The sequence below is a fragment of the Amphiura filiformis genome, unplaced genomic scaffold (assembly GCF_039555335.1).
Source record: "Amphiura filiformis unplaced genomic scaffold, Afil_fr2py scaffold_147, whole genome shotgun sequence".
In the NCBI taxonomy this organism is placed as follows: domain Eukaryota; kingdom Metazoa; phylum Echinodermata; class Ophiuroidea; order Amphilepidida; family Amphiuridae; genus Amphiura; species Amphiura filiformis.
In genome coordinates, this window is record NW_027305611.1 from 17,779 (window position 1) to 161,957 (window position 144,179).

The 144,179-nt window shown below is 38.3% G+C and overlaps 2 protein-coding genes across 2 annotated transcripts; both read left to right on the plus strand.

Moving 5' to 3' along the window:
* Nucleotides 1-44,314: 44,314 nt before the first annotated feature.
* On the plus strand, nucleotides 44,315-106,472 carry LOC140145137 (uncharacterized). The gene is made up of 11 exons (XM_072166918.1): nucleotides 44,315-44,684; nucleotides 66,203-66,298; nucleotides 75,289-75,642; nucleotides 95,288-95,557; nucleotides 100,208-100,327; nucleotides 101,292-101,324; nucleotides 103,203-103,289; nucleotides 103,744-103,835; nucleotides 104,114-104,306; nucleotides 104,753-104,875; nucleotides 106,381-106,472. Exons 2-11 carry the CDS (start codon nucleotides 66,256-66,258, stop codon nucleotides 106,470-106,472), a joined length of 1,407 nt encoding a protein of 468 aa, XP_072023019.1. The 5' UTR covers nucleotides 44,315-44,684; nucleotides 66,203-66,255.
* An 11,397-nt stretch (nucleotides 106,473-117,869) lies between these two features.
* LOC140145138 (uncharacterized) lies at nucleotides 117,870-127,905 on the plus strand. Its single transcript, XM_072166919.1, has 5 exons — nucleotides 117,870-118,014; nucleotides 122,496-122,570; nucleotides 125,689-125,790; nucleotides 126,754-127,077; nucleotides 127,640-127,905. Exons 1-5 carry the CDS (start codon nucleotides 117,870-117,872, stop codon nucleotides 127,903-127,905), a joined length of 912 nt encoding a protein of 303 aa, XP_072023020.1.
* The last annotated feature ends 16,274 nt before the right edge of the window (nucleotides 127,906-144,179 follow it).

Here is a 144,179-nt window from a genome sequence, read left to right on the forward strand (position 1 = left end):
ATAAAAGGAGCAAGACCAGATATCAACGTTAAATCACGGTAAGCCTAAAATCGCATCGAAAACGCCAAAATGCAGTCACAAAATTTATAATATTACTAAATCACCAAAACGAATTGTAACGTAGGTATGCAGAAAAGAGTTGTATTAGCAATAACAAAGTATGTGCAAAAAGATTTGTCTTTGGCATGTCGCTTTTTTTAAATATCACCAAAAATATCAAATTTTTGGAAAACGCCCCAAAATTCAAAACAAACACGAACCTTCCAAAATAAATATATATAGCACTCGGCGGCCCAGTCACTACCTGCCGCTGTGATTTGGGGTAACTCGTTGCTTCCCTTCTCCAGATACCTGTACTTCAAGTTCGCTCATATACCCCATGCCTTAACAACCAAAAATCACATTTTCATCAAATACGGTATTTTGTTATGAAGCCGAGATTTAAGAGTAGGCCTATAGGCCTAATCATGAGTAATTTCAACAACCCAAAAGTTTGATGGTGAGCCCTATAAACGAAAGTCCTTTCGTTAGAAGGCTAACCTTCTCCCCCCTTCCCTCCAACGTAAGTGTCAAATATCGAAAATTCCAATCCGTGTTCATGGGAACAAGGCCGTTGCTATGGTCGATGGGGTTGTGGAGGGGTGCGACATTGCTAGGATATTGATCACGTTTAAGAAACAATAATTCTATTTTATTTTGAAATATTTTTCTTCATAAAAATTAGGACTTGCTGGATTTTCAAATAAAAAAGAATCAAAGTGCGGTACAACTGCTTTAAAAAAATTAACTTACAAGTTGCAGGTTGCGAGTAGGCCTACTGCACTGCACTCTATATTTATTAGAAATTATTTTGAAGCAACCACTGTAAAATGTCAATATCGTACCGTACTTCAGAAAATACTAAAATTGTACAATATAGGCCTATACTAAATCCTTTAAAAAAATCAACTTGATCGATGTTTTAACTATTTCCTTACAAACGTAATCGGACTTTTTGACCCCTCCCTCCCTAACGAAAGGACTTTAAATTTCGTTATAGGGCTTCATCGAACTTTTGGGTTGTTCCCTACGGCCTAACCCCGGGGCCTAACAGAGATGTGATGATGGAGGTAGCCTACTTTTTGAATGACCCTCGTACTATTCCAAAAGACAACTTAAAACTTACTTTTTTCATATACATGACTCCTTTGAAGCCTCAAAGAAGAAAGTGATGACACCAGTTTCACTATAGGTTTAGCGAGTCATTGAAAGCATACTAGTAGTAAGTAAATCTTTCCATGGATGTCACATACAAGTAAATCGTTCCATGTCATATTTTGCGTATTTGTACAGTAAATGAATTATCTTCACATCGTGCACATGAACTTCAGCAGAATTCCAAATAAATAAATGGGTGGCGCTATATCTCCTCCAAATGTGGTCAGGCCCTGGATCAGGAGGCATAAGTCATTCCACCATTCCTTTCTTTGTTCAATGTGGCAACAGCCAAAACATCAAGGGATCGGATCGGAGAGCCACGTTTGCACAGTACCGGTATTTTTTGTGGCTAAACATTGTTATCCGGGGGGGGGGGGGCACTCCAACTTTGGAGGTGATGCGTATGTAGAGCTGTTAATACCCTCTTTTTCAGCATCGCTGTCACCCAAAGACCCCATATTTTTTTACGAACACATGCTCTGTCACCCGAAGACCCCCTATTTTTCCCCGGGGGGGGTCACTCCCATTGTGGCCTGTACACCATCCGCGATAATGAAAACGCGTAAAAGGTTAGTTTTTCGTGGGTAAGCACGATACGCGCGTAACGCGTTTAGGGTGTCAAAAACATGAAATATTGGAAAAAAAGGGTAGCAAAATTGCAATTGCTAATGAAATTTAGGGTATGAAATTTGATGCAAGGAATAAAATCCCTTTTTAGGGTATTGTTTTAGCCAAGGGTTAAATCCTTGTTTAGGGTGCTTTTCAAAAGTTGATTATCGCGGATGGTGTACAGGCCACAATGGGAGTGCGCCCCCCACCGGGATTTTTCCATTTGATCTGTCACCCAAAGACCCTTACAAGTTCAATTTGAACAGCAACTTTCATTTATCACTGATTTTGTTACTTATTTTGTAAAAACAATGAAATTTGAAGCCATTTAGAACTAGAAATTCGATTTTCGAGGTTTTCGCGTCGCTGTTTCGGCTCACCCAAAGATACCAATTTAAAAAAATCTCACACCGAATGCCAAAAATCATGCTCTCACCCAATGACCCCATGTTTTTTACATTTTGCTCTCACCGAATGGCCCTTAGTGCGAAAGTGCCAGCCCTACACCTATATCCATTTCATATTGAAGTGCCCCCCCCGGGACGCGTAATTTCTTTCTGCAACCATAATGGGCCGCAATATATCACTAACCGCATAGTCCGAGGCAAGGTTCATTATTGTCAGGGTTAGGGTCTTAGGGTTAGGGTCTTATGGTTAGGGTTAGGGGTTAGGGTTAGGGTTAGGGGTTAGGGTTAGGGTTAGGGTTAGGGTTAGGGTTAGGGTTAGGGTTAGGATTATATTCGTATTTATTATACTAGTAATAGTATATTGTGTGTATGCAGTTTATTCCGTAATCAATAAGTATCATAAACAAACATCTTTCTGGCACAACGAATCATAGCACAGTCGTGTAGGCATTAGACTATGGATACAAAGGTTGTGGGTTCGAACCCCAGGTAAACCGTTATAGAATTTTAATTATATCGATTTCTTTTTATTTTATTAAGTAAGAGGAAATAATAATGGTAATAAACTCGTGTTATATCTAGCCTCATAGGCCTATTAATTACATGTATGTACTATGTGTTATCGCATTGCGGCCCATTATGGTTGCAGAAAGAAATAACGCCCCCGGGACTAATCTATTTTTAAAGAAATGTTACAATATGGCTTTAAGGGATGAGGTATAAACGTTCGAACAGTATTTTTATGGGACATGAGAGCACATCTGCCCACATCAGACATACCCCGGTATCGATTTGCATTCTGAATACGAAGAAAGTCCTTCTGATATCAAATAATTTTGATTTTATATAATACACATTTTATTGCAAATAATTATTAAAGATTGATATTTTTGATATCATACTCGAAGTACACTTTATAAATCTAGTGATTATGTACTTAAAGGAGTATTTCGTGATTCTAGCATCCTCTTTTTATGACATTTTTCAGTAGATATCCACGAAAAAACCTATTCCCAAAATTTCAGTTAATTCCGATTTTGCGTTCGCGAGTTATGTATGAATAGGCCCTATGTGTATTACACTGCTCCATAGACAATGCGTTGTAATTTCGTTCTGGTATAGGCCTACCAGAACGAAATTCAAATTTCACGCGCGATATCTTTGCAAAACGAATTAATCTGCAAGAAACATATCTTACATAAACATTATGTAGCCAGAGGTTTCCAGTGATATAAAAATCTCAACTTTTTGGAGAAAAGTGGCGGGATGAGGCTGTGGATCACGAAATGCCCTTTTAAAGTGTATGTAGCTGGGATGAAAAGCCGACGATCAATTAGACTATGCCATAGTCGAATTTTGAGAAATTTAGAAATAGGCCTATGTTATTAATCTCTTTGGGTGACAGATCAAATGGAAAAATAAGGTCTTCGGGTGACAGAGCATGTGTTCGTAAAAATAATATGGGGTCTTTGGGTGACAGCGATGCTGAAAAGGGGGTCTTAACAGCTGCCCTACATACGCGTCACCTCCAAAGTTTTCAATAAAATGTTAGCATTACTGTCAGATATGTCCCCTTTTAATTTTGAGCCGAACAAGTGAGGTAAAGCAAAGAAAATTGGAATTACTACTAGCGCCAATGCATGTTACTCCGGCGGTTGTTGTGGTACGATCCTCTGGCATGTGTGTGTGTGTCCCGCGGTGTGTTCCGCACGCTTAATTTCTTTCTGAAACCATAATGGGCCGCAATATATCACTAACCGCATAGTCCGAGGCAATTGTCAGGGTTAGGGGTTAGGGTTAGGGTCTTATGGTTAGGGTTAGGGTTAGGGTTAGGGGTTAGGGTTAGGGTTAGGGGTTATAGGGTTAGGGGTTAGGGCTAGAGTTAGGGTTAGGGTTTAGGGTTTAGGGTTAGGGTTATGGTTTAGGGTTGCTTTGGAGAAACTAGGGCTGCTTTGGAGAAACTAGGTTTGGTTTCCTTATGTGAGAGGAGAGATCAGCTGTTGGTGCGATTTGGCCAAGGTTTGCAAGCGTCTGCTAAACATTCTCAAATGCTGCCTAAATCCAAAGGTGATCGGCACGGTAGGAATCTTAGGTATGCCCAGCAGATTGATCCTCCTCGCTGTAAGCGAACCAGGTACATGCAATCTACCATTCCTCAAGTTGTTCAGCGTCTTAATAATCTGTGATTTTTGCCTTTGAATGTCATGCTATTGTATGCATTTTGTTGTTGCTTTGTATGTTGTTTTTATACATGTTTTTAATTGTTACCCAGGCGTATCAGGTCTGTGACCTGCTTTCTGGTTTGTTTTATACCTTAATAAATAAATAAATAAATAAATAAATAAATAAATAGTGTTAGGGTAAGGGTTAGGGTTAGGAATAGGGTTAGGGTTAGGGTTCGGGTTAGGGATTAGGGTTAGGGTTAGGGTTATGATTATATTCGTATTTATTAGTACTAATATACTATACTGCGCCAATAAGGTATCCTTACACTTGGAAAAATAATCACAATTTCAAAACTGAACAATATTGGGGTAAATTTGTTTTTTAATAGATGCACTATCTAATCCTGCACATTATGACACCACGTTGAATCCAATGTGACCTCGAGAAGTAAAGTTATAAGCGATTGAATAGACGAAGGTACAGTTTTAAAAATGACAAACTGGCCTATACAAGGCGCAAAAAGAATCCAACAAACGCAACAAAGAGAAAACACAGTTTCTTTGAAGCGTTACATATACAGCAGTTTTTATTTCAGTTTTTACTTCTCTTATACTTTTCATAACTTTCATTTGAATTGTCAGTTCTTTTGTTTCAGTATTCTTTTGTTCCTTTTGTTTTAAATTAAAGCCAAACGCATATAAATTATCCATTCACCACTCTCAAACCAGATGTCTAGTCTGTGGAGTTTTGAATAGGCCAGTTTGTCACTTTTAAAACTGGACCTTCGTCTAATCAGATGCTTGTAACTTTGCTTCTTGAAGTCACATTGGATTCAATGGGGTGTCATAATATGCCGGATTAGATAGTGCATTTATTTAAAAAACTAATTTACCCCAATATTGTTCAGTTTGGAAATTGTGATTATTTTTCCAAGTGTAAGGATACTTTATTGGCGCAGTATAGTAATAGTATATTGTGTGTAGGCCTATGCACTTTATTCCGTAATCAATAAGTATCATAAACAAACAACTTTCTGGCACAACGTGTAGGCATTAGGCTATGGATAGGCCCTACATAGGTTGTGGGTTCGAACCCCAGGTAAACCTTTGTAGAATTTTAATTCTATCGATTTCTTTTTATTTTATTAAGTAAGAGGAAATAATACTAGAAACCACAGTTGTGTTTGACCAAACACGAATATCTATGCCCGTGATGACCACACCTAACCCCCTTCCCTTATTCACAAACGAAAACTTGAAGGGCACCATGTGAAACCCCTTGTTTTAAACTTTCATTTGATGTAATGCTCATAACACTAGACTGCCCCACACTCTCTCTAATACCCTACCAAGCCTTCACTCTCATTTATACCCCACCTGACCCTCACACACTCTATAACACCACCAGACTGGACCACACTCTCTCTGATACCCCACCAAACCCTCACTCTCTCTTATACTCCACCAGAAACTCACTCGCTCTAAAACACCACCAGGCTGACCCATACTCTCTCTAATACCCCACCAAGCCTTAACTCTCTTATACTCCACTATACACGCACTCTCTCTCTAAAACACCACCAGACTGTCCCACACTCTCTCTTATACCCTACCAAGCCTTCACTCTCTCTTATACCCCATTAGACCATCAATCTCTCTAAAACACCACCAGCCTGGACCACACTCTCTCTAATACTCCACCAGACACTCACGCTCTAAAACACCACCAGACTGGCCCACACTCTCTCTAATACACTACTAAGCCTTCACTCTCTCTTATACCCCATCAGACCCTCACTCTCTCTTAAACACCACCAGACTTGACCACACTCTCTCTTATACCCCACCCCTTAACCAACCACACTCCTTGTCCCATCATGACAACCTATTGAGGTGGTCCAAGGAACCCAAATCAAAATGCCTACACATTCCCTTTTAAGGGAGTTTTTGTCAAGTGATCAGTTTCCTTGACGTACGATTCAGGCCGTTATCATTGCAAATACAGGTAGCTAACAAAATACGGCCTATTGCGCTACACTGTGTTAATAGTTCGTACCTAATTTGCAGTTTAAAACCTTTGAACTTTGACCTCTGGGGTTGCGGCTACCACAGAATACATCTAGGGTTATGGGCCATCATTGTACCAAGTATGAACCCTGAGGGCGCTGTAGTTCTTGAGCTGGAGATGTTTGAAATTTTACACATATTGCTCCCTGTAGCCCATGACCTTTGACCTCTGGGGTCGATGTTACTGCAGAAAATATCTAAGGGTCATGGGTCATCATTGTACTAATTATGAACGCTGAGGGCGCTATAGTTCTTGAGCTAAAGCGGTTTAAAAAATTTACACATATTGCCCCCTGTAGCCTGTGACCTTTGACCCCTGGGGTCGAGGCTACCATAAGTTACTTCTAGGGATCATGGGCCATCATTATACTAAGTATGAACCCTGAGGGCGCTATAGTTCTTGAGCTAGAGCTGTTTGAAATTTTACACATATTGCCCACTGTAGCCCATGACCTTTGACCTCTGGGGTCGGGACCTAGGATGTTTCTAGGGGTCATGGGCCATCATTGTACCAAGTATGGGCCCCGAGGCTACTTTAGTTCTTGAGCTAGAGGAGGGCAAAGGACTGATCTTGAGAAGGAGAAGAAGAACTAGAAACCACAGTTGTGTTTGACCAAACACGAATATCGATGCCCGTGACCCCACCCCTTATCCAAGCACCCCCTTGTCCCATCATGAAAACCTTTTGAAGTGGTCCAAGGAACCAAAATCAAAATGCCTACGCATTCCCTTTTAAGGGAGTTTTTGTCAAGTGATCAGTTTTCTTGACGTACGATTCAGACCGTTATCATTGCAAACACTGGTAGCTAACAAAATACTACCTATGACGATACACTGTGTTAATAGGTCGTACCAATTTTGCTTTTTAAAGTCTTTAGACTTTGACTTCTGGGGGATGCGGCTAATATAGAATACATCAAGGGTCATGGGTCATCATTGTACCAAATATGAACCCTGAGGGCGCTGTAGTTCTTGAGCTACAGCTGTTTGAAATTTTACACATATTGCTCACTGTAGCCCATGACCTTTGACCTCTGGGGTCGATGTTACTGCAGGAAATATCTAAGGGTCATGGGTCATCATTGTACCAAGCATGAACCCTGAGGGCGCTATAGTTCTTGAGCTAAAGCAGTTTTAAAAATTTACACATATTGCCCCCTGTAGCCTGTGACCTTTGACTTCTGGGGTCGAGGCTACATTATGTTACATCTAGGGGTCATGGGCCATCATTATACTAAGTATGAACCCTGAGGGCGCTATAGTTCTTGAGCTAGAGCTGTTTGAAATTTTACACATATTGCCTCCTGTAGCCCATGACCTTTGACCTCTGGGGTCGGGTGTACCCTAGGATGATGCTAGGGGTCACGGGCCATCACTATACTAAGTTTGGGCCCCGAGGCTACTTTGGTTCTTGAGCTAGAGGAGTGCAAAAAGTGATCTTGAGAAGAAGAAGAACTAGAAACCACAGTTGTGTTTGACCAAACACGAATATCTATGCCCGTGACCCCACCCCTTAACCAAGCACCCCCTTGTCCCATCATGAAAACCTTTTGAAGTGGTTCAAGGAACCAAAATCAAAATGCCTACACATTCCCTTTTAAGGGAGTTTTTGTCAAGTGATCAGTTTTCTTGACGCACGATTCAGACCGTTATCATTGCAAACACAGGTAGCTAACAAACTAGAAACCACAGTTGTGTTTGACCAAACACGAATATCTATGCCCGTGACCACACCCAACGCCCCCTTCCCCTATTCACAAAACGAAAACTTATACCCCTTGGTATAAGCTTTAAATGATATAAGTATCATTATCATAGCACCTAAAATAAAAAAAACGCCCAATTGGGCGCCAAATGCAAAAATTAGTGACCATCATGTGAAAGCCCTTGTTATAAACTTTATTTGATATAAGTATCATCCTCATAGCACCTAAATAAAAAAGCGCCCAATTGGGCGCCAAATCCAAAAGTTGGTGACCATTATGTGGAAGCCCTTTTATAAGCTTTAATTGATATAAGTATCATCCTCATAGCACTTAAAAAAAAAAGCGCCCAATTGGGCGCCAAATCTAAAAAACTGGTGACCACCCCTTGGTCACCCCCTTACAAACCGTGACAACCCTTAACCCTCCTAACACCCATTAACCAACCATACGCCATGTCCCACAATGACAGCCTTTTGAGGTGGTCCAAGGCACCAATATCAAAATGCTTACACATTCCCTTTTAAGGGAATTTTTGTCAAGTGATCAATTTCCATGACGTACGATTCGGGCCGTTACCATTGCAAACACATGTAGCTAACAAAACGCTACCTATTGCGCTACACTGTGTTAATAGGTTGTACCTAGTTTGCTTTTAAAGCCTTTGAACTTTGAAATCTGGGGTTGCGGCTACCACAGAATACATCTGGGGTCATGGGCCATCATTGTACCAAGTATGAACCCTGAGGGCGCTGTAGTTCTTGAACTAGAGCTATTTGAAATTTTACACATATTGCTCCCTGTAGCCCATGACCTTTGACCTCTGGGGTCGATGTTAATTCAGGAAATATCTAAGGGTCATGGGCCATCATTGTACCAAGCATGAAACCTGAGGGCGCTATAGTTCTTTAGCTAAAGCGGTTTTAAAAATTTACATATATTGCCCCCTGTAGCCTGTGACCTTTGACCTCTGGGGTCGAGGCTACCATAAGTTACTTCTAGGATCATGGGCCATCATTAAACTAAGTATGAACCCTGAGGGCGCTATAATTCTTGAGCTAGAGCTGTTTGAAATTTTACACATATTGCCCCCTGTAGCCCACGACCTTTGACCTCTGGGGTTGGGAGTACCCTAGGATGATGCTAGGGGTCATGGGCCATCACTATACCAAGTTTGGGCCCCGAGGCTATTGTGGTCCTTGAGCTAGAGGAGTGCAAAAAGTGGTCTTAAGAAGAAGAAGGAGAAGGAGGAGGACTAGAAACCACAGTTGTGTTTGACCAAACACGAATATCTATGCCCGTGGCCCACACTCTCTCTAACACCCCACCAGACCATCACTCTCTTATACTCCACCAGACACTCACTCGCTCTAAGACACCACCAGACTGGACCACACTCTCTCTAATACCCCACCAGACCCTCACTCTCTCTTATACTCCACCAGACACTCACTCGCTCTAAAACACCATCAGGCTGACCATACTCTCTCTAATGCCCCACCAGACCCCCACTCTCTCTAATACTCCACCAGACACTCACACGCTCTAAAACACCAACAGGCTGACCCATACTCTCTCTAATACCCCACTAAGCCTTCACTCTCTCTTATACTCCACTATACACTCACTCTCTCTAAAACACCACCAGGCTGACCCATACTCTCTCTAATACCCTACCAAGCCTTCACTCTCTCTTATACCTCATCAGACCATCAATCTCTCTAAAACACCACCAGACTGGACACCATTCTCTCTAATACCCCACCAGACCCTCTCTCTTATACTCCACCAGACACTCACTCGCTCTAAAACACCACCAGGCTGACCCAAACTCTCTCTAATAGCCCACCAAGCCATCACTCTCTCTTATACTCCACCAGACACTCACTAGCTCTAAAACACCACCAGACTGGCACACACTCTTTCTAATACCCCACCAGACCCTCACTCTCTCTTATACGCCACCAGACACTCACTCGCTCTAAAACACCACCAGGCTGACCCAAATTCTCTCTAATACCCCACCCAGCCATCACTCTCTCTTATACTCCACCAGACACTCACTCGCTCTAAAACACCAACAGGCTGACCCATACTCTCTCTAATACCCCACCAAGCCTACACTCTCTTATACTCCACCAGACACTCACTCGCTCTAAAACACCAACAGGTTAACCCATACTCTCTCTAATTCCCACCAAGCCTTCACTCTCTCTTATACTCCACCAGACACTCACTCGCTCTAAAACACCACCAGGCTGACCCAAACTCTCTCTAATACCCCACCCAGCCATCACTCTCTCTTATACTCCACCAGACACTCACTATCTCTAAAACACCCCCAGATTGGCGCACACTCTCTCTAATACCTCACCAGACCCTGCACTCTCTCTTATAATCCACCAGACACTCACTCGCTCTAAAACACCACCAGGCTGGCCCAAACTCTCTCTAATACCCCACCAAGCCATCACTCTCTCTTATACTCCATCAGACCCTCACTCTCTCTGAAACACCACCAGACTGGAGAATACCCCTTTAATCCCAAAACATTGTGTCCCTTTAAGCGGTTAACCTCTTAACCCCATTGTACGTCTTGACGTATATTTGAAGCCTTCATCATTGCAAATACAGGTAGCTACCAAAATGCTACCTATTGCGATACACTGTGTTAACCGGTCGTACCTATTTTGCTTTTTAAAGCATATGAACTTTGACCTCTGGGGTTGCGGCTAGCATAGCATACTTCTAGGGTCATAGGCCATCATTGTTCCAAGTATGAACCCTGAGGGCGCTATAGTAGTTGAGCTAGAGCTGTTTGAAATTTTACACATATTGCCCCCTGTAGCCCATGACCTTTGACCTTTGGGGTCGGGGGTACCCTAGGATGTATCTAGGGGTCATGGGCCATCATTGTACTAAGTATGGGCCCAGGGGCTACTTTAGTTCCTGAGCTAGAGGGGTGCAAAGGACTGATCTTGAGAAGGAGGAGAAGAAGGCGAAGGAGAAGGAGAAGTCGAAGACTAAACACAACAAATACAATATCTATGCCCGTTACACGGGCATAGATAAAAAGGAGAAGACTAAACAGAACAAATACAATATCTATGCCACCGTTCCACGGGCATAGATAAATACTACCTATTGCGCTACACTGTGTTAATATGTCGTACCAATTTTGCTTTTTAAAGTCTTTAGACTTTGACCTCTGGGGGATGCGGCTAATATAGAATACATCAAGGGTCATGGGTCATCATTGTACCAAATGTGAACCCTGAGGGCGCTGTAGTTCTTGAGCTACAGCTGTTTGAAATTTTACACATATTGCTCACTGTAGCCCATGACCTTTGACCTCTGGGGTCGATGTTACCGCAGGAAATATCTAAGGGTCATGGGTCATCATTGTACCAAGCATGAACCCTGAGGGCGCTATAGTTCTTGAGCTAGAGCAGTTTAAAAAAATACACATATTGCCCCCTGTAGCCTGTGACCTTTGACCTCTGGGGTCGAGGCTACATTGTTACATCTAGGGGTCATGGGCCATCATTATACTAAGTATGAACCCTGAGGGCGCTATAGTTCTTGAGCTAGAGCCGTTTGAAATTTTACACATATTGCTCCCTGTAGCCCACGACCTTTGACCTCTGGGGTCGGGGTACCCTAGGATGATGCTAGGGGTCACGGGCCATCAGTATACCAAGTTTGGGCCCCGAGGTTACTTTGGTTCTTGAGCTAGAGGGGTGCAAAAAGTGATCTTGAGAAGAAGAAGAAGGAGGAGGAGAAGACTAAACACAACAAATACAATATCTATGCCACCGTTCCACGGGCATAGATAAGAAGGAGAAGGAGAAGACTAAACTAGAAACCACAGTTGTGTTTGACCAAACACGAATATCTATGCCCGTGACCACACCCAACGCCCCCTTCCCCTATTCACAAAACGAAAACTTATACCCCTTGGTATAAGCTTTAAATGATATAAGTATCATTATCATAGCACCTAAAATAAAAAAAACGCCCAATTGGGCGCCAAATGCAAAAGTTAGTGACCATCATGTGAAAGCCCATGTTATAAACTTTATTTGATATAAGTATCATCCTCATAGCACCTAAAATAAAAAAGCGCCCAATTGGGCGCCAAATCCAAAAGTTGGTGACCATTATGTGGAAGCCCTTTTTATAAGCTTTAATTGATATAAGTATCATCCTCATAGCAGCGCCCAATTGGGCGCCAAATCTAAAAAACTGGTGACCACCCCTTGGTCACCCCCTTACAAACCGTGACAACCCTTAACCCTCCTAACACCCATTAACCAACCATACGCCATGTCCCACAATGACAGCCTTTTGAGGTGGTCCAAGGCACCAATATCAAAATGCTTACACATTCCCTTTAAGGGAATTTTTGTCAAGTGATCAATTTCCATGACGTACGATTCGGGCCGTTATCATTGCAAACACATGTAGCTAACAAAACGCTACCTATTGCGCTACACTGTGTTAATAGGTTGTACCTAGTTTGCTTTTAAAGCCTTTGAACTTTGACCTCTGGGGTTGCGGCTACCACAGAATACATCTGGGGTCATGGGCCATCATTGTACCAAGTATGAAACCCTGAGGGCGCTGTAGTTCTTGAACTAGAGCTATTTGAAATTTTACACATATTGCTCCCTGTAGCCCATGACCTTTGACCTCTGGGGTCGATGTTAATTCAGGAAATATCTAAGGGTCATGGGCCATCATTGTACCAAGCATGAAACCTGAGGGCGCTATAGTTCTTTAGCTAAAGCGGTTTTAAAAATTTACATATATTGCCCCCTGTAGCCTGTGACCTTTGACCTCTGGGGTCGAGGCTACCATAAGTTACTTCTAGGATCATGGGCCATCATTAGACTAAGTATGAACCCTGAGGGCGCTATAATTCTTGAGCTAGAGCTGTTTGAAATTTTACACATATTGCCCCCTGTAGCCCATGACCTTTGACATCTGGGGTCGGGAGTACCCTAGGATGATGCTAGGGGTCATGGGCCATCACTATACCAAGTTTGGGCCCCGAGGCTACTGTGGTTCTTGAGCTAGAGGAGTGCAAAAAGTGGTCTTAAGAAGAAGAAGGAGAAGGAGGAGAAGGAAAAGGAGAAGACTAAACAGAACAAATACAATATCTATGCCACCGTTCCACGGGCATAGATAACAGAACAAATACAATATCTATGCCACCGTTCCACGGGCATAGATAAGGAGAATCCGAAGACTAAACAGAACAAATACAATATCTATGCCCCGTTGCACGGGCATAAATAACTAGAAACCACAGTTGTGTTTGACCAAACACAAATATCTATGCCCGTGATGACCACACCTAACCCCCTTCCCCTATTCACAAACGAAAACTTGGTGAGCACCATGTGAAACCCCTTGTTTTAAACTTTCATTTGATATACATGTAATGCTCATAACACTAGACTGGCTCACACTCTCTCTAATACCCTACCAAGCCTTCACTCTCATTTATACCCCACCAGACCCTCACTCTCTCTAAAACACCACCAGACTGGACCACACTCTCTCTGATACCCCACCAGACCCTCACACTCACTCACTCACTCTCTCTAAAACACCACCAGACTGGCCCACACTCTCTCTTATACCCTATCAAGCCTTCACTCTCTCTTATATCCCATCAGACCATCAATCTCTCTAAAACACCACCAGACTGGACCACACTCTCTCTAATACCCCACCAGACCTCACTCTCTCTTATACTCCACCAGACACTCACGCGCTCTAAAACACCACCAGGCTGACCCATACTCTCTCTAATACCCCACCAAGCCTTAACTCTCTTATACTCCACTATACACGCACTCTCTCTAAAACACCACCAGACTGGACCACTCTCTCTAATACCCCACCAGACCCTCACTCTCTCTCTTATACTCCACCAGACACTCACTCGCTCTAAAACACCAAAAGACTGGCCCACACACTCTCTAATACCCCACCAGACCCTCACTCTCTCTAAAACACCACCAGACTGGACCACACTCTCTCTAATACCCCACCAGACCCTCACTCTCTCTTATACTCTGGAAAATTAAATTGGAAAATAAATCTTGTATTTTGTTTGTAAAATAAATTACACGTCCGGCTTTCGGCTTTAAAACCACTAACAAAATCTGAATCTTGATTTTAATTATCATCCGGATGAGAAAATTACTGAGTATGCCTATTTATTATTTTGTATGGTAATTTGAAGCTCAAATTCATGGCCCTATAATAGTTATGCTGGCCGGGCATGCTGGTTGTTCTTTCCCATGTTCCTCACAATATAAACAATGAATTTCTTCAGGTATTTATTCACAATCATTTTGTAAATGGTAGGCCTAAAGTCTTATTCAGATTTCATTTGACAGCTTAACCATCGCGGACGCGCGCGACGTCAAGCGTGTGCATTGGACCTTGTGCAAATAATACGCGCTGGATGGCTAGCAGTACGCTTAATTTGTAAAAGGGAATCTGACTAAGACTTTAACAAATATCATGTAGCCGAAACATCATGGCACAGGGGGCCTAGCATGCTAGCTAAGCCTAGCATTTGTTGTTCCTCACCATAGGAAATCAGTCATCGTAGTGACGGAGGTGTGACGATGTGAGTAGGCTACCTCGGGTTAGGTAATTTAAACCTGGAACTGTTTTTTAAATTCATTTTTAGAGCATCGTTCCATTCTATTCTCGGATCATTCTGCAAGTTTGTTTAAACGGTCCTCGGTAAACGGCCGGCCCGGTTAAAACGGTCGCGCCGTGCAGAGACACTTGCATGCTCGCGCTCATGATGCATGATGCTTGGTTGGGTCCTGATATTGACCAGCAATGCCCGGCTTAAACAAAATGCTCAAGCCAGGCTAAAAAACGTAGTAAAGAGTAATCATGATGATATAGCATGCTAGCCAATATGGAAAAATAGGGCCTACAGATTTGAAGATACAGTGCAAGGAAAATTAGAGCTCTATTTTTACTGTCAGCCACCGGTACGGTATTGTCAGCCTTTGGTGGGTCAAGAGAAAATTCTGATTTTAAGGCAATAAAATTGTAATCACATTTATAAAACCTATAAAACCTACTTACCGGGTGTAAACCCTAATGGTAGAACTATATTCATCCACATAAATCCAAGTATTACAATTATATTATCCAGGTCCACTTGTAAACATGAGAATTTAAACCGGCGTGCAATAATCATGATAATCATGATTGATAATGCAACTCATTCACGCATTCAGACTGCTGCCCTCATACACATTGAACATTTCGTTGATCATGGGCTGCTGAGTGGATGGGAGACCACTGCTGCCCTCATACACATTGAACATTTCGTCGGTCATGGCCTCCGAGTGGATGGGAGACCAATTACACATATTGCCCCCTGTAGCCCATGACCTTTGACCTCTGGGGTCGGGGGTACCCTAGGATGTTGCTAGGGGTCATGGGCCATCAGTATACCAAATATGGGCCCCGAGGCTACTTTGGTTCTTGAGCTAGAGGAGTGCAAAGAAGTGGTCTTGAGGAGGAGGAGGAGGAAAAGGAGAAGACTAAACACAACAAATACAATATCTATGCCCCGTTGCACGGGCATAGATAAGAAGAAGGAGAAGGAGAAGACTAAACAGAACAAATACAATATCTATGCCACCGTTCCACGGGCATAGATAAATACTATCTATTGCGCTACACTGTGTTAATATGTCGTACCAATTTTGCTTTTTAAAGTTTTTAGACTTTGACCTCTGGGGGATGCGGCTAATATAGGATACATCAAGGGTCATGGGTCATCATTGTACCAAATATGAACCCTGAGGGCGCTGTAGTTCTTGAGCTACAGCTGTTTGAAATTTTACACATATTGCTCACTGTAGCCCATGACCTTTGACCTCTGGGGTCGATGTTACCTCAGGAAATATCTAAGGGTCATGGGTCATCATTATACCAAGCATGAACCCTGAGGGCGCTATAGTGCTTGAGCTAGAGCAGTTTTAAAAAATTATACATATTGCCCCCTGTAGCCTGTGACCTTTGACCTCTGGGGTCGAGGCTACATTAAGTTACATCTAGAGGTCATGGACCATCATTATACTAAGTATGAACCCTGAGGGCGCTATAGTTCTTGAGCTAGAGCCGTTTGAAATTTTACACATATTGCCCCCTGCAGCCCACGACCTTTGACCTCTGGGGTCGGGGTATCCTAGGATGATGCTAGGGGTCACGGGCCATCACTATACCAAGTTTGGGCCCCGAGGCTACTTTGGTTCTTGAGCTAGAGGGGTGCAAAAAGTGATCTTGAGAAGAAGAAGAAGGAGGAGGAGAAGACTAAACACAACAAATACAATATCTATGCCACCGTTCCACGGGCATAGATAACTAGAAACCACAGTTGTGTTTGACCAAACACGAATATCTATGCCCGTGGCCCACACTCTCTCTAACACCCCACCAGACCATCACTCTCTTATACTCCACGAGACACTCACTCGCTTTAAAACACCACCAGACTGGACCACACTCTCTCTAATACCCCACCAGACCCTCACTCTCTCTTATACTCCACCAGACACTCACTCGCTCTAAAACACCCTCAGGCTGACCCATACTCTCTCTAATGCCCCACCAGACCCCCACTCTCTCTTATACTCCACCAGACACTCACACGCTCTAAAACACTAACAGGCTGACCCATACTCTCTCTAATACCCCACTAAGCCTTCACTCTCTCTTATACTCCACTATACACTCACTCTCTCTAAAACACCACCAGGCTGACCCATACTCTCTCTAATACCCTACCAAGCCTTCACTCTCTCTTATACCTCATCAGACCATCAATATCTCTAAAACACCACCAGACTGGACCACATTCTCTCTAATACCCCACCAGACCCTCTCTCTTATACTCCACCAGACACTCACTCGCTCTAAAACACCACCAGGCTGACCCAAACTCTCTTTAATACCCCACCAAGCCATCACTCTCTCTTATACTCCACCAGACACTCACTAGCTCTAAAACACCACCAGACTGGCACACACTCTTTCTAATACCCCACCAGACCCTCACTCTCTCTTATACGCCACCAGACACTCACTCGCTCTAAAACACCACCAGGCTGACCCAAACTCTCTCTAATACCCCACCCAGCCATCACTCTCTCTTATACTCCACCAGACACTCACTCGCTTTAAAACACCAACAGACTGACCCATACTCTCTCTAATACCCCACCAAGCCTTCACTCTCTCTTATACTCCACCAGACACTCACTCGCTCTAAAACACCAACAGGCTGACCCATACTCTCTCTAATACCCCACCAAGCCTTCACTCTCTCTTATACTCCACCAGACACTCACTCGCTCTAAAACACCAACAGGCTGACCCATACTCTCTCTAATACCCCACCAAGCCTTCACTCTCTCTTATACTCCACCAGACACTCACTCCCTCTAAAACACCACCAGGATGACCCCAACTCTCTCTAATACCCCACCCAGCCATCACTCTCTCTTATACTCCACCAGACACTCACTAGCTCTAAAGCACCCCCAGATTGGCGCACACTCTCTCTAATACCTCACCAGACCCTCACTCTCTCTTATAATCCACCAGACACTCACTCGCTCTAAAACACCACCAGGCTTGCCCAAACTCTCTCTAATACCCCACCAAGCCATCACTCTCTCTTATACTCCGTCAGACCCTCACTCTCTCTGAAACACCATCAGACTGGAGAATGCCCATTTAATCCCAAAACATTGTGTCCCTTTAAGCGGTTAACCTCTTAACCCCATTGTACGTCTTGACGTATATTTGAAGCCTTCATCATTGCAAATACAGGTAGCTACCAAAATGCTACCTATTGCGATACACTGTGTTAACCGGTCGTACCTCTTTTGCTTCTTAAAGCATATGAACTTTGACCTCTGGGGTTGCGGCTAGCATATCATACTTCTAGGGTCATAGGCCATCATTGTACCAAGTATGAACCCTGAGGGCGCTATAGTAGTTGAGCTAGAGCTGTTTGAAATTTTACACATATTGGCCCCTGTAGCCCATGACCTTTGACCTTTGGGGTCGGGGGTACCCTAGGATGTGTCTAGGGGTCATGGGCCATCATTGTACCAAGTATGGGCCCAGGGGCTACTTTAGTTCCTGAGCTAGAGGGGTGCAAAGGGCTGATCTTGAGAAGGAGAAGGAGAAGGAGGAGAAGGAGAAGCCGAAGACTAAACACAACAAATACAATATCTATGCCCCGTTACACGGGCATAGATAAGGAGGAGGAGGAGAAGGAGAAGACTAAACAGAACAAATACAATATCTATGCCACCGTTCCACGGGCATAGATAAGGAGGAGAAGGAGAAGTCGAAGACTAAACACAACAAATACAATATCTATGCCCCGTTGCACGGGCATAGATAACACGGGCATAGATAACTAGAAACCACGGTTGTGTTTGACCAAACACGAATATCTATGCCCGTGACCACACCTAATAATCCCCTTCCCCTATTCACAAACGAAAACTTGGTGAGCACCATTTGAAACCCCTTGTTTTAAACTTTCATTTGATATGTACATGTAATGCTGATAACACTAGACTGGCCCACACTCTCTCTAATACCCTACCAAGCCTTCACTCTCATTTATACCCCACCAGACCATCACTCTCTCTAAAACACCACACGACTGGACCACACTCTCTCTGATACCCCACCAGACCCTCACTCTCTCTTATACTCCACCAGAAACTCACTCGCTCTAAAACACCACCAGGCTGACCCATACTCTCTCTAATACCCCACCAAGCCTTCACTCTCTCTTATACTCCACTATACACTCACTCTCTCTAAAACACCACCAGACTGGCCCACACTCTCTCTCTTATACCCTACCAAGCCTTCACTCTCTCTTATACCCCATCAGACCATCAATCTCTCTAAAACACCACCAGACTGGACCACACTCTCTCTAATACCCCACCAGACCCTGACGCTATCTTATACTCCACCAGACACTCACTCGCTCTAAAACACCACCAGACTGGCTCACACTCTCTCCAATACCCCACCAGACCCTCACTCTCTCTTATACTCCACCAGACCATCACTCTCTATAAAACGCCACCAGACTGGACCTCACTCTCTCTAATACCCCTCCAGACCCTCACTCTCTCTTATACTCCACCAGACACTCACTCACTCTAAAACACCACCAGACTGGCCCACACTCTCTCTAATACCCCACCAGACCCTCACACTCTCTTATACTACACCAGACACTCACTCGCTCTAAAACACCAACAGGCTGACCCATACTCTCTCTAATACCCCACCAAGCCTTCACTCTCTCTTATACTCCACCAGACACTCACTCGCTCTAAAACACCAACAGGCTGACCCATACTCTCTCTAATACCCCACCAAGCCTTCACTCTCTCTTATACTCCACCAGACACTCACTCGCTCTAAAACACCAACAGGCTGACCCATACTCTCTCTAATACCCCACCAAGCCTTCACTCTCTCTTATACTCCACCAGACACTCACTCGCTCTAAAACACCACCAGGCTGACCCAAACTCTCTCTAATACCCCACCCAGCCATCACTCTCTCTTATACTCCACCAGACACTCACTAGCTCTAAAACACCACCAGACTGGACCACACTCTCTCTAATACCCCACCAGACCCTCACTCTCTCTTATACTCCACCAGACACGCACTAGCTCTAAAACACCACCAGACTGGCGCACACTCTCTCTAATACCTCACCAGAACCTCACTCTCTCTTATAATCCACCAGACACTCACTCGCTCTAAAACACCCCCAGGCTGGCCCAAACTCTCTCTAATACCCCACCAAGCCATCACTCTCTCTTATACTCCATCAGACCCTCACTCTCTGAAACACCACCAGACTGGAGAATACCCCTTTAATCCCAAAACATTGTTGTCCCTTTAAGCGGTTAACCTCTTAACCCCATTGTACGTCTTGACGTATATTTGAAACCTTCATCATTATCTATGCCCGTGGAACGGTGGCATAGATATTGTATTTGTTGTGTTTAGTCTTCGGCTTCTCCTCCTTCTCCTTATCTATGCCCGTGGAACGGTGGCATAGATATTGTATTTGTTGTGTTTAGTCTTCGACTTCTTCTCCTCCTCCTTCTCCTTCTCAAGACCAGTTCTTTGCACTCCTCTAGCTCAAGAACTAAAGTAGCCTTGGGGCCCATACTTGGTACAATGATGGCCCATGACCCCTAGAAACATCCTAGGGTACCTCCGACCCCAGAGGTCAAAGGTCATGGGCTACAGGGGGCAATATGTGTAATTGGTCTCCCATCCACTCAGGAGGCCATGACCGACGAAATGTTCAATGTGTATGAGGGCAGCAGTGGTCTCCCATCCACTCAGGAGGCCATGACCAACGAAATGTGTAATGTGTATGAGGGCAACAGTGGTCTCCCATCCACTCAGGAGGCCACGACCAACGAATTGGGGTATTAGAGAGAATTTGGGTCAGCCTGGTGGTGTTTTAGAGCGAGTGAGTGTCTGGTGGAGTATAAGAGAGAGTGAGGGTCTGGTGGGGTATTAGAGAGAGTGTGGGCCAGTCTGGTGGTGTTTTAGAGCGAGTGAGTGTCTGGTGGAGTATAAGAGAGTGATGGCTGGGTGGGGTATTAAAGAGAGTTTGGGTCAGCCTGGTGGTGTTTTTTTGAGCGTATGTAAGAGAGAGTGAGGGTCTGGTGGGATATTAGAGAGAGTGATGGTCTGGTGGAGTATAAGAGAGAGGAGGGTCTGGTGGGGTATTGAGAGAGTGTGAGCCAGTCTGGTGGTGTTTTAGAGCGAGTGAGTGTCTGGTGGAGTATAAGATAGCGTCAGGGTCTGGTGGGTATTAGAGAGAGTGTGGTCCAGTCTGGTGGTGTTTTAGAGAGATTGATGGTCTGATGGGGTATAAGAGAGAGTGAAGGCTTGGTAGGGTATAAGAGAGAGTGTGGGCCAGTCTGGTGGTGTTTTAGAGAGAGTGAGTGTATAGTGGAGTATAAGAGAGAGTGAAGGCTTGGTGGGGTATTAGAGAGAGTATGGGTCAGCCTGGTGGTGTTTTAGAGCGAGTGAGTTTCTGGTGGAGAATAAGAGAGAGTGAGGGTCTGGTGGGGTATCAGAGAGAGTGTGGTCCAGTCGTGTGGTGTTTTAGAGAGAGTGATGGTCTGGTGGGGTATAAATGAGAGTGAAGGCTTGGTAGGGTATTAGAGAGAGTGTGGGCCAGTCTAGTGTTATGAGCATTACATGTACATATCAAATGAAAGTTTAAAACAAGGGGTTTCACATGGTGCTCACCAAGTTTTCGTTTGTGAATAGGGGAAGGGGGTTAGGTGTGGTCACGGGCATAGATATTCGTGTTTGGTCAAACACAACTGTGGTTTCTAGTTCTCCTCCTCCTTCTCAAGACCAGTCCTTTGCACTCCTCTAGCTCAAGAACTAAAGTAGCCGCGGGGCCCATACTTGGTATAATGATGGCCCATGACCCCTAGAAACATCCTAAGGTACCCTCGACCCCAGAGGTCAAAGGTCATGGGCTACAGGGGCAATATGTATAAAAATTGAAGCACCTCTAGCTCAAGAACTATAGCGCCCTCAGGGTTCATACTTAGTATAATGATGGCCCATGACCCCTAAAAGTAACTTATGGTAGCCGCGACCCCAGAGGTCAAAGGTCACATGCTACAGGTGGCAATATGTGTTAATTTTTAAAACCGCTTTAGCTCAAGAACTATAGCGCCCTCAGGGTTCATGCTTGGTACAATGATAGCCCATGACCCTTAGATATTTCCTGCATTAACATCGACCCCAGAGGTCAAAGGTCATGGGCTACAGGGAGCAATATGTGTAAAATTTCAAACAGCTCTAGCTCAAGAACTACATCGCCCTCTGGGTTCATACTTGGTACAATGATGGCCCATGACCCTAGATGTATTCTGTGGTAGCCGCAACCCCAGAGGTCAAAGTTCAAAGGCTTTAAAAAGCAAACTAGGTACAACCTATTAACACAGTGTAGCGCAATAGGTAGCGTTTTGTTTTGGAGGGTTAAGGGTTGTCACGGTTTGTAAGGGGGTGACCAAGGGGGTGGTCACCAGTTTTTTAGATTTGGCGCCCAATTGGGCGCTTTTTTATTTAAAGTGCTATGAGGATGATACTTATATCAATTAAAGCTTATAAAAAGGGCTTCCACATAATGGTCACCAACTTTTGGATTTGGCGCCCAATTGGGCGCTTTTTTGTTTAAGGTGCTATGAGGATAATACTTATATCAATTAAAGTTTATAACAAGGGCTTCCACATGGTGGTCACCAACTTTTGGATTTGGCGCCCAATTGGGCGCTTTTTTTTATATTTTAGGTGCTATGAGGATGATACTTATATCAATTAAAGTTTATAACAAGGGCTTTCACATGATGGTCACTAACTTTTGCATTTGGCGCCCAATTGGGCGTTTTTTATTTTAGGTGCTATGATAATGATACTTATATCATTTAAAGCTTATACCAAGGGGTATAAGTTTTCGTTTTGTGAATAGGGGAGGGGGGTTGGGTGTGGTCACGGGCATAGATATTCGTGTTTGGTCAAACACAACTGTGGTTTCTAGTTGCAAATACAGGTAGCTACCAAAATGCTACCTATTGCGTTACACTGTGTTAACCGGTCGTACCTATTTTGCTTTTTAAAGCATATGAACTTTGACCTCTGGGGTTGTGGCTAGCATAGCATACTTCAAGGGTCATAGGCCATCATTGTACCAAGTATGAACCCTGAGGGTGCTATAGTTTTTGAGCTAGAGCTGTTTGAAATTTTACACATATTGCCCCCTGTAGCCCATGACCTTTGACCTTTGGGGGCGGGGGTACCCTAGGATGTATCTAGGGGTCATGGGCCATCATTGTACCAAGTATGGGCCCCAAGGCTACTTTAGTTCTTGAGCTAGAGGAGTGCAAAGAACTGGTCTTGAGAAGAAGGAGAACTAGAAACCACAGTTGTGTTTGACCAAACACGAATATCTATGCCCGTGATGACCACACCTAACCCCCTTCCCCTATTCACAAACAAAAACTTGGTGAGCACCATGTGAAACCCCTTGTTTTAAACTTTCATTTTGATATACATGTAATGCTCATAACACTAGACTGGCCCATACTCTCTCTAATACCCTACCAAGCCTTCACTCTCATTTATACCCCACCAGACCCTCACTCTCTCTAAAACACCACCAGACTGGACCACATTCTCTCTGATACCCCACCAGACCCTCACTCTCTCTTATACTCCACCAGAAACTCACTCGCTCTAAAACACCACCAGGCTGACCCATACTCTCTCTAATACCCCACCAAGCCTTCACTCTCTTTATCCTCCACTATACACTCACTCTCTCTAAAACACCACCAGACTGGCACATACTCTCTCTTATACCCTACCAAGCCTTCACTCTCTCTTATATCCCATCAGACCATCAATCTCTCTAAAACACCACCAGACTGGACCACACTCTCTCTAATACCCCACCAGACCCTCACGCTCTCTTATACTCCACCAGACACTCACTCGCTCTAAAACACCACCAGACTGGCCCACACTCTCTCTAATACCCCATCAGACCCTTACTCTCTCTTAAACTCCACCAGACCATCACTCTCTCTAAAACGCCACCAGACTGGACCTCACTCTCTCTAATACCCCACCAGACCCTCACTCTCTCTTATACTCCACCAGACACTCACTCGCTCTAAAACACCACCAGGCTGATCCAAACTCTCTCTAATACCCCACCAGACCCTCACTCTCTCTTATACTCCACCAGACACTCACTCGCTCTAAAACACCAACAGGCTGACCCATACTCTCTCTAATACCCCACCAAGCCTTCACTCTCTCTTATACTCCACCAGACACTCACTCGCTCTAAAACACCAACAGGCTGACCCATACTCTCTCTAATACTCCACCAAGCCTTCACTCTCTCTTATACTCCACCAGACACTCACTCGCTCTAAAACACCAACAGGCTGACCCATACTCTCTCTAATACCCCACCAAGCCTTCACTCTCTTTATACTCCACCAGACACTCACTCGCTCTAAAACACCAACAGGCTGACCCATACTCTCTCTAATACCCCACCCAGCCATCACTCTCTTATACTCCACCAGACACTCACTAGCTCTAAAACACCACCAGACTGGACCACACTCTCTCTAATACCCCACCAGACCCTCACTCTCTCTTATACTCCACCAGACACTCACTAGCTCTAAAACACCACCAGAGTGGCGCACACTCTCTCTAATACCTCACCAGAACCTCACTCTCTCTTATAATCCACCAGACACTCACTCGCTCTAAAACACCCCCAGGCTGGCCCAAACTCTCTCTAATACCCCACCAAGCCACCACTCTCTCTTATACTCCATCAGACCCTCACTCTCTCTGAAACACCACCAGACTGGAGAATACCCCTTTAATCCCAAAACATTGTGTCCCTTTAAGTGGTTAACCTCTTAACCCCATTGTACGTCTTGACGTATATTTGAAGCCTTCATCATTGCAAATACAGGTAGCTACCAAAATGCTACCTATTGCGATACACTGTGTTAACCGGTCGTACCTATTTTGCTTTTTAAAGCATATGAACTTTGACCTCTGGGGTTGCGGCTAGCATAGCATACTTCTAGGGTCATAGGCCATCATTGTACCAAGTATGAACCCTGAGGGCGCTATAGTAGTTGAGCTAGAGCTGTTTGAAATTTTACACATATTGCCCCCTGTAGCCCATGACCTTTGACCTTTGGGGTCGGGTGTACCCTAGGATGTATCTAGGGGTCATGGGCCATCATTGTACCAAGTATGGGCCCAGGGGCTACTTTAGTTCCTGAGCTAGAGGGGTGCAAAGGACTGATCTTGAGAAGAAGGAGAAGGAGAACTAGAAACCAAAGTTGTGTTTGACCAAACACGAATATCTATGCCCGTGACCCCACCCCTTAACCAAGCACCCCCCTTGTCCCATCATGAAAACCTTTTGAAGTGGTCCAAATGAATCAAAATCAAAATGCCTACACATTCCCTTTTAAGGGAGTTTTTGTCAAGTGATCAGTTTTCTTGACGTACAATTCAGACCGTTATCATTGCAAACACAGGTAGCTAACAAAATACTACCTATTGCGCTACACTGTGTTAATTATGTCGTACCAATTTTGCTTTTTAAAATCTTTAGACTTTGGCCTCTGGGGGATGCGGCTAATATAGAATACATCAACGGTCATGGGTCATCATTGTACGTAATATGAACCCTGAGGGCGCTGTAGTTCTTGAGCTACAATGGTTTGAAATTTTACACATATTGCTCACTGTAGCCCATGACCTTTGACCTCTGGGGTCGATGTTACCGCAGGAAATATCTAAGGGTCATGGGCCATCATTGTACCAAGTATGAACCCTGAGGGCGCTATAGTTCTTGAGCTAGAGCAGTTTTAAAAATTTACACATATTGCCCCCTGTAGCCTGTGACCTTTGATTTCTGGGGTCGAGGGTACATTAAGTTACATCTAGGGGTCATGGGCCATCATTATACTAAGTATGAACCCTGAGGGCGCTATAGTTCTTGAGCTAGAGCCGTTTGAAATTTTACACATATTGCCCCCTGTAGCCCACGACCTTTGACCTCTGGGGTCGGGGGTACCCTAGGATGATGCTAGGGGTCACGGGCCATCACTATACCAAGTTTGGGCCCCGAGGCTACTTTGGTTCTTGAGCTAGAGGAGTGCAAAAAGTGATCTTGAGAAGAAGAAGAAGAAGAAGAAGGAGAAGGAGAAGACTAAACAGAACAAATACATATCTATGCCACCGTTCCACGGGCATAGATAAGGAGAAGGAGAAGCCGAAGACTAAACACAACAAATACAATATCTATGCCCGTTACACGGGCATAGATAACTAGAAACCACAGTTGTGTTTGACCAAACACGAATATCTATGCCCGTGACCCCACCCCTTAACCAAGCACCCCCCTTGTCCCATCATGAAAACCTTTTGAAGTGGTCCAAGGAACCAAAATCAAAATGCCTACGCATTCCCTTTGAAGGGAATTTTTTGTCAAGTGATCAATTTGTTTGACGTACGATTCGGGCCGTTATTATTGCAAACACAGGTTGCTAACAAAATGCTACCTATTGGGCTACACTGTGTTAATAGCTTGTACCTAGTTTGCTTTTTAAAGCCTTTGAACTTTGACCTCTGGGGTTGCGGCTACCACAGAATACATCTAGGGTCATGGGCCATCATTGTACCAAGTATGAACCCTGAGGGCGCTGTAGTTCTTAAGCTAGAGCTGTTTGAAATTTTACACATATTGCTCCCTGTAGCCCATGACCTTTGACCTCTAGGGTCGATGTTAATGCAGGAAATATCTAAGGGTCATGGGCCATCATTGTACCAAGCATGAACCCTGAGGGCGCTATAGTTCTTGAGCTAAAGCAGTTTTAAAAAATTTACACATATTGCCCTCTGTAGCCTGTGACCTTTGACCTCTGGGGTCGAGGCTACAATAAGTTACTTCTAATGGTCATGGGCCATCATTATACCAAGTATGAACCCTGAGGGCGCTATAGTTCTAGAGCTAGAGCTGTTTGGAATTTTACACATATTACCCCCTGTATCCCATGACCTTTGACCTCTGGGGTCGAGGGTACCCTAGGATGTTTCTAGGGGTCATGGGCCATCATTGTACCAAGTATGGGCTCCAAGACTACTTTAGTTCTTGAGCTAGAGTAGTGCAAAGAACTGGTCTTGAGAAGGAGAAGGAGGAGGAGAAGAACTAGAAACCACAGTTGTGTTTGACCAAACACGAATATCTATGCCCGTGGCCCACACTCTCTCTAACACCCCACCAGACCATCACTCTCTTATACTCCACCAGACACTCACTCGCTCTAAAACACCACCAGACTGGACCACACTCTCTCTAATACCCCACCAGACCCTCACTCTCTCTTATACTCCACCAGACACTCACACGCTCTAAAACACCAACAGGCTGACCCATACTCTCTCTAATACCCCACTAAGCCTTCACTCTCTCTTATACTCCACTATACACTCACTCTCTCTAAAACACCACCAAGCTGACCCATACTCTCTCTAATACCCTACCAAGCCTTCACTCTCTCTTATACCTCATCAGACCATCAATCTCTCTGAAACACCACCAGACTGGACCACATTCTCTCTAATACCCCACCAGACCCTCTCTCTTATACGCCACCAGACACTCACTCGCTCTAAAACACCACCAGGCTGACCCAAACTCTCTCTAATACCCCACTAAGCCATCACTCTCTCTTATACTCCACCAGACACTCACTAGCTCTAAAACACCACCAGACTGGCACACACTCTTTCTAATACCCCACCAGACCCTCACTCTCTCTTATACCCCACCAGACACTCACTCGCTCTTAGTCACCACCAGGCTGACCCAAATTCTCTCTAATACCCCACCCAGCCATCACTCTCTCTTATACTCCACCAGACACACACTCGCTCTAAAACACCAACAGGCTGACCCATACTCTCTCTAATACCCCACCAAGCCTTCACTCTCTCTTATACTCCACCAGACACTCACTCGCTCTAAAACACCAACAGGCTGACCCATACTCTCTCTAATACCCCACCAAGCCTTCACTCTCTCTTATACTCCACCAGACACTCGCTCTAAAACACCACCAGGCTGACCCCAACTCTCTCTAATACCCCACCCAGCCATCACTCGCTCTTATACTCCACCAGACACTCACTAGCTCTAAAACACCCCCAGATTGGCGCACATCTCTCTAATACCTCACCAGACCCTCTCTCTCTTATAATCCACCAGACACTCACTCGCTCTAAAACACCACCAGGCTGGCCCAAACTCTCTCTAATACCCCACCAAGCCATCACTCTCTCTTATACTCCATCAGACCCTCACTCTCTCTGAAACACCACCAGACTGGAGAATACCCCTTTAATCCCAAAACATTGTGTCCCTTTAAGCGGTTAACCACTTAACCCCATTGTACGTCTTGACGTATATTTGAAGCCTTCATCATTGCAAATACAGGTAGCTACCAAAATGCTACCTATTGCGATACACTGTGTTAACCGGTCGTACCTATTTTGCTTTTTAAAGCATATGAACTTTGACCTCTGGGGTTGCGGCTAGCATAGCATACTTCTAGGGTCATAGGCCATCATTGTTCCAAGTATGAACCCTGAGGGCGCTATAGTAGTTGAGCTAGAGCTGTTTGAAATTTTACACATATTGCCCCCTGTAGCCCATGACCTTTGACCTTTGGGGTCGGGGGTACCCTAGGATGTATCTAGGGGTCATGGGCCATCATTGTACCAAGTATGGGCCCAGGGGCTACTTTAGTTCCTGAGCTAGAGGGGTGCAAAGGACTGATCTTGAGAAGGAGGAGAAGAAGGCGAAGGAGAAGGAGAAGCCGAAGACTAAACACAACAAATACAATATCTATGCCCCGTTACACGGGCATAGATAAGAAGAAGTCGAAGACTAAACACAACAAATACAATATCTATGCCACCGTTCCACGGGCATAGATAAGGAGGAGGAGAAGAAGTCGAAGACTAAACACAACAAATACAATATCTATGCCACCGTTCCACGGGCATAGATAAATGGCAATAAACTCGTGTTATAATAATAATAATAATAATAATATTTATTTCAATTGCCATAAATTACAAACATGACAAAAACAAACATTAAAAGCAATTTAAATGACAATCCAGGAAAGAAGAAGTAGACTAAACAGTCCAAGCACAATGTGTTCTTCTTTCCTGATTAATATGTTAAAGTACATAAAATAACAATAATAATATAAATACAAGATACACATTAATTAAAGCAAAAACATTTGAATGAAAAAAAAAATATATATATATATAAATGAGTGACTCACTCTATTACATAACTTTTGCACACAGGATGCATCACAGTGCACAAGATAGGCAGGCAGCAACAAAATTTAAAATACATGTGAACAAAGTTATTGCCTTAGAGTGGGCCTATGAATATGAAAAACATAATTTACATCATCAAATGTTCTTTACACCTGGCCTTAAACAAGGTAAGGGAGGGCGCAGAGCGGACATCATTGGGATGTTCATTCCACAAACGTGGAAAGGAAACAAAAACAGAGTTGAAAAAGGCATTGGTATGAGAACTACAGTGGAGATACCTAAACTCCTTAACCTTAGAAGGTTTAAAAAATTGGCAAAAAGAAGAAGAAGGACCAATTCCATTAGCCAATTTAAAGCAGAAGATCAACCTCAACAAATCAAATAAGTCACATGTTTTAAGTAATCCAAATTCATCTAATCTGGACTCGTATGAAAGATCAGAAGGACACCTCTTTCTATACATGAAAACTTTAGAAATCTTTCTCTGACTCTTATCTAACCTATCAAGCAGGCCAGTCTGACAAGGATTCCAAATAACAGCACAGTATGTAAGATGAGGGAGTATCAATGCTTTAAATAGATGCAGAAGAGCACTGAAGTGCATATGGCGAGAAATTCTTATGACAAAACCAGTTAGGCGAGAAACCTTTTTACAGATTTTATCAACATGTGAAGAGAACGATAGGGAAGAATTGAAAACAACACCAAGCAGTTTATATTCATCAACAACCTTAATTGGAATACCACCTAACTTGTATGTAAAAAGACTGCAAGCCCTAGACCTCGAAAAATGAACAACAGCACACTTAGAAGCATTCAGGGGGAGTTTGTTCTCAATGGCCCACCTGTGAATTGTGTCAAGATCTTTCTGCAGTGCAACTTGATCCTCAAAAGTTCTAATAGAGCGTACAAGTGTATGGTCATCAGCAAATTGAAATAAGGGAGAGGACAGGTTGTCATTAATGTCATTTACAAATAACAGAAACAAGATGGGCCCCAAAACAGAACCTTGAGGAACACCCTATGTGACTGAAGCCCAATCAGATTTAGCTCCACCAAAGATAACTCTCTGTTTTCTACCAGAAAGAAAACTTTGAATCCAGTTGAGCACATTATTCCTGATACCGTAGTAATGAAGCTTTTGCAACAAAATTGTATGATCTACTCTATCAAAAGCTGCACTAAAGTCAAGAAAAATCCCATCGACCAAATTACAATATTTGCTGTTATCAAGGTTACCACCGAGAAAATGATAAAATTTAGCCAACATCTGCTCACAATTCCTACCATGTCGAAAACCAAATTGATTATCCGAAAGAATGTCATGCTCATCAAGATAACCAAGGAGACGTTTGCAAACCAATCTTTCCATGACCTTACAGAGGATTGCTGTTAAGGAAACTGGCCTGTAACTCGAAATAGCATTCTTAGGCTTACCAGCGCCTTTGTAAATAGGCACAACATTTGCACACTTCCAGCCTCATAGGCCCGGCTCATAGGCCTATAATTACACGTATCATGTAGGCCTACTACTATACGTGTTATCGCATTGCGGCCCATTATAGCTCATTATGGTTGCAGAAATACTTTTGCAGAAATAACGCGTCCCGCACGCCATCGTACATTGACTGTGTTGACATATCGAATACGCGTTCGACTATTAAATCATATTTAGTCATGAAAATAATGAATGAACCCCTAAATTATTTCGGAGTATACCTTTAGAATACCCTACCACATCGACGGCGCCGCGAAGCTGCACCTTTTTTTGTAAAACTACACCGACGTCGGCGCGAATTACTTATTAATGGGATAGATTTAAATTAAGTTAGAGGTATTATATGAGCCAGGTTTTTAATAAAGTATGTCGGCGTTTGACTAAATGAAGTTTGCATTCATCAAGGTAATAAGTGATAGTACGATTAAATTACTGTGGTTACTTCTAGATAATAGTAATGTCATTTGAATTTAATTTAAGCATAATGAAATAACTATATTGGATTATATAATGGCTTAGAAGTATTAATTATGCGTAATAGGTTTTAATGTACTCAAGTAAAAATGATGACCGCATCAAAAGATGATGTTAATAAGCATGATATAATTATAATTAGTGTGACGTATAAGAGGCCGATTGTAATTGGTTATGAATGATTATATAATTATAATTATTATGATGGATTAGAGGGCGATGGTAGTTAATTAATAATTATGACATAATAATAATGAGTGTGAGGGATAAGAGGGTTGTTGTAAGTAATTAACAATGATTGTTAATAGTGATTAAAGTTATATTGATAAGAGGAATGTTAATTGTTAATGAGTGGTTTGATTAAGAATGAGTAGCATTTATTTCATTTCATTTTTTTTCATTTCATATTTATTGAAAATAACATCGTGGCAAATAGCCAAATTGCGTCACTTTTTACAATATATTAAAACATCAAAAAATTATTTACTATTATTATACATAAAAGTTATTAAAATACATATTACAAGAAATAAACATAAGAAAAACATATAATATTCAGAATTATATTGCACATAATTATAAAAGCTTATCTCCACACTCACCACATCACACCACACTCACACACACCCACCCCTAAGCACACCTCTTACTCCCAGACACAGTGACCACAAATAATACTCGCCACACACCAAATCAAATAAGCATAAAAAAAGCATAAAAGAAACACAAAAATTATATTGCACATAATTATGAAAGCAAACCCCTTAACTAATCTTATATCCACACTTATCCTCACAAACACACCCCACTCACTCTTGAGCGCACCTCTTACATGAACTTCCAAACACAGTCACCCTAAATAATTATGCATACACACCAAGTCACTCAATACACTCATATTCACTGTCATACCCATACCATAAAAATTGTCACATCAAAATAATTAAATTAAATTGCTTCAAATTGTTAAACTGCATCAATGGGTGAAACAAAACATCAATTTTAAGCATTAAGTAAGTTGATGAAGTGTGGAATTGGACTCTTTCTGAACCGCTCAGTTCTACAAGGTAAACGAGTGATGGAATTTGAATTGCGCAATTCTCTGCCTTGTAGGGGGAATGAGATTGGTCGTACGATCACATTTTGGCAGAGACTGAGCAAATTTAACACTGTGATTTTTCCTACGGTCAGAAAGAGTCTGAATTCCACATTCTTCAATTGCATCAGTATATGAGTTGTATTTCTTGCCAAGTATTATTTTGCAAGCCCTTTTTTGCACTCTTTCAAGAGAATTAACCTGTTCACATGTCAACGACGAATCCCATACAACATCACCATATTCTAACAATGGCCGTACATTTCATGGAGTAAATACGTTAAGTATCATATATTGAATAATGATGTGATGGTGAATGAAGGTATCGTTGTTGCTGTGCTACAGCGACGCCGCAAAGGTATCGCTGTTGCCGTGCTACAGCGACGGCGCGAAGCTAGACCTTTATGAGGGGCCTACACCGACGGCGGTAAGGTAGACCTATTTCCGTAAGGCTACACCGACGGTGCAAAGGTGCCTTATGTAGGCCTAATTGTTAAAGTTGTCATATTAGCAAATGAGTGTGGTGGAGGAAGGTATCGTTGTTGCCGTGCTACAGCGACGGCGCAAAGCTAGACCTTTTACAGGACTACACCGACGGCGCGAAGGTATCGCTGTTGCCGTGCTACAGCGACGGCGCGAAGCTATACCTTTTCAATGGGCTACACCGACGGCGCGAAGGTGTCGTTGTTGCTGTGCTACAGCGACGGCGCAAAGCTAGACTTCTCGAGGGGATAAATCGAGGACGCGAAGGTATACCTATTTTCGTATGCTAACACCGGTGGCACTGAGGTGTACCTTATTTGGTCATGTCACCAAATGAATGTAGGGGAGGTATGTATCGCTGTTGCCGTGCTACAGCGACGGCGCGAAGCTATACCTTTTTACTGGGCTACACCCATAGACATACCACCTAGACCTGTAACTGCCCATCCCTAACCATGGCAGTAGGTGAAGCCACGTATCCAAGGTGATTTTGGTCGGGTGGTCGGACGCGGAGAAATAAGCGTTCATGTCTAGAACGAAAAACGCGATCGTTTGCGTGATTGCTGCGCCGTTATCGCCCGCGTGAAATGCAACATGTTCTGTAGACGCGAACATGTCTGCTTGTTTGCGTCAGGGTTGCGTCCACCGTCCTTGTCAAAATCGTTGCTAAGCAGTGTCTGGGGCACAGAGGAGTAAGATAAGACAGAGCGCGTACCACCAGTCAAAGTCTCCGCCTCATCCGATAATGAGGGCCGATTGTTCTATGAAATGCGACAGGCGAGACTTTTGTTATTGGTCGTTCTGTTTTAGCCTGATCGATTTTTGGCAAGGGAAGATGTAAAAATCGTTCGAGTCCATTTTTTGAATTTTTCCAACGGTAAAACTTCTGATTTCCGATTTTCTACTGGATTTAACTTACAACTTAACATAACTATGGGCTGCGAAGACAGAAATAGACCGGGAGCCGAGAAATGTAAGGGTTTAAAACCCAGAACTGTCAAGAACAGACAAGGAGACATGATGCTCTGTGATGATTGCAACGAGAGACGGTTTGGTACTGGTAGACCTAAACCTACTGTAACCAATGCCAGGTTTGATCAAGGGATGATAGAAACACCTAAACGCCCAGATCAGCAGCAACAAGGAAGGACCGCACCCGCGACCAAACGAAATCCATCAGCAAAAAGTATGTCTGTACAAGAAGCGGCAAACGCTGTAGAAGTTACACATTTGGTCTAAAGGAAAAGATCGCCATATCGACAGTATGACACTCTCACAACTCAAGGCTTTCGATATGGAAGCAAACAGGATCCTTGTACAGGGCACTGTAGCCTCACTAGTTTCCATGGACACAGACCCGACTACCATTGCAAATGAAAGCATCGCGGTTTCTAACAAACTTAAGACACACATACCCCTGCATACAGTTTCGTACGGACAATCTGAGTCTCCAAGGTTCTGCGTTTTCACCTTCAGCTATAGCGGGAAGAATACTTACTCCATTACGGAACTCTACTACTTACGTGACACAACCAAAGGTAGCTTGCCTAGACACTTGCAATATCACCCAAGCAAGAGGTAAGACAGTGGCATGCAGTCTTTGCATGGATGAATTTCACTCTGCATGTGTAGGCGTAAGTGCACGGAAAGCGGTATGGTTCTGCAACAACTGTAGGAACATTTCGCGGTCCGTCAAAGACATGAGACATTCACTGGCAACATGCCAACAGCGTCAAACAGAAATGTACACAGAAAATGAAACGTTGAAACAAAAGGTAACTGAGCAAGAGTCTACCATCAGGAATCTACAAGAAAGGATAGACGCACAAGCTGTGACGTCCAGCACAAATTCCAATCAAGTAGGCCTACTGCTAGATCTACAAACCCGGCTACAAACCCACCCAAAGACCCCATTGAAGACCAAAAAACAACGCTCCTCATCGGGGACTCCATCATCAAAGATATAAACGAGAAGGGCCTACATGACACAAAAGTAGAGTGTAGACGTGGAAATAATACCAGTGACATCAAAGCCTTCATGACGCAGTTCCCATTTGAGGACTACAAAACTGTCATCTTTCATGTGGGGACAAATGATTGTACTAAAGATACTGATGTTGAAGCGGCTGAGCAGAACTATGAAGATATGCTGAACAGTATAACTCAAAGAAACCCAGAATGCACAAAGATAGTGTCTTCAATTCTTCCTCGTACTGATGGAAATCAGGAAAGAGTTGACAAGCTGAACCAGAAGGTAAGACGTGTTGTGAATGGACAAACAAACTGCATGTTGGTGGACAATGACGCGACCTTTAAACCTAATGATGAGGTAGATATGAACAACCTGAACGGAAGCAGGCTGCATCTTACCCCCAAAGGCACAAAAACTCTTATCACAAACTTGAACAAGGTCCACACAATTGTAAAGCCTCGCAAATCGGGAAAGTCTAATCCCAATCCCCGTCCACAGCCTCGACGATCATTCGCACACCCCCCTCAAGACCAACTAGAGGATGCTACTTCTGTGGTGAGGAAAACCACCAGAAAGATAACTGTAGATTTCAACAACCAATACAATGCTATTCCTGTGGTCAATATGGCCATAAACAAGGTATGAATCTTTGTCATTAGGTCGTCGGCAAAGAAGACAAAGCCGCATCTGGCAATGCCAGAGTTACTGACAAAATGAGCGGCAGTGTTGGTGAAGATTATGACTATGTTTATTATTGCAATGTTTCAAATAATTATAATGTTCTAAATGATCAGTGTAGTAATAATAATAGTGCTATTACTAGTGTTTTTAATGTTCATGATGCTTATGAAAAACGTAATGGTATTCTTAATGATCATATTTGTTCTCCAAAATCCAACCGTAAACACTCACGTAAGCATAAAAATGTTAGACGTGGTAACCGTAAAAATAGGTCATGTAAAAAGGGTAACAACAAGGGTACACCTATTATGGTCAATATTGCGTTTAACAATGTAAATCGTGTGAAGCCAAAGTTGTATGATATTAGAAAGTTGATTGTAGAACAAAACATAGATATGTTTGGTATAGACGAAACTTTTCTTGAGAATGATGAATGTATCAATGTAAATGGCTATAAATGGTGCGGTAAGGGGGTAAGAATAGAAGTGGCAAAGGAGGTGGAGGGATAGGTATGTTAGTGTCAGAGAAGATGGTTGTTATTGATGACAATATTTGTAATTCAACATCTGACAATTATGAAAGACTTTGGATACGTGTCAAAATTTCAGGTATTTTAATTAATATTTGTGTTACATACTTTCCTGTTGAAGAAACTGATCCAGATCTAACAAATGATCTTTATAATCAATTACTTTCAGAGGTCATTCAATTGGAGAATGAATGTAACAATGAAAACCCACATATACTCATCATGTGTGATTTTAATGGAAGAATAGGTGATAAGATATATGGCGGTGATCCAGTTCTGAATTCCAACGGTAAACGTCTTCTTAATTTTTGCAATGATGCTTCTTTGGATATAGTTAATTGTTCTCGAAAGTGTCACGGGAAAATAACTTGGTTTCGACACACCTATTCGAGTTGCATTGATTACTTTCTGTGTTCAAATGTTTTGAACGATTACATTGAAAAAATGACTGTGGATGAAGAAAGAAACTCTCACTTGGGTAGCGATCATAACGTCTTGTTTTTGCACCTAAAATTGAATTCTTGCGATAGATCGAATCCGGAGTAGGCCTGGGCTGTAAAACGTGGGATATTTCTCACGATCAAGACTGGTCAGCCTATCAAAAATCAATTTCCAATAATTTTGATCAATGGGACGCTGCCAATTTCAATGACGCTAATACTCTTTGGAATTCATGGAAAGAAACACTTATCTCAATTGCACTTGATACTATTGGTTGTAAACAAGGAAACAAGACGGGTAAACAATGGTGGGACAAATCAATTGATATGGCAATTCAAGAAAGGAAAAGGGCTTGTAAAGAACACCGTAAGTGGTGTAAGGATGAACGGCAAGACAAAGAAAGAGGAGACGCCCTTTGGGAAGATTATAAACTTAAGAAGACTCATGCAAAAAATCTGATTCAGCAAAAAATTACTGAAATGAGATTTGACAGGAGTGTTAAAATCGCTCAGGCAGGGGGTCCCTCTTGTAGAGATTTCTGGAAGGAATTAAGGGTAAAAAGAAGAGGGATGAATTTAATTCTTTAAAAATACCTAATTCCAACGAAATTACAACGGACAAAAAGGTGATAAAAAGTTCTGTTATGAATTATTGGAACACTCTTGGAAAAATGAATAGAGAATTGAATGATAACGACATATCAATAAAGACACATGTCAGTAACGTAAGAAAGGAATTTAACAATGATTGTAATATTGATTCACCAAATGTTTTGAATAATATGCACTTTACTTTTAAAGAAGTTAAAGATAGCATTTGTAGAGCTAAGAACAATAAGGCTCCTGGTATAGATTGTATAACAAACGAATTACTGAAAAATGGTGGTGATTACCTTATTTACAGTTTGACTGATATGTTCAATAGATTTCTCTTCCTTGAAAATTCTCCAGTTGACTGGAATCAAGGTATTATTGTTCCAATTTTTAAGAAAGGTAACAAAAATGATTTGAACAATAGAGGCATTACCTTAACGTCATGCGTATCAAAAATTTTCAACCGTTTGGTGTGTGACAGAATCTCAGTTTTTATTGAAAACAATGACATCCTTACGGAAGTTCAGGGAGGTTTTAGGAAAGACCACAGATGCGATGATCATATTTTCTCACTTAAGAGCATTATTGCCACACGTTCGGCGGAGAAGAAATCAACATATCTAGGCTTCCTGGACTTTCGTAAGGCATTTGACACTGTTTGGAGAGAAGGACTTCTCTCAATCGCTTGGAATATTGCTATAAGGGGCAAAGTCTGGAATGTTCTGGATAACCTGTATAAAAATGTTCAGTGTAATGTAAAGCTTGGTGATATCGAAACTGATTTATTTGATATTGAAGAAGGCCTGAAACAAGGCTGTGTTTTGTCCCCTGTTTTATTTTGTATTTACATTAATGAGTTGACAAAAATGTTTCATCACGATGAAAATGTTGGTATAAGTATTTTTAATGTCAAAATAAATTGTCTTTTCTGGGCTGATGATGTAGTTGCAGATAATGAAACAGATCTTCAGAAAATGCTTAATATTGCGAGTAATTTTTCGGAACGTTGGAAACTTGATTTCAATCACTCCAAATCTAATGTTGTTATTGTTGGTAAACGTAAGGATGAAAACAAAATTTGGAACCTGGGTAATAGTCGTATTCAAGAGGTCGACCACTATAAGTACCTTGGGTTTTATACATTTCAAGAAATCTTTCAGACCATATTCATGCAAGTGAAATGATCAAGAAAGGGAACAGGTTAATTGGCTACATCAAATCAATTATCAATAGCCAAGATAACTTCAACAGAGTGTACTATGGTAATATTTTATGGAAAACCCTAGCTCTACCTGCCATCAATTACGCATGCTCAGTGTCCTCTTACAGTACGAGCGATTACAAGAGACTTGAAAATCTTCAGCTTCAAATGGCTAGGTCAATTCTTAGGGCCCCACGAAATACGCCCTCAGTAACACTATTAGGAGACTTAGGCTGGGATACGATTGAAAATTCACATAAGGGGGCACACCACTAAATCAATGCGCCATTTGTGTAACCCTAATGAGTTCCGGTAAAATACAGAAACTTTTTGAGGTATTTTGGGCTGGTCTTTAGACTTATTAATCAGAAAGAGTGGCGAATTATAGCTTAAATAAAAGTGTAAAGCCTATACATAAATTTGAGTCGCCAAAAAGTCGCTTTTGTATAATTATTGAGAAAATAGGTCCGCGAATTAAAAAAATGGCAGAATCGGGTTTGCAGTCTTGAGAGCATGTCAAAAACAGTGAGGGCGCTGTTCGCGGCCTCGTAGCGGGAAAACGAGGTGGAAGGACCCCCATACATTGAAACATATGTTAAACTTGCATCGATTTGCAATCGACTGGTCATCATAAAATTTTTATAACGAGCCCAAAAGGCCTCAAAATGAGCAAAGAAAACCGGTGTTTTTACACGTGTTTCAATGGGAAGATTATTTAGTGGTGTGCGCCCTTCGAAGGGCCTAGGTGTAAAATCGTGCTCCTGAGAGATTTAGCCCAAAATTGAAGTTGGCTTTCGATTAAATTGCGGTTTTTTGATTTAAATAGATAGTTTTTATGTTAGTGAATATATTTAATGCGTTTTAAATGCAAGTCGCGCTAAGGTTATTCTCTCAGAGACCTTCAAAGTTAAAGAAACTGTCAAAAATTGTGAGAAAACTAAGATTTCTCAGATTTGAAGCCAAATTGTCTTAAGGTGACAAATCGGCACACGTCTTTAAACCTCTCAAATGTTAATTATTTTATAAGGGGGGGGGGGGTGATTGTTGCAAAATCATTAATATATAGACCTTTGCCATTAAGAAACCTAATTTCTTTTCATTTTAAAGCGGTTTTTAGCAGATAAACGGTCAAAAACTATATGTTGAGATTTGGTATTTAATGCAAATCTAGGGAAATAAGCACAAATGGTCAAAATGTTGAAAATGTGCACATTTTTGGAATGCAACATGTATCTTTGATAGGACATTTCTCTTGATGTGGATGTCACAGAGCACTCAAACCTTGAGTGTTTTACTCAAAACATTTTATATTTCAAGAAAAATACAACAAAATTCGATTTTATGAACATCATAATTTCTTGGGGGCACACCACTAAATCAATGCGCCATTTGTGTAACCCTAATGAGTTCCGGTAAAATACAGAAACTTTTTGAGGTATTTTGGGCTGGTCTTTAGACTTATTAATCAGAAAGAGTGGCGAATTATAGCTTAAATAAAAGTGTAAAGCCTATACATAAATTTGAGTCGCCAAAAAAGTCGCTTTTGTATAATTATTGAGAAAATAGGTCCGCGAATTAAAAAAATGGCAGAATCGGGTTTGCAGTCTTGAGAGCATGTCAAAAACAGTGAGGGCGCTGTTCGCGGCCTCGTAGCGGGAAAACGAGGTGGAAGGACCCCCATACATTGAAACATATGTTAAACTTGCATCGATTTGCAATCGACTGGTCATCATAAAATTTTTTATAACGAGCCCAAAAGGCCTCAAAATGAGCAAAGAAAACCGGTGTTTTTACACGTGTTTCAATGGGAAGATTATTTAGTGGTGTGCGCCCATAAGATCAGTAAAGTTAAGTACTTTGATCGTCTTATTAATATGGACTCTCATAGATGGCCTAAACTTCTTTTCAATGCAATTTTTACAATTCACAATTCTAACAAGCACTTAAGATGGAATTGGATCGGTTGCATTGAAGAGACTTTAAATGACAGTGGTTTTGACCAAATCTTTCGGTCTGTGTATATTCATCAACCATCGTGGATTAGATTGTTTCAAGATGCAAATCAAGATCATTATAATAGAAGTTGGTACAATACAGCTTGTAATAAATCCTCATTGTGTGATTACATACGTTTTAAGAATAAGCCCAACCTGGAAAATTATCTTCAAGATAAATTGGATTTTTATGGTGCCAGCTTAAAGTTTAAGGCAAGATCAAATACACTGCCTCTAAACGGTTGCCTCTTGGCATAATAGTAAAACTTCTGGTTTATGTGATTTGTGTCATAGTAATATAGAAGATATTAGGCATTTTATATTTTCTTGCCGAGTGTACAATGATATTCGTTCTAATGAGTTCAAAAGATTGAAGGAAAGTTTAGAAAGGAATGGTCTATTATATGTATGGGAATTATTTATTACAAGCAACATTGATGAGAAATTATTTATCTTGCTTGGGGGTGACTGCATCCAATTTATACCAACTTTTCCTAGTGACTTAGTTCACACTGCTAATGTTTGTTTTGATGTCACATGTAAATCTTTACTGAAAAGAACATGGAAGGCACGTAATGATTTCCTTAAGTAATTAATTCTTCACCACACTGACTACAATCTTGTCTATTGTATAATGTATATATCCAGTTGATGTAGTTTTAAGTGGCTGGCACTCAGCTTCCACCCAGGGGCCAATTGGCTTTTGATACTTACTTTACTTACTTACTTTTGTCCTCCGCTTATTCCTCTCAGAGTCGCGGGGAAATGATGGGACGTCTGTCTTGGGCTGCATGGGTAGCATCTGTCAGGTTGGTATTGTGCCTTGTCAGGATTTTCTTGCCCCCCTCAATCCATCTTCTTCTTGGCCTTCCGACAGGTTTGGTACCGGACAGTTTGCTGTTGTAGGACCGTAGGGCTGGTTGATTTGTGGGCATGCGCATAAGATGACCAAACCATTTGATGCGATGGCTTTCAATCTGGTCTAGCATAGGCTTGGTGCCAACCATGTCTCTGATGACTTCATTCCTAATTTTGTCCCGTCGTGTCTTGTTTACAGCTTTTCGTAGGCATTTCATTTCACAGGTGGTGATCTTCTGTTCAGTCTTTTTGTTCATAGCCCATGTTTGTGCCTGGTAGCAGAGAGTCGGGGTATAGATTGCGTTGATGATTGTTCTTTTTGCATCCATTGGCACAGCTGGGTGGGAAAGTATAGGCCCAAGCATGAAGGTGATGTTGTTTGCTTTCTGGCATCTGGTTTCAATTTCTCGGTCTATCTTCCCGTCTTCAGTAAAGATGCTGCCCAGATACTTAAACTCCTTTGATTGCTGGAGGGTTGTGTTGTCAATCTTGATGTCCAAGGTCTTTTGGGATCGGCTGATCAGCATGGTTTCTGTCTTTGGGATGCTTATGCTCATGCCATACTTTTGGCAGGTTGCGTGCAGTCTGTTGGTGTGGTTTTGTAAGCTAAGGCTGTCTTGGTGGATGAGACATTGATCATCTGCAAACAGTAGTTCATTGAGAGCTTCTTCATCTAGATTTGCTTCTTGGGTGATCCTGTCCATAAAAAATGAGGAACAGGAGAGGCGAGAGGACACATCCTTGTCGGACACCTGACTTCACAGGAAACCACTTTTGATGCTGGCTTTATTTGCTTCATTTCTTTTTTCCCCACTTCATTTGACCCACGGGCGGACGATGAATGCAAGCCAACTTAGTATTCTTTTTAGTATTTTAACTTTAGTATTTTAAGTATTCTTTTTTAGTATTTCTGTTTGTATTGTTAACTTTTGTAAATACTTTCAGTATCATCTTTTAATTCTTGTTAACTTTTGTTTATATGGATGCACCACCAAGACGGTGGGTGCCGCTGTTATAAAAGCGTTTTCCAAATAAATAAATAAATAAATAAATAAATTGCCGCGTATTTTCATGGTCTATCGCGTAATCGCGAAAGCACGCAACGCTCTATCGCGTATACGCGAAGGCACGCAGCGCTGGCGTGATTGTTTGACACGATACGATCGAACAATCGGCCCTCATGCGAGAACTGGTAGCATACAATACACGGGGACTTTGACTGGTGGTACGCGCTCTGTCTTATCTTACTCCTCTGTGGTCTGGGGCTACACCGACGGCGGGAAGGTATCGCTGTTGCCGTGCTACAGCGACGGCGCAAAGCTATACCTTTTTACTGGGCTACACCGACGGCAGGAAGGTATCGCTGTTGCCATGCTACAGCGACGGCGCAAAGCTATACCTTTTTACTGGGCTACACCGACGGCGCGAAGCTATATCGTTGTTGCTGTGCTACAGCGACGGCGCAAAGCTAGACTTTTTGCGTATTTTGTAATGACTTGATCAACTAAATGTAATGAAGAGGAGGAAGGTATCGCTGTTGCTGTGCTACAGCGACGCCGCGAATGATATGATGCACATGTGAAATGGGGAGTTGCTTGTTTGTTGACAAGAGGAAATATTAAGTTAAGTTGTCATTGGTAAGCGCATAATGCACATAACTTAGTTTGTACCTGGTTGTCACTGGTTGGGGCATTTTATGAACGACGTAACACTGGTTTATGCGATTTCATAATTTCCAGATATTATAAATAAAAACAGGACCGTGACCACTGAAAAGTTAATTAAGAAGAAACAGAGCTTTTGCACCTGGTTATCACTGGTTGGGGCCTTTTATGAACGACGTATACTGGTTTATGTGATTTCATACTTTGCAGTTGTTATAAATAAAAACAGGACCGTGACCACTGAAAAGTTAATTAAGAAGAAAATGGTCATACAGTCCCGACTAATTAGGTGAAAAAATAAGCATCATAAGACATTTCTTTTACAAGTTCAACAAAACATTGTGAATGAAACAGAACTGTTATCGTCCATCTTTATTCAGATTTGTATTGAACGTAAGAATGTGGTCAATGTAACGTAAAGCTTGTGAGTGGTAGGGGCGCTTTATGAACAACGTGAAATCATGATAATATTTATCATTTAGGCCTATACTTAGCAAGGTCTTTTAAAAAGAAATTTGGTAAAAAAATCATGGAAATCGGTAGTAGGGTTGTTGAGAAATTGTCGTTCAAAGTTCACACGGCGATGTCGCTGTAGCCCTGCAACAACGATAACCTTCCTCATAGGCATCGCATTAATGGGTGAATATGTATAAAGTTTGTTTGTTTGTTTGTTTGTTTGTTAATTAATTCATTAATTATCAAACGGCGATGTCGCTGTAGCCCTGCAACAACGATAACCTTCCTCATGGGCATAACCATGATAACATTAATGACTGAATATTAATAAAAGTTGATTGTTTAAGAACGTTAATTAATTGATTAATTATCAAACGGCGAAGTCGCTGTAGCCCTGCAACAACGGTAACCTTCCTCGTGTGCATCATAATTTACATATTATACGGTAATTAATGACAGAGTATTGTTTAAAGTTAATGTTTTTATTTAATGTTTTGTTAATTAATAATTATTTATCTCTTCTTTAAATAAGATAATTAATGAATGGAAACCGATCATTATGCAGATTTATGATTCCTGGCTGATTATGGGAAGCAAAGCAATTAATTAAATTTAAAATTTACTAATGTTCCTCTTCTTCACTGTATAGTGGCATTATTAATTAAATTACTATAATGTTGTTTTGAATCTCTCTCGTTCGTTTATTTAATTTGCTGAATTAAGTGATTTATTTATTGCACTGAGTTAATCCATACATCATTCAATGTAGCCTAATCATATCATTGAGTTTCGCGCCGTCGGTGTAGCAGGGCTATACTAGGGTAGCTTCGGCGACGGCCAAATGTGGTAGGGTATAGTAAAGTTTAGCCATTATTTCCATCGTAATAATAAAACGCCGGTTCCGGTGGTTTATACAAAATCTCGGATTTTGACAAAACTACATTTTTGAGAGAATCTTTGTTTACTATTACAATCGTGCAAAAATCTGATTAAAAATTTTTTTTTTTGAGGGCGTTCTCCTCTACTCAGCAAAAATCAGGCAAAATGGTTATTTCATAGCGCGTAATTCAGGGTTTGATCGTGGTTTGATTGATAACGAGCCGGCAACACGCAGCCTGACTGGATGCTGGAGCATGCTGGAGCTGAATGACAGTTAACAGCTTCGCACTGACAATGCTCACAGTGGACAAGGACTGAGCCAATGTTTTTCATAGTTTTGGTTTTATGATACAGCCGAGGTACACACGAGCTATGGGATATATAATACATGGACATCATATGGACCAATATTGATCTTATTCTTGTATTTTATGAATCGAAGCACACTGACTGAAGGACGTTACTTTGTTTTAAAATAATAGTATTAAGTACCGGGTAGACTCCACTGAAAACATAACAACTAGTGCAGGTACTATAGTGCGACATCAGTCCGGGCTGGATGCGATATGCGCACGTCGTCGATGTCAAGAAAAAAGTGATCGAAAGGACATCCATGCATTTACATGTATTTTCAAGAATAACCGTGCTCAATCTTCACGGTAAGAACCCACGAGAACCTACATAGGGTATATTGCTGATCCATTAATTATCCTTTTCTGGTGCATTGTGGGATAGAAAAGGGAGCAAATTAGCGACCGATTTGCCCCTTTCAATCCCACAATGCACCAGAAAAGGATAACTAATGGATCAGCAATATACCCTACTGTATGACATGCAGTGTTGCGAAAACTTTTCAGTGGCAACATTTAGTCCGAGCAGGGATATGACCCCTGGACTGGTCCGCCAGTGGTCCGAGGTTGCTTTCGGGGAGGGCAGCCCCTCCCGGAAAGACCCCCTTTTGTATTTTGCAGCTCCGAAAGACCCCCCAATTTTTGAGTCTTGAGTTTGGTACTGTCCAACACTCCAGAATGGAGACAAACGGCCAGGATGTGTGATCTGCGCTGTGCTTTTTGAAATTCTTGCTTAGTCTTGGTTGCTTAGATACTTTGTTACTGCTGTTTTGAAGGTTTCCGGTTTTGTGATGCTGATTAGGTGAGGTGGAAGAGAGTTCCAATCATGTATTGTCTTTGGTATAAATGAGTTTTTGTAACAGTCTTTGTTGGCTGATATGGTTGAATAGGATTCTGGATGATGATGCCGCGACTGGCGCTGGACGGGCTGTAGAAGGTTTCCGATGGGCAGGGACAGGTCGCCTACTTGCTTGCTGGAATACGCAGAGTCTTCTAGCCTTCCTCCTGGTGCTGAGTGGTTCTAGTTCCAGATCTTTGACCATCTGGGTCGCACAACCGGTAGATTTAGATTTATAATCATTGAGGATGAATCGTGCCGCTCTTTTCTGCACTCTCTCCAGCTGGTCTATGTTCTTTTTTGTGTGCGGATCCCAGACGGATGAGGAATATTCAACTTGCGGCCGGACTAGTGATCTGTATGCTGTAAGTTTGGTGGATTGGTTACATGAATAAAGATTACGTTTTTATGAAGCCTAATGAGCGGTTTGCTTTTGCACAGATATTTTGAATATATCTGTTCCAGTTTAGTTTGTTGGATATGGATAGGCCTACACCAAGATATGTATGATTACTAACAACAGACAATGTGACACCGCTGAGTGTGTAAGAAAACTGCTTAGGAGCTAAAGTTAAAGTCATAACAAAACATTTTTGGCAATTGAATTTCATTTCCCACTTTTTCCCCCATTCCCCAAGTGTATGCAAATCTTCCTGAAGAGTGCGAGCGTCAAACTCATTTGCTATTTCACGGTAGATGATGCAGTCGTCTGCAAAGAGACGGACGGATGAATGGATGTTGTCGGGAAGGTCATTGATGTAGACCAGGAACAGTAGCGGCCCCAGCACCGTACCCTGAGGGACGCCAGAAAGAACGTTAGACCAGGCCGATTTCTCGCCGCTGACAACAACTCTCTGAGTACGGTGCTTGAGGAAGCTACTGATCCAGGTCAGTGTGGTGTTTTGTATGCCGTATAGATCTGTGTAATTTAGTGATGAGTTTGTTGTGGGGGACTACGTCAAAAGCTTTGGAGAAATCCATAATGATCATGTCTACCTGGGACTTATTGTCGAGAGAACAATAAGAATTTTACCCACTCCAAAGCCAGGCCAGGCTCATAATTATTGCACAGGCCACAGCCCCTAAAGGGGTCTTTCGGATCTGCGAACAAGTAAGAATGGGACTTTTGGAGCTACGAACAGTCAAAATCATCAAGGGTCTTTCTTGTAAATGTAATGGCTTTCTGTTTGAAAATTGCCTGATAGTACATGGTGTTACGTAACCCAGTGCAAAATTTGCTACATTAGTGGAACCAATGTTTTTTAGCTTCTAAATACCCCTACGAACAAAACCTGAGTTGGTTCCATTTTTTTTTTGTGTCATGGCCATTTTGAAATTCAAAATGGCCACTATATTTTAGCCTTTTTTAAGCCATATTTGTCCCGAAAGTGCACAAAGTCATATTTTTCTTACTGGTTATTTATACTTTTGATTGTCAAATCCACTAAGAACATAATTAGGATCATTTTCTAGAATCCAAGATGGCTGCCAAATCCAAAATGGCAGCCAATTTGTCTAAAATGGTCTGCCAGCTATAAGGACATTGATTTCTTTCCTTTTTTGCTGATTTATTCACTGCTTATGTTTCTGAAAATCCACTGAGAAATAAAAACTTAATTTGGTCCATTTTCTCCAATCCAAGATGGCCTCTAAATCCAAAATGGCCGCCTTTTATTAAAATATGGCATATACCGCTTTAGGCAATTACTATCATTTAGAGTAAAATGTATCTCATTTCTGTCAGATATGGATAAGAAAATGAATTTAAACATCTTAAATAGTGCAACAACATTGTTTAAGGAGAATATAGGTGTATTTCACCTTTCAAAATGGCCACCAAAGTATCTTGAAATTGGCTAAGAATTTCAGCTAATTTGTCAGCATTTATGCAATGAAATGCAGAAAATCTCGTTTTAAAAAGTTGAAATTTCAATATTGTAATTCAACTTTATATGTTTATGATAGAGCTGACCTTGAGGCATTTTAATGCCTAGTTGTCATCATCTATATGTTATCAGTATTTTCAAGTTCCTCAGCATAGTTGTATTGGTACACTCTTCATCTGCTCCACAAGCACATGCTTCTGTACAAGTCAGATTGTGTCGTCTGCAGGAACATCTTCTGGAGCATTTGCTTATTCCACATCCGCACCTAACAAGCTCGACAACAGACTCGGGAGCTATTGCAATGTCTGACAGGATAGGTACTGGAATGTTATCTGCATCACTCGACCATCCTAGCTTGAACGGGTCTGTAATATTTGGATTTACCACAAGGTCTTGACAACAAATATATGCTGCGCCCGCAGAATGTGTTGATGCCACGCACCAGAAGTTGGAGGGATTTTATCAATCCCCTCTGGTTGGCGCTTGAAGTGTTTCCATCTCATTTTTTGTGCCCATGAGCCTGCACAAAAACCTCTCACAGCCTGAACAACACTTTGAGATGGCATTTCTGCATCACCAAGTTGACTCAGTGCTGTGAGTTCTTCAGGTGTTGCTTCAGCAGTGGACTTCGGGTATATATATAAATGCGCATATATAAATGCGCACGTGACATCTACAAGTCGCCATACCGTGTTCAACGATGTAAGGTACACGGATGTGCACAAATTCCACACGCAAAAGTATAGGCGAAAATGACAGGTTACAAGGAAAATTGGCTTTGCAAAATAGTGGCATTGATTGCAAAGGGCAAAATAATTTGACCCGAAACATAAACTCTTTATTTGGATTTTCCATTACGGAAAAAAAAAAAAAATTATGACGGAAAAGCTAGATATAGCTGATTTAAAAGTTATATTTCATTATTTCCGTGCTAAATGGGCGTGGCAATTGGCCATATTGATGACGAAATGTGATTCTTACTGGCATTAAGGTCAGAACTGGGTACCTGCCGATGATGTTATTTGATAATGTTTGCACGTAGGGAACTTAGGGGCTGTCATTTTCGTCGGAAGGAAGGGGTTATGGATTTATTTATTTGGGAGTCAAGATAAGTATCCCCCCCCCGTAGTGCCGCCAATGAACATAACTCTGACCCTAATTTTAACTCTAATTATAACGTAAATTGAGGAAACTATAACTTTAGCCCTTTTCGGTATAATGACCCGCTCAAACTAATAGGCTAGATGTCCCCCCGACCTCCTCGATTCTAACTTACTCATTCGCTCGCAAATTGACAAAAAAACAAATTCAAAATGTGTTTTTAAGCACCTTTTTGTATCCCCCATGCTAAATCGGTAATCTGTACGCCCTTTGTCACCCTTTGACGTACAATTTAGAGTATAAACACGTAGATGACTACAGTACATGATCTAATCATCCCGGCTGGAAGACTCGTATACTATACATCACGCTCATACGTTATATGACAATATGACGTACAATCACGTATGTGATGCATGGTTGGAGATTTATTCAGCTAGTAAGTTAGATCTAGATCATACACATTATTGTCATGGTATATTGTAATTGTATACGTCAATTTTGTTCAGTTTGATTCAACCGCTTATAAAGTTTTACTTTACACGGAAGGGAAAGGTAGCAAAAAACAATTAATTTATGCGTGTAAAAAGGGGGGAGGGTAGGTTTTGGGGGAAAGGGGGGGGGGGGAAAAAAAATATTAATAAAATTATAAGTAAGGCGAGAAAGAGAGAAACCCTGTTCTACGGGAGAACAGACATTTTAAAAGTAGGCTCGTTCGGTCGGTTGGTATTTAAAAAAAAAATTTTAAATAACCCAAAAAATCACAAAAATCTGTAAATAAATTTCAATTTGAGAAAATACAAAAAAAAAATTGTCCTGAAATTTCCGAAATTTGGGGTCGGCATTCATTTGTACAGGAAAAATTTGTTTCCCAAAATAGAACAGGGTTTTCGTTTTTTGTTAAATAAATAAATAAATAAATAAATAAATAAATAAATAAATAAATAAATAAATAAATAAATAAATAAATAAATAAATAAATAAATAAAAATAAATAAACATTAGTTATGTTTGTACATGGGGTGCTGTGCAATAATCATGATCCTTTGATATCCATGATTTATCCTTGCAAATTTATAGCATCGAACCTCCAGCCAATGTTCCTTGCCAGTGCTAGCCACGAAACAAGGTCACAACTGTAGCCACTCCTTCAATGATCGCCATTTCAGTGATTGACAGTTATGTAATGCAAATATGGCGCTAGCCATCTGGTCACGTGCGCATTTGGTCATTTTCACGGTAAAGGGTGTAACTTTTGATTTTAGGGTCAAAATTTCAAACCACTTAAATATGTTTCTGTTTACTGAAATCATGCATAGAAGCAACTTAAATTCAAGTAAAATAATGTTTCAAGGCTTAAACCTTTTGATTTCTAATAAAAAAATTAACATTTGCATAACATTTTGGTTAAAATCTAAGAAAAAATGTTTTTTACATAACCTCAGAAAATTTTGACATGAAAGCTGGAATACATGTGAAATTCCATTCCAAAGTAAGTCAACAGATATAAGTTAAATTTTATACCATGTTTTGCTATGTTTGTAATTGCAGTTTTGAAAATTTTTAACATCAAGTGTCATTTACAATGGAAATTTCCAAACCTTAAACATATTTTTTAAGTTTTAATTGGGTTCCTAAAATAATTTGAATGTCTAACTTCATGTACAAATACTACTTGATGAAAGGAACCTCCCAGCCAAGTTTCACAGAAATTGGAGTTATTTTTTAGAATTGGCAATTCAAGCGATTTGTGTTTCGGAGGCTTCAGTTAACAACACAGGTGATCATAAAAGTAAAATATTTAGCTAACTACTACAAGTTGACATAAAAAATAGGTAAAAAATATCACAATTACCAATTTTCATGCTTTGCTTCTAAGTATTGAATTTCAGTTGTGACAAAAATTAAATTATCACAGCAAGTCATTTTTTTTTGTTTCGGAGGCTTCATGTTAACAATTGTTAAACATTGCAGAAGTAGTTTTTGAAAACAACAGTGTTGGGATCATCTAAGCTGTTATTTTCTTGTGTGTATTGAATCAATGATTCTATCGGCAGATATTGTAGATTTATCACACATTAATTTTTTCACCCATTTGTTAAGTATGGTGTTTTTTGCATGTGAAGCCTCCGAAACAGGCTTTTTAAGGTATCAGTATATTTTTCAAACATTAACCATAATGTCAATTTTTTTTAAATTTATGACATTCTGCACATATCAAGTAATAATTACAATGCAGATATCAGTATGAAACACACCAATTTAGATATGCATAGATGATAATTAAGTTTACTGTTGTTTCGGAGGCTTCATTTGTTTCGGAGGCTTCAATTGTTAACGGAAAGTTTGTATTGGGTCCCATTTTCAAACGGTGATATATATTTCCACGATTTAAAAACATGTGACTTGAGGATCTACTTTGCTACATTTTGATAAATAGATTGGATGAGCTCTTTTATTTATATTTGCACAAGCTTGCTGAACAGTTTGTTTCGGAGGCTTCAAAAAGTTAACGGAAAAACGGCTATTTGAAGTCAAGATTTTATAAAAATTTTAAAAGCTTGCAAATCGGCTAATTTTTGTTACCCATTTCAAGTTAAGATAACAACTGTTATAAATCAAGAAGAAGTGAAGAAATAACCAAGAATTATGAACCAAAGCTACACCCACAAAGTTTGTTAACAATTGTTAACGGAAAATGAAGCCTCGAAACGACAAATATCAAGTCCGGTTCTCAAAAATACAGGGCCGTTCACAATTAAATCTAATGTGGCAGTGTTTACTGAACATATGACTGTACTTTCAGGATAAGAAAAATTATCCATGAACTAACTGAAGAAAACACAGGGTTTTACAAAAATGTTACTGTTTTTTATAGTTTTTCAAAATGGCAATATTAAGTACATTTAAGCCTGCTAAAACTGAACGCAGTAACTCCCAAAACTGATTATGCTACCCAAGGTAGCTGCTAACTAGATGACTTATGTGGCCAAAAATTATGGAATTCTGTGGCTTTATTAGAACACTACGGATTAAAATGTTAAAAATCCAAAGTTACACCCTTTACCGTGAAAATGACCATTTATATATGCGCATTATATATACAACCGAAGTCTACTGTTCAGTGAAGGCATTGAAGGCAGTCTTCTTGCCTATACCTCTGATATGTCCACATGTGTCGCATCCTGCTTTTGATGTCCTAAGACGGATATGTATTGGTTTCAGCAAGATTTTCCTTCTGTTGTCACCTGTTCCCATAAGCATGATTGTCTGAAGACCAAGAACCGTTAGTCTTCGAAGAGCAAGGACCATAACAACTGTATCTTGGGTCATGATATGGACATTCTGTCCAATTTCAGAGATCTCTGCTGCATGTAGCATGATTAGAGTGTCTGCTTCCTCTTGTGTACTAAAACCTGTCGATGGCTGAACATGATTCATGTTGCTTCTCACATGCAGACGTGTTACAGTGACTACTGGAACTAAACTTTGTTTGCCAGGTAGATTGCGAGGGTGTCATAGTTTCATTGTTAGCCAAAAATAGCTTTGAGTCATGGATGGGGGATGTGTCAGCAACAATGTAGGCTCTTGCTGATGATTGGACTCCTTGCAACGTCTGATTAAATATCTTTGATTGAGTTTTCTCTTCCATAATTATCAAAGATGACACGGCAACCTTCATAGTCACTGTAACACATCTGCATGTGAAAAGCAACATGAATGATGTTATAGACATCGACAGGTATTAGTACACAAAAGTAAAGCAGACACTCTAATCATGTTATATGCAGAAGATATCTCTGAAGCTGGAAAGAATGTCCATATCATGACCCAAGATACATACATACATACAACGGCTTTTTTTTATAGGGCAATATTATTTCAAAGAAATGATCATTGCACTTTACAAAAAAACTTACGCTACTACTAAAGACTGCAAGAAAACAAAAAACATGCAAAAGAAACAACATCAGCAATGGTTAAAAAGATGGGTTTTCAGGCTACATTTGAAAATAGTAACTGTGGGAGACGACCTAATGGATGAAGGAAGATTGTTCCAGATTCTGTTCCAGATTCCAGATACAGAATGTTATGGTCCTTGATCTTCAAAGACTCACGGTTCATGGTCTTCAGACAACCAATGTTTATGGGGACAGGTGACAACAGAAGGAAAATCTTGCTGAAACCAATACATATCCGTCTTAGGACATCAAATTAAGTGTTGTTTCAGGCTGTGTGAAGTTTTTGTACAGGCTCATGGGCACAAAAAATGACCTTCAGGCTAACACAGATGAAAAATTGAGATGGAAACAATTCAAGAGCAAACCAGGGGGGATTGATAAAATCCCTCCAACTTCTGGTGTGTGACATCAACACATTCTGCGGGCGCATATGCAAGCATGTTTGTAGTCAAGACCTTGTGGTAAATCAATATATGCCAGACCCGTTCGAGCTAGGATGGTCGAGTGATGCAGATAACATTCCAGTACCTATCCTGTCAGACATTGCAATAGCTCCCGAGTCTGTTGTCGAGCTTGTTAGGTGCGGATGTGGAATAAGCAAATGCTCCAGAAGATGTTCCTGCAGAAAACACAATCTGACTTGTACAGAAGCATGTGCTTGTGGAGCAGATGAAGAGTGTACCAATACAGCTGTGCTGAGGAACTTGAAAATACTGATAACATGGATGATGACAACTAGGGATTTATGCAGGCGTCACTCTGCAGCCTGGACCCACCCTCCTCAGGTCATCACCTTTCTTCACCTGAGCCAATTATTTGTAACGTCAGGATTTCACCATCACTTCACATACTTAACAAAATGCAAAGGCAAAGCATCACTCTTATCAGCAAATGTGTTAGTCCAGGTTTCAACCTTTGAAATATTTCCATAGGTGAGGCTTCACTTTTGTCAGTTCTCGGCAGGTCTGAAGCTTCACCACTGTTTCACCATACTGGCCATTTGCATAGGTCAAGCTTCATCACTGTTTCACCATAATTATTGGCCATTTTTATATTTCAAGCTGTACATTTTAGAATCAAGCTTCACCAATGTTTCATGGTTTACTTATAATTCAATTGACAAAATAAAGCAACGGAAGTCGGAAGTGTTGCAAATGCTCTACAAATGCTCTATAGGTGGTTATTACTGTGTGTACTGACAAGCCCTCGAATTAAGGATCTCAGGGGGCACTTTTTTAGGGCAAGTTGATAATTGCCTTGGATTTCCATTGAAAAGGCGAGGCGGCACGGCAATATGTAATATTTCAAGGGGACATCACGGCAACTGTTTTAAATTTGAGAAGGGCAACAAGGCAATTTTTCAAAAGTGAAGAAAACTCACACAAACAATATATGATAGATGATTTGAGTGGTTATCGAACATTAGTCTTCAAATATTAAAGTTCGCAAGTATGCAAAAAGAATTGTGGAATTCCTTTTTATTTCAGGATGTGAAGGAAATGCAATCAACTTTCCGTAGCTATATTGATTAGGATTAGAGTTAGGGTTATACCAGAATTATTCTGTCCTTTCTAACACCAAAGGTATAAAGGTTTTTTCCTTTAAAATTGCAAAATATAAATATGCAAATTAGCTCATTATAATATATGTAAATACTACATTCTCTGGACATAATCAGCTAGCACCACAAGCATTATTAACAGCCATTGTCGGTAAGAATGGGACCGAATTGGGACTTTGTGATTCAAGTGCGTCATGGATTTTCTTTTAAAAAAATAGGATGATACAACATCAGTCCCAGAAACTACCCCAAAAATTTTAGCTTCCTCGCTCATTTTGTTTGTCCGAAAAAAATCATTGAAATTTTGGCCTCATAAACATCGTTAAATGGTTTATAAATTAGCAGCCACTAGAAAATTGTGCGCCAACGCTGGCCCAGTGAAAAGAAAACATTTTTTTAATCCTTTTATGGGTATCATTACAATGACACAAAAACATGGTTGGGTTACCATTGGCGCGTCGTAATAATTGAGATTAAAATATTAGTGAAAAGCGCCCTCGTGCTGTTTTATGTGGCTTAAAACTCATTGCGCCATTAAGCACCCATGAAAAAAGCAAGTTGAAATGGATAAACTAATTATTTAGAATCAAATGCAATTGCAAAATTGATGGGTGCTCGTTGGCGCAAAAGAAAAAAAATGGAGGTCAAAGGTCAAATTTTCTAATTTTGAGCCATTTTCACGCCTCGTTAATTTCATGCGCCAAGGTCGAAGAACAGAAAAAGTGGTGTTCAGTGGTAAACAAACTGTAACTCTACTAAAAGAAGCAGTAAAAAGCTTGGGTCGCGCCCTGTTGGTTTAGTATTTTTATGATTTTCTAAATATCATCTTAAGGCAAGTAAACAGTAAATAATATGCCATGCCGTACTATATGCGAACTTTAAGCGCCCTCTACTAGATGTGCCAACAAGTACCCATGGTGTTTTAACTTTAGTTAGTTTGTTCAAGTGCTGTTGCTTGCATTTCTGTGGAAATAGGTGTGGGCTCATGTTGGCGCAAGGATATTTTAAGGGTCAAAAGGTCACTTCAAAATCACAAAATGCTACTTTTATGTTAGTTTGTGCGACCAATATGCAATCTTCAAGTATCCATTTCTCGATCGCCAACAAGTACCCATGGTGTTATAACTTCATTTAGTTTATCCAAGTGCTGTTACTTGCGTATCTGTAGGAATATGTTTGGGCTTATGTTGGCGCAATGATATTCTGAGGGTCAAAGGTCAATACAAAAAACTCAAAATATGACAAATTGCATTCTTTGAGTGTTGGTAATTTCAATGACAACAAGATCCCATAATTTTTTCACTACCTATAACCTATGCCAACTCGATTTATTACATTTTTTCATAAAAGTCCTTGGGATAATATTGACATATGATTGTGAATATTTAAAGAGCCAAATATTACAAGTATGTGACCAACTTCTGCATTTTTATTTAAAAAAGTTACAAGCTTAATATTATTATATATGAAGATCAATATTGCATTTTGACTGCAATGAATCAATATACTTAAATAACATGTGCAGGCTTATAATATTTTTGAGTTCCTAAATATTTTTGTAAACCATGAAAACTTAAAATGTGTACCTTCAACTTGGTTTGTTGTGGATGGTCACATGATCTGAAAATGCAGGGTAAAAGTTTCGATTTATACACATTCTGCATTCAACAAAATTAAAGTGTTATATTCTTAAATATCACTGAGCCATGAGCATCCCATTGTTATGACTTCAACAACAATACACTCCATTTGTGGTAGAAATTGGGGCAATGTTTGGCCACATTTTCACAGTTGTACAAACTGGCAAAAAAATTGCTCTTGACTTTAGGATTGACCTTTGACCCCTAAAATATCCTTGCGCCAACATGAACCCAAATAAATTTCTACATAAATGCAAGTAACAGCACTTAGATAAACTGATTGAAGTAAAAACATTAAGGGTACTTTTTGGCATATCTAGTAGTTGACGCTTGAAGATTGCGTATTAGTTGCAGGAACTATCAAAAAGTAGCATTTTATGGTTTTGGATTAACCTTTTGACCTTAAAAATATCCTTGAGCCAACATGAACCCATTCTAATTTCTACATAAATGCAATTTACAGCACTTAGATAAACTGATTGAAGTAAAAACATTATGGGTACTCTTTGGCACATCTAGTAGTGGATGCTTGAAGATTGCATATTGGTTGCACGAACTATCATAAAGCAGAATTTTATGGTTTTGGATTAACCTTTGACCCCTAAAATATCCTTGTGCCAACATGAGCCCAAACTAATTTCTATATGAATGTAAATAACAGCACTTAAATATGGTGAATGAAGTAAAAACACCATGGGTACATGTTGGCACATCCTGTTGTGGATGCTTGAATATTGATGGAACCCCTATTTGGTCTATTATTTACTATTTACTAGGCTTTAGGATGATATTTAGAAAATCATTAAAAATACTAAACCAACAGGACCCAAGCTTGTTTCTGTTTCTTTTATTAGAGTTACAGTTTCTTTACTACTGAACACCACTTTTAATGTTCTTTGACCTTGGCGCACAAAATTAATGAGGCGTGAAAATGGCACAAAATAAGAAAATTGGACCTTTGACCCCAATTTTCTTCTAGCGCCAACGAGCACCCATCAATTTTGCATTTGCATAAATTGCTTCTAAATAATTAGTTTATCCATTTCAGCTTGCTTTTTATATGGGTGCTTAATGGCGCAACGAGTTTCAAGCCACAGAAAACAACACAAGGGCGCTTTTCACTAATATTTTAAACTTGTTTATTACGACGCGCCAATGGTAACCCAACCATTTTTGTGTGTAATTGTAATGACACCCATAGAAGGATTCAAAAACTGTTTTCTATTTACTGGGCCAATGTTGGCCCACAATTTTGTAGTCATTGCTAAATGATAAACCATTTAACGATGTTTTTGGGGCCAAAATTTCATTATTTTTTTGCGGACAAACAAAATGAGCGAGGAAGCTAAAACTTTGGGGTTATTTTCTTGGAACAATGTTGCATCATCCTATTTTTTTTAAAGAAAATTTATGATGCACTTGAATCACAAGAGTCTGAATCTTACAGACAGTGGCTCTTAAGCATAAAGTCATTTAGTCTACTGATGAGCTTAAAATCATGTTCTCATATATTTTAATATGAATGTTTATACTACAAAACAGGTTTTCTTATTTGGTAAAATATGCAAATTAGCTCATTGAAATATTTAGTGACTATGACTGAATGTACTGAAAATGTGTCTTTAATTAAATGATATAACACAATAGATTTTAAGTTGTTTTACCCACCAGACAATGATTTTGACCCAAAACACAATTTAACACCATGGAATTTATAATCATGTTTAAGTGAGGGTATATAATGAGTCCAACAATTTATAAAGATTGATTCCAAGATATCCAGAAATCAATTAATAAATCATGCATAGGTGTCCTTTCAAAAAGGTCATGGAATGGAAAATAATAAATGTAAACAGTAAGCAAGGACATTGGAAACTCAGGCACAAAGGAGTGGTCGGTGGGCAAAAGTGCCCTTTGAGGTCAGAGCTTAGCTAGCATAGGTGTCCTTTCAAAAGGTCATAGAAGGGGAAGGAAATAAATGTAACTAAAAGTCAGCAAACTTTGAGCTTAAAACCACAACTATCATTGGGGATTTATAGGTCGCATGGCGACAGGTAGTGGATTCGATGTCACATCACCAGAAAACACAAATTACTAGTCAAAGCTTCACACCTTTCATGATTTGTAATAGGTAAAGCTTCACCCAATGAAGAACAAAGAACGTCAGGACTTCACTACAACAACAAATAGGTCAGGGTCAGGCTTAGGCGTCGAGTAGACGTCTATATTTGGTGACCTCTGAGGAGGGTGGGTCCAGGATGCAGAGTGATGCTTGCATTAAGGATGATGACAACTAGGGATTTAAATGCCTCAAGGTCAGCTCTATCATAAATGTCTGAAGTTGAATTACAATATTGAAACTTCAACTTTTAAAAACATGATTTTCTGTATTTCATTGCATAAATTCTGACATATTAATCTTAGCCAATTTCAAGGCATTTTGGCGGCCATTTTGAAAGGTGAAATGCACCTATATTCTCCTTAAACAATGTTGTTGCACTACTTTAAGATGTTTACAATCATTTTCTTATCCATATCTAACAGAAATGAGATACGTGTATTACTCTCAAGGATAGTAATTGCCTAAAGCGGTATAGGCCTACTATATTTTAATAAACTGTGGCCATTTTGGATTTAGATGCCATCTTGGATTGGAAAGAATGGACCAAATTAAGTTTTTGGTTCTCAGTGGATTCTCAGAAACATTAGTAGTGAAAATAATCAGCAAAAAAGCAAGAAATCAATGTCCTTATAGCTGGCAGAACATTTTAGACAAATTACGGCCATTTTGGATTTGGCAGCCATCTTGGATTCTAGAAAATGATCCTAATTATGCTCTTAGTGGATTTTGACAATCAAAAGTATAAATAATCATTAAATAAATATGACTTTGTGCACTTTCGGGACAAATATGGCTTTAAAAAGGCTAAATATAGTGGCCATTTTGAATTTCAAAATGGCCGCTTGGACACATTCGAAAAAAAATGGAACCAACTCAGGTCTTGTTACCTAGGGTATAAGGGTGCAAAAAAACCTTGGTTCCACTAATGTAGCAAATTTTGCACTGACTTACGATAATTCTACGTAACACCATGTACTATGAAAAAAACCCAGAAATTATGAGGAATGAGCAATTTTGGGGTCTTTTTTGAGAGCTGAAATTATCAAAATCAAGCCCTTAGGCAACATACATTTTTGTAACTCATCATTAGTAGGCCTACATTACAAGTTTGCTTTTTTTGAAGTTATTAGCACATCTAAAAAGGTTTTAGCAGACCAGGACGGGTGTTTATGAACAAAATTGTATACTTTTTGAACCAAAATTGAACTTTTCCACCCTATATGACATTTGTGGCACCCTGTATATTGACCAATTGTTTGTACGTGTGTATACCTGGTACTCTACATGTAAGCTTTACAGTGATACCGGTAGAATAAGTTTAAAAAAATTTTTTTGGTAGGCCTAAATGTCATCTAATCTGGGGTGAATAGGGACACCCTTACCACAACTACCTACCCTTACCCCACCACACCCTACCTACCACCCTACCCTGCCCCACACTTAACCCTCTACCCTCACCACCCTGCCCCCACACCCTAACCCTACCACCAGTTCACCACCACCCTCAAATCACCCTACCGTACCACACCCTGGCCTGACCTCACTAAACCTACCATCCCCACCACCCTACCCCACTAGTTCTGGGTACCCCGTTCCCCACCATCCTACCCCTACCACCCAGGTCACCGTCATCCACCTCTAGGCCTATATACTACCCTACCCCACCCTACCATGCCACTGTTTGACCCTACTGTCCAACCCTACCCCATCACTCTACCATCCTACGGTAGGCCCTACCCCACCCTGCATACCCCACCACCCCATCCACGATTCCACTACTCCTACCACCATGATGATACCCTCTTATACCGAATCACACCCTCACCCCACTACCCCACCACCATACCCTACACACCCACTACACAGCACACTACCCCAACCACTCTTACCCACCACATTCTACCCCACCTCTTCTTGTATTGACGAGCCTGATCAACATTTTCAAGATGGTCGCATGTCTTAAGTTGGGTATGCTACATGTAAGTAAAAGGGTGGAGGGATTACACTTTTCTGAAAATTGTGATACAAATTTGAATGGCTTTCCGTAACCCCATATCCTACAGCTGTGGTTGATACCTCATTTTTAAGCCTAATATTATACTCTTTCAGTCTACTGAAGCATATAATTATACATTATTAAGTAAAAAAAAATACATCAGTTGAAATGAAAAATGCCAGGGGAGCTGGCGGATGTGGAGCAGGCGGATGTGGGAGTGTGCAATAGGGCTAGTGAAAATTCATATGTCAGCATGTCAAAACTACTGGTTACTTTTTCAAATCTAGGGAGGGCATGTATTGACAGCTTTGAGTGTTGAATTTGTACAACTAAAACAATTACTGACAACTTAGGTGGTACTACACCCCTGATAAATTTTGTGACTAATTTTGCATTTTTCTCAAAAGTAACTACACACTGGTAACAAAAGTTATGTGTATATAGGGGCAAGGAATCCAAATACTTCACTGAAATTTCAGTGATTCAAGACAAGGGCTTCATTATATATAGAAATTAGGTACATTCTAGCGGTTAAGCGGTACCTCTTTTCTTATCATAAATAACATACCGCTTGTCTTGAGTCAATGAAATTCCAGGGTAGTAACTGGATTCCTTACCCTATGTATAACCTTTGATGCAGTGTGATATTATTTTTTGAGAAAAATGCAAAAATAGTCACAAATTTATCAAGGTGTGTAGTACCACCTTAAAGGGTTATATTCCATTTTTTCATTTTTAATGATATCCTAGTTAAATTTCAGTATTTTTAGCAATATGCTAATGTACAAAAAAAATGTACTTATTCTTTCTTGATATTCATTTCATTGACTTCAATAAAAGAATCACCATCTACAAAAAAAAAATAGCTAAATTACATATTAGTAAAATATGAGCGTGGTCATTGACCTTTCAGCCTCTCTGATTACTTGCAAATGGTAAACTTTGAGCATGTAATCTCATCATCCCAACCCTTTTTGCATTTTTTTAAAGTACCAAATGGTTTACATTACAAAACCAAGAAAAAAATTGGGATTTGGCGATACAAATCAATGATTTGATGAAAAGCGCCCTAGTGCAAACTTCAAAGCATCATAACGGGCTTCAAGATCCCAAGTCCAACAAGTTTGAAATTAAAGACCTCCATGGCAAGTTTCATTTTCCAGCAAAATTTTTTGGGATTTAGTTTAGGCGCACAGAGTTAACAGAGGTCAAAGGTCAAAATTTCCTATTTTCGCACTTTTTGCACTGTATTATTAATGCAAACGTCACCTGACTCTCAAATAGGCGCATCCTCGTTCTCTGCAAGAACTGAAAAAATTAGCTTGGGATCTCCTCATCTTCATATTTTTCTGATTTTTTGAAAATGGACTTAGCCTCATTTTGGAAGTCAATTTGACCTCTTTTTCCCACTTGCACAATGTGGGCTTTTTACTGCATCACAAAAGATAAATATCCCAATTTTATTTTCATCGTCTAGCTTTTTGGCGACCAGTAGACAAAAACAAGCAACAGCTAATTGGGATCATGTGGCGCACTAATAAAAAAAAGAGGTCGAAGGTCACGCTTTGTGCCAAAGTGATGCATATTTGCCTATGTGCAGCACAAAGTGGAACTTTGACCCAAATAAAATTGTCATAACAACAAGATCCCATCTTACTTTTTTCGATGATTGGATAAAGGGCATGTATAACTGATAACAAGTAAAAAAATCCCAAAGTTCATGCATTTTGTGATTTAAAGTAGAACTTTGACCAAAGGCTTATGTATAGCTGATAACAAGTAAAAAAAGTGGGATCATGTACACTAATTCAATAGAGGTCAAAGTTCATACTTCATACAAAATTAACCGATTTTAGCCTTAAAAAAAGTTGCCAATTCAGCAACCTTTCACTCAAATTTTGCAAAATTCAGTATTTTTTTGACAAAAATTTTTTACTCTCACCAACTACCATGATGGAATCAGCATCATCTGAAATGCACTCACACAAGTTTCTATGAGACATGTCTGGTGATCCCCATTGAAAAAAAAATTCGGCACAAAGTATGAACTTTGACCTCTATTGAATTAGTGCGCCCACATGATCCCACTTTTTTTTTACTTGTTATTAGTTATAAATAAGCCCCTTTATCCAATCATCCAAAAAAGTAAGATGGGATCTTGTTGGCTTATTATTTTTTATGGGTCAAAGTTCCACTTTTGTGCTGCACATAGGCAAAATAATGCCAATTCGCCACAAAGTATGAACTTTGACCTCTATTGAATTAGTGCGCCCACATGATCCCACTTTTTTTTTACTTGTTATCAGTTATACATAAGCCCCTTTATCCAATCATCCAAAAAGTAAGATGGGATCTTGTTGGCGCACATTTTTATTGCGGGTCAAAGTTCAACTTTCGTGCTGCACATAGGCAAATATGCATCACTTTGGCACATAGCTTGACCTTTGACCTCTTTTATATTAGTGCGCCCACATGATCCCAATTAGCTGTTGCTTGTGTTTTATCTCCTGGTCGCCAAAGAAGCTAGACGATGACTAATAAAATTGGGATCTTGTTGGCGCATCTTTTTGTGATGCAGTAAAAAGCCAACATTGTGCAGCGAGTGGGAAAAAGAGGTCAAATTGACCTCCAAAATGAGGCTAAGTCCATTTTCAAAAAATCAGAAAAATATGAAGATCAAGAGATCCCAAGCTAATTTTTTCAGTTCTTGCAGAGAATTACCTCTTCTTTGATGAAATGCTATTCGGAGAGTCAGGTGACGTTGGCGCGCAATAATACAGGCGTGCAAATATGTGCTAAAATAGGAAATTTTGACCTTTAACCTCTGTTCATTCGGTGCGCCAACAAAATCCCAAAAATTTTTTGCTGAAAAATGAAACTTGCCATGGAGGTCTTTAATTTCAAACTTGTTCGACTTGGGATCTTGATGGCGCAGCCCGTTATGATGCTTTGAAGTTTGCATGAGGGCGCTTTTCATCAAGTCATTGGATTTGCTGATTTTGTGCGCCATCAAGATCCCAATTGTTTTTCTTGGTTTTTGTAATGTAACCATTTGGTACTTTAAAAAAATGCAAAATGCAGGTTGGGATGATGATGGCGCATCGATGTTATGCACCTCCAAAGTTTACCATTTGCAAGTAAGGCTCTGAGAGGCTGAAATTTCAAGAATTTTTTAAAGCTGGACGAGGGCGCTGTGCACGCTCATATTTTGCATGTGAGTTGTTGGTGCTAATATGTACCAAAATTATTTTTTAGAGACAATTCTATTTTTTTTTTGTATCACAACCCCCCCTTATTCATGTACATAATAAGGGAGACTGGCTCTTAACATACGTACAATTATTTTAAATAGTTCATTTGAAGCATTAAAGGGGCTCTCAGAGATTGGTCGAGAACCCAAAAAATCTACAAAATTTTCCCAAGTCGCCTAAAAATGGTTGTTAAAACTGAGAAATGTCTTTAAACCATCTTCTTTTTCACAAAAATCGACAAAATATGAAGAAAACTGTCATCTTGGAGATCGAATTTGTTTTCTATGCGCTCTGCATTGTGGGATAGCTATCATGGCAATTACCCGGTGTTTACATCACTGGCATCACTGGTGTTTATCTCGGCGCGGCAATTCGCAGCACTTCCTGGTTCATGTTTTGGTACCAGCCATTTGCGTGGAGTCATGAAGTGGGCCGATGCCGTATCTTCGTGATTGTAAATAATTTTACAATCAAGAAGACCGGGCACAAAGATTTCCGAATAATTGCACAATTATTGTGAAAAGAAGACAAATATTTCATGTCAATATATAGTTCACTTACAAGTTATATCCCACAATAAAACATGGAAGTGCAAAGTGAAACGCCAATATCCCGGGGCCAATATCAGCCTCTTCGATGGCAAAACATGAATCATGATAAGCTTACATAATTTTCCTGCATACCCTAAATACTGTAATTTCAACTCGCCAACAGCATTGAACATCATCATTGAGTTCTAAAATGAAGCCTTTGCTTCAAACTGAATTCAAAAATGCATTACCATTGTTTGGACCACCACCAGGGCCAGGGAAGGGGGGTTCAACTCAGTGGCATAGCGTGGGTCATCACATGGGGCGGAGGGGGGGGGGCACCAAACATGATTTGGGGGCACAAGCCGTTTTTCGTCAATTTTCCTGGGATTTTCTACTTTTTGCAATCAGGCATGTGCCCCCCCCCTCCCTGCCCCTATAACGCTACGCCACTGTTTCAACTTGTTCATGATTGTATGTGTTCGGTGCTCAGGGACTAGACAAAATCCATTGGGGCCGTTATTTTCTTCAGAAGGGTGTACTCAAATTTGTGGGGCATCTTTGTGAAATTGTTGACCCCAATTTTGTTCCCCATTTTGATATGACAAAAAATCTGACAATGGGGCAGGGGTGGAGGGAACTACATTTCTTTGATGTATTTTCTTCAGCACCACCCCTTCACCAACAGCCATGCATGTGAGCAATTTGGGCCCCTTTGTGTTTCAAAATATTGAAGTGGAACAAAAATAATCAACTGTGTATTGCATACTATCACATGCAGTGTGGTCTTTTGGGTGATTAGGGGTTGGAACCCCCCAAATGATTGAGTTTCAAACTTTCCCCCAAGAAAATTTCACCCACCCCTTTAAACCCAACCCACAAAAGAAAATGTTACATGCCCAAATCAGTTTGAAAATGTAGAAAGACAACCCCACTCCCTCCCCCCCCCCCATGCTCTCCAATATGGTTGGTGCTACGCCACTGAACTCCTGGTGCAAAATTGGCACAATAAACTCACAATTTTTATTTTGGGCTAAAATTATAAATTGGCCAAGTAACAGTAGCATAGATGGCAAAGTCTGCCCTGGTCACCGCCTAAATTGGGGGGATGCCAAATTGCCACTGGTTAAAAAAAATTAGGGTAAAACAAAAATTTGTTGAATCCCTAACACCCCCTCCCACCCAACCCCCTCTCGAGTGCACGGGCCAAAAAAATTGGAGCAAACAATTTCAGTTGGCAGGGCACAATTCTTTATCCTGCCCCGGGTGCCACAAGCCCTAGCTATGCAACTGCCCAGTAAATACAAAATTTCACCTTTATTTTGATAAAACAAATTTAATTCAGTGTACAAAATCAAAAATCAAATGACTTGGCCCATTAAATTTGTTGAACACACTCTTTGTGACATAATTATGCAACAAATGTTGTTCTCATACACATGTAACAGAATGTAAAAACAGCAAGGCACACTTTCTTTTTCCTTTTTTGTCATTTTTATTGCCCTGTACTTGGGTCTGGTGGTGGGAGAAAAACATGTGTACAAATAATGGCCTATCCACCAGACCCCTTCAATGCAAAATCAGTATTCAATTGTATCAATACATAGCTTCATAAATGTATGAAATAGATTGTGAATACAATGAATGAGCTATTATAGTACAGGGTTTTTTGTTATGTTTTTTGAACAGATAAAAGACAAACCAAAAATACAGCACACACAGACACAAACATCTCCTCTCACACCTCACATCCCTCACTCAAGACACATCCACATCAAAAAGACAAGACAAGACTAAAGACATCCATTCCATTCAACCCATATTATTACGAAGCATGAAAAATATTCAATTTACACAAGGAAAATGTGAGCAACACCATGTAGTTTCTAACATACATAAGTGAATGGAAATGACAGGAAGTCAGTCAAGTCACAACATGGAACATGATTGTGTGCGTACACAACTTGGATATGCCATGTATTACCGTACTATGAAAAAGTAAAACTACAATACCAAGAACCAATAATTAAATCAAAAGAAAAAAATGGATATAACTTTATGGGAAATTTTTAAAAGATCAATTTTCATCAAAATCAAAAAGGAATTTCTTCAAAATGTTGACCTAACTTTCCTTTTCTTTCATAAGTAAATGTGCAAAATGTGCACTATTTTTGCCTTATTTAAAGTTTTCTGACTTCTTTACCTGACAACTTCAAAAACACACATCTCATATAAGGCTATTTCATTTAAAATCCACACTTCCCCTGTGTAAGATTTTGGAAATATCTTCCACAGGGGGAGTGAGAATTTTAAATGGAAAGAACACATTAGCAGCTCCAATTGAAACTCGCCCTCACGCTGTGGAAGATTCACATTGAATCTTTCTCAGAGGGTGTATGAAATTCAAATGGAGCTACCTAATGTGCTCATTCCATTTAAAATTCATACTCATCCTATGCAATATATTTCCAAAATCTTCCACGGGGGGAGTGTGGATTTTAAATGGAGCTGCCAATTTTGTCATTATAGCCATATGTGGCAGGTTTTAATTCCATTTACGAGCATCTTAAAATAGACACTGCATCACAATGCATTGACCGATTTCAATTTCGTTTTTTGATTTTTGATGCTTTAATAAAGCTCATTCATGTAGAAACATTAAATAACGTGTTTCTGCTGCGCGTAATTTTGAGGTGATATGCCTATAAATAGCAGAATTCTATTCAAAACAAAATTTACCGCCTGGGAGCTTTGTTTTCTTTTCTTTTTCACGCTCTGAGATCTTTTTGATGATTTTTGCGCAGTATAAATATGCTCCATTATTATTATTATTATTGCACCAGGTCAATATGAAATACAATCTTCATTTTATGACGTTGTCCGTGTTCAAAGACAGTTCTTGTATATTATTTATAACTAAAGGTATTCTTAAAATTTCAGATGTGTGGCCAAATCAGTGTTGTTAACAACATGCATGGACAGGGAAGTTTGCCATGTACATAGCCTTTATTTTGTGTTTACTACTGACCCTTAAAGGTAAGTATTATGTTGTGATGTTTTTATATTCCGGTATTTAACTTATAAACCAGTAATTAAGTGGGTCATCCCCTTGAGGTTCCTGGAAATTCCCAAGTTGTCTTGTTGACAACACAATCCCATGCAAGAGGGAATGTCCTTTGGTTAAAATCAGCCTTGTACTTTAAAGCATAACATTTGCTAAGGAGAACGCCCTCGAAAAAATGTTAAATTCTGGTTTTACACAAATGTACTGTACTTTTATTAGTACTGTTGCAAAAATCAAGACTTTATGTGCTGTATTATTTACAAAAGTTCTGGTGTACAAATCCAAAAGTATTTCGGTATTAAAGATGTTATAAACATACCTCAATGACGTTTCGTACTACATCGTAGTACTTTCTCAAATTGACTGATCAATTCTCACACTCCTCGTCTGTTTCCTGCTGGAACTCGACGGTGGAGGCGCTTTGGAGTGGAGTAATTGGTCGTAAATGTGGGGTAGGAAGTGGTTGCCCTCGTCTCGGTTGAATGTGTTGGCCCCCTTTTTCCGGATCAAGATGGCTTCCTTAATGTGTCTTCGCCGGTTTTGTTCTTTGTCTCTGATTTTTGCGTCTTCCCAACCAATTACGTGGTTTTCCTCCGCTACATGATCTGTTATGGCTGATTTATTTACCTCTCCTCAAGGGGGCCAACACTTTCAACCAAGACGAGGGCAACCACTTCCTACCCCACATTTACGACCAATTACTCCACTCCAAAACGCCACCAACGTCGAGTTCCAGCAGGAAACAGACGAGGAGTGTGAGGATTGATCAGTCAATTGGAGAAAGTACTACGATGTAGTACGAAACGTCATTGAGGTATGTTTATAACATCTTTAATACCGAAATACTTTTGGATTTGTACACCAGAACTTTTGTAAATAATGTATTATGGACAATCCTGATGAATTTATTTACGGATTTATGTGCTGCAGTTTTGTCAAAATCCGAGATTTTGAATAAAACGCAGGGAACCGTTGTTTTATTATTACAATGGAAATATAGTTGAACACGTATACATTATGTGATGTTCTAACACAGTGTGTGTATGTGTGTCCCGCACGCCGTATACGTACATCAGAGGATCATACCGTATTACAACCGCCGGAGTAACATGCATTTTTTGGCGCTAAGTAAATTCCAAGACTCCGTACACCGGACGATCTTACCGTTTCCGATGTTGATTATGATACTTCTTGCATCGATCCCGAGATGCGGAAAAAACCAATAGTCATTTTGTCCCACATAAATGAATAAATAACAAAAAAAAAAAACCGATCTATTTTGGACTATTTTCTTTGCTAATTAACCTCACTTGTTCAGCTCAAAATTAAAAGGGGACATATCTGACAGTAAAAGCTAACATTTTATGGAAAATAAATTTATACTTACCTATTTTTACACACGCTGGAATGCCAAGGGCAGGTGACTTTGCTGCCTGGCAGGTTAATTTTCATAAAAAAACCCTGAGACATGATGATATTCAAACCTCTCTGTCACTTCAGGGAAATCGGGGGGCACCATTTTTGGCAGGTAGAAAGGTGGGGGGAGTGATTTTATCAGGTCGAAATGGGGGGGGTAAATGAGTTTTGGCATAGATGTTTTGGGCACTGTTTCTATATTTTACATCTTAAAAAGGTGTAGGAAAATGTTACGAACATGTTCAAATATATATATGGTCATTTTCACGGTAAAGGGTGTAACTTTTGATTTTTAGGGTCAAAATTTCAAACCACTTAAATATGTTTCTGTTTACTGAAATCATGCATAGAAGCAACTTAAATTCAAGTAAAATAATGTTTCAAGGCTTAAACCTTTTGATTTCTAATAAAAAATTTAACATTTGCATAACATTTTGGTTAAAATCTAAGAAAAAATGTATTTTACATAACCTCAGAAAATTTTGACATGAAAGCTGGAATACATGTGAAATTCCATTCCAAAGTAAGTCAACAGATATAAGTTAAATTTTATACCATGTTTTGCTATGTTTGTAATTGCAGTTTTGAAAATTTTTAACATCAAGTGTCATTTACAATGGAAATTTCCAAACCTTAAACATATTTTTTAAGTTTTAATTGGGTTCCTAAAATAATTTGAATGTCTAACTTCATGTACAAATACTACTTGATGAAAGGAACCTCCCATCCAAGTTTCACAGAAATTGGAGCTATTTTTTAGAATTGGCAATTCAAGCGATTTGTGTTTCGGAGGCTTCAGTTAACAACACAGGTGATCATAAAAGTAAAATATTTAGCTAAGTACTACAAGTTGACATAAAAAATAGGTAAAAAATATCACAATTACCAATTTTCATGCTTTGCTTCTAAGTATTGAATTTCAGTTGTGACAAAAATTAAATTATCACAGCAAGTCATTTTTTTTTGTTTCGAGGCTTCATGTTAACAATTGTTAAACATTGCAGAAGTAGTTTTTTGAAAACAACAGTGTTGGGATCATCTAAGCTGTTATTTTCTTGTGTGTATTGAATCAATGATTCTATGCGGCAGATATTGTAGATTTATCACACATTAATTTTTTCACCCATTTGTTAAGTATGGTGTTTTTTGCATGTGAAGCCTCGAAACAGGCTTTTTAAGGTATCAGTATATTTTTCAAACATTAACCATAATGTCAATTTTTTTTAAATTTATGACATTCTGCACATATCAAGTAATAATTACAATGCAGATATCAGTATGAAACACACCAATTTAGATATGCATAGATGATAATTAAGTTTACTGTTGTTTCGGAGGCTTCATTTGTTTCGGAGGCTTCAATTGTTAACGGAAAGTTTGTATTGGGTCCCATTTTCAAACGGTGATATATATCTCCACGATTTAAAAACATGTGACTTGAGGATCTACTTTGCTACATTTTGATAAATAGATTGGATGAGCTCTTTTATTTATATTTGCACAAGCTTGCTGAACAGTTTGTTTCGGAGGCTTCAAAAAGTTAACGGAAAAACGGCTATTTGAAGTCAAGATTTTATAAAAATTTTAAAAGCTTGCAAATCGCTAATTTTTGTTACCCATTTCAAGTTAAGATAACAACTGTTATAAATCAAGAAGAAGTGAAGAAATAACCAAGAATTATGAACCAAAGCTACACCCACAAAGTTTGTTAACAATTGTTAACGGAAAATGAAGCCTCGAAACGACAAATATCGAAGTCCGGTTCTCAAAAATACAGGGCCGTTCACAATTAAATCTAATGTGGCAGTGTTTACTGAACATATGACTGTACTTTCAGGATAAGAAAAATTATCCATGAACTAACTGAAGAAAACACAGGGTTTTACAAAAATGTTACTGTTTTTTATAGTTTTTCAAAATGGCAATATTAAGTACATTTAAGCCTGCTAAAACTGAACGCAGTAACTCCCAAAGCTGATTATGCTACCCAAGGTAGCTGCTAACTAGATGACTTATGTGGCCAAAAATTATGGAATTCTGTGGCTTTATTAGAACACTACGGATTAAAATGTTAAAAATCCAAAGTTACACCCTTTACCGTGAAAATGACCATATGCAAAATTTCCATGTTTTTGTGATGCAGTAAAAAGCCCACATTGTCCTGTATGGCATTTTGTGAGGAAATTGAGGTCAAATTGACCTCCACAATGAAGTCAATTTTCAAAAAAGTCATTAATATACATGTATGAAGATCAAGAGATCCCAAGCTATTTTTGTCATTAATTGACAGAGAATTGTCTCTTCTTTGATGAGATGCTATCCTGAGAGTCAGTTGACGTTGGCGCGCAGAAATACAGGCATGTAAAAATGCCCGAAATGGCGAAAATAGAGAATTTTGACCTTTGACCTCTATTAACTCTACTGTGGGCCATCAAAATCAAAAAAAAAAAACCAGATTGACTTCAAAATTGATCAATTTCATATTCCATATTAGTTTCTCATTACATTTTGTACCACAGGTTGCCTCTAAATGCACAGAAGTCAATGCAATCACGCAAAAAAACTGCAAAGGTCCATATATCCTTTAATATTCACTGTATCATGATAAATGTATACGTTTTCTGAAAGGAAATTGCACAAGGAAACTAATTTTTGCATTATGAAAATGGTAGGGAAGTAGTGTTGTGAAAATATGAATGATTAATTAAATTTTAATTAAAAAATATCAACTTTTTTTTGACGCACCCTGTATATCGTGAACTCGATTACATAAAATTTTTTTGAAGGATGAGACTGATGCATCACTATGTTGTGAACATATCCTGGAACATTGGACAAAATCCAACTTCAGACATTTGTTGTGGGGTATTTTATGTGAATAAGGTCCAATTTGAGAAAAACCCATTTGAAAATTTTGATTTACATTGCGGCCTATGGGCTAATGTATTAGGCAATTACGCCAAAAGGATAAACATTTTTGAGGTAAAAATGGTATGAGATGTTGCAGTTTTGGACCATTTTGACCATGTAACACAAAATGGACCACCTCATGACATGCGACCATTTATAAAGATATATAGCAAACTTTCCATGATATAGATTCGACCCAAGATAAATTACACCTAAATTGAGTGTCAATTCAGTATTATACCTGCATGGCGTGAAAAAGTACAGAATATATATGGCCATGTGGGCATGTGTCCTGGACTAGCCACCCTTAGCGTTACATCACAAATATTATGAATTTTTACACCAATCTCCACAATTATCAACCCTAAACTAGCAAAAGTATACATTTTTGCAAAGCTGAAGGCATAAGCAATTCAAATATACACATTTCAACTCATTATACAGGGTGACCTTCAAGTTATACAGGGTGGAATACAAATTCGGATAAAAAATGGGTTACTTAATGCATTGCTTATTACCAACTTGCAGTAATAAACTGGAAGTAAACAACATTTATTTGGTTAGAAGATAGGACAGCATTCAAGCTTTGACTTTCGTTTGGCGGACACACGTGTGAAAAAAATATTTAGGGGTGAAAACAATCAAAATTCTTGATTATTTAAAATGTCACATATTTTCAAATTTTGGCACTTAAAACCCCATATTTTTCACTGATTGTGAGAAAAATTCATTTTTTGGTCCAATTTTTGCCGAAAATGGCCATTTTGGGGTGACAAAAAATTTGACTTGCTAATTTCCTGTGAGTGTAGGGGTGAACATGAAAACTACTGAGTAGTGCCTAATTTTTTATGCTAATTATGTGACAAGGGTACATTTGTGATATTCAAATCATTTTAATGAAATAAAATAAAATTTAATAAAATAGGATAAATCTATTTTTTTAATTTTTGTAACAGGGTTAGAAAGTTGGGGGTCAGGGTGACAATTGGTTTGGGAAAAAATGAAATTTTCGCCTAATTTTGAGTTTGAAAAAGCCATAACTCCTCAATGGTATGAGCTATTGAGATGCTTTTTGTGTCTTTTTGTTCAGTATTTCAATAGCTAAATAGTGGTATAAAACTTGACTCAGTTAAATGTACTGACAAAAATTAAAGTAAGTAATATGTTACCCCTACCCCTAACATTTCTGCGGGTGTGAAAAAAATAAAGACCTTCGCAAAAAAAATAAGTCCTTCAAAACTATGAGGTTTAAGGCTAAACAAATATAAACTTGCTATAGCCACGACCTCCCTCTAGAGCAAGTTTATATTTGTTTAGTCCTGAGAGTCCCAGTTTTGAAGGACTTATTTTTTTTGCGCCAATTTTCGCTCAAATTTGAGGACTTCGGGCAGAAATATGCCTGTTCTGTGCAATGGGGAAAATTTTCAAGTTGACAATGATGCATTTTTTTATGTCAGATTCAGTTTCTACAATGTACACAAAATTTCACCCTAGAAAATGTTCCTATAAGTAGGATATCTTTCATTTTAAGTTCCCACCATTCTGGCCACCAAACGTAAGTCAAAGCTTGAACGCTGTCACTAAGGGGGAGCCCACTGACTTTGGAAGAAACCATAATCACAGCTGTTTTGTAATCTCGGAATACAGGGTGTCCCAAAGTATAATTTCCTGAAGTTGTACTGCCACTTACGTTGACCCGCTGGTCTAATTTGCGCGGATTCTTAAAATAAATCTGAATCCGATTGTAAACAAATGTTGTGCGAGTATTAAAATGGATGTAAAATTGCTATTGTTTTTCCTGTTGCTTCATCGGCAAATTGGTGTTGCAAATGGTACACAGCAAAAGCTTATCGCAACACAGCAAAAGCTTATCGCAATAATCATGATGCTTGAACTGGTTAGGATGTGACGGGAGCAAGAAGGGAGGTCAAATCTGGCGAAAAGGTCATTGTTTACCTCGACTGTTACCTCTGGTGCGATCCACACGTGCATCTACCTCGACTGCTCAGGTCAGGTTAAGGATTTACCTCTGACTTTTTCAGAGGTAAATCGGTCGGGTTAAGGTCGGGATAAACTGCCCCGACTCCTGTCCAGACGTGCACAAACTCGACCTTTATCACGAGCTTGCCCCGACTGGGCACTTTACTCGAGGTAAATACCCCTTTTCTCGAGTTAACTACCCTACGTCTGAACATGGCTATTTAGGGCCAAATTTTTGGAAGGTCATTTCCGGGTCATCCAAGGTCACCCACGGGTGATCTGAGGTCAAATTACTAAAAACTGTTGTATGGGCATGAAATTTGGGGGTACAGTCAACATTTAGAGCCAAATTTTTGGAAGGTCATTTCAGGGCCATCCGAGGTCACCCAGGGGTAATCTGAGTTCAAATTACTAAAAACTGTTGTATGGGCACGAACTTGGTCGGTACAGTAAACATATAGAGCCAATTTTTTGGTAGGTCATTTCAGGGTAATCCGAGGTCACTCAGGGGTCATGATCATCTGAGGTCTAATTTCTAAAAACTGTCCTATGGGCATGAAACTTGATGGGTACAGTCAACATTTACAGCCAAATTTTTGGAAGGTCATTTCAAGGTAATCCAAGGTCACCCAGGGGTCATCTGCGGTCGAATTACTAAAAACTGTCATATGGGCATGCAACTTGGTTCTGTGCAGTCAACATTTAGAGCCAAATTTGTGGAAGGTCATTTCAGGGTCATCCAAGGTCCAGCTGAGGTCAAATTACTAGGAAAACTATCCTATGGGCATGAAACTTGGTTGGTATAGGGTCATGTTTTTTGAGGTGGGACCCAATTGCGTCACATCTTGCAATTTGCCAAAATCAACTCCTTTTTGTATTTCTGATTATATTTCAAAAGTTTTCACCCAAACTATGTAAAATTATACATTTTTAGAAAGCATATATTGTCAGGATTGCAAACCTGTAAAGTTTGAGTGGATATACAGGGTGTCCCAAAAAATATACAGGGTGATTCCACTGACAAATACATAAAAAATTACATTTCTTTACCACTCCAATATTTCTACATGGTATATTAAATTTGAAAATAAACTTGATATTTGGAATGAACACAATTAGTGTTTTCATTAAATATAAAGTTTGCACTATATTTGTTAAGCCCATTGTGTAATACAGGGTGTGAAAAAGTTAAATTTTAAATTGTTTAATTTAATGAAAAATTTCACTAAGTGCCATTAATTTGGAAAATATATTCAAAATAGTTTAAAGAATTGCTATAATATCACATATATGATAAATATCCAATTCCCATATAGGGTGTTCCAAAAATCAATATACAGTGAATAATTTGTAACAATGGTACATGTACAATAGGCATATACATGCACAATTAGCCTACATCAATAACCTATTTAACAATAGCCAGAGATCAATATGTCATCAGATTAAATCCTTGACTGTTATAATCTCCTTTCAGAAGATTTATTTTATAGATATTTCAAAGATAAAACAATTTAAAAGATCTATTTATGACAGATGAAATGCATGCAAAATTTAAAGCCCATTATATTGCATGACACACATTCCATTAAATTAAAAGCTTGTTAAATCCTTAATTACTAAATTTATTAAAATTAACTAGCTGATTATAGTTATAGAAAGTTAAATAATAAAATTAACATCATGCAAATGCATTTTTACTCCTACTGAGGCAACAAAGTGCATAAATTTTAAAATGAACACCAACTTCCCATTGGAATTACACAGAGCTCCTCCGCTTCCGGCTCCTCCGCCTGGCTCCACCCCTGACTAATTAACTTAATTAAGCTGTTGAAATTAATTAATTGATTTGTTCAACTGTATTTGTTATTATTTCATTTAATTAATAATTTATCTTCAAAATAAGACCAAAACCATTTCTTCATGATGGATTTTAGCAAAAATATAAGAATAAGAAGAGAAAATATTTTGGAAAATGTGACAGCTCCACCTTTTTTGGGTGCCCACCTCAAAAAACATGACCACAGTCAACATTTAGAGCCAAATTGTGGAAGGTCATTTTGGGGTCACCAGAGGTCATCTGAGGTCAAATTAGTAAAAAATGTCGGATAGGCATGAAAGTTGGTGTGTACAGTCACCATCAGCCAGGTAATTGTGCCCAACCAAGAACTGCCAAAATTTAAGGGTCAATATTGGTCCAATCAAGCTCAAATTGAACAGGCAAATCACCATGGGTTGTTGCAGGGTCATTTACTTCTACCAAACATAACCGCAAAAGTAGGCGGTCGCAAAAGCAGACAAGATTCCTGGTTCGAGAATCGCCTTGTTCAGTTTCAAACACCTGAAAAGTTACCTATGATCACAGAACTGCCATATTTATTAATTTAGTAACTATGGGCATTACAGCAAGCAATATCTATTTTTGGCATCAAGTTGCTTTTTCAGAAAAAAAAATTCTTTTGGCTAATAAAGGGTCTGCTAACTTTAGAGACCAAATGAACAAAATTAAGCTCCAAGTTTCGTATTTTCATAAATTCAAGTCATCTGCTTTTAATATTTTATGTGTCTTCTGTGAATTTCATTTTTGCCATCTGTGAATTTCATTTTTGCCATCTGTAGTTCACACTTTTTAACATGTTCTCATTTTTATTTACAGAGGCAGAGGGACAGATTGATGTTGTCATTACAGAAAATAAGCTTAACTTATATGCAAATGCTGATGAAGTTTCAATGCTACCTGTAAGCATTGGCTCTACACAAATAGTTAACGTAATTTGGAGATATAGCTCTGTAGATGAAACAAATTTGCCAACTAATCCAGAGAGCATACTTATACAGAGAACTCCAGGTGGAGTGACATGTCCCAATGAACCATGTCGATTTGACATTGATGAGAATAATAATTTAATCTTCAAAAGTGTATCACTTGATGATGGCAAGACACAATTTTGGTGTGATGTAGCTGCTGGGGATGGTGCAGGGCAGGGTTCAACTGTACCTACAGTTTGTGGTAAGCATGATGTATGCAAGTTTTTTTAAAATTTTCTTGTGATTGGGATATATGTATATCCAGCATCCCTTTTCAAATCCAAATGTTTTATTTTTTATTTTTGTAATTAATGCTGTACCGGTATTTCAAAATACAACGCAAACACATGACCTTGAGTTAGCATACCGTATTGTCTGTAATAAACGATCCAGGGCATTGCATTTTTCCAAAAGGGTGGCGTTTATTTGAAGGAAAATTTGCAGTAAAAAAAACTTTAAAATCTGGTTCAATTTCCCAATGGTGCTCCTGTTTATGTAGAAATGAGGGATTTATGAGTACACTAATGTACTACTTCCATGGCGGCTCCCACGGAAAATGATATTTTGGGGATATAGCAAAATGACTTATAAACTTGTGCATCATCAACCCGGGGGTACTCAAGTTTGGTTTTGGTAGGGACGTGCGCTGAGAATTTGAAAGTGGACCCATAAATACACCAATTTTTCAAGAAATTTGGACCCATTGATATACCAAAAGTTAAAATTTTCGGCCGAATTTAACCCAAATTGTCTTGGTTTTTTGGGAAAATTTTTAAAAACTTTGGCTAGATTAGGGAAAAATTGGGCTATTTTCCCAAAAATTTTGAAAATTTTGAAAAAGGACCCATTCATATACCAAAATAGGCTTTGAAAAAGGGGTCATTGATATACCAGAAGGCTGAAAATGCTACCCATATTTGCGGCACGTCCCCGTATGGTCATTTGTACTGAGTACCCCCCCCTGGGATCATCAAGCAAGCATCTGGTGAAATTCTTCCATAATTAGGCAATGAAATGGATGGAAGTTTGAGTCATAAAATAGGTTTTGTCCTTGCAATTAAGCGATCGTCACTGACATGACTGACATGACTATGGCATAGAAATGGTTGCATTTGTGTCAGTTTTTAATGGATAAAATATGGTGGTTGCTTTCACTTCGCGTCACATTTACGCGGGCGTTCATCACACAGTGTTACGCCTATACATATTTGTTTCCAACTTGTGGCAATTGTTTACAATTCCCTCTAGATGACCTTTGACCTCAAGGGGGCCCTTTCATATCAACCCTTCAACAGCACACCAGGTACCTATGATCCATATCCAAAATATTGGATAGATGTGGCTATATGCATCTAGCCAAACAGACAAACATACCAGGGGCAGTCCATCTCAAATCACCTAATGGGTTGGCTGGTCACCCTCTCAGATTTTGTTTAAAATCACTTATATCATAGCCCTATGTGCCAAATGAACACATTTCAAACGGTAGGTCTCTACTCCTTGTCGTTTCCGACAAACGGCCTATTTCACATTGGGTCAGACCCCCCCCTTTTGGGCACGCGTGTCGCAACATTAATTTTCTTCGGAGTTTAGACATCCATATCTTACCCTAGGGGTAAGCTATAGGGCTACAAATTGGAATCTAGGGTGTCTTTGACCCAAATAACCAGATTCTGCACTCATAAACAATGTATCTCACCTCCATTTGCTGATATAGACATATAAAAATGCATGTTCGTGTTGACGCACATGACATATTCCTGTTTTTGACCCCCCCCTCCTCTTCATACCAGATGTGAGACATCATCTATTTTGCCTTTAGTAGGCAATATAGGTTCAGTGGTGACCCCCTATAGCAGGGTAGCCCACTCATTGGCTTAATAAAAATTTCACAGGGGCTCAAAGATGACTCCTCAGCCAAAAGACCCCCCGTTCGTGACCCCATTTGACCTTGTGGAAATAATTCACCATAACCAAACTCACACAAATTCAAAATACTTGCATGATGTTCCTCTGTACCAAAAATCTTAGTGGTGTCAAGCCATCTTCATGGTTAAAATAGTGTTTGAATCGCTCATTGAAATACACAGTAAATTGATGAACTTTGCATTCTGGGAATTAGAACATTACTGTGTATTTCAATGCGATCTCCAAACAGTCATTTAACCATGAAGATGGCTTGACACCACTTTGATTTCTGGTACAGAGGAACATCATAGAAGTATTTTGAATATGTGTGAGTTTGATTATGGTGGCTCATTTCCAAAAAAAAAAATTTGGGTTGGTATTTAGGACAATTTTGTGTGTATTTCAATGAGAAGTGGACAAATTGCGTCAAAAAAACATCAAATATTCAACGAGCCATAACTCAGAAACGACAAGGAGTTGAGACCTAATATTTGAAATGTGTTCATTTGACCCATAGGGCTATGATATAAGTGATTTTAAAGAAAATCTGAGAGGGTGACCAGCCAACCTTTTCTGAAAATTAGGTGATTTGATATGGAATGACTCACCAACACATCCCCATACCATGGACAACCCAGATAGCAAGACAACGTTGGCCCAACGTTGGCAATGGTCGGCATGGTCGCGGTCGGTAAGCCGACACCAAGCCAACGTTGGACCAACATTGACATGCCAACCTTTAGCCATGGTTGGTATGGGAATGTCAGGCCAACGTTGGGTCAACGTTGTTATGCTAACCTTATATTATGGTCGATATGCCAACGTCAAGCCAACGTAGCCAGCCAACCTTAAAATGACGCTGGGCATGACAAAGTTGGGCCAACGTTGTTGTGCCAACCTTAAATGATGGTCGATATGCCAACGTTGAGCCAACATAGCAAGCCAACCTTAAAATGACGGTCGGTATGCCGAGGATGGGCCAACGTTGTTGTGCCAATCTTAAAATGATAGTCGGTATGCCAACGTTGCACCAATGTACGTAGCCAGCCAGTCGTAAAATGACAGTTGTTACGCGGAGGTTGGGCCAATATCGTCGCACAAACGGTTGGAATCCCAACATTGGACCAACATTGGTATAAGGCCATGCGTTTTGAGGTGGGCCCATTTCTGTTTCACCGACTGTTATTCCAAAAATCGCGCTGTTTTCGGTTCAATGAAGTATATTATTAATGTTTGACATCCTACACCCATAAAAGTATACATTTTTCAACAGGAAATTGTCTCAGGAGTTCAAAAATACAATTAAAAAAAGCATAGGATGTAGTCATAAAGAGTTAGAGATCAAAATATGTTGAAAAAATAGAAAAAATGTTATATTTTAAAATTTACAGTAAATAAACAACCATGCACCCTATTGAAATTTAACCTGCATTTTTCAATTCTCCTCAGTTAGACCTTTCCAATGATATATAACTTGATAGGTGTTATGTTTGGTAAAATAATTTTGTGCGATCATTTTTCAGATAAAATTTGAGTTGCAAATTTCCAGCGATATTTGATACACATACTATAATCTCAAAAGTTGAAGAGTACATTTTGCTTTATAACCTTTATAAACATTCAAACTACTTATTTGCAAATATAAGAGACACTAATAAATACATAAAATCACTTACTATAATTTGCCTAATGTTGTATGCGTGTAGGGGTGTGTGTGTGTTAAAGGCTCCGTCAGTTTTGATCCGAGCCTCGTCAAATTCGCACAGGGGATGCAGAAAAATACGGGGAGTGTCGTAAGCTACCTTCGGTCGAAATCGGAGCTCGAAGGTCAAAGGTCAAATTTTAAACTTGGTCCGATTGGGCTGTAATTCATACAGGAGATCAAGGAAAATACGGGGAGTGTCCTAAGCTACCTTCGGTCGAAATCGGAGGTCAAAGGTCAAAGGTCAAATTTTAAACTTGGTCCGAGTGGGCTGTAATTCATACGGGAGATCAAGGAAAATACAGGGAGTGACCTAAGCTAACTACGGTCGAAATCGGAGGTCGAAGGTCAAAGGTCAAATTTTAAACTTGGTCCGATTGGGCTGTAATTCATACGGGAGATCAAGGAAAATATGGGGAGTGTCCTACCCTACCTTTGGTCGAAATCGGAGGTCGAAGGTCAAAGGTCAAATTTTAAACTTGGTCCGATTGGGCTGTAATTCATATGGGAGATCAAGGAAAATATGGGGAGTGTCCTACACTACCTTCGGTCGAAATCGGAGGTCGAAGGTCAAAGGTCTATTTTTAAACTTGGTCCGATTGGGCTGTAATTTATACGAGAGATCAAGGAAAATATGGGGAGTGTCCTAAGCTACTTTCGGTCGAATGCGGGGATCACATTTGCTTGCGATCGGTAAAGGATTGGGCTCAAAATCCGCGAAAATGTGCATTTTCAAAAGTCAGTGACCATGGTATAAACAATTGCACTTGCTGCCTGTGTTCTATAAATAGCTCTGATGCATTCTGATTCATGTACTTGAACTTGGTAAAATCTATATTAAGCCAATGTCTTCCACTGTGGGTTTTGAAGGGTAAAAGGCTCCGTAGCATACGGCCATACGGGTATACCTCTAGTAATAATAATAATAATAATAATAATAATAATAATAATAATAACAATATCAATAATAATAATAATAATAATAGGCCTAATGAATAATAATGATCATAGTAATAATAATGATGATGATAATAATGATAGGTATGTACTAATAATAATAACAATATTGCTTTGGAATTAAATCATCAATAAGAATTATATTTTTATATTACTTTTTTTTAATCAACATTTATAGTAAATAACATAACATAACATAACATAACATAATAGGCATTTATTGAGCGCCCCACAAAGAACGGAGCGCTTTACAAAAGAATATATATACAGCTACATGAATCATAAACTAATACAAACAATACAAAGCATAATATATGTCAAGACAATTGGATAAGAGCATGATTAAAACTATTTGAACTAAATGTTACCAATATTCACAGTAAATTTGATCAATATCCCTAAAAAGATGCACTTTGGCAGGTTTAGTCATGAAAATATAGCTTTATTAACTTAAAACACTTGTTCAACTATGTAATCCCAGTTAGCTCAATTGGTAGAGCATCAGGCTTGTAAACAGAAGGTCCCTGGTTCGAATCCCGGTAGGTACTAAGTTAAGAAACTTGTGTAAAATTAAGGTAGTTAATTTGTCTCTGTTGTAAAATAGAGAGCCAGGTAATTTAAGACTAAAAAGGAAGCACAGTATACAGAAGTAACTATTTTTTTTCGTTTTTTTTTCTCATTGGGGTTGTTTGCTAATGGTTGGATCAACGTTGGCTAATGGTTGGATCAACGTTGGTCAAATAACGTTGGCCCAACATCAAAGATTTGATGTTGGCCCAACGTCGCAAATTACATCTGTATTGCGGTTGGGTCAATGTTGGATCGACGTTAGCCCAACATGGTGGTGGTTGGCTGCCTGGCCAAAATCACGCTAACCAACGTCGAAAAGCAACGCTATTCCAACGTAGTAAGGTCAGTTCGCTCACGTTGGACCAACGTTGGGCCAACGTAGTGTTGCTATCTGGGAAGAGCCCGGGACAAGAGCTTACCATGGACTATCACAATTCACAATGTGGGGTGTGTACATGTACCCTCCTCAAAATATGGTCAACACTAATAGATAATTAATCAAGGAAAAAAAACAAATTCTAAACTGCTAACCCCCTGTACAGACCCTCTGAAAGTTTCAAATTAAGGTTGCCGAATTCGGCAGACTTGCAGTGCTTTTAACAGAGGGAATTTTTGACTTAAAGAAAAGTAAATTTCAAAAGCAGATTGAAGACCTTTCCAATACCAATATTAGCAATTAAAAAACCTGTATGACTAATTTCAACTGGAAAGTGTTACATGTAAAACAACATGATAATGTCAATAATACATAATAAATTCATTGAAACTTTATACATCACATAAAAAGAAAAATTTAATAAATCTAAAACCAAATCAAAACTGCCATGGATAACAAAAGACCTAATTAAAATGATCAACAAGAAAAACAGGCTTTATAAGAAATACATGAACAAAAGAATACTTGAAGACCTTTCAAATACCAATATTAATACTCTTCTAAATAAGACAAATATAAAACTCTAAATAACAAACTTAAAAAAGCTCTTGAGAACTGCTAAAAAACCTATTTTTCAGATCAATTAGAAAAGGAGAAGAGAAACATTAAAAACACTTGGAAAATATTGAATAATGTTCTAAATAAAAACCATAACTAAACCCTGATCAAATTCCAGATCATTTTAATGATTTATTCATCAATATTGGCCCCAATCAGGTCTCACAAATACCGGGCGACTCAGGTGGTGTATGACGTGCAGTCCCTAAATTCAGTAAATTTTCATCGTCAACCGTGTAATTGAATGGGATTATTTTGAAATTTTAAAACGCTTGAAATATCACAAACAAATAGGCCTATGTTGATAAATAATATAAATACAAGCTAAAACCGTTGGGGTTCGATAATGAACCCCACAAAACTAACCGAGTATGGAAAATGCCATACGGCCGGGCGGTTTCACGAGTTGCCGGCTCGATCATGTCATCCGCCGCCTGGGGCGACTTAAAAAACTAGAGCGGTTACCGCACCATAGCTGAACCATGGGGCTTTGGCAGTATATTGTGGTACATGTATCACCCCTGTATAACCCCTTAATGACCTTAAATGAATATTAAATTATTTTAAACATGTTTAGAATGTCTTAAAGATCATTGCATTTAAATTTCAGCTCAATTGGAGCATTTTGAAAACTTGACCTTTGACCCCTTTATGACCCCTTTATGACCCCTTAATGACCTTAAATGAGTAATAAATTATTTTAAACATGTTTAGAATGTCATAAGGATCATTGCATTTAAATTTCAGCTCAATTGAACCATTTTGAAAACTTGACCTTTGACCCCTTTATTGACCCCTTAATGACCTTAAATGAATTTTAAAATATTTTAAACATGTTTAGAATGTCTTAAAGATCATTGCATTTAAATATCAGCTCAATTGGAGCATTTTTGGAAACTTGACCTTTGACCCCTTTATGACCCCTTAATGACCTTAAATGAATATTAAAATATTTTAAACATGTTTAGAATGTCATAAGGATCATTGCATACAAATTTCAGCTTAATTGGAGCATTTTTGGTTAAAATGACCTTTTTTGACCCCTGTGACCCCTTGGATGACCTCTGACATTAGGAAATATTTTTATCATATTCTTTACTTCTTTCTCTTTCATTTGACACCACTTGGGGGTTCATACCTTCGTGGCATTTAAAGATATGTCCATTTTAGACCAAATGGTTGGTAAGTAAGTAGGGTCATTATTTCTCAAATCACCCAAAAACTAGAGCGATAACCGCACCATAGCTGAACCATGTGGCTTCGGCAGTATATTGTGGTAGGCCTATACCACTGTCACCCGGAGTCTGTAATGGACATAATCTCGAAATGCTACGAAGGTATGACCGCCCGAGTGGTGTTAATGAAAGAGGAAAAGTAAAGAATATACAATGAACTAGAGCAACTGTGCCCTTTGCAAGTGCACGAGGTACCATAAGTTAGGCGGATGACTGTGACGATCTGATCAAGCAGCAATACTGTGCAGCTTTGCAAGGGCACGAGGTACCATATTAGTTAGGCGGATGACTGTGACGATCTGATCAAGCAGCAATACTGTGCAGGATAGTATTAATTTTAATAAGACTGTTTCATTAATTGCCGTTTTAATATACCTTGATCGTGAGAAGCTGGCATTTTGAAAACTTGACTTATGACCCCCTTAATGACCTTAAATGAATTTTAAAATATTTAAAACATGTTAAGAATGTCATAAGGATCATTGCATTTAAATTTCAGCTCAATTGAAGCATTTTGAAAACTTGACCTTTGACCCCTTTATGACCCCTTAATGACCTTAAATGAATTTTAAAATATTTTTTAAATGTTTAGAATGTCATAAGGATCATTGCATTTAAATTTCAGCTCAATTGGAGCATTTTGAGAACCTTGACCTTTGACCCCTTTATGACCCCTTAATGACCTTAAATAAATTTTTAAATGTTTTGAACATGTTTAGAATGTCACAAGGATCATTGCATTTAAATTTAAGCTCAATCGGAGCATTTTCAGTTAAAATGACCTTTTTTGACCCCTGTGACCCCTGGATAACCTCCGACGTTTGGAAATATATTTTTTATATTCTTTATGTTTTCCTCTTTCATATGACACCACTCATGGGGTCATAGCTTCGTAACATTTAGAGATATGTCCATTTCAGACCAAATGGTTAGTCAGTAAGCTAGTAAGTAAGCTAGTAAGTAAGCTAGTAACATTCACTCTTATAGGCTGATACCATTTCATGGTTCAGCAAAAATGTGATTTTACACCTCACCCCCTTCAAATTTGTTCAAAATTGGTATACAGGGTGATTTTTTGGCTGGCAAAGCTCAAATTTCAAATTTTAGCTTAATCGGACGTCTGGTTTTAGCGCTATGCCCGCCCATTTTGGCGATTTTGGCGAAAAATGGCGCCCATCAATATTATCGCGACCATATCTCCGTAACCGTAGGTCCTACTGAGCTGAAATTGGTGTCATTTTTTAGCTAATCTCTCAAAGAATCCAAATCTACTATCATTTAGTGTGTAGGAGGAAGAGAAAAAATATGACCTTTTTTTCTGTACTTTGACCTTGAATTTGACCTTGTTGCCCACGTGACCGCGAGGCGAATTTGCGTTGGAATTACACCTCCATATGTTGTCTACATAATATCAAAAAATTGGAGGGGTAATATTTTTTATTTTCTTGCTAGGCTTTCATAAAGCAAGCATGTGGTTGAAAACTGTAATTTTGTATGTAGGCTCAGTATATTGTACACATGATACTATTATAATATAGGCCAATTGTATATAGGCCTATATGTACATGCATTAAATACATATGTTTTCACCTGCATGCTTGCTTTGTGAAAGCCAAAAAAGAAAACAAAAAATATTACCCCTCCAATTTTTTGATATTTTGTAGACAACATATGGGGGTATAATTCCAACCCAAATTCGCCTCGCGGTCACGTGGGCAACAAGGTCAAATTCAAGGTCAAAGTGCAGAAAAAAAGGTCACAAATTTTCTCTTACTCCTACATACTAAATGATAGCAGATTTGGATTCTTTGAGCGATTAGCTAAATAATGACACCAATTTCAGCTCAGTAGGACCTACAGTTCCGAGAGATATGGTCGCTAATATTGATATGCTACCATTTTTCGGCCGAAATCGCAAAAAAATGGGCGGGGCATAGCGCTAAAACCAACACGTTCGATTAAGCTCAAATTTGAAATTTGAGCTTTACCAGCCAAAATCACCCTGTATACCAATTTTGAACAAATTTGAAGGGGGTGAGGTGTTTCCCATTGGGTGAATTGAGAAATAATGACCCAGTAAGGGACATACACTAATATAGGCTGATCATGATACCATTTCATGGTTCAGCAAAAATGACTCCAAAGTGGGACATTTTGTCCGAAAATTCAAATTCGCTATTCAAGTGATTTTTGTGTGTTACTTTGAAGTTAGTATGTTAAAGTTTGTGAAACAGTTGAGGGGACAGTCTGAAAGCATCTATTTTTGCTGAACCAAGAAATGGTATCAGCCTATATGAGTGAATGTTACTAGCTTACTTACTAGCTTACTTACTAGCTTACTTACTAGCTTACTTACTAGCTTACTTACTAGCTTACTAACTGACTAACCATTTGGTCTGAAATGGACATATCTCTAAATGCCACAAAGGTATGACCCCATGAATGGTGTCATATGAAAGAGGAAAACATAAAAGAATATCATAAAAATGTTTCCAAACGTCAGAGGTCATCCTGGGGTCACAGGGGTCAAAAAAGGTCATTTTAACCAAAAATGCTCCGATTGAGCTTAAATTTAAATGCAATGATCCTTATGACATTCTAAACATGTTGAAAACATTTAAACATTTATTTAAGGTCATTAAGGGGTCATAAAGGGGTCAAAGGTCAAGGTGTTCAAAATGCTCCAATTGAGCTGAAATTTAAATGCAATGATCCTTATGACATTGTAAACATTTCAAAAATAGTTTAAAATTCATTTAAGGTCATTAAGGGGTCATAAAGGGGTCAAAGGTCAAGTTTTTCAAAATGCTCCAATTGAGCTAAAATTTATATGCAATGATCCTTATGACATTCTAAATATTTTAAAAACATTTTAAGATTCATTTAAGGTCATTAAGGGGTCAAAGGTCAAGTTTTCCCAAATGCTCCGATTGAGCTGAAATTTAAATGCAATGATCCTTATGACATTCTAAACATGATTAAAATATTTTAAAATTCATTTAAGGTCATTAAGGGGCATTCATAACCTCATTAATAAACGCGATGCGTGCGATCCAATCATATTTTATTATTTGCAAAAACGCGAACGCAAATCGAGGTCATTAATATCTCACAATTGACCGCAAAATGCGTAATTGTTCCAATGTCGCACACAATTGACTTCCGCGTTCGCCGTATTGTGCGTCCAACAAACTGCGCGCGACGCTGGCTGCCGATTTGGATTATGCGCAGCTACCATATTTGCACAGATTCTGATACGCACTTTTGTTATTGGTCGTTCTGTTTTAGCCTGATCGATTTTTGGAAAGGGAAGATGTAAAAATCATCTATTTTTATAAACTTTTGAGCAAAATTTGGTGTTATTTTGTAAGGTGAAGAGATTAAAGTGACGGTTATGAATGAGGTTATATCGGGCATTGTGAAAAATCTAAACATTTTGCTTTGGACCTCGGAATATCCTCGGGGCTCGCCCTCGGGATATTCCTCGGTTCAAAGGCAAAATGTTTAGATTTTTCACAATGCCCTCCAAATAACCGATCATGAGTTATTAACCTCTAAATAAAGGGGTCAAATGTCAAGTTTTCAAAATGCTTCAATTGAGCTGAAATTTAAATGCAATGATGACAGTGGTATAGGCCTACCACAATATACTGCCGAAGCCACATGGTTCAGCTATGGTGCGGTTATCGCTCTAGTTTTTAATGGTACATGTACTATACCCACTTTGTAAGAAAAGTCACATAAAACATTATTTGGTTTTTAGGTATCTAAAATAATGGTTATCAACACTACTGTAACATTCAGAGGTAATCTGTGACATGGTTAAAGACAAACAAGCCCTTTAAAGTATATCTTTACCATCAAAAACTGAAAAAATATAATTTTTCATATTAAAAACACTGATTTTTACTCACTTGAGGGGCAGAAGTTTTCATTCTCAAAAAAATTAACTGTAGTTAAACTGTTTAACATACCTACATTATAAACAATACCTGTCAGAAACTATTCCAAAAGTTTCAAGTTCATAGCTCATAATGTATGACAAGGCACTGCAGGATCCAAAATGTATTTATATCATATTTTGTACATTGGTGTTACACTCCTGACGTGCCAACTTTGATAGGAAATTGCTATTCTGTGGATCTCAAAATCCTTGTCTTGTTTAGAAATCAAGTATTTAGATTGTCCAACATATATGAAACATAGAAAAGCTCATTCTACAACAATTATTATGGGTGTCTTTGAAATGTTCTGTCCCTTCTGCAAGAATTTATCTCAAGTTTTTAATATTTTAATGACAATTCAAAACAAATACATGTATCAGTAACACCATGTAAACTTGCCTTTAAAATGTCAACATAGTCTTGTTTTAACCATTCTGAAAATGTGGAGCTAATGCTTCATTCATTTCTAAGATAGTTCAACACCAAGACACATAATGTACTTTGTTCACTTTGTGTTACCCTCCTGACACACCAAGAGTGGTAAATACTAGCAACTCTTGATGATCGCAAACATTGACATTGTTTAATAAAATAACTGTTAGGGATGTTAAAGTAATGCTGACAATCATAAATAAACTGCTCAAATAAAGAAAGTCCGCAGTCATGTAACCCGTCCTACACCAACACCTGATCTTGTTATGACAATGTGATTGATACGGTCGTGTGCAGAATCTTGTTAGCTCTAATGTGATACCAAATTTGCTACCAAACACTCAAAAGTGACGAAGATTGATACCAGTTTATGGCATTTGGTGCATTTTCAAAAGTTGCAAATCCAAAACGAAGCACGCAACCGAAATTGCTTAGCGTGGCAATATGGTCAAGCTTGCTTGCCCACGATGGGCCCCTGTCGACTATCCCAAGTGAGCGCTTTATTCAATTGTTAATTTAAAACGCATGGATTGCTACAGTGCTTTACTAATGAATACCAGGGCACGTTTCGATCGATATGACCTAGCTGATGTTTCGGGCTATGTCATGATCGGGCTCGGCCATTCACCTCTACAGGTCCGCGTGGTCCGTTTTTAATTTGTAACTTTTGAAAATGCACCAAATTTCATATACTGGTATCAATTTCTGTGAATTTAGAGTTTTCGGTAGCAAATTTGGTATCAAATTGCAGCTAACAGGATTCTGCACACGACCTTTTCAATCAAATTGTCATAACAAGATCAAGTTTTGGTGTAGGACGGGTTACATGACTGCGGACTTTCTTTATTTGAGGTGTTTATATTAATTATACATAAATTAGTTATAAAAAGTACAAATATGTGGCTAAACATAGTGCCTGTTATGGTACTTAGGCAAGGTGAAGCCCTGTTTTTGAACAGAACACATTAACATTACCATGATTTTTATTTTTGTTGGTTATTTGTACTTTAGTTTAACATGATATATTATTGATAATATTGCCATACATTTCACTTTACAATTGTGCATTGGTGTTGTTTTGTTGTCAGGAGTGTAACTTTAAAATGGTGTTACACTTCTGACAACCACCTTAATGCACAATGAAGCAGACACATGTAACATAGCATGTCTGTTTCCATCATTATTAGTTTATTTGCACTAGATACAACAACAGAAAAATATGAAATCTTGCTCAATTTCATCAGCAATAACATTGTCAAAATCCAGGATAAAATTCAATGTTACACTCCTGACATTCTTAGGGTACACAGTTTGAACTCAAATTTATAATAAGAAAATGTAATTTACAAACATCAATTTAGCATTGAATGAAAGGTAACAGAACACCTATTCAAAATATGGAAACTGGAATTTTCAGCTGTTGATTAATATTCTTTCTTGAGTGATTTTGTTGCTAAATTAGAATTTGACCCCCATTTGTGAAAATGTTGACTTCATTGGTAGATGACACATTTTTTGGTACTTCAAAAGATAAATTACACAGATATTTGGTAAAATTATAATATAAGGGTACATGTTACTGGAACAAATATCAGGAATCAAATTGAATAGGTCTTACTTTTGCTATATAGCTTACAGAAATTTCATGTTGAATTTCAATGTCCACAAAAAACGTTACCCTCCTGACCATTTTTGGCATCAAAAATTCTCATATTTTTTTTCTGAAGCAGCCATAGAAAAAATTTTCTGGTAATGAAAGGTGGGCATCATAACTCATATTTAAGAATAATTACCTGCTCTAAAAATCATTTCAATTTACAAATATAGGGTGGAAACTGAAAGGAGTCATTTTTTTTAAGTCGCCCCAGATACTAATACCCACTTCTCCACTTATCTGGTCTGTTTTGAACACTTTATCTACTACATAATAATCCCATTCAAAATAGCATGTTCTTCACTCCAATTACTGAGGATGAGGTGATTGAAGTTATGGCACTAAAAAAAGTGCAGGTCATGATGATATTTCAATTCTAATTTTATAAAAAGAAACTTGCTAATGATTTAAGTATTCCTCATGTATTTTCAATATGTCTTTAAGTGGCATTGTTCCAGATCAACTAAAATTGTTCGAGTTATTTCAATTCATTAGAAAGAAAGTAAAAATATCTTCACCAATTACAGACCAATTTTAGTTCTGCCAGGCTTTCTGTACAAAGCACTATACAAATATCTATAATAAATTACTGAACCTGGCGTCGCGAATTGGTGAGGCTAAAAACTTCTACGGTTTACATTATTTCGGAAAACAGACTTTTGTGATGCGAAGAACAAGGTTGTGCGCAGTTCAATAAAACGTCAAATTAAGCAGCTTCAATGTGCCTCCTCTCAGGTCAGGTGCAAGTCTTCAGATATCATAGATCAAAGGCCTATGGGGTCTTTTGCAGAATACAGTGCAGATTGTGCAGCATAGTAGGCCTACCCCTGATATCATTATGAAAGAAATGAATCTCAAGCAAGATCAACTATAAAAAGAAGGTCTCCAGACAAAAGATATTGCCAACATTTGGGTTAAATACATTTATTAATGGTCCAGAAAAAGCTCTCAGAACCTTCAAATTTGAACATAGTGCAAGTCTGCCGAATTCGGCAATCGGCAACCTTTAACCAAAAACTTTCAGAGGGTATATGTACAGGGAATATGAAATATAAATATATACTGGAATATGAAATTTGATAATGTTGCTTGAACTTAAAGGTGGGTAACCTGATTGACAGCCTCATCTCCCACTTTACCCCATCAAAATGCAGATTTTGGTAACAGGTGAAAGCTCATATTTTTCTCATTAACATATTGAAATTAGGCGTTCCAAATGCGTAATTTAGTGTTGGCCGATCCAACCCAAGATCGGATCTGCCGATCTCCGATCTGAAAATTAGCAGATCGGGCCGATCCGATCCCGATTCAGATTAATGTTATTTTACAACCAGTACAAGTTCATTCAAGTCGGGCCCCAGTAATGTTAACAGTCAAAGCTTAATTCCCCAAACCTGTAACTATGTAATATGATGACCGTTTTTAGAGGTTTTTCATGTCAATATCAACCCAAATAAAATACCATTTTACACCCCAAGTCCCAGCGTTACTCACTCAGTGCCTCCGATTGTCGGAAGTTTAATCATTAATCCATTAAATGATGTACCATCGCATGCGGTTTCGTAGTTCTATGCCACTAGTTTTAATATTGACAATGTGGCGACCGTCTATAAATAAATGATCGCGCATGCTCAGTTATGACTTAAGAGCTAATGGAATTCCCCGTATGTTACTGGAGGGGGTAGGTATATTGGGCAGTGTTGTTAATTTACCGGTAAATTAAAAATGGTGGTAAAGTACCGGTAAAAAAGGGTAAAATAAGTAAATTATAAAAAAGAGTTAAAATGGACGATAAAAATTCAATTCTTTTCATATTAAGAGCTACATAGATACTTGAACACAGTCCTGTTTAGTTGAATATACCTTTCCAGATGAAAATTAGCTTCATGAATAAAGCTGAAGTTGTAAGAAGTGAAACAAAAGTTGTGTAGTATTAAAGTACATTTTTAGCAAGTGTTTCAATGTTTTCTCTCATAACAATACATGGATGTCTAGCCACTCGGCACTGGACTATACCATCTGAGAAAACTACATTGAGTATTATACAATCACATTGCATGTTTTCATCATTTTCGTGGTAGAATAGTTATAATACTAGGAATTTCAATTTAATGAACACAAAGCTTGTATTTGATCCAACGGCCGTTATCGTATTTCGCATATTTTAAACAGCAACGCGAACCCACAACCTTGGATATAATACGAAACCAATTAAATACCGAGTTAACTTACAGACACACAGTTGCATACGCTGGCATACATCATGTAGTGTACACTGTACGCAAACAAATTGTCACGCTTGTGTCAGGCTGTGTTCATTCAATTGAAATTTGCACTCATGACTGATGGTAATGATCCTAGTCCTTCATACACGTATTTGGATCTAGTTAAAAGTAAACTTGTCAAATGTTATACTTCCAGGATGATAACTTCAGCTTACGTAGAATGATGATGTTTTGCCCAAAATACACACAGGGAACACTTTGGTAAAACAGAGACAGAGCATTTATATTCTGAATGATGTGAAATCAAAATCTTCAGTCAAAAGCTCACTCATATTTGTGACAAAAAATATGGGACATTTTACCTTGAGTTGTACAGTTCCTTTTAAATGTTTTTAAAACATAGAAAGCTTGTGAGATTGTCAAGCCATGATCAACCCCTCACAATTTGGAAGCACCTTTGAGGGGGCTTGGGAGGGGCTGCTGCTTTCGGGGGGGCACTCCAACTTTGGAGGTGACGCGTATGTAGGGCTGTTAAGACCCCTTTTCAGCATCGCTGTCACCCAAGACCCCTATTTTTCCATTTGATCTGTCACCCAAAGACCCTTACCAGTTCAATTTGAACAGCAACTTTCATTTATCACTGATTTTGTTACTTATATTTTGAAAAAACAAAGAAATTTGAAGCCATTGAAGAAATTCGATTTTCGAGGATTCTGTGGCGCTGTTTTGGTTCTCACCCAAAGATTCCATTTAAAAAAGGTCATGTTCTCACCCAATGACCCCATATTTTTTACATTTTGCTCTCACCGAATGCCAAAAATCATGCTCTCACCCAATGACCCCATATTTTTTACATTTTGCTCTCACCGAATGCCCTTAGTGCAAAAGTGCCAGCCCTACACCTATATCCATTTCAAATTGAAGTGCCCCCCGGCTGCTTTCAGTGCTTTCATAATTTCATTAGCCAGGTTATAAGATTTAACATGTGAAAGTTTTGAGGTGTTATTGTTTCATTTCTTTCTTATGATCATGAGTGCTAATGACAATAATACAAGAATGCAAGTCACAAGAACATGCTGATCAGCTGAATGCACAGTATATTGTACACTACATGTATATTATAGTAAAAGTATGGGCAGTTATAGGTAGCAGGGGTCTACAAAATCATTATTTCAAGTAAGTTGTGCAAATATTGCAAACCAAAATGGCATCTACTATAAAACAAACAAACAAAAACAATATTATTAGAATTTTAATAAAAAATCCTTTTTTTTCATAATTTACTTAATTTACTTATTTTACCATATTTTACCACGGTAATTAAGATGGCGATGAAATTACCGGTAATTTACCATGTAAATTAACCGGTAATTTACCGACTCACAACACTGATATTGGGCAATTCACAGATCCCTTCGGCCGAATGATGGCAGGCTTTATTTTTGGAAAATATTAGTCTTTGCCCGCGAGCGTGCAAGTTCAATTGATAAATACAACAGCAAGGTTTGCGGTATATGCAAAAGGTTACAGATGTCAAACAGCAACAAGTCATGACGACAAAAGCGCAAGCACAAGACAGTGAGACACGTGATTGTTTGTTTACATTTTCGGTCTATCAAAGGGTGGATGCATGGATACATACATAAAATACAGTATGAAACGACATGATTCTTGCGGTGGTAACATTAACGTTTTTTGGAAATATATTGGCATTAAATAGTAGCAATGTTACATAAGAAAGTAATGGTAAGCTTAAAGAATTGTTGTGTACTTTCATTACTGTCAAGTTCAGAGATCGGTAAGCTAGATCGGCAGCTGATAGCTCATCTATGAGAATTTTTTTGCCAGGTCAATTTTTTGCACATTCGTGGGGTGCCTTTTAAATACAATGCTCTAAAAAGGCTTAGGAAAACAATACAGAAACAATTAAATATGCAAATGTTGCTGTTCCTGCACTCGCAATATGGGTAATGTCAAAAATAATGGCACCGTTTGGTTGTTGATGCCTGCTGTGCAAATGAAAAAGACCAGCAAAGAAATTCGTCTTTCAAAAAGTGTGTTATGATTGGCTCTTTAACCACAGAAATTTGTAGTGTCATAGCTGTCATGTAAAAAATAATATGCCCAATTTTCTTCCCCATATGGTCAGGAGTGTTACACTTTAGCGTGACAAGAAAAGAGGTATACTTGTATTTTAATCATGCACTGTAAAAAATATACAAGTTAAAAAGTTTTGCATGGGTTTTCATGGCATTTTGTGAAGTGTCTGCTATTATTATAAGTACCAAATTCTTTCATATTTAGTCGCTTAATAGTCTACTTTTAAAAATGAACATGTGAAGACTACATGGTGCAAAAAATTAAATATGTTCCAAAAATCACTTGTCACCAGCATTGTAAGGTTATGATGACAGTAATTATCTATTTCAGTCTGTTTTAAGTAAAAACAACATTTGGGCCAAACTTGGAAAAAATAAAACTTGCATGCTATTAAAACCATTTTCTTTTTAGAGCGGGTTGAAAAGAGAAATCCATGCTCGTCAGGAGTGTTACATCAGAATTCAACTTCATTTTTTTCATACACCAAGGTGGCAGTATTCATACATTACTTTTTATTTTATTAGTGCATTGCAATAGGAACTCAAAAGCAAGAAAAATATTTGCCATTGCAGCTTGAACATGTTTGCTACAGCTATCTAAATAGGCAATGTCAGGAGTGTTACACAGAATTAATTAATTGGCAATAATTCAAATTTCTGAAGAAATTACCAGTCTGTTGGTGTTCTTTCAGCCCTGAAAATATATTCCTGAAGCCAAACTGCTGCAATCATGATGTAAAGACCTTCATATTCGAGAAATATGTACATAAAAACATGGTTTTCAAGATTTTCACAAAATGTTACACTCCTGACAGTCAATTGTAAGTAATTTAGGTTCAACAATAAAATTGAACTAATGTAATTCCATTTTTTTGCCTCTTTTTGAGATGGCCATAGATAGTATCATCAAAAAATTACAAAAACTACTTTAGAAAATGTGATTTGCAAATTTATATATTTGAGGCTATACGCAAAGTGTCAGGAGTGTTACTAAAACATGTAAGCTGGGCTCAAAAAATAAAATTGAACACAAGTCACCTAGATTCTGTGCCTTTTTTGAGAGAGCCATTGATGTTGTCAACACAAAATTACAAAGACTGTTTTAGAAAATGTAGTTTATAAATATTTGAGGCCATACAGGTACTATAAAGTGTCAGGAGTGTTACACCATGGTAGCTACTAAATAGAGTAGCTCGATGGTTACACAATAGCACTATTTTGATGGATCCTTACATCAATTTGAAGAACAATGTGATGCTTAAAACTTCAACACAGTTTTTGCACATATTGCATTAAATACAACCTTAAACAGAAAATAATTTAAGATGTTTCTTTTGACAAATAAAAACTTTTGTTCCTGATTTCCACACATATTTAGGTGTTTTAATAAAAAAAACATTTTTCCAAAACTTTGTTTCCATGTGAAAAATTCTGCCCGACTATTTCAGTTCAGTGTCTAAGTAATCAATTAAAACTCAAAGAATTACATATATGCATGATTTTGTCAAAATATAACCTGGAATGACATGGACCTTTTGTGTTTTTATATGTTTCTGAAGATTTTGGACTACTCTTGCCAATAAACCAGTTGAAAAAATATATTTAGTAACATCACAGATGTAATTTTTTTATTTTTTGTTTCTTGAATTTAGATATGTTGTGCTTACAATAAGACAACAATTACATTTCTGATCACTGTTTGTAATTTTGACCCTTTTGTCACACTTTGGTGCCATTATTTCTGATATATATCTAGACCAGCGTTCGAAATAGGGCCGGTCAGCCGGCCATTGGCCTGTAACTTTTTGGCCTGGCCGGTAACTTTTCTGACTGGCATCTAGTTGCCAGCCCGGCTGGCCGGTAACTTTTTATGGTCAAGCCCGGCTGGCCTGTAACTTTTTGAGGCATATTTCAAACACTGATCTAGACCATTTTGCACATTGGGATCCCAAAAATTTGGCATGTGCAAAAGGGGGGAAGGGGGTTGGGGCAAATTTTTTTGGCTGGCTGAGAGGGGGGCAAGCATTTATTTATTAGCATGCCATTTGGAAATTTTCTCCAGGGGGGGGACTCATAATTATTTCACAGCACAGCCCCTAATGACACACCCTTATTCAACCATTTCAGCATATGGCAGCTTTGAATGTTCAGCAGTTGGAAACGATGTTAAATGCAGTGCTACACAATTTACTCCAGACACTAGCTTTGGTGTGACATGTACAAAAGATGGAGATAATATTGATGTAACACCAACAGATCCAGAACTAGTTGAAGATTTTTACACAGCTTCTTTAGTTATTGAAAACCCCGGCGAAGGAAGTTATACATGTTGTGCAAGTGGTGATGCCTACAGATTTGCAGAAGACCAACAAATTTGTGATGACACACAGATTGTGGGTAAGTACTGGCTCTGAATCTACTAAAAACTTTTGTGTACCCTTTCTTGTATTGTGGATTGTTTATTTCCAGGCAGGTCTATAGCAAGTGTGAAGGCAGGCAGGGATGTCAATCTTATCAGTGGCGTAGTGTCATAGGGGCACATGCCCCCCTCCCAATTGATGTCAAAATTAAAAAAATCCCATAGGAAAATTGCCAAAAAACAAAGGATTGTGCCCCCCAAACCTGGTGCAAACCCAATCATGGTTTGTGCCCCCCCCCCCTCCATATGATGACCCATGCTACGCCACTGATGCTACACACCAGACTGCACAAAATCGCGATGGTTACCCCACATCCAGTTGTCAGTTATAACAACTATGCAAAGCCATGTACCTGAAACTTAACTGTTTGCAACATCGACACTGGTTGGTAATTCCTGGTCAGCAAGATATATGCAGGGCCAAAATAAATGTGATGGCAAATATAAAAACATGTAGTTCATCTATTATTTTTTTGAAACGGTACAATATGTTCCCACAAAATGAGAGGAAAGTTGTAAATCTTGACTTTTGAACTATGGCCAGATTAATAATCTCTGGATCAACTTTTATATAACTTGCCAGGATAGCTCCCACACTTGATAATGATATTTATTCAAGATTTAATATTTCAAAGAATTCTTTTGTTTTCTGGCATTTTCAATGAACCATATCTCCATTTTTGTCTCGCCTGAACTTTGTTCAGGATGGGACTTAGTAATCACTATTTCTGTCTGTCCGTGTGTGGGGGTGTGGGTGTGGATGTATGTATGTGTGTCCGTCCGGAGCTGTATCTGGGGAACCGTAAGACTTACGGCGACGCTACTTGGTGGGAGGAAGGGTATCCAAGTTTGCTCCGTAACCGTATGTTTTCGGTGAAAAATATGCAAATTAACATAGCTAATTTGCATAATTTATGCAAAAATCAGCGCAAATTGATAGCGGAGTTTGTGGACAGACTATCTCAGGATCCGTCGGGCGCATGGTAACGAAACCTGGTGGCAGCTATGATACACATCTGCTGATCACCTGATTAGTTTTTCGGCGAAAAGTATGCGCATTTAGTTGTTAATTTGCATAATTTATGCGCAACGATTCTACAAATATGGTTGGAAATCTGAAGAAATCCGCCTTGTGGAGCTGTATCTGGGGGATTCGTAAGAACCCTAAGCCCTATGATGATGAAACGTGGTAGGGGGTAGTATGACCAGAGGATCTCAACCCGATTTTCAGCGCAAAATATGGTAATTAAGTACCTAATTTGCATAATTTATGCATAAAATGCAAAAACCTATTTTCTCAGAGACTAGGGGTCGCACGTTCTTCAAACTTGGTGGGTGGGTGCATCTTCACCCCAGACAGAACAAGTTTGTGTTGGTTAGTGCGTCAAGGTCACCCAAGGTCATCCAGGGGTCATCTGAGGTCAAATGACTAAAAACTGTCGTATGGGCACGAAACGTGGTGGGTACGGTCAACATAATGTGGTAGGGGGTAGTATGACCAGAGGATGCACACTAGTACCCCCCCCCCCCATGTGGCCCCTCCCACACACTCAAAGTTGAGGGGGGGGTCAAAAATTTAATGAAATATTGTTTTTATATTGCACATTACATATATCAATTTCGGTCGTGTAGGCCAAGTTATTAGGCCAAAAAAAGACTTTGAAGAATGTCTCTCATGTACAAAAGTATAGGAAACTGAATAATTAAAACCACCTTTTTAGGGTGAAGGAAGCATTTTTTTATATATTTTTCTAAAACAGGTTCCCTAAGCCCTATGATGATGATGAAACGTGGTAGGGGGTAGTATGACCAGAGGATCTCAACCCGATTCGATTTTCAGCGCAAAATATGGTAATTAAGTACCTAATTTGCATAATTTATGCAAAAAATGCAAAAACCTATTTTCTCGGAGACTAGGGGTCGCACGTTCTTCTAACTTGGTGGGTGGGTGCATCTTCACCCCAGACAGAACAAGTTTGTATTGGTTAGTGCGTCAAGGTCACCCAAGGTCATCCAGGGGTCATCTGAGGTCAAATGACTAAAAACTGTCGTATGGGCACGAAACTTGGTGGGTACGGTCAACATAATGTGGTAGGGGGTAGTATGACCAGAGGATGCACACTACCCCCCCATGTGGCCCCTCCCACACACTCAAAGTTGAGGGGGGGGTCAAAAATTTAATGAAATATTGTTTTTATATTGCGCATTACATATATCAATTTCGGTCGTGTAGGCCAAGTTATTACGCCAAAAAAAGACTTTGAAGAATGTCTCTCATGTACAAAAGTATAGGAAACTGAATAATTAAAACCACCTTTTTAGGGTGAAGGAAGCATTTTTCAAAAAATGTCTAAAACAGGTTCCTAAGCCCTATGATGATGAAACGTGGTAGGGGGTAGTATGACCAGAGGATCTCAACCCGATTCGATTTTCAGCGCAAAATATGGTAATTAATTACCTAATTTGCATAATTTATGCATAAAATGCAAAAACCTATTTTCTCGGAGACTAGGGGTCGCACGTTCTTCAAACTTGGTGGGTGGGTGCATTTTCACCCCAGACAGAACAAGTTTGTATTGGTTAGTGTGTCAAGGTCACCCAAGGTCATCCAGGGGTCATCTGAGGTCAAATGACTAAAACTGTCGTATGGGCACGAAACTTGGTGGGTACGGTCAACATAATGTGGTAGGGGGTAGTATGACCAGAGGATGCACACTAGTACCCCCCCCCCCATGTGGCCCCTCCCACACACTCAAAGTTGAGAGGGGGGTCAAAAATTTAATGAAATATTGTTTTTATATTGCGCATTACATATATCAATTTCGGTCGTGTAGGCCAAGTTATTACGCCAAAAAAAGACTTTGAAGAATGTCTCTCATGTACAAAAGTATAGGAAACTGAATAATTAAAACCACCTTTTTAGGGTGAAGGAAGCATTTTTCAAAAAATGTCTAAAACAGGTTTTATGTCAAAAATGGTCTCTTTTGGTGTGCTACATCAAGTCAAATAATCACAATATTATTTCGGGGTCATCCGAGGTCACCCAGGGTTCATCTAAGGTCAAATTACTAAAACTGTCGTATGGGCATGAAACTGGTGGGTACAATCAACATTTAGAGTCAAATGTTCGGAAGATTATTTCGGGGTCATCTGAGGTCACCAGGGGTCATCTGAGGTCAAATTACTAAAACTGTCGTATGGGCATGAAACTTGGTGGGTACAGTCAACATTTCGAGTACAATTTTCGGAAGGTTATTTCAGGTTCATCCGAGGTCACCCAAGGGTCATCTGAGGTCAAATTACTAAAACTGTCATATGGGCATGAAACTTGGTGGGTACAGTCAACATTTAGAGTCAAAGTTTCGGAAGGTAATTTCGGGGGTCATCCAAGGTCACACAGGGGTCATCTGAGGTCACATTACTAAAAACTGTCATATGGGCATGAAACTTGGTGGGTACAGTCAACATTTAGAGTCAAAGTTTCGGAAGGTAATTTAGGGGTCATCCAAGGTCACCCATGGGTCATCTGAGGTCAAATTACTAAAACTGTCGTGTGTGCCAGCCGAGACCCACCAAAATTTAGGGATCAAAGGTCAAATTCCAATATTGGTCCAAGCAAGCTCAAATTGAACAGGCAAATCGCCATGGGTTGTTGCAGGTTCATTTACTTCTACCAAAAGTAATCGTAAAAGCAGGCAATCGCGAAAGCAGGCGAGACTCGTGGTTCGAGAACCGCCTTGTCTATGAAACATGACCTTTAATACAAGGTTAACATTGGACGCTAGCATTATATTTCTCTGCAGGGGTAAATCGGATTCTTCATGATGGGCACATTCAGAATCGTTATTCTGCTCATTTTGAAAAACCACAGTATGGCTTCCGCACTGTGGTATAAAAGCTACATGTAGGTGTAAAAGTTAGGTGTAAAGCAAATGCAAAGACATATTTTACAATAATTACATTTTCATGCAAATCCACTGCAGTTTTTCACCATTCAAGCAATGCTGTTTATTTCAGGATTCAGCAGATACAATCACTATAGATACATCCCTGTTCAGTTATGTTGCCTGTGTATGCCTAACATAAATATGTGTGTGAGAGTCGCACAAATTCAGTAGTTGTGGTGGTTATTTTTAATTATCACCATCAATATTTTTGTGTTTTCACTTAAACTGTTGCTGAGGTTTGTCTGATGACTATCCATATCAAAACGATGCACTTGTCGGCTGCTACATATGTTTCATTTCACATAATAGCTGGGAATAAATACCAGACTCATCTCAAGTAGATGTCACTTCAAATCCTCCCCAGGTAATTACATGGTTTAGGAATATTTTCTCTGTATTCCTAAATCAACTGACTTAAGTATGATTTGAAGTGACCTCTGCTTGAGATGAGTCTGGTATTTATTCCAAGCTATTATGTGAAATGAGACACATTAACAGCCGACAAGTGCATCGTTTTGATATGGATGTACACCTGCATAATTTTGTCATTTAAAATGGCAGCATTTGATGTTTAAATCCCTTGAAAGGCATGTTTATAGATGATGAGGAAGTTTCCATGAAAGTTAACAAATGAGGAAGTTTTCATAGTATCATTTTCTATTTTGCAATAACATATTATAGAGCAAATAACATCCACAATTTTAACCTCACCTGAAGAGACCACCGAAGAGACTACAACAAGAGAGCTCACAACCCCCTATAAGACCACCACAAATAAACCAACCAAAGACTTCACTGATGGTAAGGTGACAATCACACCGGAAACTTTTGATATAGGAAAAAACCCTTTTCATCTCAGTAATATGACTAAACATTAGGCCCCTAACAGTCAATTTTGAGTTTCCCGTCACATAATTTCTGAAAACAAGTGAGGTAACTTTTTCATTATTCATTATTTGTCTGCCTTTCATTATGACCAACACGCATGTAAAATGTGTTGTTATTTGCCGCTCACTCACTTGAAGATGGATGTTTAGCCCAAATGAGATTCAAAAGTATATTACAAAGAGGTTGACAGCAAAATGTATATTTTGATTTTGATTTTTCCACAAAAAATAAAAGGATATTCATATTTTTTTTGTGCAAATATAACCAGTTTTCATTGGTATTTTTTGGAAAATCACAATAATGAATTCAAGTGAGGGTCAGAAAATGAAGTGAGGGCGGGTGACGGGAAACTCAAAATCGACTTTCCTTGGCCTTAATCCTGTTTCAAACGAGTAATCTAATTTCAGAAACAATACATAAACACTCCCCCAGGTGCTTAAAAGTTCTTCAAAAAATTACTTTTAATCCCCTATAATATATATATTTTTGTAAACTATTAAATACACTTTTAAGGTTAACTTAATGTCAAATGCACAGAAGTACAAACCTTCCAGGACTGAAGTTAAACACCAGTGGCAGGTAACATTGTTGTCAGTTTTTAAAAAGGTACCTCTTATATATCTGTCAGGAAACATTTTTAGATCAGCCGGGCTTGGGGAAGTAACCTTTTTTCATATCCCGGCTCAAAATGGTTAGTGCAAGGACAGTTTATGATACATCCATGATTCCATGTACACATACATGTACATGTAGCTTGCATAAAATTAAAAGCCTGTTGGATAATCAAAGAATTGTTAAGAATGCTTTACTTGACCTATATGATCGCTTATAATCTATTCGCTTTCGTCACTCTCATTTTGGTGATCACCTGTTGCAGCCACCACAACTACAGAGTCTGATGTTACTACTGGTAAGTGCTTTACATTGGTGTACTACATGTATATAAAGGCTACTTTATAAAGATGGTCAATCTGTTACAATGAAAACTGTCCACAAGATTGTCATTATAAAAGGCTACCCTCCTTTTATAAGAGCTTGCCTCTGAAAAAAGAGAAGAAGAACATGAATTCCGAAAGTAAACCTAGGGAAAGTTTAGATGTATTAATGTTAGCAACCATGTGTAGAACCTGAACTTGCTGTAAGTACATGACAAAAAAAAATGAGACACATGGAAATATTGGTTTGTTCATCATTGTAACAGAATGATACAATTTCTGCAATTTAGTAGATAGCTTTGAACTTTGAAAGAAGTTATTCTTTGATATTTTAATGGTAATTTGGATGATTTTTTATAAATCAATTTAGTATTTACTCTACAAGCCATTTTTTTTGGCAATTCAGTGTCTTCACTTTCTGTATAGAATTAGAAGGCTCATGTGTCAAATATCAGAGATCTTGCATCTCCTTTTTGATTTCCTTTTGTTATATACTATCATACTTTCATAGCTGGTGGCTTGTGATACACCTATTTTCCCTCATGCATCAATTGCTGTGTCAGTCCAATTCAAATAATGCTGTGTAATGCCATGCATATAAACAAGTAGGCCTATGAATGTATCACTTTCAGCACAAGTACTCATAATCAAGAGTGTTTGCAAATTTGAAACTTCAGCCCCTCAAAACTGGGTGATATGGGTGAAAACTAGGCCTCTAGCTAGCTCATTTCTCTTTAATTTCCATACTAAAGTATGTGCACATAAGGCCTAGAATGTGTAGGACTAGGGCACAAACTGGAGATGGGAATTTATAAAGACACTGCCAATACCTGCACAATTTTAAAGATATTCTTGCTCTATTTTCAGTGTGCAGGAGAGGCTTAGGTGGTGGGACCAAATTGCAAACTCAAGCCTCCAAAGAATCGCAAGAAGATACGTGTACACAATAGGTAAATATTTTATAACAGAATTTTAGTATTTAAATGGACTCAAATCACATGTAGCTATCAAGAATTCTGTCAAAGAAAAATCACCCCCCTCCAAAACAAAAAGAAACAATTTATGATAACATGAGTAATTTTCAACCACATTTGAGAAAGCATGTAGGAATTTTTAGGCCTGAAAAGAAACTGCATTGTAACTTCCATTCCTTTTAAATCTATGCTTTTAAATGCCACTTGTTCCAATCCAACCAGGCCAAGGGTGGTACTTTTATAATTGGGATGCAAAAATAGGGAGCTAAAACAATCAAATGAAAAAGAAAAGCAATTTGGAAACTATTCTAATAATAGCAGATTTGGATATTGCACCAGTTTTTCAAGTTGATGGTGATACTAAAAATGACTACATTTTACTAATTGATTCCTTACTTGGCCAGATTGGATTGGTGATCTTTGCATAATTGTGTTGAAAATATGCAGTGTGCAGTGTCACTGAAATGCTATGATTGTCAGCTTTTGTTTTCTGCTTTAAGCTGTTTGATTTGTTTGGTTGCTTTCAAAGTGAATGTGCCCCAGTTGCTGGATGTGCATCTTGTGTGTTTACTTGATTTTATTTACCAAGTGTATCAATTCAAACAAACTGGTCAAATGCCTGTGTTTCCTTGTGATAATATTTAGGATAATAATATTAATTCAAGAAGATGCTGATTTGATTTTGAGATTTGCTGCTGTCAATTAATATCTTGACCTTGAAAATAAAATGAATTGGAAATTACTACCGACTGTTTTCAGTTCGTATAATTAGAAGTGGGATTGCATGTGATATTCATGTTTGTGTTTAAATCAAATATATTCATTTGCTCACAATATCCACTCTGAATAATGTTTGTTATGTGACTTTATTTGTTTCAGAGGATGACGTGTGCACCTGTGAAGATGAGGATGCCTTGTGTTGTATGTGTGGAAAGGGAAAGAGATGTATTGATAGAGTGTGTACAGGTAAGGTGCTCTGCAATATATTGTATGGGATGGGGGAGTGAAGGTGCAAGCAATATTTGGCAGGGCATGCAAGCAGGTTTTGTGGCAGATCACACATGGGCCAATAGATTTTTATCAAGTCAAAAGGTTCTTGCGAGATATTTTTCACACATATGCACGGGGCAACTGATAAACATAATACTCTAACAAAGCTCAGGAAAATACAATGTACTTACATAAAACATTCAAATACGCAAAATGTACAGCTCACTACACTCGCATTATAAATTTGTAAATTTGATTCCCAAAAGTTTGCCATGTGCAAAGAGAGGGCAAGGAATATTTTGGTAGGCAGAGGATAATGGTGGATCAAAAATTAATAAGCCACATATGGTTTTCATGTACATGTATATTTGAAGCATAACAGCTCTAGTCTCATTTGACAATGTTTTTTTTCTGGATTTTCATTTCACAGATGTTAAAATGGTCCTTGGGTCTGTGGGTCTTGACTGGCCATGTCCTAAACCAGAGGACATGGACAGCGCAGCACGCAATGCATCTCTGATAGTAAGTTTCACTTGTTTTTAATTATAATATTTCATTTACATATTTAAATACTAATTTTACTATACTATTATTATAGTTGTTATTTTTCTTTACAAAACATGCATTTCAGCTAGCCTCGGTGCAAATCAAAAGGGCTCTATGGTGTTCCTAAAATAACAGACTACTAACCAGAAAATTGCTGATCCCAGCAAGTTATAATGTATTATATAGGCTCTTATACGTACATTATTATTCTTGATTGTTTGTTAGTTAGTGTGTGCATTGATTTCCCCTTGCAGGTGGATAAAGCATTTAATCACACTCACAATAGAGGTAACTGCCCAACTGATGCTATATGTGGAAGCCTTATTGTTGAGTTCCAGATATTCTATGACATTAATAGCGACCTTACCATAGATGAGATCGAACAGATTATCAATGACGGATTTGAAGAAGCTGGTGTGCCAATATCAAAGCCATTCAAAACATTCCGTAAGTTTGTATGTAGTGTTAAGTTTGTGTAGGCACTTACAGAGCACTCTGTGAAAAGTGTAGCTGTAGATATTCATTTAATGATAATTTCTATTTTTCTCATTTCAAATCCAATCTACTTCAGAACTAGAAAACTTGCCTTTTAATCGCTGATCTCTAATTTAACTGCCCAAATAAAGCAGATGTGACACAATCTGATCCACTCAGACCAGTCGGAGAAAAAAAGATCAAGTGTTGAATTTGCCAGGTCCCTTGCATACTTGGTTGCAAAGTTTTGATAGTTTTGTATGTCAAATTTCTTGTGTGTTTTATTGTTTTTTGCCCTCTATTTTTGCCTATGGGTCATTCCATGAAGTTGACACCCTAAAGATGTAATTGTAGAAGCAGATGATGCACACATGCGGTTCACTTCCTTTTTAATCTATTGTTGTTTGTGTTATTTTCAGGTGGCAAAAATAATAACCAAGGCTTAATAATTGGACTGTGTGTTTCATTTGCTGTGCTGGGTATTGTTGCAATAGTTGCGGCTATATTATGGATACGACACAGAAGTAAGAACAAGGTTGCAGGCAAGTGTCAATGTTTATTTGTTGTCTTTTTAGAAATTATACTTACTAGCGGTCACCTGTCTTTCGCGGTTCATAAATAAATGCAATTTTACAAATGCATCACCACCCTCCGAGTTTTTATTGCGAACAATTTTACAAACTCCCTAATTTATTACCGATTGATCAGTTGTTTCATTTAATTCATTTTAATCAACTTCTTCTTTATTGCCCCCACCCCGTGTTGTCCCCTATCCTCCCGTTCTTTCCACTGTTTCTCCTTTAGCCCACATCCCTCTTCCTCTTTATCCGCTATGTCTCTTATTTTTCCCTAGTATTATGGTTTTAGTACTTCTTCCAAGTCAACTGCTAACAAATTTGTGAATGTGAAACATAAAATGTACAATTTTTTAAAGTCATTTTTGTATAAGTAGGTCAAATGCTCAAAAAATTTATAACGGCTATTAATTTGTTTTTTTGCCGTCTTCTCAAAGTTTGATGGTCACCCATGCATTGTGGATTGTTAAATGATATCGCCAACCACATGCATGCAATTAAGGATACGATACATGATTTACCGACAAGGGACTCATTTCGGAATGCGATCATGAATTTTGAAGAAAAAAAGTTTCCACAGGCTTCGTTGGGACTCGAACCAGCGATTCTAAACTTCCATCGATTACGCGTTACCGAACGGCCGCCGTGGCAGTTGAGCTGATGAGTGTGATGATAAAAGATAAATCTCATAATGCCATCTTTAGCCTTTTGTTTACTAAAAAAGACGCTTTTGTAAAGATAGATAAGCCGCTTTTATGCATAAATAGCACGAACGCTTGGGAAAGGTTTCAAACAAATAATAAAGACACTGATGTGATGATGAAATTGCGTAAGTCGGAAATTATCTGCGTCGCAATGTTTTGTTTGGGTTTTAGGAATTTGACCTTAAAATTTACGACTTCATGACATTATCATTCGAAATCAACAAAAGATATTTCAACACTATATGTCCTCATTCTTTCTCTAGAATGTTTTGTACATGTATGTGAAATAGCTTCAACAATGGTTCGCTGCATAATGGTAAAAATAGCCTTGACCTAAAAAAGGGCGAGAGGTACCATATTTACGGATTCAGGCTAAATTTAAAATTGATATAAAACGTTTGTTTTTGATCGATTACAAAAATTAATTTTTGTCGATAAAGAAATTGTATCTGGCGTGAATTACACTACAGTTTTTATTCCTAGGGCTCTTTGACTTCTTCAAATAATTTTTTAAATGATAGAGTGAATCCCCTGGCCCTCTATAATTACGCACAAAAGATCGACCCCCCTTAATGCAATTAATTAATGCTCCTCACTCATTTTGATTCTAATCTAAATGATATGTCGCGAGATGACGTGAACTAAATGATAAAAAAAATTTTTTGTTTGACGTGGCGTGTTGTTTAAGGAAATAAAAGGATTGATTTCTGTATATAAGTACATAATGTTCGTGTGATGTTAGAATATAACCTGTATGTCTTCTTACAGATGAACCTTCCTCTACACCAAGAGCAGAAAAGAATAAAAAGGAACAGCAAGATGACAAGAAAGAAGAAAAAGAAGATGATGATGACACATAAATAGCCTTGGTGTATAGAACCGACCCTAAAAACATACCTACCCAAAAGGGTTTTTTTTTCTTTCTAATTTTACAGAAAAAAAATTTATATGTGATAGTTCCTCCATTCAGCAGACATTTATAACACAGATGAAAAATATATTTTTTTTTTGTATTTCTGGACAATTAATTCTCAGTATTAATATTTTGTGGACTTTGGGCTCATTCTCATTATTTATTTGGTATTATTTAGAAATGTCCAATGCCACAAACTTGAAACTGTCACTTAATTTTAGGAACAGGACAGATGAAAAAAAAGTGAACAAATTGACCCTTAATTTTTACATTTTCCCTTAGGCATTAGCTTTAAGGTAAATAATTCTTGTGTCATACCACAAAATGTACTTTTGTTTTGTTTTTATATTGTTATCATAAAGAAATTAAGGATAAACATTGCAAAATGTTTTGAGACACAGATCTTTTGTTAATATTATTTTGCTGTGTTTGTTAGTGTTACAAATCTTAAGATTTGCTAATTTCTGTATGTTTTAAAGTGTACATACTTATACAAATCACACTTGGTGTGATAATTTATTATGAATCATATGTACTATAGACCACTTGACATGTGACGTCATTGCCCGGCAGTATGCGCACGCATTATGGTCCTTTCCATTGTTATTTGCCCTGCAGTGTGCGTGCGCATCGTAGTCTGCTCAGGGCATGTGTATTTTAAATCTCCTACCACATTTCATGTAGTACAAGAAAGCCATTGAACAGTGAAGCGGTTCGTTCGGGCATATCGACAGACCGATCCCTCGCCTTTGTTGATAAACAATGATGTAAAGTGGTCTATATTTATAATATGTAAAGACCTTTTGATGTATATTTGTATGTGTGTTAGGGTATGGGCCTCATGGTGCTCACCCAATTGCCCAAAACAGGCATGATAATTTTTTCTATTTAAATAGGATGTTTTGTATAGCCAAGATATTGTTTCTGTTTATTTACAGCCTGATTTGGGACTTTTCACCATGGATTGTTGCGGGTTCATGAAAGTTGGTTGAGACAAAAAATGTCACAGTCATTTTTGGGTCATTGGGTCAAAGTGCCATTGATTGTTGCAGGTTTGTGAAATTTGGTGAAAACAACTGTTTGCAGGTTCATGAAATTTGGTTGAGATATCCATAGTTGAACAAAAAAGGCTATTTAGGGTCATCCAAAGTCAAATCTCCAGATTGTTGCCAATTCTTGAAAACTGCTCCCATAATGACGCTCCCTGTAAAATGTGCTCACAACTGATGGTATCTCCTAGTTATCAATCGCCCAAACCAGTGATCGTGAAATTAGTGTAATTTGTTACTAGGTTAAACTAGGAGAGAGGGAGGGGGAAGTGAAAGTCATGGCAATACTTGTGTATTTTTGAAAAAACATGTACAAATACATATTGTTAATAATAATTTTTGCTATGTTTGTTATTGTAACAAATCTAAGATTTGGCAATGTGTTGTAGTGTACATATTTTTATACAAATCACACTTGGTGTGATAATTTATTGTGAATCATATGTACTATATTTAAAATAGACCTTTTGATGTATATTTGTTTGTTTGTTAGGGTATGGGCCTCATGGTGCTCACCCAATTGCCCAAAACAGGCATGATAATTTCCCTATTTACCGGTTTAGGATTTATGTTATTACAGCCCATTTTTTCCCCATCATATTTATTCACTATTTTCATATTTTTTGGTAAAGGATCACTATCATGCTTGCCAAAGGTAGGAGTCAATTACTAAACCACTGTGTGTGACAATGAAAACCACCCACCTTTTATAATAAACGCATCCCAAAAAGAAAGTATCCAGTTTGATTTTGGTCCATAAATCAAAGATGGGGTCTTAAATCAAGACCTACCAAAAGTATGGTACAGATGAATTTATTCCGCACAGTTTGATACCTCATTTGTCCAAATCGATGCAGAATTGATGACACAGTGACCTTTTAAATGCAATCACCTCAATTTTAAAAGTTGCAGTGATCCCTATTGATGTGGTTTTCCTGCTTCTCAAGATTCTTGAGACGGTATAAGACTGTTTCACTTCATGTGTTTTATTCAATACATATGCTCTTTTACTCCTTCCTCAATGTTTTACTCTTCACAGTCAATATCTGGTATGTCCTCCTGCTGCATCAATGACTGCCAAACAGACATCTGCGGCGCATGCTTTTAGCGAGACTTCTGATGCGCCCTGGCCTTGATCTATCGCTGCCCATATTGAGCATGTTGAGTAGCAGGACCAAATCAATAGGAATTTACTGCAACTTTTAAAATTGAGGCGATTGCATTCAAAAGATCATTGTGTCATCAATTCTACATCGATTTAGACAAATGAGGTATCAAAATGTGCGGAATAAATTTATCGGTAACATACTTTTGGTAGGTCTTGATTTAAGACCCCATCTTTGACTTATGGACCAAAATCAAACCGGATACTTTCTTTTTGGGATGCGTTTATTTATAATCACCTTAATTATTCAGAATATATGTTTTTTTTTTCTTTCTCCAAAACTGAGCTCCAGTTTGACTCACATCAAATAACCCTAATGGTAAACGTGGTTTTAGCCTATCGGAAAGGAAAGGCGGAATGAAAAAGGAGAGAAGATGATTAATTTTTGTACTTGGCACCCCCGGGATTCGAAAGACCCCTCGGGTGCCACGCACGAGATCACCAACTTGTTGCTGGTGGCTGGCCTGGCCAGCGATTCCCTGGGTATATATGACATAGGCTAATTACGTAATGCTGGACATGTGCAATGCATGCATGCACAGTGGATTTCTTTGTAAGATTTTACCCTGTTAATAGGGTTAAGTCTTTGCCACTCTAAATATATGTATACTTTCATATATATGGTAGTTAAGACCAACATAAAGCAGCTATGAGGCCCCAAAGATTCCATAATTCAAGGGGTAAGACCAACCTTAAGGTGTCTGAAAACAGACTCTGAATAACATCATAACAGAGATGTATACAAGAGGTCCGGATATAAAGGGAGGTAAACTGTATAGTAAAATTATATTTCTGGTGATAAGTAATTGCATTAAGGTAATGCATGTGCAGTGGCATACCTGATCAGGCGGACTTCACCCTTGGGTCAGAATAATGGCTTGAACAGTCATTAGATGTGCTTATTAGGGTATTAGGGGGGCATCAACCAAAATTTTAACTGGTGTCTTAGGCCTGTTTGTACTTCACCAAAAAGTTCAGTCCAAAATGTTGAATTGTTCCATTTTAGGTGTTAAAAAGTTAATTAAGCATAAATTTAGTAAAACAGAGTATCAATAAATATAGACTATTTTGAAAAATTCAGTGGACTGTGTGCGGTTGTTTTTATTTTGTGTACACCTTCATGTGTGACTATAAAAGAAATGGAAAAAAAGCAGGGCTGTCGCTAGATGGGGGTATGGTGAGACACCCTCCGATTCATAATTTTGTTGGCAAAAAGTTATTATTGTCTGCAAAATCATTGGATTGTCTTGCAACAAGAGTTACAATTATTAAAAATATTAAAAATACATGTGTTACCAACTTAATATGCTTTGTTGTTACACAATACAGTAGTGCTATTGGTAATGTAATTGGAAAACAAACATTTACCCTCACCCCCACCCCCTTTTAGATTCTTGAGCGCTGTCCTGGCTAGAACAAATTGTGGTCTACAATGCACAGGAAAAAACATTTCTGTCAGCAAAATATGCTGTACACCCCAATTCAATTGGTCTAGCGACGCCACTGAAAAGAGTCCTTATAAGAGAATAAGTGTGAATCATGGGTGAGGTCAATATTTATTAACTTTTCAAGTTGATGGGTGATGTGGGCAATTTATTATAGTATGTTTATATATACTTGGACAAGAATCCCGAATCAACATTCTTTTGTTTTGAGTACACATTCTCTATTACACTAGATAAAAAGACAGATTTGTACTACAGATCTTTGGTTCAGGCCACACTCACAGAATATTCTGTTACTCCCGGACGCAAGAATTATAAATTCCTCTTGCAAACCAGGAGGCATATGTGGAAAATGGTAATTGTATAACCGATGTCAAGGAAACAAAATAGTATACTATAATATTAATAAAAATCAAGAATAATATCAAACAAATCCTCCTATTCGCACATTACTTGATTCGGCCACTATCAAAGGGGCTTATGATTATAGGCCTACAGTAAAAATACTTGAGAATATGCTAGTTGCGCTAAAAAAAATTTGTGCTTGGCTGATCCTCGCTGGATGAAGGTCATATATTGATTTATGGTCTACAGAGGTGCCTCTCCGGACCAATGGTACTTTCAAATCGATCTGTTGGACGGCCAGAGGTCCTGTAAACATATTAAAACTATTAGTATTATACACCAAATCCACAGGATCCAGCTTACGTTATAAAAAAAACATTGTATCAATTGAGCTAATTTAAACTACCAAACATTGTTGTATGTGTATGTCATTTATTCACAATTGTCATTGATTATTTAAAATGCTATTTCATCTTTGTGGACGTGTTTTACTTGAATATGTTGACAATTTATCATTTAAAGAATAATAAGATGTTCATATAATTATGAAGACACAAATTTAAACATTTTCTTTTTATCTCTTACTGTGTTCTTTTCAATAAGTTCCTCCAATAACTGATCAGCCTACTACAAGCCAAAACACAGAAAGTAAGATTTACTTTTCAAAAGTTTTAAATTTCAACATGCTGCTTTTTGTTCCACACATTTCTCTGCTAGATTTGTTTCTCTGCAGTATAAATACATGTGTTAGTAGAGAGGCCACATAGGTCTATCTGCTCTATTTCAGAATTTCGTTCAACATTTTTGGACAAAAGCTTTTTATGGGGTATCTACACATTCTGATCTTTTCATTTTACCCGGCTGTCATTTTTGAAAGGTGATGTGAGTTGTTTTATTTGGGTTGAAAATGCACTTTTTGTGACTTTTTTTTCCTTCAAAAATGTCAATATTAAACAGCTATAACTTATAAAGTTAACAAAGTATGAACTTCATATTTGCTGTGGAGAATAAATGTCACATATATTTTCAATATTTGTTAACAAACAAAAATGCATCTTTATATCTTGATGCAATGTTTTGGGGGGAAATGCATTATTTTGATGATGTTGCCTAATTTTGACCAAAACATTAAAAAAAAAAAAAAAGAGATAAATTTTAACACCATTTATAGATTTCTGAAGATTTGTCCAAAAATGTTCCATGAAAACCTCAAAATCAAAATGTGGCCTCTCTAAATCTTGTATTTTTGTGTATTAAATTGGAAAATCCAAATTGATAATTTTTTCATGCTGAAAAAAAAATGATGGCCTATGGTTTTCTGGAGGTCATAGGTCAAAAACTATGGATGGGTCACAGAAATATGTCACTTACAATTCAAAGACCCAGCTCAATGGATAGGCCTATACATTTCATGTCAAATAAATTTTAAATAAATTATCTTCATTAAATAAACAAACAAAAAAGACCAAAACAAATCAAAAATGTACAATTTTGGTTTAAAAAAATAAACATCATAAAACAGGGTTTCAAATTTTGTCTCATGTACGTACATGAAGCCAGTCTAGTATAGATGAGGTGACATGTGTTTACATTTGATACGCCTCTGTTGGTCAGTGATCAAATTTGTCAGGCAAAAAACACTATAGTTTACATGGAAGAAGTTGATTTTTATTCATTAACTTTAGTTTCAAAGCAAATAATACAAAAAATGGTATCAATCTTGTTTATAAATGCACCAAGCCATATACATAATATCACACAAAACTTCTAAGGTTTTTGAAAGTTGAGTTTTAAAGAGATTTATGTGGTCTGTCATAGACACTTCTGTGTTATTTTGCCTGCTTTGAAACAACAGAGGGCGGTCTGAATGTAAACATGTGACATCATAGGTCACCTCATCTATACGTTGTGTATTGCTGATAACACACCATATACATATAGTGGTTATGATAAACTCAACCAATAAAGTATCGAAACGATTATAGATGGTTAGATATATCGGAAACTGAAATATATAGCAAAAACTTCTTTTCTTTAATGTATATAAAGCGCAGCTTTCTCCTGCGCATTTTGATACCTCTTTTGTTGCTCTACGATATCATTTGGTTGAGTTATGGGCGCTTGAAGGGCATCAAGTCAGATTTTGAAAGTTGCACTTAGCTCCTATTCAAGCCAAATGCTTTCGTCGTGTACACACACACGCACAAAATCAAGACAAAGGACACCGATGTGCTCTGTTTACTTAACCATGAACTTTAGTTTATTTTACTCCTTCGACTTCCAACTTCAATACTTGCTACCCTTTACTTATCTCTGACTTATCTCATGAACTCTTTCTGCTGAAATCTCAATACTTGGTGTGCCCACCATCAATGTCTATCACTGCCTGGATTCGTCGTCGAATGCTTTTAAGCCTTAAAAGGCTTGAATAGGAGCTAAGTGCAACTTTCAAAATCCGACTTGAAGCCACTCAAGCGCCCATAACTCAACCAAATGTTACCGTAGAGCAACAAAAGAGGTATCAAAATGCGCAGGAGAAAACTGCGCTTTATATACATTTAATAGGTTTTTGCTGTATATTCCAGTTCCCGATATATCTGACCATCTGCAATCGTTTCGATACTTTATTGGTTGAGTTTATTTATAAAGGCACTTTTTCTTAGTTTGGGTTTCTTACTTTTTATACATATTTCAAATTAAGTTCTACCATCTAAGCATGAATGGATCATATCATACAGCCTTCATATCATTGGCCTAATAAAAGCCATTTCGTGATTACCAGCTGAAACATCCCTTTTACTAAGCAGTTTCAAGGTAAAATTTTTACAGCAAATAAATAACAGCACAGATTCGTTCTCACCACCGTTGGTGGTACTGTTACTGTCGTCATCATTAGTTTGCTTCATCAGACAGAAAAATTAATATAAATGTTGGTATTTATACAACACCTTTTACATATATCAAAGCGCTATATACATTTATTCCGCTATCGTAAGAATATGTCAGCTGCCATACAATGCCCATGGCATACTCATACCTTTGGGCAGCGCTCAATGGACACTATTCATAACAGCTCCCCATTTCACCCCTGGGTAGAGAGAAGCAAGTAAGGTAAAGCGCCTTGCCCAAGTGCACAACACAATGGCACCCCCTGGTGCTTGAACTTGCAATCCACCAATTGTAAGGCAGAGCCTGTACCACTGCGCCACCGTGCCCCTACATGAATAAATCATCATCTCCGTATCATCTTTGCTTGGCTAGAATCACTGCATGCTGCTGGGACTCATTCTGTCAAAGTAAGTGTTGTTTATTATTATTGTTATTATAATTATTATAAATCATTGTCATTATTTTATTGCTTGCATCATTTGACTGAAAAAAAGAAAGAGTACCTCGGACACATGGATTTGTATGCAAATTAGCTCATTATTTATTCAAATACAAGTTAGAGGGTGGCTAGAAAATATATAATACATTTATCAGAAACACTTTCAAGGCAAAAATATGCAAAATAAAAGTACATAATTACATAGTAATGAGCCTTTTTGGTCATTTTAGCTCATTTCTACATTGATTACTGATAAAAACAATTTAATTACAAAGAAAATATAAATTGATGTATTCTGAAAGCTGTATGTCTGATTTGCTTTAAAAAAAAAAAAGGCATATACTTTGCCCTAGCTCAATTTTAAAATATATTTAAAACTTGCTCAGAGCATTCCATTAAAGTCCCATTCAGTGATCCCAGCGAAAGTGTTAAAAAATTAAAATTGTTTATATATTGCTTAAACGTGAAGGATTCGTCATTCAAATTGTTATTTGGTATGTTTGAAATGAAAAATTTGGCAAAAAAACCAAGAAAACAGCAGTATTGAAAAAGTTGAAGCCCGATTCAAATACATGCATGCATGCAGCTAATTTATATAAATTACAGATTCGTGTAAATTCCTTATTTTTGTCTTATACATGGCTTTCGGCTGAGCCACCAGCAGGCTATGTTAACACATTTATGACAATGACAAAGGTATCAAAATCTCAATTTTGATGAATTTTTACGATTTTCCGGATGAGCAAATCACTGATTGGGCCTTTTACTTTTGCAACCCTGAATCTGACAATATTTTGTAAAAGAAACTTTCATAGCTGGGCTGTAGTGTCCACTTAATTGGTGTAAAATTTAAAAGAACCATTTTTTTTTTCAGAACCAATTAATAAAGCAGCAATCATAGGCGGTAGTGTAGGTGGATTTGTAGGACTAATAATTGTTGTGTGGATCATGATACTAGTTACTATTCGCTTCTGTAGGGGAACAAACAAGGAAAGTAAGTGATATTTTGTCTACCATGATTTTTGATAACTAGAGCGCTTGTAGCTGTGAGGACCAGCAGCATGATAGCGATACTGTTTGATCCTGTTAAACCCATAATAACGACCTCGGTTTGATGTTGATGTTGCTCCCTTCATGTGGAGGAAGAACTTTCACAAAGTTTAAGCCCAATTGAGCGAAGTATAAAATTTAGCCCCAAGATGACCTTTGATGACCTCAATTTAGGTTTTTTACATGTTCCCATCCAGTCAGTACTCAGGTCACGCTCAGCGTATGATTTGACCTCGGATTTGTTTTCCATAGAGTAAACCTCCCTCCCCAACTAGGGGGATGTAAATGCCCCCAGCTAGGTAAAGAAAGAAACTAGATATGTTGCAGCCTTACAAGGCCATGAAGTCCAGCCGTGATCTTGAAATAACCTCTGATGACCTTGAAATTACTATAGACAAAATTGTCTACATGATGAAAAATTTTGGCACTAATTTAATAACAATATGTCTAATAAACTTAGACAGACTTTCAAAATTTTACCTCTTTTGACCTCTTGTTGACATCGGGTGACCTTGAAATGACTTCCATCATATGTGACCCGGCAGCACAAACGAGCCGTAAATTCCCTAAATTGTATTCTGAGTTATGGTGTAAAATGTTTACGAAGGTCGTATTCATCGGTCACTTAAGCTGGCGCGACATCTGTCTTATTTGGATAGTCACAACACCAATCAATAATCCTATTATTGAAGTGGATAATAAGCTTCTATCTCAGATGGCTATAGAACTTTTAATAGCTCTGGTCTTTGTTTGCTTTTGCTAAATCCTTTTCAAGTGGTGGGTTATTTGTATAGGTATGCATAACCAACAATTAACAATGAGAGAATTTTTTTAAACCTCGTTGACTTGGGGATGATTTGAAATGACCGCCAATTATGACTGTTTGGTATTTATTGCCAGCAATGTGGAAAAAGAGACACACATAGAAAAGAAAAAAAGCTATAATTTTGTTGAAGGAGCAAAGTTTAACTAACCATAACTCCGCTTCTGGATATCGCTTGAAGTCAAATGATATACCATTTTTAAGTTTATGATGTTTATTTTTAAACACGAAATAAAACAAAATTGACCGGGGAGGAATTTACGGCTCATTCGCCGTGGGCGGGACGGTCACATATACCAATTTTCATTCAAAATGGACTCTAAACTTGCGGCATTATACCCGCCAACCTTTCCCCAGTAGAAACATGCAGTAACTTAAATGCTATGAGGACCAAACATGGTCAGAAGAATCACTAGCCTAAGCTTAATACAAGTTGTATGTAGCTTGGGGTTAAAGGTCATTTAGGGGTTAATAGAGGTGATTTTATGGAAATCTTTAAAATGCTATTCCTACTCTAAATTACATGACCAAACTTGGTCAGAAGACCCGTACTGGCCGAAGCTTAATATAAGTTGTGCCCAGCTTTGTGTCAAAGGTCACCCAAGGGTCAGTAGCAAGAATGTAACCAAAGAACACAAAGACTACCAAAATCAGTTTGCTAGATGCATTCATGATAATACATAAATTAATCTGTGGTCATCTAAGGTCAAAGGTCATAGGGTCAAACCTCAAAATTCTGCCAATTAAATTTGGTGCAAATCATCAGAGATATGAGGGGAACGTGAAATAATCAATCAGGTCAACAGAGGTTGAAGGTGATGCTGAGGTCTTAAGCATTTTTGACTTTTAATTGCAAAGATGGGTGGCCGAGCCTTTAAAACTAGACTTCAACACTTATTTCGCTTGCCAGGAGCACTTTTAAGGAACTTCCTTAATATGAAGGGAATATGCAAGAATTCAAATCAAGATCATACGAGGTCAAAGGTCATGTAGGGACCTAATTTTGAAATTCGCCCAGTTTGGACCTTGTGGGTGGAATACTTGATATGAGGGGGGCATGAAAAAATGAAACCAAGGTCATCCGAAGTCATCTAGGGGTCAAATGTTAAACTTTTTTTTTAATTGCCTGATTGGACTTAAAACTTGAAAATAATCCTCCATATGAGGGGAGCATGAACAAAATCAAACCAAGGTCATCCGAGGTCAAAGATCACAGGGTCAAAAGTGAATGTATGCCGAATTGGACTTAAATTTCTTAAAAGAATCCTCAATAGACAGGAACAATTCAAGTGGGTTACCTCAAACAGGCTAGTATCGCTATCGTGTTGTTGGTGCTCTCATAGCTACAGGCACTCTAGCATACTAAAATAATGAGCTGTGTGTAGGGGTGTATCCGGCTATGTGTTTAGGGACGCACCATTAGATTCTCAGGGGGGCATGGGAGTTTGGGTCAGGCAGAATTTTTTTTTTTCGCACGCTGAAGGCGGCAGAATTTTTTTTTTTCTGCCCGCCTTTACGCGAAGTTTGGGTGGGAGAATTTTTTTTTTTTACTCATCAGTGAGGCAACATTTTTTTTTTTTTTTTTTCGTCTCACTAGTGGGCAAAGTTTTTTTTTCGTCTCACTAGTGGGCTAAGTTTTTTTTTCAAAAACTCCCATGCCCCCCTGGAAATCTAACGGTGCGCCCCTTAGCTGCTCTTCAACCCTTCAATCCTTCATGTCAGATATTGATTGGCACGGGGTGTGGGCTGTTCAAGGGCAGCAATGCAAGTGGATGAAAAAGAAGTATAAGGCCAAAAAAGGTTTGTCTCAAAGCTTGCACTTAATTATTATACTAGACGTTTTTGTATGTGCCAAAGTATACTATTTGATCCCTTGTGGCAGGAACAAATAATTTGAGACTTGTTTACCTTGAATTAGAGAATTTTGGAAAATTTGACCTTGTACAAAAGGTCATTGACCTTTTGCCTATTTTATCATGTAACACATTAAAACCAATATGCAATCATTGACTCCGTGTCCCTTTTGGTTAGAACAAGAATTTGAGGTATATTGTACAACATGATCGGATCATGTTGATTTTTTTTTATGTCTTTTTGGCTGCCAGCTTGGAATTGGTACCCTTAGCATGTTCTGAAAAAATGACACTAACTCAATCAAATGGAATTTTGCTCAGCACAGATTGGCACTTCTGCTTGTGCATTAAGTGTGATGTAGAGAGAGACGATAGAGGAGCAAACCATGAAGGAGAGGTACCTGCAGCTCCAGCAGCAATGATGACAAAAGGTATTTTTGTTTAATTCATTTGCTCAGATGGTTCTTATTATTCTGTTTATATATATTTCATCTTATTCTTATTATTTCATACACTCCTTTATATAGCAGCCAATCAGAAAAGTGGTTAGAAAAAATATGCGGAGAGTATTGATAGTGTTTGAATGCACTGCGTACAGTGCTTTCAAAATTGTATGTGTCACTTTAAGGATTGGTTGATTCTCCTTGCGGGTAGAGCTGATGCATTTATATTTGCTCATATTTTCATTCATTTTTAGTGTCAATTTTGTTATAAGAATAGCTTAAATCACAGGATTTTTTTCTTGTAAACGTAGAGGCAAGGTGCATGTGTGTTGTTGTTGTTGTTGTTGTTGTTGTTGTTGTTGTTGTTGTTGTTGTTGTTGTTGTTGTTGTTGTTGTTGTTGTTGTTTCTATAATATAATATTTGGCCAAATAAAATATTTTGTTTCGGGTCCGCCTCCCTGATCACTTTCTGGGAAGTTTTTAGAACATAAGTAAAATGTTAATGAGCACTGATAAAGAAGTTTATAAGGGGTCTTATCCCTCATAATCTTAAAAAAGGGGGGGGCTTCAACATTTTTTGCTAATTTTACGCAAAAACTGAATTTCCCTCGAAAATTTTGTCAAAATATAAAGATGCAATTATTTGTGTTTTGTTGACAAATAATAATAATAATAATAATTTAATCTTATATAGAGCATTACAAACAAATCTCAATGCGCTTTACAAAGCATACATAAAAGCATAAACACATGGCAACAATATTTAAATATACAGCATTAAGATACGAACTAACATTTTAAAATTAATAAAGAAATAAGTTGATGTATATTGCACAGATACGTCAGAAGCGAGCAAAGGAGGACAGTAGCATGTGAAATATACACCAACAAAAAAACATGCAATCCAAAGCCAAAAGAACACAAGGTGCATATTTCACGCAGGAGCAAAAAAAAAAAAAAAAAAAGGCACACGCAAAGCAGCAAAAATGAAAATGTGAAATAGGCACAAGTGCAAGAGGTAAGGAATTGGAAAACATACAATGCATATTGCACAGAAATGGAATGCTTTAAAGCACAAAGAACAAAACAACAAACATGGAATACGCATAGTAGGCTTTGACAGAGGAATTTCATAAATTTAACCTATACAAAAAACAACAAATTCAACTGAATCATTAAAATTAATTACTTGCATGCAAAATTTACATAGTAAAAACTGGTTTTCATAGCGCTTTACAAAAACAAACATAAGAGCATAAACACATGGCAGCAATATCTAATATACATAATTAAATATAAACCAGCTTCATAAAAATGACTGAGGTAAAAAGTTGATGTATATTGCACAGTTATAAGATGTGTGAAAGTCCACATCAATGGCGAGCAAAATAAGGACAGATTAACATGTGAAATATACAGCAATGAAAATACAAAAACAAATATTTAGGTCCATGCCGCACAGTGTGTCGCGGGTCATCTTTAATGGATCACAAAGTGAGCAAAAAACATAAACGACACACCAATGCAGCACAGGATTGCACAAAATTATTCTAAGCAGAAATTACACACTTGTTTTTTTTTTCCTTTTGATTAATACAACAAAATGGCAAACAAAATAATTAACAACATTAATACACAATAAATACTGTTCATATACAAAGTCAATGATATTGTTGTGACAAATTCAAATGATAGAAGATCAGATAACAACAATAATAATGAGAGCCCTGGACTGAGGGGAGAGGTTCCAGAACTTCACCCTGCAGTCAATATATTTCATGCAACATAAAATATGCACAAATATTATCACCGCGAAGATGGTATGGCAACCTGCGAAATAACAAACAAAACTAGTAGAGTGACCGGCACAGCGAATATGTGATGTAAGATGAAAAACATGATAAAGAGCTCAGAAACTGAGGGGAGAGGTTCCAGAACATCACCCTGCAGTCAGATATTTATAGCATCAAAACATAACATTCACACATTAAAATTATATATTGCACTGCAAAATTTCCATCTCGATGAAACATGTATAAAAACAGCCATGAAAAGACTGAGGGGAGAGGTTCCAGAACATCACCCTGCAGCCAATTAATGAAAATGCATAATATCACAAAACACACTATTAGATGATGAAACAATATGTTGCACTGCGAAAAATATAAATTGCAATCATGCAGCAATGTGACCGGCACAGCGGTATCTTGAAAAAAAATGCTGAATGTACATGTATTCTCCACAGCAAATATAATGAAGTTCATACTTTATTTACTTTCAAAGTTATAGATTTTGAATAGTTGGCATTTTTGGTAATAAAGGTAAAAAAATCACAAAAACTGCATTTTCAACCCAAATATCTTATCCCACGTCACTTTTCAAAAATGCCAGCCAGGTAAAATGAATAAATCAGAGTACCATTAGAAACTTTGTCTAAAAATATTGGACGAAAACTTCAAAATCAATATGTGGCCTCTCTAAATATTACATAATAGGACTTGTTATTGCAGCCTTCCTGCTATATGCCTAGTATGCATTTGGGTCAGTCCATCTCAAATAACCCAATGGGTTGGCTGGTCACCCTCTCAGATTTTGTTTAAAATCACTTATATCATAGCCATATATGCCAAATGAACACATTTCAAACAGTAGGTCTCTACTCTTTGTCGTTTCTGAGAACTGGCCTATTGAAAATTGGGTCAGCCCCATGTGTGCTTCGCAACATTAATTTTCTTCTGAGTTTAGACACCCATATCTTCCCCTAGGGGTAAGCTATAGGGCTACAAATTTGAATCTAAATTAAAAAAATCTGAACTAAAAAAAATGTATCTCACCCCCATTTGCTGATATAGACAAAAATACATGAATGTGCTAACGCACATGACATGATTCCCATTTTTGACCCCCCCCCTCTTTATACTAGATGTCAGACATCTATTTTGCCTTTAGTAGGCAATATAGGTTCAGGTGTGACCCCCTAGGAGGGGAGACCACTCCCCCCTGTTCATGCCCTGTTCATGATCCAATTTGACCTTAATCAACCATAGCCAAACTCACACATATCAACCATAGCCAAACTCACACATATTTACAACACTTGCATGATGTTCCTCTGTACCGTACCAGAAATGTGTCAAGCCATCTTCAGGGTTAAATTACTGTTTGGAGATCACATTGAAATACACAGTAATTGCCATTAATGTTCTTACCCAAAATGCAAAGTTCATCAGTTTGCTGTGTATTACAATGAGAGATTCAAACACTATTTTAACCATGAAGATGGCTGGACACCACTAAGATTTCTGGTACAGAGGAACATCATTCAAGTATTTTGAATTTGTGTGAGTTTGGTTATGGTGGATTATTTCACACAAGGTCAAATGGGGTCACGAACAGGGGGTCTTTTGGCTGAGAAGTCATCTTTGAGCCCCTGAGAATGAGTGGTCTACTCTGCTATAGGGGGTCACATCTGAACCTATATTGCCTACTAAAGGCAAAAGGATGAAGAGGAGGGGGTCAAAAATGGGAATTTGTCATGTGAGTTAGCACAAACATGCATTTTTAGATGTCTATATCAGCAAATGGGGGTGAGATACATTTTTTTTGTGTCCAGAATCTGGTTATTTGGGTTAAAGACACCCTACATTGTAGATTCAAATTGTTAGCCCTGCAGCTTACCACTAGGGGAAGATATGGATGTCTAAAGTCAGAGGAAAATTAATGTCGCGACGCGCCTGCGCAAAAAGGGTGGTTCAGACCCTATTTTCAATAGGCCGATTCTCTGAAACGACAAGGTGTAGAGACCTACCGTTTGAAATGTGTTCATTTGACACATAGGGCTATGATAAGTAATTTTAAACTAAATCTGAGAGGGTGACCAGTCAACCTTTTGTGAAAACTAGGTGAGTTGAGATGGAATGACCCATTTACATGTATACAAGTGGAAAAATCCAAATAATGTGTATTTCATGCTGAAATGGCCTATTGTTTTCTGGAAGGCATAAGTCAAAAACTATGGATCATAGCAATAAGTCACTTTTTCATTTCAAAGATCCAGCTCAATAAATTGACATACATTTCTTGTCAAATAAATAAATATTCACTCAAAAAAAAATAGCGTAAAAAGGGTCATTTTTGGTAAAAAAATTTTGGTGATAAAAATCATAAAAAAAAGCATGTTTTAACCCAAATTTTGCCTCAATATGGTCAGGGGTAGCGTTAACCCCCGATCGGGGTGAATGACCCCCTAAATTTAAAAAATATTATTGATGCAAACAAAACATCTTTCGGCCCTTGTATTTCATATGGGTCAATGTGAAAAATTTGTGGATTCCCAGTTTTTGTGCTGAAAGTCAGTTTAAACTTTTGGAAATTGTTTATTACCAGCACGTATGAACTTACATTCGAGTATTTCACACTTGTAATACATGTACATTACTTGTTTTAATACTGTGATTAAATTCATGTAGAACAAACTCATCTTTCAACTGAAAGTGGACCTAAATCACTGGGACATGTAGCCTTAACAGCAGACCCTGTAAAAGGTATTTTTTATTTAATTATCCTATTTTAAATAAATGAGGGTGATGAGTATGGTACTTAATTAGTTATTATTATATTATATTATATATATTATATTATATTATATTATATTATATTATTAGTATATTATTATTATATTATATTATATTATATTATATTGTATTTAAGAAATAACGGGTAATGCATTATCCTTTACACGAAAACAATGTGTCCGAGGCAGTAACAACGTAAATAATGGGTGAGGCGCAGCCAACCCATTATTTAAACGCTTTTACTGCCGAGGACACATTATTTATGTAAAGGATAATGCTGCACCCTTTATTTCTATTCTATTACCACAAAATGGTGCGATTTAAAGAGAAAATATCACAGTTTTTGCCTAAATATTTCAAGTTCTTTAACTCAAGGTGGAGCGCCTACGCCGTAGCCAAAGCGTAAGTGATAGCGAGTATTGCAGACCGCGTAACCAAGCGTGATGCTTAGAATGCGTAACGACGCTAATATACTGCATCGCGCTTTGCAGTGCGCTGTGATGTGAGAAGAACATAAAGTTTGTTGCCCTTGACACTTTATCGCTAATTAATGGTCTGTCACATGACGCGTTTCAATAAATCACAGTGCGCGATTTTGAATAATGGGTCGTGGGGGTAATAGAATATATGATAATTTGTCACTAATATTGTTTTTGAGATATTGTCAAAAACAGTGTTCAAATTCATTACAATCGCAAATTTCCAATAAATATTTGCGAGTGTTCTGTTTTTGGTCAGTTCTTCTTTCTTTCTTCTGTCAAACTTATAACGAGCCATCTTAGCCATATGCTTTTGGCCAATATGACCATATTTGGTAACAAGGACCATTGGGTGGGTGCACAAATGTTACATGACCAACTCGGCGTCAAAGGTCATCCAAAGGTCATTATGGCCAAAATAAGATTTTCACTAAAAATGCTTCTTCTTCCACAAATTACATAACACAATGTCGTCACTTGCATATTTGCATCGCCTTTAGCCAGTGTTTTAAAGTTGTACAAAGAATTGGGGTCAAAGGTCATTAAGGGGGTAAAATCTTACAATTGCATTATCTCGGCATCCGTTAGGGGCTAAAACTCGGTGACAACAAATCTCATGACCACACCACTCCACGCCATACATAAATTCTGCCAGTCACATTTCCCCAATATGAAATTTTTTTAAAGTAAAATTTTAAGTTCACTTCATTAAAGTTTGGCGAGGCGGGTTCGAACTCACGGCGGCGGACTGCTTTGGATACACTATGAACCCAGCGCCTTAGACCACTCGGCCACTTGTCTTCTTGTAATTCATTTGAAACTTATTTGAAGATATAATCGCAACTTCAACATAGGCCTACCACGTGACAAGCAAAGGCAGAAAACGTACCATATATTGGAATTTTATTTGCCTAAAAACATTAATGTGTATTATTAGCGCTCAATTATTGTTAACTGCGTGTTTTAAACAAACAAAAATCCTGATAACTGGGCGTCTGTATGGGCAATACATTATATCGATTTTGACACGTGCTTGTGTCTCAGTACATTTCCATGGTCAGTAAAATACTATAGAGGAAAACCTACCATTTTCTTGTATACACGTTCGATGTTTTTATCAATTACATAAAAAATCCATTTTAGACCCCAAATGTTTTTTCAGGAAATAAAAGATTAGATTACCATAAAAACGAAACAGTAATCTTTTGCCGGGTCTAATGTAATATTCACATAGGATTTTCAACGTTTTTCTATCCTTATTCTTGCTCAATTAAAAAATATTTTGGCGTATATAAAATTGAAATAAAATTCTCTGCTTCTTAAACGACATCAAATGTGCCACAATTGGGTATCACGAATCGTTATATATGATGTGCAGTTAATATTCATATTTTCTTTTATACAGAGGATGCTTCAGTTTTGACAGGAAAAATATTTTCTTGAAAACCCTCTCACTCGGTTATTTTAAAAAGGTAACCACGCTTCCCTAGAATGTGCAATAAATTAGCATTAAAATTGTTCTTATTCTAACAGCAAGCGTTTCTAGAATGTATTATGGCGAAATGTGGTGTATCTCATGACCAGGGGAACATTTTACAGGGGTCAGGTCAAAGGTCATGCAGAGGTCAAATTTAAGAAATGCATTTTCTGTACATCTGTAAGGGGCAAAGGACTCAAACTCTGTGACAACAAACTTAATGACCAGGGGATTATTTTGGAACACTTTGGTCAGGTCAAAGGTTATCCGAGGTCAAATCTTATAATTTCCTTTTCTGGACATCTGTAAGGGGTATGGGGCTCAAACTCAGTGGCAACAAATCTCATGACCAGGGGAACATTTTGCAGGGGTCAGGTCAAAGGTCATGCAGAGGTCAAATTTTAGAAATGCATTTTTGGACATCTGTAAGGGGTACGAGGCTCAACTCGGTGACAACAAACTTAATGACCAGGGGGAATATGTTGGAACACTTTGCAGTGGTCAGGTCAAAGGTTATCTGGGATCAAATCTTATACCGTAATTTAATTTTCTGTAATTGTTGTGGGGCTCAATTTCGGTGACAAGAAACCTTGTGACCCAGGAAACATTAAGGTCAAAGGTTAGGTTAAACGGTCATTAAAGGGTTACATGCCTTGCGATTGTCTGCGCTCTGTGAGCGCAAATTATCTCTAGTTTGTTTTATATTGTTTTCAGCCATTGATAAATTTGCTCATAACTTGGTAAATACCAATTGTCTGATTTTGATAGGGTTTGTATCAAAATGTAAACTGCCAGAAAAAACTTCTCATTGAAAATTGCAGACATGTGACTCATTCCCCATGATCATGTCACATATTATATTATATTATATTATATTATATTATATTATATTATATTATATTAATATTATATTATTATTACATTATTATTGGTGTTATTATTATTTATCATTATTATTATTATTATTATTGTTATTGTTATTGTTATTATTATTGTTATGAATATGATTATTATTGTTAACCTATATGAGTGAATTTTCACATGCAGTGATATATAAAAATGAATAAAAAGTTTATTCATATTATTAACCTGTTATTTACATGGTTGTAATACCCTGATTTAATTCATATAGAGCCTCCTAAGTATGAAATGTTGAACACAAAACCAACTGGTAAAGGTGTGCCTAAAACGGTCATGAAAGTGCCACTTGCAGCTGTAACACCATCTACAAAAGGTAAACTTTGTTGTAAATATATCCCATATTCATATTGTTCACATTTATTTTTGCTCATGTAGCCTATAGAAATTACTTAACTGATGAGTATCCGTTTGGTCCTAAATGGATATATCTCGGACATACGCCAGGAAGTTATGACTCCACCGAATGGGGTCAAATGAAAGAGAAAGATGTTAAGAAAAATGTAATAAAAATGTCAAATGAAAGAGAAAAAAGTAAAGAATGTTTCAAAATGTTTCTCCATGCGGGCCTGACACGTGCACTCTTCACAAGACCTGCAATCTTGTGCGAAAATCGTTGGGACAGATGGATGTTTTTATAGATCAGGTACCTGTGAATTGAACATAAGGCTGAAAATACATGATACGTTTCATAGTTCATGTAATGTACTTGCTTCCCCCTCCCCTCCCCCCTAGAAACAATGTTGGAGCTGACATTGAGCGCAACCACTTCTTACTATTTTTCAGCATTTAACATGAATAAGGGGAGCGGGGATGCGTAAAATAAACAAACTGTCCCAAGCATTTCGCGGGGGATTGTGTGTCAATATTCGTATTTTAGGTCTTTTTTTCAAGTTAAATATCTCAAAAATTAAGTCCGCTCGGGTGGTGTCATATGAAAGAGAAAATAGCAAATGTTTCCCTCCCAGGGAAGACACTTGTTAAAAGATCCAGGTCAGTACTCATATTTTGGCTCACGTTTTGCTATTGCGCAATACTTCGCAGTCTGGTACAATAGTGGGTTACATGGCCAGCTATTTTGTAGGGTAACATTGCTGAAGGGATTAATGTTGGAGACTACCCTCAAGAGACTGAAACTTCAGGGAAGTTAAATTCATTTAAATTGCATTAAGGCCCCCCCATATTGAGGGACCTCACCACAGTCTATTGAGTTTTTTAATGTTGTTTCTATAATGACTCTCATTAATACTATCATCGCTTATAATTCATTCAATTTCAGATTCTGCAATTGGACTTATTCAGGCAATTACAGTGACAAAGGATAGTGTGACTCTCAGATGGGAACCAACCCGTGAATCTATGAAACAGGTGGACCATTATAAGATAGCATATCAAGATCAAGGCTCTAAGCCACGTAAATGGATGGATCATGGAGCACCAACACCGGGTTCAAATCCACATTATAAATTGGACAATCATGATCCAGGCAAAAATTACCTGTTTAAGGTTACAGCAGTTTATAAAGATAGGAAAAGGGATGATGAGTCTCAAGACATAAAGAAAGCTGTACTACTTCCAAAGGGATCTTTATCAAGTGAAGCTGGTAAGTATAGAATGACACAAACAAACATAACTTCTGGTAAGATTGATCTATTTATCTGTTGGGGTCTGTCTGTCCTTATTCTCAGAAATGACTGGTTTCAATCCCCGCAAACTTCTTGGGTAAGTGCAACTTGATCCGAGCCAGAGCAAGTTTGCATTTTTAGTGGATTACTACCAAGACCTCATGCAGGGGTCTCCTATCTTACATGTAAGGCCTAAAACAAAATAAGGGCATATATTGCCCTTTTTAAATCTGGAAAAAAAAATTCTACGTTCATATTTGAATTTTCATATTTTTGGTTTAAAACCCCGAAAATGTTTTGCCTGTTTGTAATTTGTGCCACAGGACTCTGATGTATTACAAAAAACCTTGTAAATTATTTTTCTACCATGGTATCTTGTGGTGAACTTGTGCTCTTTTAAAAACTTAAGTTATTGTATGTGGGAAAATAGTAAAAAAAATACTGACCAAACCTTGACTTTAGGGCAATACAAACTTTTTTTCTATAGCCCTACATTTATAGTAAATATATATTTATATATTGATTTTTTTTACTTGACAGGAAAACCAGATCCCCCAAGTAAGTTTCGGTTGTCCTCAGACAAGAAGACATTTCTATTGGCTCCTCCTGTTATCCATGGTGGATCCGAAGTAATCCAATACCGTATCTATGAAGAGGGGGCAGCAAAGCCATTATGCTGGTTTGATATAAAGAAGCAACCTTACACACATCAAATCAGCAATGTGACACAAAAGAAGCTTAAGGCTGTTACTGTGAATGAACATGGTGAAAGTAAGCCTATTGAGGCTGAAGTTTTCAACGAATAGGCAGCCATTGTATATAGCATCATGTTTTTTATTTAGTTTCAAAGTTATTGGTATTTGGGAATTAACGTTTTTAAATGCATAATTGACAAAAGCTATGTCAAATAATGAAATGGTGAGTTTATTGAATATTAAAATTAGCTTTTTTAAAACAAATGATATGCATGTAGTATTCTGTAGACTTAAATTCTCAGATTTATATATTTGCCCAAAATATGAATCAGTTGCATGTGTAATTTTGCTTCACTTTTGGAATGTAATGTATTTTAAGGGGACAATCAGAATGTTTCTGTACAAAACATATGATTTGCTTAAATTTAAATTAATAAGTTAATAAATTCTACATGTTCAGTAATTCCTGTTTTTTAGTGAATGCTCCCATTTACTCATCTAGCGGGCACCCGCGCGAAGCATGGGTGTCCTGCTAGTCCCTTTAATTATCAGATGATGATATTTACATCTTACTGTAAAAAGGGGAATGTTGTGACTATGTGAGTAAGATAAAGGCTCCATCAGTTTCGATCCAAATGTCGCCAATCGAGGAAAATACCGAGACGGTAATGTGAAAATTTTGTTGGAAGCGGACAACGGGCAAGAATTGGCCTCAAAATCAGTAAAAAAGTGAGTTTTTTGGCCAAATATATAGCGGTTGTTTGTTTACATGTCTAGCATACACCGCGCCATTTGACTTGCACGCACAGGTGCGCATAGGACAGATTATTATCCTTTTCAGTGAAGGACGATACATGGATCTTGGGGTATAGGCCTACGGGGGTACGAGGTTATGGTTTAGTGTATTACGTAATAAAATAGCAATTCGTTGTGGTATTAAACAGTCTCTATCATCATGTAGTCTGTTCAGCGATTCTTCCCGTTTTAGTAATCACTCCCATTTACTCAATTAGCGGAGGCCCGCACGGAGCGCGGGCATTCTGCTATTCATTATAAATATCACAAAGGGATTCAAGGGAATGTTTGCAATGTAGTCAAGGAATCAAATTGATCAACTCTATTTGCACTTATTTACACACATAATCACATGCAGCAGACTATTTAACAACTTGTAGGAATGCATGCAAGTAAGTGGGGGTGGCAATAATTTATATTCATTTGGCCAAAGTTGCACAAAGACCCTGTTTTCTGAATCCTTATGAGAGGAATACAATTAGGTGTTTTTATCCATATCTGCCAAATTTGAAATTTGAGCCCTACATTTATAGCAGTCGTTTTTGTTTTAAGCACTTCGCACTTGATTATTAGTTTCCTGTTAAAGATTTTGAAAAAGGGACGAGGTGACTTTTAATTATTAATTATCTTTTATTTTCTTTATTTAGTTTGAACTAATTGACTCGTTTTGACTAGAGCAGGCATTTAATTATTTCACAACAATATTTGATTGTATAAATAAGTGAAGGTGGAGTTGTACTCTCTGTTCATTCATCATTATTGTTGATATTATTAAAGTCAGAAAATGGCAAGTAGAAGTAGTTGAAAGTTACTTTAAAGGAGAAAATTAAAAATAAAAATAAAATAATTGATTATTTTGAGATTTTCAATTTTGGACGCGGGCGGTAAACAGGAAACTAATAATCAAGTGCGAAGGGCCTTATGCAAATTAAGATTTCCCTCTACTTCCCTTTTTCACCTCTTTTGATATGTATGTGAGGTGCTTAGAGACACTGGCAGACAAAACCATTGGTGTTCAATTTTATCCAGGTGTACCCATAATTGTTTTACTGTCAATTTAAAAATTGACTATATATTTCAGTGTATATTAATTGCGATTTCAAATAAGAGGGACTGGGATGTAATTCTTTTTTTTATTTTTTCTACATTCCATTTCTCTATTAAGTAGCTGATGTAGATAGATTCTAAGGATTAATAATTACAGAAAATTGAATATGCTAATAGAATATTTCAATTAAACTGACTTGTATAGGTTATTGTTGTACATACTTTATATAGCATATGCAGCTGAATACAATTATTTTTACAGTGTGCACAATAAAATATTACCAATAAAATATTACACCATGTTATGCTTCATCTGGTTCATGTAGTCATGGTCTTATTGATTATGGGTTCAGAAATATAATGAATTATCAAATGGTAAACAATTGATAACATTTGGTGCAGTCCAGGGAATTTCCCATCCAAGTCCAAAGGGAGTTTATTGATTTGGTTTGATATTGCCTGATAGAACGATAATAAATGAAATTTCTGTGGTGTGGAGGTAGTCTCTCCCAGGTAAATGGTGTAGGTCCTATGCTAATAGGGGCTAATTTTGAAATGTCTGTTTTTGTATAGTGATGGCTTGATCTAAACAAATTTATGGATTGGGCTACCTATATATACCTGATTTTGAGATCCCCGAATTCCCGCTCCTCATTCACAAAATATAGGGGTAAAGAATATAAGGCAGCAGGCCCATATGCAAGGGGTTCACTTTTTGCTCTTTTTTTTTTTTTTTAAAAAGGTCCAAAGTGAGAATAACTGACAACAGATAAATGCAGCACACACCCAGAACCACACCCTGACAGTAAATACAGTCATGTAATGTATGACTGTATTGACTGTGGTTATATATTACTATTCATGTTAAACATTAACAAGAACATACTTCTGGTATATATGTACATGTAGTAAACGTTCAGTGCATGCTGCATAGAATTGTGTGTTGTGTATGAACCGGTATATGAAGGATAGGGATCATCTTAAACTTTCAATGTTGATTGTGTCGATCTTGTGATTTGTTTCATTTCCTTTAACATTACTGTATGGTTGTTAACCAGTAAACAAGTGAATAATGCAATAAAATAATATCATTGCTATAACCTGCTAATGTATCAAGTCTTTATTTGTAAAGTTTATGAAAAAGATGCTACTATATAAATTGTAAAGTTATTTATTTCAGGTATATTTGTGATGTGTCATGTCAAAAGGAGACACTTTTGGGCAGGTTATCAATTTTGAGGTTTTGCATTATCTTGAATATAGAGATATTTTGGTCCACACTGCCATTTTCGCCAATGAAATCTGACATTGAGTTCGTAAGTTATGGTATTACAAAATTGTTAATTGAGATATATCGGCCTTTAAAAATATTATTGACAATGTTGAGAGTAGGAATTACCTTGAAAATTGTCTCACAAAATACAAGATGCCATTCATATTCCGGTCTGAAACTACCAGGCAATAGTTTTAATATTAATAACATCACAAAATCGCAACAAACCCAAATTGTGAGATCCATTTACGATCCTGCCAAAAGTGTCTCCTTTTGACATGACACATTACATTTATCAAAACACTCAAATAGCAGTTAAAGCAGCCAAATTTGCTGAATTACATGGTGATTTCCCGGGGGTGGTTTACACTCAAATTCATGAAGATAGACAAATAATGAAAAAGATCAATATTGCAGGCATGAGGCAAATTAAATTGAAAATCATGCAACAACATAGAAGATGTCCACATTACACAAAAAGTACAATCAAAAATTCAAATTTTATGTTATAGTTGGAGCTATACTCCACTCAACATAACACCAATTCACATGTGAAGATTTCACATCACCAAATAATGTCTCTTGTGGGATTCCGTCCTGATCTGCGGTGTTTTTACATTTCGGTAAAAGTTAACCAACTATAAATCAATATTAAAAACCAAAAAAATTGTGCAGATTTTGGGAAAAAATTTGTGCCAGGTAATAAATGTAGGCTTGAATCTAAGCATCTACCAAGATTGGAAAAGATTCTGGGCTTTTATTCAGATTTTTCATGTATTTCTTAAACCGGCTGCTTCTAGGTAAAATCACAAGTGCTTCTATTTTGAAAATTGGGTGAAAAAAGTGTATTGCATTCGTGGTCCGGTAGCTCGAAAATTCAATGGTCACCAATATATTTAATTTAGTTTGTTTACTTGCTTGTATGTTTGTCAGTCAGGAAAACATCAGTTTGAAAAATTGAGTCGCTTCGTAAGGTAGGTAGAGCCATTTGAATAGAGGCCATTTTGTACACAAAGTATAGGGAAATTTATTACTATTGTGCACCCTCAAGCGAGAGTACGTGTGTGAGCCTATACGGAAGACGTTTTGATTCAGCAAGTTAGACCTGTGCCAAACAAGTTTTGATTAGCATTTGCATATTGACTGATGAGGTGTTTTTGATTGTAATTCATATAATTTATAGCTAAAATTGCAGAAAAAAGCAACATTTAGGCCTACTAGGCTATCAGTGCTAAGGTGAGTTATAGCCCGAAAGTGTAGACTTGGAGAAATATCAGTATAGAGGCACTGTTAGGTCAATGCATGAACAGGTAAGCTTACCTTTTGTGGCGGTGTGTGTGTAGGGTAGGCTAAGCTTAATTATGACAGGCAGCCAAATTGGAGATGGAGAAAACATCGGTATGGTGGCACTGTTATGTAACTGCCTGGATTGGGGGGGGGTGGCTAGGCTAAGCTTATGATTTCACCAACATGATCAAAGACCCATGTAATTCAACACTTGTATAATTCATGCATTTGCCTTTGTGGTCATGTTTTCCCTGCTGCTTCTGTCATATCTGTGTGTCTGTCTTGCTGTCTGTCATAAGTTTAGCCTGCCTACCCCCCCTTCTACACACACATAAGGTAAGTTTACCTGATCCAAGGCCCGTGTCATGAGCTCCAGCAGCCTTTATGTTTGTTTGTTTGCGTGCATTACCAAATTAACTTCATGTCTCAGACATTATAGGCCTACAGATTGGGATCAACATTGTCAAAATAAATTGATTTTAATTTGTTCCATTACATGTGCTATCTACAGTAGATAGCACATTATTTGAATTTGGCGCCAAGTTGAATTTGGCCCCAAAATGTCAACTTGTGATCGGTCACTCAAAGTGAAGTTATATAATGTTAATTAGTATTAAAACTCTTAGGAAATTATAAAATCAAACATCTTGAGGTCCGTGAAGATTTCACATCACCAAATAATGTCTCTTGTGGGATTCCGTCCTGATCTGCGGTGTTTTTACATTTCGGTAAAAGTTAACCAACTATAAATCAATATTAAAACCAAAAAATTGTGCAGATTTTGGGAAAAATTTGTGCCAGGTAATAAATGTAGGCTTGAATCTAAGCATCTACCAAGATTGGAAAAGATTCTGGGCTTTTATTCAGATTTTTCATGTATTTCTTAAACCGGCTGCTTCTAGGTAAAATCACAAGTGCTTCTATTTTGAAAATTGGGTGAAAAAAGTGTATTGCATTCGTGGTCCGGTAGCTCGAAAATTCAATGGTCACCAATATATTTAATTTAGTTTGTTTACTTGCTTGTATGTTTGTCAGTCAGGAAAACATCAGTTTGAAAAATTGAGTCGCTTCAGTAAGGTAGGTAGAGCCATTTGAATAGAGGCCATTTTGTACACAAAGTATAGGGAAATTTATTACTATTGTGCACCCTGAAGTAGCTGAATATGGGGTACTGTGTGTTAGTGTGTTTATATAGCACAATTTGGCTACTCTATAGTTAATAGTTCCATGCTTTGAGAACTTCATCATAACTGCAATGATAAGTATTTATCAAGCTGACATATAGGCCTCTATAATATAAGTAAAACCGTACCGGGCGATGAAAAAATATTAATCTGGCAACTTGACATACCCCGGGTGACATACACAGCTCACACTGGGTTTTTTTCCGTATGGGACAATTAATGTGAGTGTGAGATGCCTCATTCTAATTGAATACCTGAGTGGAAGAAGGGCCCATGCAACTCCATCAAAACTGTTATTGAGATATTAAGAAAAAACTTCATACTCGGAAAAGTTTTACATACAGAATGTTTTCATCTTCAGGGGACCTTTAATAGATGAACATACAACATAACATACATTCAAAATTGTACAGGTCTTAATACGAGCTGGAGTTGAGCCCTTCTTCCACTAATATACTGCAATTGCCAGTTCTGTAAGCAGATGTGTTATAAATAGCTACAGAAATTTGGTACCGGCCGTAATTATCCATTAATTGCAGAAGTAGAAGCATGTAATACGTTAGCATTTAAGAAAGTTTATTGTAGTGAAAAGCATATTTCATGGATGAACAAAATTCCTCTTTAATCCAATATTTGTGGAAGAAGGGCCAAACTCCATGGAGTTGGGCCTTTCTTCCATGAAAACTCATAATTATGTGTACGTGGAAGACTGTTTAGAGATTGGATTTTGGCTCATCTTTCACACACAAGGAACTTAATAAGGAAGAACAGTCTGCTGGCAATAAAATGCTGTGTCTAAAATGGAGTTGGACCCTTCTTCCACTCAGGTATTCAACTTTACTCGGTCGGGCCGGTTAAACTACCCTGTTAGGGCTGCAGAATGGTGAAACCATTGTTAAAGTTTGGTGAAAAGTGTGAAATTTGGCTCAGATTTTAATTTTAATGTACAGTTGAGTTAATCTACACCTTTATTTTCATACTGATATATCTTGTAAAATAGTTCAATTTTAAGACTATTGATGTCGTCTTTATTTTAGCACCTCCAACAACACCTACAACAAAAACATCTCCAACAACGGATGATGGTAAGATTAATGCACTTTAATACTGAGCAAATAACATAACACAAATGTAATACATTGCCACATTGGTCATAGTATTTAGCATCACTCATAAATTCTAGACGGTTCATTGGCAAGGGGTATCATCTGTGAACATAGACTTTCAAAATTCAAAAAGCGGCAGGCGGTGGCGGGCGGCAGTCCACCACTGATAAGCAACTTAAGCTCTCGCATGCTATTTGATTTAGGTTCAGTGATTTGATCTTAATAATTATCCCTTTTCACATGAATCTTTATTCACAGATGATACCCCTTTGTCAATTGTAAGTGCCTCGTTTTGTGGTGTTGTCACTTCATATGTCAAGCCTCACAGTGCGGAGGAGTTGGGCTCTTTGTGATAACGCAATATTTTTAGGCCATTTTTTTGTTTTTTAGCCTGTTTTTCACCGGTTTAGTCAAATTATGCCTCATTAAAATTGCCCCCTTTGCCCCCCCTAAAAATGTAAATCATGGCTACGCCACAGCGTAAAAGGAACACAAGTGAGACGTTTGTTTTTAACGGTTGCTCTGTGTGGAGACACACTTGGGTCCTGATGGGACCAGGCTCAAACAAAATGCTCAAGCTAGGCTAAAAAGCCTATAAAATCATGTTGGCCTGTATGGAAAGAGAATGAGACAAATTTGAAGATAAACAACAAGGAAACAAAGGCCACTCCCAAGTGAACAACTCAACTCTCAGCTTTTGGGTCAAGAGAATTTGGTGTCATTGATTATAATATAGGTGATATCACAATGCTAACCCATTGGACCAAAATGCTATTAACAATAACATGGTTTGGGTACATTGGGTAGTCTCATATATAGTTAATTTGAATAGTAACACTTTTAAAGCATGTTCAGGGGCTGTTCAATAATTATGTGCACCCGGGGTGGTGAATTCTCAAAGTGGTATGCAGTGTTCGAAATATGCCTCAAAAAGTTACAGGCCAGTCGGGCTTGACCTTAAAAAGTTACCGGCCAGCCGGGCCAGCAACTAGATGCCAGTCAGAAAAATTACCGGCCAAGCCAAAAAGTTACAGGCCAGTGGCCGGCTGACCTGCCCTATTTCAAACGCTGGTGGTCTGCCAAAATTGCTTGCCCTCCCCTTGACAGTGCCAAAAACCCTTCCCCTTTTTTTCCCCTTTTACGTGCCAAACAATCTTTGCCCCCCCTTTACACACTAAGATTTTTCATATTTGAACATGTTCCTAATGTTTTCCTACACCTTTTTAGGGTGTAATATAGAAATGGTGCCCAAAATATCTGTGCCAAAAATCACTTGCCCCCCCCCCCTTTCAACCTGTCAAAAATCGATTGACCCCACTTTCGACCTGCCAATGCCCACCACCGGGGTGCGCACAATTATTGCACCACCCCTCACTATTAAACCTATTTACAAAAAATAAAATAGTATGTTCACTATTAATAGTATATTAAACCTATAATTTTACACACACAAAAAAAAGAGTTCATTAATTTATCAATTATTTGATTTGGATAAATATTTCAGTTTTGGTTTGTAGTTGCTTTAACTAACATATACATGGAGTTTAATCAAGTATACATTTAATATAATGAATTATTTCACATGAAAGCAGGAAAATTTTGCAAATTCCTAATCCAAGGCATACATCATGGATTTTTAAACTGTGACAACTTTGCAAAAGCTTTCAGTATTTTAAAGCCATAATGTGTGATTTGCTCCAATGCCCTCAATATTTTTTGAATTTCTACTTTTTGCACCACTGTAATGGCCATTGGTGTCCATAAATGCCCTGTGAAAGACTAAGCCCAAAGTGCTTTAATTACAGCAAAATTTAATATTAATAAAACCGGGATCTCCGGTTTTATTCTGAAACTCACTGATCGAGTGCCAATAAACACATCACGTGCGGGTTTACATTGAATCACTGTATGCATATCGCTATCCGTCTTACGTCTTGTTCATACATGTAGCTCTGCCAATGATCATGATAATAATACGAGTGGCGAGATTATACACACATTGTAAGCACTGTACATGTCCGTCTTGACGATAATCTGCGTGCATATCGAAATTGTCTCACGCCTCCTAGCTGTGTAAAACTATGCCAATATTTATGACAATAATACGTTCAGCGAGCTGATACACGCATTGTAGGTACTGGAATGATATAGCAATGTTCTTCGTTTTATCTCATTTATTTGGCTCAAAATTAAGAGGGGACAATGTGATTAGTAGCTATCAGTGAAAACTAACATTTAAATAGAAATCTATTCTTTAAGCAAATTACACATTATTGCTTTAAGGAAGGACTGATGAAAGCAGAAATTTCTAACTCTTAATATTTGAGTTTTTGCCTGCATTATAGCCCCCAAATCCTATGGTCTTTTCACTATTGTTTACTGTAAAGCATGATATTTTCACGGCATTAAAATTTTGTGTTTTGGAAAAAAACTCATGTTTCTGTGATATGATATTTTCACAAATTTGTACATAGGCCTACAGGAAGAAAAAATATTGTGTGCATGAAAATCTTGTGAATCAAAATTTGTATATATAGGCCTACAGGAAGAAAAAATAAGTTGTGTGCATGAAAATGTTGTGAATCAAAATTCTTGAAGTTTTAATGCATGCCATCATTTCATGCTTTACAGTTTTATATCAGTGTTTTTTATTTTTCAATATAAAAAGTACAGCACTTTTCAAGATATCACATTCTCACCATCTTAGATTCACAAGTAGCATGTTCTCTATTGTAAAGTAGAAAATACACAAATGAAAAGGTGTTATTTGTGTAATTTGTGTTGGTAGGTGTCACTCTAGACATTGATATTTGAATCCGTGGAAAGGTTTGAATATGAGGGATTTCAGAAAATTCTTATATTCTTATCAACCACACCAGTTAGTTATGTTTTGATGTGGCGTTAAAATACCCAAACAATTAAATTTCCGATGACACAGTTCTTCAGGGACACCCTGTATCTCGTAAACTTCCTCAAATGAGAACACTATTTTAAATGTATATCAATTTTTGCATCAGTAGTCCCAACACACCTTCTGCTATACTTAATGCAAGTGTCAGAGTACCAAAGCAAGATGGGGGAAAATTAAAGATGACATCTGATAGTAAAAATAAAATCACACATTATTGCTTTAATTATGTTAATACAAATACAGAACAACATTCTCACTGTCACATTTGAACTTCAACCCCATTTAAAGATATTGCTTTGTGCAAACACCAATAGACCAGACAAATATATGGATTTGCCTTTCAAGTATACATATAATTGTTGGCAATATTCCAAGCTCTAAAAAACAGGTATATTGTAGGAAACATTTTGATGTACTTATGAATATGTAAACATTTATATGTACCTCGATTTTCACATTTCCAAAATCTAGTTCCCCAGCTTTTATAATGCCATCAATAGATTCAGTGCAGAAAATAAAATAAAAAGAATACAATACAATACAAAATAAATTTGGTTTACACAAAATGTATTAATTTTATTTATTAAATTTCTGTTGATTGTTTTTATTTGTATGTATTTATATTTTCAGCAACAGAAAAACCTATTAGTAACTATCATGCATATAATATGGTTTCATGGTAGGCCTACAGCAATAAATATATACCGTGTTTGTTAGTTTCGCATGACTGACAGCATCATTAATTCCCAGGCATTAATTATGAGGCCCCTTTCTATCGTTGCCATCAGTTATGCCATAGCTGCAGCGTATCCGCCAAATTGGGTTACATGAAGGTTGTTTGCCGGGGATCAGAAAAACTAGCCACAACCTATCAAAAATGCGCTCCTTGGAGTTGGGACAATCATATTAGGGTGGTGCATAATTATGTGTACCCTTTGGTGGATGAATTATAGGGGCACATTGTCATATACTAGGCGGTTACCCGTATTTCGCGGTTCTCGGCTGTCATGGTTATTGGCTTTTGCAGATCTCAAAATCAGGGTGTGTCCATTGGCTGGGATCACTGTCCTCACAGATGAGCTCAATTGCAGCTTTTGCAATTTGACCTGACTTTCGCTCTCAAATCTGAGCTTCCTTGGCCAAAGTTACACCCACCCACCAAGTTTCATGAGCAATTTGAAATTTGTATGTTTTTTTACCTATGACCTCTCAACTGTAGGTCTGACAAAAAGGTCACCGTGGAAACTTTTGTTTGTTAGTCCAAGGTTCACCCACCCACTAAGTTTGAGCTTCATACTGATAGGGGCAATTTAAAATGTTTACCTTTTTTTGACCTATGACCTCTTAACCGTAGGTCTGACGAAAAGGTCACCGTGGAAACTTTTATTTGTTTCATTGTTCATTGTTGTTAATAATTTTATTTTGGTATCTTTTTGTCCATCAGATAGCAGTGGTACTGAACTGAAAATGACAGGCTGGTTACTAACAGTAGCATTTATGATAACTCAACTCAGTCTAGACCGGACGTCATAATGGATAATATGGAGGCAAAAGGTATGTGACGTCCAAGGTCCACCCACCCACCAAGTTTCAGCTCTATAGGGGCAATTTGAAATTTTTACCTTTCTTGACCTTTGACCTCTTAACCGTAGGTCTGACGCAGAGGAGGCTTAAAGGCATTCCTACAATGCACTATGATTGGGAAATTTGATCAATATAACCTAATTTTAAAGGCAAAGTCCCCATTGCCACACACACAAAATGGTAATTTTAAAACTGCAGCCAACGAGCTAATAGTTGAGACTTAGGACTGATATTTGATTTTCTTACAGGAAACATTCATATTGTCGCACTGCATTAATTTTATTCCTAAGTCTCGATGTTTCGAATGTTAAATAATAGAATGAAAACACCAGATATTTGCACACAATCCAATGCAAGGTATGATCAACTGTACCACATGTGTACAAAAGCCAGACATACAAGGTCAGAAACCCCATTGGGTTGTGGGAATGTCTTTAAACATCCTCTGGGTCTGACGAAAAGGACACCGTGGAAACTTTTGTTTGAGAGTCCAAGGTCAACACATTGGCATGGCTAGATTTGCCATTTAAAGTGTTTGACATGAGACTTCAATTGAACTTTACCCCGGCCTTGACCTTTGACCTTAAAAAATATAAACTTGTTCTTCCTCATACCAAGCTGCACCCACCCACCAAGTTTGAGGAACGTGCGACCCGTAGTCTCCGAGAAAAGAGGCGGACAGACAGATAAACAGACAGATGTACAGATTCTGGTGAATTATAGTAAGACTAGGCGGTTACCCGTATTTGGCGGTTCTCGGCTGTCGCGATTACCTGGCTGATGGTAACTACTCACCAAGTTTTATGCCCATAGGACAGTTTTTACTCATTTGACCTCAGATGACCCCTTGTGACCTAGAAATGACCTTCCAAAATTTGGCTCTAAATGTTGACTGTACCCACCACGTTTCATGCCCATATGACAGTTTTTAGTAATTTGACCTTGGATGACCCCAAAATGACCTTCCAAAAATTTGACTCCAAAAGGTGACTGTACCCACCAAGTTTCATGCGCATACGACATTTTTTACTAATTTGACCTCAGATGAACCCTGGGTGACCCCGGATGACCCCAAAATGACCTTCCAAAAATTTGACTATAAAAGTTGACTGTACCCACCAAGTTTCATGCCCATACGATAGTTTTTACTAATTTGACCTCAGATGACCCCTGGATGACCTCGGGTGATCTTGGCCCACTAACTGAAACAAACTTGTTCTGTCTGAGGTCCAGATGCACCCTCCCACCAAGTTTGAGGAACGTGCGACCCCTAGTCTCCGAGAAAATAGGCGGAAAACAGTTTTTACTAATTTGACCTCAGATGACCCCTGGGTGACCTTGACCCACTAATCGATACAAACTTGTTCTGTCCTAGGTCAAGATGCACCTACCCACCAAGTTTCATGCCCATATGACAGTTTTTACTAATTTGACCCCTAGATGACCTCTGGTGACCTTGACCCACTAACCAATACAAACTTGTTCTGTCCCGGGTCAAGACGCACCCACCCGTCAAGTTTGAGGAACGTGCGACCCCCATGCTCCGAGAAAAACAGTTTTTACTAATTTGACCCCTGGATGACCTTGGGTGACCTTGACCCACTAACCAATATAAACTCGTTCTTCCTCATACCAAGCTGCACCCACCCACCAAGTTTGAGGAACGTGCGACCTCCAGTCTCCGAGAAAAGAGGCGGACAGACAAACAGACACACAAACACACAAACACACAAACAGATTCTGGTGAATTATAGTATGACTAGGCGGTTACCCGTATTTGGCGGTTCTCGGCTGTCGCGATTACCTGGCTGACGGTGACTGTATTCACCAAGTGTTATGCCCATAGGACAGTTTGTACTAATTTGATCCCAGATGACCCCTTGTGACCTCGAAATGACCATCCAAAATTTGGCTCTAAATGTTGACTGTACCCACCACGTTTCATGCCCATATGACAGTTTATAGTAATTTGACCTTCGATGACCCCAAAATGACCTTCCAAAAATTTGACTCTAAAAGGTGACTGTACCCACCAAGTTTCATGCGCATACGACATTTTTTACTAATTTGACCTCAGATGACCCCGGATGACCCCAAAATGACCTTCCAAAAATTTGACTATAAAAGTTGATTGTACCCACCAAGTTTCATGCCCATACAATAGTTTTTACTAATTTGACCTCAGATGACCCCTGGATGACCTCGGGTGATCTGTTCTGTCTGAGGTCCAGATGCACCCACCCACCAAGTTTGAGGAACGTATGCGACCCCTAGTCTCCGAGAAAATAGGCGGAAAACAGTTTTTTACTAATTTGACCTCAGATGACCCCTGGGTGACCTTGACCCACTAATCAATACAAACTTGTTCTGTCTTAGGTCAAGATGCACCTACCCACCAAGTTTCATGCCCATATGACAGTTTTACTAATTTGACCCCTAGATGACCTCTGGTGACCTTGACCCACTAACCAATACAAACTTGTTCTGTTATGGTCAAGACGCACTCCACCCGTCAAGTTTGAGGAACGTGCGACCCCCAGTCTCCCAGAAAAACAGTTTTTACTAATTTGACCCCTGTATGACCTTGGGTGACCTTGACCCACTAACCAATACAAACTCGTTCTTCCTCATACCAAGCTGCATCCACCCACCAAGTTTGAGGAACGTGCGACCCCCAGTCTCCGAGAAAAACAGTTTTTACTAATTTGACCCCTGGATGACCTTGGGTGACCTTGACCCACTAACCAATACAAACTCGTTCTTCCTCATACCAAGCTGCACCCACCCACCCAGTTTGAGGAACGCGCGACCCCCAGTCTCCGAGAAAAGAGGCGGACAGACAAACAGACAGACAAACACACAAACACACAAACAGATTCTGGTGAATTATAGTAGGAATGCACCCACCCACCAAGTTTGAGGAACGTGCGACCCCTAGTCTCCGAGAAAATAGGCGGAAAACAGTTTTTACTAATTTGACCTCAGATGACCCTGGGTGACCTTGACCCACTAATCAATACAAACTTGTTCTGTCTTAGGTCAAGATGCACCTACCCACCAAGTTTCATGCCCATATGACAGTTTTTACTAATTTGACCCCTAGATGACCTCTGGTGACCTTGACCCACTAACCAATACAAACTTGTTCTGTTGCGGGTCAAGACGCACCCACCAATCAAGTTTGAGGAACGTATGCGACCCCAGTCTCCCAGAAAAACAGTTTTTACTAATTTGACCCCTGTATGACCTTGGGTGACCTTGACCCACTAACCAATACAAACTCGTTCTTCCTCATACCAAGCTGCATCCACCCACCAAGTTTGAGGAACGTGCGACCCCCAGTCTCCGAGAAAAACAGTTTTTACTAATTTGACCCTGGATGACCTTGGGTGACCTTGACCCACTAACCAATACAAACTCGTTCTTCCTCATACCAAGCTGCACCCACCCACCAAGTTTGAGGAACGCGACCCCCAGTCTCCGAGAAAAGAGGCGGACAGACAAACAGACAGACAAACACACAAACACACAAACACACAAAAAGATTCTGGTGAATTATAGTAGGATGCTCTAAAAATAAATGCAAAATGTTTGCTTGCTGAGCTCATGATCAATGTATAACTTCTGATTCTGTTGCAGTGGAAGCTAATGGCAACAGTGGTTGCCAAACAACGCCGTTGTATCCTCATGTGTGGTAGATTGATCAAAGTCATGTTATAGTTATGTTATAAAAAGGGAATAGAATAAGTAATGTTGTTCTATATTGCTATGCCAACTAATTACATTAATGCATTATCTATGAACACTGGGTGGGGATGGATCAAAATTACAAAGGGCATTAAGATAAGTAGATCTAATGAGTTTAAAAACTGAGTCATTATTATACTAGCTCAGGGCCTAGCTAGTTGCAGGAGGGCAGGGATGACAGCCACTCTAATTTGTGACACGTTCTGGTCCATGGGGGCCAAAGGAGGCATTTTTGCAAATTGAGTTACTGTAATTATTACAATATACATACAATAGGCTATCATTCACTGAAAACACCAAAGGTCTAGAATACTTGGTTCTAAAGTTATGAAGTGTTTTGATGTCTATTTTCTTATGCATTTTATTGTTTTTTTACTCCATATTTTTACCTTTATCTCAGTTTCAAATTTGCCGCCTTTGGCATGGATCAGATCGTGTCACATGTTTGAGTATTGTCTGTCATTGTAAACATCACCATATTTGTATGGGGGATACATCCCGGAGGGGGGCACTTCCATGACAGATATGCATCATGTGCCTCGGGATAGACCCCCTTTTTCAAGCCGGCTTGTACCCAATGACCCCCTTTTTTGTGTTATGGTCCTACCTATTACCCAATGACCCCCTTTAAAAAAATTCATGTACGCAATGACCCCCTTTTTCTATTTCCTGCTATACCCAATGACCCCCCTTTTATTTCCCAAATTTAGGTGGTATTTGTGTTCTCCTTTTCAAGGTGGCCAAGTTGTTTTTACGCAGTTTGGCACTTATTTATGTGTACTTAATGATACTCTTTTGGCAATCCTGTACTCATGACTCCCATTTTACTTTTTGTTACCCCAATGACCATCCTTTTTCAAAGTTTCATACCGAATGACCCCATTTTTATTCAGGTTGTGTACTGAATGACCCCATATTTTTGTAATTGTACATTTGACCTTTACTTATAACATGGCCGAGGCACATCCCTGCCATTTCAGATAGGGCGCCCCTGGATACATCAATGTGCATGCACATTTATGTGTGGGTATATTAAATGTTTTACATGAGTATGCATCATAGACTACTCCCTAATTCCAGAAAAATACAGAACTAATTTTTTAATTAAAAAAAATATTATCCTGTTTTGCCCAACGAAACATAGCTAACTCCTAATCCTTATGTTAGTCCTTATACTAACAATAAAAGTCAAATTTCAATATTTTGCCAATTTTTGGAAATATGGGCCAAAAACATGCGTTTTTAGGTTTTTTTTTGTATGAAGTGACATTCAAGCCCAAAGACTTGTACTAAGACTAATTTCAGTTTATGCATTCTAAATTTTCGAAAGATGTTTCATTTTTATAACCAACCATTTAAATAAAGTAACACAAAAAAGTGAAAATTAGAGCAAAATTTCGGCATATACTCAAGATTTTGAATGCTTAGGCTTGTTCCAAGTCTGATTTTTG

Excerpts from the sequence above, each read along its gene's own strand:
- LOC140145137 (XM_072166918.1), top strand. The coding sequence starts at position 66,256 with ATGTACATAGCCTTTATTTTGTGTTTACTACTGACCCTTAAAG. Across the intron at positions 103,290-103,743 it reads TATTGATAGAGTGTGTACAG|ATGTTAAAATGGTCCTTGGG; the intron begins GTAAGGTGCTCT and ends TTCATTTCACAG. Across the intron at positions 104,876-106,380 it reads AAGTAAGAACAAGGTTGCAG|ATGAACCTTCCTCTACACCA; the intron begins GCAAGTGTCAAT and ends GTCTTCTTACAG.
- LOC140145138 (XM_072166919.1), top strand. The coding sequence starts at position 117,870 with ATGACACTAACTCAATCAAATGGAATTTTGCTCAGCACAGATTGGCAC. Across the intron at positions 118,015-122,495 it reads AGCAGCAATGATGACAAAAG|AACAAACTCATCTTTCAACT; the intron begins GTATTTTTGTTT and ends AAATTCATGTAG. Across the intron at positions 127,078-127,639 it reads ATCTTTATCAAGTGAAGCTG|GAAAACCAGATCCCCCAAGT; the intron begins GTAAGTATAGAA and ends TTTACTTGACAG.